The 144,179-nt window shown below is 35.2% G+C and overlaps 3 protein-coding genes across 3 annotated transcripts; all 3 read left to right on the top strand.

Moving 5' to 3' along the window:
* Positions 1-38,795: 38,795 nt before the first annotated feature.
* LOC139484291 (CD2-associated protein-like) lies at positions 38,796-69,080 on the top strand. Its single transcript, XM_071268027.1, has 5 exons — positions 38,796-38,861; positions 58,454-58,535; positions 62,079-62,236; positions 64,175-64,250; positions 68,905-69,080. The coding sequence occupies exons 1-5, from the start codon at positions 38,796-38,798 to the stop codon at positions 69,078-69,080; spliced, it is 558 nt and encodes a 185-aa protein (XP_071124128.1).
* A 15,269-nt stretch (positions 69,081-84,349) lies between these two features.
* LOC139484290 (interferon-induced very large GTPase 1-like) lies at positions 84,350-104,250 on the top strand. Its single transcript, XM_071268025.1, has 3 exons — positions 84,350-84,619; positions 92,897-92,975; positions 99,219-104,250. Exons 1-3 carry the CDS (start codon positions 84,350-84,352, stop codon positions 104,177-104,179), a joined length of 5,310 nt encoding a protein of 1,769 aa, XP_071124126.1. The 3' UTR covers positions 104,180-104,250.
* A 10,616-nt stretch (positions 104,251-114,866) lies between these two features.
* Positions 114,867-143,303, top strand: LOC139486102 (short-chain collagen C4-like). Its single transcript, XM_071270813.1, has 3 exons — positions 114,867-115,226; positions 116,640-116,711; positions 142,818-143,303. Exons 1-3 carry the CDS (start codon positions 114,974-114,976, stop codon positions 143,282-143,284), a joined length of 792 nt encoding a protein of 263 aa, XP_071126914.1. The 5' UTR covers positions 114,867-114,973; the 3' UTR covers positions 143,285-143,303.
* Positions 143,304-144,179: the final 876 nt, after the last annotated feature.

Below are 144,179 nucleotides of genomic sequence, written 5' to 3'. Positions count from 1 at the left end.
TTTAAAGGTTTTTTTATGTTCCATTTATGGGCATTATGTTTTCTGGTCTGTGCGTCCGTCTGATCGTTCTTCCATTAATTCGTCCGCCCGTCCGTCCGTTCATCAATCTGTCCCGCTTCATGTTTAAGTTTTTGGTCGAGGTAGTTTTTGATGAAGTTGAAAAGTCCAATGAACTTGAAACTTAGTACACATGTTCCCTATGATATGATCTTTCTAATTTTAATGGCAAATTAGAGATGTTGCCCCATTTTCACGGTATACTATACTGAGGAGACATTCTTGTTTATTTTACCTATTAACTTGTTAATGTTTATACTTACTAACTAGTTTGGACAATATAATTAGTATTAATGCATTTTTTAAATAAACCGACCAATTCATTGACAGCTATCTTTTATTTAATAGTAAAATCGAGAATGAAATGGGGAATGTGTTAAAGAGACAACAACCCGACCAAAGAGCAGACAACAACTGAAGGCCCCCAATGGGTCTTCAATGCCGCGAGAAACTTTCCCTGAGGCATCTTTCAGCTGGCCCCTAAACAAATATGTATACTAGTTCAGTAATAATTGACGTCATACTAAACTACGAATTATACACAAGAAACTAAAATTAAAAATCATACAACACTAACAAAGGTCAGAGGGTCCTGACTTGGGAAATGCGCAAAAATGCGGCGGGGTTAAACATGTTCTTTTGAGATCTCAACCCTGTTTTTGGTTACAGCATATGATTTAATATTTACTTCATCAAGATATAATAATGATGCCAAAAACCTACTTCGGTATCCAAAAAAAAAACAACGTTATTTAACCGTTGCTAAGCACTATTTTGGTTGCTAATCTTTTTATCAGCATGATATACAATTGACCTACTTTCATTTCTTACTGCTAGTTACTCTAACCAATCTAACCTGATTTTACTCTAATTTGTACAATTAAAATCAAAAGGTTTTTGTTGTAGTTCAATTTAATTTTGATCTTTTTTGGCTGTTGCTAAGCAACTTTTAGGTTGATTTTCTCGAGAAAAAAAATGATGACTCAGACATCATATATGAAAGAAAAATCATTTACAGTAGGTAAATCTTTAAATATTGCTATATTTATACCTCATATGGCCGAAATTACATATTTTTGAACCGTTGCTAGGCAAAAGTTTTGTTGCTAGGTTGTTACTAAGCATTTTTTTACACTGAAATTGAAGTGACTTTTCATTTGCAAACTCAAGTTATTGTTAAACAAACAATACTATTTTGAATTATGCTAATGTGTAATGAGAAAGCAATGCATACGTGATAATTTGGCTATTTATTAAAACCGTTGCTAGGCAACCTTTCTTTCACCGGAACATAAAAAAATTATAGTTTTGAATAGTTTCTACACTAAGGCTATCAATGATGTATATATAAACTTATTTGGGAAGGGGGACAAAAACGCCTCTTATCATACCTTGTCCTTTGATTTCGCAAATTTTTTTTGTTCTTCCCTCGCCGGGATTCGAACCCATGCTACTGATATATCGTGACAACAAATAGCCTGCACTGTATTCGGTGCGCTAGACCACACGACCACCTTGGCTTCACAAATAATAAAGCTTTCGGTGACCGGGTATATATATTAGACGAGTTATATATATATATATATATATATTAAAATGACTGAATAAATAGTCAACGATAAATCTTACGGGGCGATGGATCATAAAAACGATTCAGTACACTACAAAATATAATATATAACAAGTCTAAAAGGGTACAACATCACCAAAAACACAATGAAACGAACAATATGTTAGCTATTTCGGATAACAGATATCCTTCCTCGGTAATTGCACGATGACAAATGAATCATGTCAATTCAAATTAAGACTCTATTAAAATCTTCAAAATTATACAATTTGAGCGAACGCTGGAACAATTTTAAAATTTCCAAACACGGCGCAAATACTACAAAGATATGCCAAAATAAAAATAATTATTAACGATGTGAACTGGCACAACTCTAAATTCCCAAAGGTGGTGACAGTAGAGATGTTAAACAACTGCGTGGAAATACAGTCCCAATAAACAGTCCTGACAGATCTAAGCTGGTATAATATTTAAAATATGACAACGGTAGAGCAATTGCAACAGAGACTGCGTTTTTAAACATCCCAAAAATATAGTAATTAGAGGATAAGAAAAATGAGTAATAAATTTTTACTAAGATTAAGTAATAGAACGTGGCTGCGTATTTACACATCCTTGCCAACTGTAATTAAAACTAGTATAATTCAAAAATTCCTGAAAAGTGTAAGAGTCCAGAACGGAAGACGGAGTAACTTGACACAAGTGATGGCAGGAAATTAGTGATGGTAGGGAAAATGAGTGACTCTTCTATGTTTTTTCGTTAATGCCCTCTGGGGAAACTGTCCTGAGCTGCCTTATCCAAAAACTTTCCCGAGCAAGTCTGTCGGCCTTTGACCAGTCCTCGTTGTGATCTATGATGGTGATGGCAAGTTTGTTAAGATCAGCTTGGGCGTGCCCATGTGATCTTAAATGACGACTTACGGGGAGGTCGGGCTTACAGGTGTAGTCACTACGATGACCATTCATGCGTTCGTTGAATGGCTGTTCTGTCTCGCCAACATACTGCATGCCACATCGACACTGAAGAATGTATACAACATTCTTGGTTTTGCAAGTTACATTACAAAATATTGTGTACACAGACCCAGGTGAGTGGCAAGTAAATGTTTGAGTATTCATTATTTGTTGGCAAGTCAGACATCGTTTGTTACCACATGACTTGCACCATCCTGTAGTTGAACAGCTTTTATTAGAGGAGACGGCAGCTTTCACAAATAAGTCTTTTAGACTTGCTGGTCTCCGAAAAGCTAAGACAGGAGGATCGGGAAAGATTTTGGATAATTTTGGGCGATTGGCAATACTTTGCCAATTGGCACGGATCAAACGTGAAAGGTTAGTAAAGGCGGGATTGTATGTTAAAACAAATGGAACTATTTTGCTGCGCCTCTTCTTTTTGTACTGCAACAGGTCATTGTGGCTGTTATTGTTAGCACGCGCAAACCCCTTATCTATGTCCCATTTCTTATAGCCTCGTTTGATTAAAAATCCGCGAAGTTCCTGTAACCGCTGAGTGAAAGCCTCCTCAGAGGATCAAATCCGCTTTACTCTGAGAGCTTGACTGTACGGGATACTTTTTGTACAGTGTTTGGGGTGACAGCTTTGAGGAGAAAGGTAATGATGTTTATCTGTAGGTTTACAGTAGAGGTCTGTTGATATGACACCGTCCTTTATAGATGTAGTTGTGTCTTAGAAAGATATCTTAGAGTCGGATATTTCATATGTAAATTTAATTGTGTGGTGGGCGTTGTTTGCATGTCTGATAAAAGCATCCAATTTTTGTTGGGATTCAATCCATTTCATGTCAACATCATCGATGAAACGGAACCAAGACATAGGTTTGGATAAAGATGTTGAAATAATTTGTTTCTCTAATTTGCCCATGAAAATATTGGCGTAAGACGGTTTCATTTTTGTCCCCATCGCTGTCCCGTTTATTTGAAGGTAATTCTCACCATTAAAGGTAAAATTGTCGCATTTCAGGACAAGAGTAAGCAGCTGGACTAAACATTCGGTAGGTGGTTCTAAAGTGTTGCGCGAGCCATATTTCCCTACACGATTGTATTCCGTCATCATGAGGTATGTTGGTATACAATGAGGTGACATCTAAAGTGACAAGGAGGGTTTCCGGAGGAAGAGGGTTCATTGATTCCATTTTGCGAAGATAATCTGTAGTGTTTTGAATGTGAGAAGGAGGATTTTCTACATGAGATCTTAAATGAAAGTCTACAAATTCCGAGATTTTCTCAGTCGGGTGGCCGTTGGCGGATACAATGGGTCTACCAGGATTGTTAACCTTGTGTATTTTTGGAAGAAGATAAAATCGACCAGGCTTGGCGTTCTCTGGTTTTAAATATCCAATTGTATCCTCATCTATGTGACCGTCATTGTGCATGGTTTGTAACGCAGTAATAATGTTGGAACTAAACTCAGAAGTAGGGTCATAGTCAAGTTTCTTATAAAATCTCGCATCAGAGAGCTGACGTTCTGCTTCCGCAATGTAGTAGGCTTTGTCCATTATCACAATTCTGCTTCCGCAATGTAGTTGGCTTTGTCCATTATCACAACGGCACTTCCCTTGTCTGCTGGTTTTATAACAATATCATCTCGGTTTCTCAGCGATTGTATGGCATTTTTCTCGTCAGAAGAGGTGTTATAAAACGACGAGTACTTATTGCTGGCTAGATGAACAACATCCGATTTGATTTTGTCAATAACATTTTCCAGTGTAGCAGATTTGCTGGGCTTTGGAATCAATGAGCTCTTCTTTTTAAAATGCGAAATTATGATTTCATCCTCCGAGTTGGGCGTGACTGGGTCACCACCTTTGGGAATTTAGAGTTGTGCCAGTTCACATCGTTATTCCGTCTTCCGTACTGGACTCTTACACTTTTCAGGAATTTTTGAATTATACTAGTTTTAATTACAGTTGGCAGGGATGTGTAAATACGCAGCCACGTTCTATTACTTAACCTTAGTAAAAATTTATTACTCATTTTTCTTATCCTCTAATAACTATATTTTAGGGATGTTTAAAAACGCAGTCTCTGTTGCAATTGCTCTACCGTTGTCATATTTTAAATATTATACCAGCTTAGATCTGTCAGGACTGTTTATTGGGACTGTATTTCCACGCAGTTGTTTAACATCTCTACTGTCACCACCTTTGGGAATTTAGAGTTGTGCCAGTTCACATCGTTAATAATTATTTTTATTTTGGCATATCTTTGTAGTCTTTGCGCCGTGTTTGGAAATTTTAAAATTGTTCCATCGTTCGCTCAAATTGTATTAATTTCAAGATTTTGATAGAGTCTTAATTTGAATTGACATGATTCATTTGTCATCGTGCAATTACCGAGAAAGGATATCTGTTATCCGAAATATTTAACATATTGTTCGTTTTATTGTGTTTTTGGTGATGTTGTACCCTTTTAGACTTGTTAGATATAAGTACGTCTGAGTCAGTGACAACTCTACAACAGATGTATCCATCGGATCGCCATCAATGATGGTGATACATGGCTGTGTACATAATGTATATACAACTCGTCTAAACATCAACCCAACAATGTTAGATCTGTAAATTTGTTTTCGCAAATTTTTGGTTTTTCCCTCGCCGGGATTCGAACCCATGCTACTGTGATATCGTGACACCAAATCGCCTGCACTGCAGCCGTCTCGCTAGACCAAACGACCACCTGGGCTCTCAAAAAAAGAGCTTTCGCTGGCCGTGTGTGGTACCTTTCCTCGTCAGTTTTAATCTAGCGGCGTACTACAGTACATGTTATATAAGGCATGAAGATGTTATTATTTTTGTTCTTCCCTCGCCGGAATTCGAACCCATGCCACTGAGAAATCGTGACACCAAATCGCCTGCACTGTAGCCGGCGCGCTAGACAACACGACCACCTGGCCATGGACTTCATAAAAATTAAGCTTTCGGTGGCCGGGTGTTATCTTTTCACGTCAGTTTTAATCAAGCATCGTACTACAGTACATGATATATAAGGCATGAAGGTAATAAATATATTTACAACTCGTCTAAACATCAACCCAACAATGATATGTTAATTTGCTTTCGCAAATGTTTTGTTCTTCCCTCGCCGGGATTCGAACCCATGCTACTAAGATATCGTGACACCAAATCGCCTGCACTATAGCCGTCCCGCTAGACCATACGACCACCTGGGCTTCAAAATGAAGCTTTCGATGGCCGGGTGTTACCTTTCCACGTCAGTTTTAATCTAACATCGTACTACAGTACATGATATATAAGGCATGAAGATGTTATTTTACAGATCAGCTAAACATCTATAGTAAAAGATCTTACAAATTAATGCAAGATACAGTCACGGAAAAGAATTATATTTATAACTACGTCTGAGTCAGTGACAACTCTACAATAGATTTATCCATCGCATCACCAGCAATGATGGTGATACATGGCTGTGTACATTATGTATATACAACTCGTCTAAACATCAATCCAAGAATGTTAGATCTGTAAATTTGCTTTCGCAAATTTTTTTGTTCTTCCCTCGCTGGGATTCGAACCCATGCAACAGATATATCGTAACACCAAATCACCTGCACTGTTTCCGGTGCGCTAGACCACACGCCCACCTTGGCTTCACAAATAATAAAGCTTTCGGTGGCCGGGTATATATATATATAAATTTGTGGCATAACATCGTGGCCACAAGTTGATTTTTTTTCTGTTTAGTATTAAATTTATAAAGATCCATTATGTTACATCTTGTGATCAATTTTATTTGGCAATCGCCAATGGCAGTCAGCAGGGTTAAAGAACATCAGTTGTTCGACCTGTTAGTCAAATGCGTTTTGTTTAAATATACTTTTTCACTGTTTTGGTCTTTTGGAAAATGTTGTTTGTGCTGTTTTAGACTCTTCTACAACAAAATTTGTTTTACATGCATACGTATAAAAATTGCGGTTTTTATCCAACGCAATCATAGGTTTGAACGTAGTTTTCAACTTAGACTCGTTTAAATTTTTGTTATAACTCGTCTAAACATCAACCCAACAATGTTAGATCTGTAAATTTGTTTTCGCAATTTTTTTGTTCTTCCCTCGCCGGAATTCGAACCCATGCTACTGAGAAATCGTGACAATAAATCGCCAGCACTGTAGCCGGCGCGCTAGACAACACGACCACCTGACCATGGGCTTCATAAAAATGAAGCTTTCAGTGGCCGGGTGTTAACTTTTCAAGTCAGTTTTAATCGAGCGTCGTACTACAGTACATGATATATAAGGCATGAAGGTGATATATAGCTATACAACTCGTCTAAACATCAACCCAACAATGTTAGATCTGTAATTTGCTCGAAATTTTTTGTTCTTCCCTCGCCGGGATTCAAACCAATGCTACTGAGATATTGTGACACCAAATCGCCTGCACTGAAGCCGTCCTGCTAGACCATACGACCACCTGGGCTTCAAAATGAAGCTTTTTGTGGCCGGGTGTTACCTTTCCACGTCAGTTTTAGTCTAGCGTCCTACTACAGTACATGATATATAAGGCATGAAGATGTTATTCTGACAGATCAGCTAAATTATCTATAGTAAAGGATCCTACAAATTAATGCAAGATACATTCACAGAAAATAATTATATTTATAAGTACGTCTGATCCAGTGACAACTCTACAACAGATGTATCCATTGGATCACCAGCAGTGATGGTGATACATGGCTGTGTACATTATGTATATACAACTCGTCTAAACATCAACCTAACATTGTTAGATCTGTAAATTTGATTTCGCAAATTTTTGTTTTTTCCCTCGCCGGGATTCGAACCCATGCTACTGAGATATCATGACACCAAATTAAATCGCCTGCACTGTAGCCGTTCCGCTAGACAACACGACCACCTGGGCTTCAAAATGAAGCTTTCGGTGGCAGGGTGTTACCGTTTCACGTCAGTTTTAATCTAGCTCGTGCCATATTGTGTCAATGACATGCATATCAAATAAAATTATAAACTGACATCATACTTAAGGGCATCCGATACAGTTTCTCGATAAAATGTCATTTTTATAATTTTGTAATATGTTGTAGGCCTTGGCGAGATAAAACAAAATAAAACATAGGTCACCGTGCTTGTTTTCGAGAAAATTGAGGCTGAAAATTGGGGATTTGTGCAATTTTGTAAAACAATAAGGCAATGTTATAAATTTTTTTGGAGCAGATATTTTTCGTCGTAAATTATTAAGATCGGGTTCAATCTAAAGCTGTGATAAGTGACAAAAAGGAAAGAAATAAATCACTACACGAATAAATATACAATTATTCAAGCCTTGCTTGACATTGCGGACCAGATGCTCAAATTGGTATTTTTTTAAACCTAAAAAATGGAAATAAACTGTTTCTGAAAATGTCATTTTTATCATTTTTCTGCATAAACTGCATTTTGTCATGCTTTCTCCAAATCTCAAATAAAAAATATAGGTCACTGTGTTTGATTCCATGATAAACGCGATTTATCCTAAAAATTGCGTCCCCCCCCTTTGTAACCTCAACGTTAGCGCTAAAGTGCACGACGTCGCTGGCAGACAATTTCGACGTTATCTCTGCAAATTACCGGTGACATTTTTCAGATGTACTAGAGCACACCCGTGATATCGCGGGTCTGTGACTGAATTGAAGAATATAACTACTATGCGTAAGCCTTATTTTATTTATTATTTTTGCCATCTGATAAAGTCATGCCGATTATAAGATGCAGTTTTCTCTGGTTTCAACATCTTTCTGTTTGAACCCGTCGACCTGGAAATTATCAATTATTGGTATTATTAATTTTATTTGGGAAACAAAAGGGCCTGGAAAGGAGTATTTTTTAATCAACAGCATTGTCCTTTATGAGTTATAAATAAAGTTGAATTCTTTGATTCGCTGTTTTACGTCATTCCGGCTAACAAATTGAAAACTGTACATGCTGTACCTATACGCTTTATTTTAAGTCCAGATTTTTATTATTAGTCATCTTAGAAAGTCATACTGATTAAAATACTACAATCGGGAACAATGTGACAATGATTGAATTTAGAAGTGTCAACCTTCTGTTTTATGTGGTCATGCAGAAAACAAAAGCAAACTCTTATCAAGGAGAATCTTCAATTTCCTAAAGAATGCTCTTGTCCAAACAATGAAACTATAACTTTGAAATTTTTGATTTGGCAAAAACGATTGGATTAGTTGCGATTAAAATCATTCTCTCATATCGTAATTTTATTGGTAAATAACTATATATTTTTCTTTTCACCATAGCGCGTACATAAAATATCGCACATCAATTCCTCTGTCTGTCCTTCCGGTCCTTCGGGTTAATTACATTTTTCAAGTGAACAATTCTTGCCAACTTTTTATAAAACTAATATCGTATGGATACGTTCGAAAATCAGTGCATTGATTATATTGGAAATTTCATTGTATTAGCTGTCATTCCGTCATTTCTCTAATATATTTACAAAAATTAGCTACGTTATCGACAAACTTAATTGAGTAGTGACTGAACTATTGGTACTTTAACGTTAAAAAGATTGACAATGCTTACAAACTTTCATGTGTCGATAATCAAGTTAATACCGATAATATTGAAAATAATTCAAATAATATGAAACAAAATATGTCCATGCACCATTTCGATTGGGCGAAAAGTAGTCATTTCTTTAAAGTCAGAACAGAAAAAAAAGATTTATGGAAGGACGTCTTGATAGTATTATTTCCTTTACAATTTTACCCAAAACTAAAAGAAATATACTGGTAAACAATTAAAAAAGTGTTTGATAGGAATGAAGTCCTTTATTTTTTCGGACTACAATGTGTACCGTATGTGTGATGGATTTGAATTCAATCAATAACGTTGAAATGTTTTCTCATATGTATACACAAAAGGGAGGACTGTTATTTGTACTTCTGTTAGAATATGTCTTCGTCCGTTTCACATGCCAAACTTTTTTCTAGTACAGTTTAAACGGGAAAATTTTGTTGAGAATTTTTTTTAATATGACAAAATAACGAGCAAAACTATTTCTTGCAATGGCACACACAGAGAATATTTATTTTAGTAAAAATCAGTAAAAAAAACATTCTTCAAAATATACCATGGCCAGGACCTGACAGTTTTTAGCAGTGTACAAATGAAAATCGTCTTGAAAACTGCGCTTGCTGTCATTTTGAGGGATCATGCAACATTTCACCTTTTACCCATAAACAACATAGGTAATCAATTACTAAAAAAATTCTAAAAGATAATTTCAAATCAGAGTAAACATATTAACTTCCTTATATCCAGTCGAATTTGTCTATTATAGGTTACACAAAGCTGGTTCTTAAAACATTTGTATCAGGTAAAACATTTTTCTTTGACTTTTACAACATGTAGGGGAAACGGATTTCCTAACCATTCACATATAATATTCCGTATTTCTGATTTTTTGTTCGATAACGTAAATTATACGACTTTTTGTATGACTACGTGAACTTGTGCCATTTATTTTTGCTGGTCTTTAGGAAGACAATTACAATTGTGCACTGAACGGAGGCGCTTATACATAACCTTATAATTCTGTTTGGAAACAAATATAAATTCCCAATATATAAATATACATGTATGAATATCCATGTACATGCATTATTTGTGGTGTACATGATTGGATTTTGTAGATATAACTACCGCACAGAAAAAGTATCATGGATTTCGAGACTTTCATATTCAAGGTTTTGAATTCTACCCTTGTTGAAAACCTGTGGAGACCTCTACAGTTCCTTAAAACATCAATTATTTTTTTGTAAATTGAGTGCCGTCTCCCTGAACATGCTAACACTTAAGTCATATCTTTTCATTTTCATATTTTTTCCCTGTTTGTCTCTGTTGTCTTGATTGTTGGAACGATTAGTGGTATCTAACAATATTTATGAAAACTTTCTGAGAATTATGAATATTTCTTCTCTGTCAGATATGGATCATTACCAATGACAAAAGGGAATGCCGTACATCACATCTTATAGAGGTTTAAATTTCAAATATTCGTCAATAACTTAAGATATAGAGCAATTTTGTTAAAGGGTACATTTGTATTTTTTTACTTCGATTTGAAGGAAATTTATTTCAGTTTTTTTACTTCGATTTGAAGGAAATTTATTTCAGTTTTTTTCTGTGACAAAGTACAAGCACGTCTGTATTGCAACAATGTATGATTGACATAATACCGGGGACATAATACACAGATAGGTATGAAAAAGAAAAGATATGGGGTATTCTGTATCAGACGAAAGAAAACTATTACAGTGTTGAATCCCATAAATAATCACAGTGCAAGCAGTATATACTATCTACATTGAGCAAATCGAAGAGGTCATGTTTATTGTAGAAACGATGGATGCGACCCCGATAAATTCATTATCATTGTAGTCATGAATATTTATCGCTTATTTTAAATTGATAAAGATTTTATCGAGGTCGCACTAACTGTTTCTACAGCTAAGATCAGTAACATGAAACATGATCTCGTCGATTCGCACGACGAAGCCATTGTTTATGACAGAACACACATTCTAGATTATGTATTTTTGTTTCCGTCAGTTCGAAAGTATTTGATCATTTCAACTCCTTTGTATTTCATAATATGTGTCATAAACAAAGACATATGTTCGATTGAATAATGATTTCCTCGTAACAAATGATAGTAATTTCGGAGATCCCGTATTTGATCCTTTACCGTTAAAATGAAAATGCCAATGACAGAGGTTGATAATAAAAAATGTTTTATTGTGTTAAAAAAACTTCGACTTAAGGTGGTACCTAACACTACAGGGAGATAACTCTGTAAAGTCAGCTTAACGTTTTAATTACGTTGTGTTGTAAAGGAAACATTAAGCTTTTCAATGATCAAAATTGGTGTTTGTCAAACTGCTATATAACCAGTGTAATTTTTCTGACAAAACGGTTGGTTCAAAATTTTTGAAATTTTTATATTTTTGTTAAAGGATCAAAGTAAATACTTGGACAAAATTTTATGAAAATTAAACGAGCCAAATTAATTTTAGTGAAAGTGTTGGGTACCACCTAAAACAATGAAAACTTACACGTTGGACATGAAATATTTTGTCGAGGAAGAAAATTAAATGATGTCACTTCTGAAATAAGTTTGTCGATAACGTAACTTATTCTGACGGTAAAGAAACGCGAATTCGATCACTACTCTGTTATGGGCTGTATATCACAACATGTTTTATATGATCCCCAAATTGAAGCCCAAGAAAAAATCAAGAACTCAAAAATGAATTAAAGAGTCATCACGAAAAAGTATACAGATCTTAAGAATAATTTAACTAAAAAGTATGTGAAGTTTTATGCAATAATTGTAAATAGTTTCTGAGATACGGCGCAACATGTAAAAACCCCCACTTTTTGTCATAAACTCAATAACTCTAAAATCAAATTTTGAATCATCCTAAAAAAATATATACAGGTCTTTAGATTAATATAACTAAGAAGTGTGTAAATTTTTAAGCAATAGTCATAAATCGTTTTTGAGTTACAGCGCGAACTGTGAAAAAAAAATCTATTTTAGTTACAAAGTCCTGTACCTCAAAAAGTTCACCAAAAATTAAACAGAACGATTGACCATCATGACTGAAAAAACAACCATGTTCAGTTTAATGAAATTTGGATAATATGCTGGTCCATGTTTACGACGGACCTTTGTGTACCATAATACGTCCCGTAAAAAAATTACGGGTGTATAAACATATTGTTGGCTATTGCCTTTTGTTTGATAAAATAAGTGGAACGTTGAGGAAATAAGAACTTTATTCTTTTATATTAGCGGCGTGTACCTACATTTTCGGTATTAGTTTTAAAATATCATTGGTCTCCTGTGCTGCAATAAAATGTCATGGATGATGAATGATAATAAAAATGATAATTGACATGCATGATGATTCTTGTGATGTTATTAGACTGTTATCCTGTTAGAATCAAATGCACTAATATTAATGGCGTAGAAGTTAGCATGCGGGAGAAACGGAAATTGGAGCATCGAAATTCCACATTGCGTTTCTTATTACGGAAAATTACACGCATTACGTCCCGCAAAAAGTGACGTTTTGCGGGAATTCAAACGCTTAACGTCGTGCCAAGAGTTAACTCCCCTGAAACTGTATCGGATGCCCTTAATACTGCATAAGGCAGATTATCCTGAAATATGATACAGATTGACCAAACAAAAAAAAACAAACATTGACAACCCAAAAAATGTATTACTGAATAAGCAAAAGTGTCACATTGTTTATTAAAAACAAACCATGAATGCATTCAAAGTTATTGTACAGTTGAAAAATATCATTTTACTAGAACACTCGCGATTTCCCGCGATTTCCCGCTTGTAAACTGTTGAAGGATGAATTTTTGTAAAAGATATTATGTCTAGAGAATTTCATATAAGGTATCAAAAGCCCTCTCCCTTATTTCCAAAGTCCGTTATTTGTTTCCTTTCTGTTAAATTCAATTATCCTCGAGGCCCAAAACATAATAAATAGATAATAAGGTTTTGGCAGTATTTGGCCACAGCTTTATCTTGAATAAAATATAACATATATGATATATAATATGTATTTAAATTGGCAATCTTGCTCTGAAATATATTTATCAATGTCTGTATTTAATATATATGTAAATTATAATGTGGCTACCGCAAATTATGGCAGACCACTAATATAAATATATTTAAGTAATATGTCTGGTACCAGAAGTTGGCTGATGAGCCCTGGTAATCAGAGGCTATCATTACTGTTCACTGAATATATGAATGTTAAATCCAGCGCAGCGAAATGTGCTCTGCCAATGTCCAACTTTTACATCTACATTATGTTCACTAGTTGTCTCCTACTCTCCTATCTCAGTACCATTAGCAGAAATAAGCTGAAATATAAACTTAAAAGCAGTATCTGGTTTCTTACTTCCATTCAGAACAAATACACATGTAACACAAAATAAATTTACATTGGGAGGGTGGTGGGTTTTTTAAGAAGATTATTTTCGCGTCCAATTTTCGTCTTCTGCAACCTTGCCGTCGTATTTCGAAAAGACCAAAGCGAGGTTGCGATCAAACTAATCAACACAAATGTTAAATACCCAACAGTGAACCACCACCTGCCCGAATTAAATTATTCGAGTTTGTACCCAATGGATAACGGGCTTCAAAATTGTAGATTTTAAATCCTTTTATCCTCGAGACCCAAAACATAACAAATAGATAATAAGGTTTTGGCAGTATTATGCCACAGCCTTATCTTGAATAAAATATAACATATATGATATATAATATGTATTTAAATTGGCAATCTTGCTCTGAAATATATTTATCAATGTCTGTATTTAATATATATGTAAATTATAATGTGGCTACCGCAAATTATGGCAGACCACTAATGTAAATATATATGAGTAATATGTCTGGTACCAGAAGTTGAATGACGAGCTGGTATTCAGAGGCTATCATTTCTGTTCACTGAATATATGAATGTTAAATACAGCGCAGAGAAATGTGTCAAATTGTCCGATAAGATCAGAGTAACAACTTGATCTGATTGGACAACCGCCACTGAAAAGATGGGGTGTAGCTGCGCGAAGCAGTGCCAAATACAATTTAATATATTAACTTTCAAGTTACTTCCTAGTAACTTACTTGAAACGTCAGATATAAAATGTTAACATAACAGTTGTATCTAATTACAGTCGGGGAAGGTTAAATTAATGCCAAGATTCCTGATGATCATTTCGAATCCTCCCTGGAGGGTATTAAAAAAATGTTATTTCCCAAAGACGTCAAATGCACTCCATCTTTCATTAAGAATAATTCATTAGCCTTTATATCAGGGTAACGGATGTAACCCTCATTCTACATTTTTCCATGGCATTAATATTGTCAGAGTAACGCCAACTTGATCTCGGAATAATTTGAGACCAGACAAAAACTGTGTCCAACATCAGTTGACACATCCAACTGAACTGTTTCCTTATTAGTTCACAAAGAGTTTTTGTACTTTCTTTCCCTATATCATTGCCTCCAATATGTAAAACTAATATAGTTGGCGGATCTTCATATTTTGACATGGTTCTTATTTGTTGTTTCATGTCCAGCACTTTACCTCCACATTTTCCCTGCCACCAAATATTTACTCCCATCCTCTGAAGCCCCAAGTTTACCCCTCCAGGTCTTCCTCTTGATTCCCCAAAAGCATGCTTAATAATCGAGGATCCAACGATCCAAACTGTAGCATGTCCTGCAATTCTTAGAAAGCAATTATCACTTGCTTATATTGATGCAGGACATACCATTTATTTACATAATACAATATTTACTCAAATGCCAGCTCAAGACTGCATTACAAAATAAGCAAATATAGAAACATATTTACACAAATAAATGTACATATATAATGTTCAGGCACATTTAAATCCTAATGTAACGCAAAAAGGCCTGTGACTTCCAACGTCCCATTTCTTTAATTTGTTCATCAGAAATACCCTCTAATGCGCATGTAGTTGCCATGCCAATTCTAAAGGAATGGGACTTAAATCCATTGTTTTCTATACCAATTACTGACAGAGACCTTTTTAACAATGCTGAAAACTGGTATCTTGTAAGGGGGGATCCATCAAAATGACAAAATAAAGGTCCCAGATAAGGTGGGCGAATTTAAATAAAATTAGTCATTATTTGTACTGGACATACATTTTTGTTTTTCTGCTTAGAAATAACGATTGTTGTTCCAGAACCAAACTGATCAGTTTTAGATGACGTCATTAAAACCTCTAATCTTGAATCACAAAACTTTATATTTTCAAATTTTACAGTATGCATCTGCTTATTTTTGCAATCAACTGTTATTTCACCTACTCTCATAAAACCATGAAAGGCTAGTGAAAATGAAGTCATAAACAGTTTTGTCTCATACCCGTTTTTGCAAATCACCGCCAGTGACCTCAATAATTTTTCCAATATATCTCTCGTTATAGGTAATCTAGTGTCCTTTTGATTTGGGCCCCCCAACCTTTTTATTCCTTCAATCAATTTTCTGACCACAAATTTCTGTGTATTGTCTTCTAAATTGTTGATTTTATTAATTAAAAGTAACTTAATCCTGAAATATAGCCAGATACTGTTGAGTGGGACAATTTCTTTCTAAACATACATACAATGAATGATGTCAAGTCATCAAGCGGAATAGGCCAGACATCAGAAAAACCATGATTTTCTCTGAATTTAACAAATAAGTCCATGCTATGCGAATATACTTTCTGTGTACTGGTGGCTAATGAATTTATAAGTAAATGATTCATTTCAGTTCTGAAATCATCGACAGGAATTCTTGTGGGATTGCTGCTGCTGCTGTCTGCATTCGGGACCAAGTCCATAAAACGTTGTTCCTGAAATCGAGAAAGAGCATCTGCGATTGCATTATGCTCACCCTCAATATCTTGTGCCCTAAACTGTATGTTATTGTTCATAGTGAGAAAAACTAGTTGTCTTATCAATATCATAACTCTCTTTGATGTTGATGTTCTTTTGTTCACAATGCTTACTAATGCCTGATTATCTATTCTCAACAAAATCTTTTTATTTCTAAATGATGGACCCCATATCATGAAAGACAGCACGATGGGAATAAGTTCCAAACATGTTTTATCCAATAAAATGCTAGTATCAGCCCAACTACTGGGCCACTGGTATTGTACCCAGTGACCTTGAAAATAAGCTCCACAACCTAATAAAACATTACCTGCGCTATCAGTGAATAATTCCAGACTTTCATTAGTCGACCAAAATTTATCAGGAAAATAACACTGACCATTGAATTGATCTAGAAAATTTAACCAAACTCTAGCATCTGCTTTGACCTCTGAATTCAATCTGACAGTATAATAAGGCTTTCCATTCTTAACTGAAGCTATCAAATCGTAAAAACGACGAATGAATGACGGGCTGATATAATAGCCCTTGAACAAAATGCCATTAAACCAATAATTGATTCAAGTTCCTTCAGTGCCATTTTCTTTTTCGACAAGACCTGATCAAGCATAAATTTAAGTTTATCCAGTTTTTCAGGGGGGATTCTAACCAACATAAGTACTGTGTCAATTTCAAGGCCTAAAAATGTGATACATGTGGTAGGACCTACTGTTTTATTCTCTGCTAGTGGAACACCTAACTGCCTACATACTTCATTAAAAGTGTCCATCAAAATGGTACAATTATCCGTTGAACTTTCACCAGCAAAGAAAAAGTCATCCAAATAGTGGTCTAAAGTCTCAATGCCAGCTTTCAATTCAACTGTTTTTTGCAAAAAAGTGGCAAATTTTTCAAAGAGGGCACATGATATAGAGCAGCCTTCAGGCAGACATTTATTAATATAATATTTCGCATCAAAGGAAATTCCCAAAAGGTCAAAATCAGCTGGGTGAACCAATAAAATTTTAAAGGCCTGACTAATGTCCATTTTTGCGCAAAGCACGTTATTTCCTAATTCAGAGATCATCCCAACCACTTTATCAAAAGAAGAATACTTTACTTTACAAATTTCTGGATCAATGAAATCATTCACACTCCAGTTTGGAGGATATGACAAGTGAGTTATAAGACGCCATCCCCCGTCATTTTTTGCAACTACCCCAATAGGAGATATTCTTAAAGTTGAAATTGGTATTTTTGAAAAGGGGCCCAACATTCTACCAAGATGCACTTCTTTTTGTAATTTTAAATTCGTTTCAGTTTTGTGAACTTCTGCCGAAATGAGATTGTTTGTAAAACTCGAGATCCTTGGACCAGTATAGTTTAATCTAAACCCCTCTATAAATCCCAATAATAACATTGCTGCATCAGTTTTGTTTTCATAATTTGACAGTAATTCTCTTAAAGATTTAATTGGGGTTTTGCCTTTGTCCCATAAATGCTCAAGGAGAACGGAATCTTGTGTTATTTTGCATTTGCCTAGGTGCAAAGGGTTGAAAATTAGATGCTGTTTTTTGTGGTGCTTGAGGCCGGGCTGATCTGAATCTCTGAACAATCCCAGGTGACTGAGGATTTTTAGAGTTAGTCACTTTTCTATTAGTGCAATATATAACCGGATGTACCCCACTGCATTTTAAACAAGCATGTTTGTATTTGCAATATTGTTGGGTGCACGTCCCATTATAATTATATGCATAGAATTTTAGAAAATTGTTTGTTGGTTGTTGTGCAATATTGAACTCTGGCCCAATAATTATACCCCCGCTTTAAAAAAGGAGGGGTATACTGTTTTACCTCTGTCTGTCAGTCCGTCCGTCCGTCCGTCAGTCAGTCCGTCCCATGAAACTTTCGTCACATTTTTCTCAGGAACTACACATCCACCCTTTCTGTAATTTGGTATCAACATTTATATATGTCAGCCATACCGTGTGATGCGTTTTCAGATTCATCACTTGACAACTTCCTGTTTACCGAACACTTGTCTGATTTTACACATGATAGCCAAGTTGAAAATTTTCGTCACATGTTTCTCAGGAACTACAATACAAGGATTTCTGAAATTTGGTTTCAGGATTTATATAAGTCAGATATACCGTGTGATGCGTTTTCAGATTCATCACTCGACAACTTCCTGTTTACCGAACACTTGCATATTTTTACACTATTAATATTATCCACTTGCGGCGGGGGTATCATCAGTGAGCAGTAGCTCGCAGTTTCACTTGTTGGACCTGCTGGTTGCATATACAATAACCATAGCTCAGTGTCTATGACATACCAGGATCCAGCAGGCTCCTGGGATCTACGTAGTCTAAACTGTTCATCATAAAATTTCTATCCTAAACCTGCATAGCGTTTAGCCCCTAACCTGACAGTTTGCATAGACTTCAACAGTTCTTGGAACTGAGATGTATGTATATAACAATAAATACTGATATATATTAAAAAGGCATCCGTCCATATACCTATTGTGTTAATTCTTGTATCCTGTTGCTTAGGTTGTAATATAATATGTCCCTGATTATATGTAAGTGTTTGATTCACTCCTGTTATGTTTTGTGAATTATTTAAAACAAACTGCCCATATCTACATATTCCCCATTTATTACTTTTTGTTTGACATTTTGCGATACGTTTCGCGCTATGTCATCTGACGCCTTAACCGTTTCAATGGGTAAGGCATAACCTGTGTTAATTAGTGGTTGGTGTAATGTTGTATTACCTGGAGCAGGGTAAATTGTTTCTGCTGGCTGTGTTGCTGGGATCATTATTGGACTGTGGTAGTACATTAGTTGTCACTGTGTTTGAGCCGAGCTGTACAGGTGGTGTTCCACTTGTTCTATGTAAATTCCTAGCTCATCTATCTGCAATATTAGCAGTTGCCTCTTCCTGTTGCTGTTTCAACTTCTTTGCAGCCGCCGCTGCTCCTCCATTATTTGTCCTGCTTGTCGGCACCCTTTTTCTGCTGGACCTCCTATACATGATCTGAAACTTAAAGTGTATGTGTTATCTTCATTCAAATAAATACATGTTCTTTACCTTATATATATATAAAATATTAAAAATGAATATCGAACAACATACGTATTTCACAAATCTTTCTCCGATTATATGCCTATAGTTTGCTCTTTCTTGTTATTCTCAGGATATATAAACTAAGAATCGATTACTACTTACTTAAATGATTGTTTTACCATTTGTGCAAATCCGGAACATACGAGTTTATTAAAGCCGGTTCCGGTTTTTATGCCCACCGTTAACCGGAAGTTTTGTCATTACAAGTTTGTCAATAAATAGAGTCAAAACACTCAACTTTTTGCTCATTTTTGTCCTGTATTTAGATGAACTAAGTTATCGACTGCATCAACTTATATGCTGACAATAAGCTATTTCAAAAATTCCTCGTGAAAGCATTTGGTTGATTTGGAAACCCTTTATATCACTAAAGTACGGCAATAACAGTTATAGATTCCTTCACACTTTCAAATTGCATAAAAATTTAATGTCTATCACAATCTTGGTTTTGATTTATTTTGGCTGTCACCGTTTACTTAAATTCGAAATTCATTTGCACATTAAATTTTTTGTATGTTTTAAATGTCGCTTTTATCTAAAATTTCAAGACATCGGTATTAAATCGATATCAATCCGTCTTTATCGTATATCAAAATACACTTATAGCCCTTTATCAAACCTATTTCAGGTGTTATTTCAACTTTTTAAGAAGATTATTTTCTCGTCCAATTTTCGTCTTCTGCAACCTTGCCGTCGTATCTCGAAAAGACCAAAGCGAGGTTGCGATCAAACTAATCAACACAAATGTTAAATACCCAACAGTGAACCACCACCTGCCCAAATTAAAATATTCGAGTTTGTACCCAATGGATAACGGGCTTTAAAATTGTAGATTTTAAATCCTTTTAGTTTCGTGTTTCTGGCCCTATACCACAACTATTTTCCCCTTTGCTACAATGCATTTTTTGGTAAAAGTCAATTTAAATTAAGAATTTGCACTGCTTCAAACATGAATATAATGAAACTTCTTATAGACCATTATTGTTCTAAGAAAATATGTTTCTAGGACAATCCATCTGTGCTTTTCCTTTTGAGAGCCCTATTAACGTGCCAATGGTAGGATTTGAATTTTTTATAAATGACTATTTAAGGCTAATTTGAGAGGTGGTCGAAGGGTCCTGATCCCGAAATTCAGAGGTGCGTATTTAACGAAATTCATATCCCGACATCCCGAAATTCGAAAAAAAGTATTCCCGGATCCCGTACGAATCTATCCCGAAATCCCGAGCTTAAAAACCACCGACCCCAACGTCCCGAAAAAGCCGTTCCTCCCTCTAATCTCTACCCTATTTTCATTTTGGCCAAATCACTACTTTCACTTTCAACAATGAATTTGTATGCCCATTATGTTTTCCAGTATGTTCGTTCGTCCGTCCGTCTGTCTGTCCCGCTTCAAGTTTTGTCGAGGTCGTTTTTAATGAAGTTGGAGTCCAATTAACTCGAAATTTAGTAAATATGTTTCTCATGATATTATCTTTCTAATGTAAATGCCAAATTAAAGAATTTACCCCTTCTCACGGTCCACTGAACATAGAATATGATAGTGCCGATGTGGCATCCGTATACTATGGACACATTCTTGTTTCCACATGTTTTTTTCTTATTTCAATATATATGCAACTGGTATGACCATGATCATGAGAACGCTCTGATTGGTTTATAATAATTGATTTATTTTCATTTTTGTAATCTATCATACCATTGGTTGTTCTTGTGCATGTTTAAAACCGGAAGTCTTATCTATGACTAAAAGTCAGTCTGATGACGGAAACAATATCCGGACACCTATTTTGTCGTTTTTCTTCCAAAATAACTCAACCAAGAATGGATGACAAATGCGACTATGCATGTTACCTATAGAACATAGAGGCATGATGATTAATTTATTGTGGAAGGAGGAGAAGCGACACACAAAATGAGGTCTTCTCGTTAAATACTATAGATATGATGAAATATACAGAAAAAAATGGACAGGGTAGTTCCGATTTTTCTCGTGTAATCATACAATGTAGGTTGATTTACAAAACAAAATGATATATAATGACATATGCATTAAAAAAGAAAGATTGGAACAAATTGTAAGGTCTGATTAATAATCAGTTGGAAGGATTGGACCTAAGGTACGAATTGACCTAATCTGGGACGAGCTGGATAGGGACGAATCTGACTGAACGAATTGGCAAGATTTGAATATATTCAGTGCGAGCTTCATTCATTAGGACTTTCTGTCATTGAGTTACAGAAATTATGAAATCCTGCCTGGACGTCAAAGTAAGATCTAAATGAATAATAAGTGACCTGCAAAGAAGTTTAAATGGTAAATTGAAGTAAAAATATGTAATATTTTGACGGATAGCGTTTATTCCAACCCAAAATGTCCCTTTTAAAACAAGTAGGAAAACGAGTTGCATTCATGTCGCTTCTCTCTTCGAGAGAAGCTCTATTATCATAGTCGAGTTTGGTATATTTTACCCCGTTATTAATAGGATTTCAAACTCCTGTTCTCGGACTCATAACATGTATGCCTAAATACATGATTTTACTATTTAATTTACGCACCATGAGAGATTTTGAAGCCGGCAGGCTGTAAAAGATTTATTTCACTTCTATCTTCACCATCGAATGTAGAAAATGTTGGATTCTTTATCTAGTTACCGATTCGGTACCGGCAATCCTCTGACTTACAGGATCATACATGTATGATAGTACTGACATCGTTAGTTTGACCTTGGGAATGTCTATCAGTTCACGTTCATCGTCTGTGAATCGATAGTCCATAGTTGTATTGTATCGTTTACATATTCGCTGCCATGCTTGTTTGTTTACATAATGGGAGGACACGAATGACGTCATCAGCATTCCGGAACAAAGGGAGATAATGATGTTGCACTTTCCCCGATGAACCTGAAATTACCTGGAAATACAAACAACTACCAAAAAATTTTTTTAGTATTTATTTTAACCAATTTATTAAAATATGAAACAAAAAAAGATTTTAAAAACCTTTGCATTTCACCTTTAAAGTCATATGAAACCAGTTAGTGGTGAAAAATAATGTTTATCCAATTCTTGAAACAATGAATGTATATATCCAAAACTTAGTCCTCTGTGCACGATTTTATCTTTTTTTTTACAAAAATATATCGTATAATCGTTATTTTTTTTTCTCTCTGTCTGTTATGTTTTAACAAATATATCTGCTAATTAAATGCCGTGTTTTGAAGCCGAAGTTTACCGATTGTCACCTTATAGTAAACAAATAACAAAAGCACGGGTTGAGCACGTGTTTAACATGTACAATCATATAATTGTTTATTTTAATTACAGATCCATGCGTATTGCGATCACCGGATTTTTACGAGGAGGGTTACGCTCAGGTCACTATGCATACGGAAAATTTGTCGGCGAATTGCTTCCTGGAAGCAAGCAATTAAAAATAAGTAAACTTCTTCTAAATGTAGACAAATTAAAGAATTTACCTCAGAAAAAAGTATATGTGCATAAGTTTTATAATTAAAACATTCCATTTTGTTATAAATAACGTATGCATATTTTTTTTTAATTTGAGGTTCCTTATGATTTTAAACTGCAACCTTATTTTGAATGTCGTTCATGCCAAAATATATGACATGTTAATATTCAAAATTGAATTTATAGATACACTTTTGTAGGTTTTCCTTTCCTTCAGTGACTAGCAATTTCTTAAATCACCTAGCCTGTTCTTTTGAAAAAATACTTCGATGCTTGATTGACAGAAATTGCTAAATTAAAACACAAAGAAGATGGCCACTTAACAGTCCAACAGCATTGCACAAACTTTAGGAAAACTCATTTATTTCATCTTGACATCTTTCTACAAAGATCAGTTGCTCAGTTTCTTTATCAATAGAAATTGAAAACATGAACATTCAGAATTTACATGTAAACAAACCACCAACAAAATATTGAAAGACGGGTTTTACTGACAATGGTGGCAACAATATTGATTAATGAAGTCTTCAAGATTTACAAAACATTACCGACAAAAGCCTTCAGTTGGTCAATCTTACTGTTATCTAATTATATCTACTGATAAATACCACGAATGACACATTTAAGTTTTGGAATGATTTTATTCACAGAGACTGTTTCTCATTGATGTACATTTCTTTGCTGTTTTCTTTTTGGAGTTTAAATTGGGAATTACAAATTGCTGCATGAAAGATTTCTATGCTTATGATCGTTATATGTACTTGAAAATCATTCCATAAACATCCGTTTGATATATTTGAATGCCAGAAATCGTCTATTACCCAGCTGAAGGCTAGTGGTGTGTCTGCCATAATTACAAAGAAAAACTGGCTACAACTTTGCACTGGACCAGTCACTTGAATATTACATCGATCTTGATTTAAGGCAGTTAGCTAAAAGGCCCCTCCGTAACTGTTGGAATCTATGAGTCTTCCTTCCATACAAAACCAATGATAGCTGTAAAATATTATGAACATTCAATTAGGTGATAATTATATTATTTGGTAATCCAAAGAAAACTTGAAAATATAAGACCAATGTTTGAACAGAGAAATGCCACAAAAACAGCCATTTAACTAGACAATGAAATTGAAAAACTAATTAGTTGCATGTCCCTTAAGTTGTGTATAAAAAAAGTAAATGCAGATTGGATTTTTAAACCGGTATTTGGAATTCCAGTATTGTCATTGCCAAATTTAGCTGCCCCCTGATAATGAAATGGGTGTTACCACAATTGTTTTATACATAAAAAAAAATACTGCATTCTGGGGTTGTAATATAAGCAAAAAAAAAATAACACAGTTTTTTTTTGTGAAACATGGCTGTGTACATTCTGTATATACAACCTCGTCTAAACTTCAATGCAACAATGTACGTTAGATCTGTAAATTTGCTTTCGCAAATTTTTGTTTTTTCCCTCGCCGGGATTCGAACCCATGCTACTGAGATATCGTGACACCAAATCGCCTGCATTGTAGCTGGGGCGCTAGAACACACGACCCCTTGAGCTTCATAAAAAAAAGCTTTCGGTGACCAGGTGTTACCTTTCCTCGTCAGTTTTAATCTATAAGGCGTGAAGCTGGAATAGTTACAGATCAGCTGAAATATCTATAGTAAAAGATTCTACAAGGTAATGTAAGATACAGTCACAGAAATAATTATATTTATAAATACGTCTCAACCCGTGACCACTCTACAAAAGAGTTATCCATCGGATCACCAGCAGTGATTGTTGTACATGGCTGTGTACATTCTGTATATACAACTCGTATAAACATCTACCCAACAATGTTAGATCTGTAAATTTGCTTTCGCAAATGTGTGTTTTCCCTCGCCAGGATTAGAACTCAAGCTACTAAGATATCGTGACACCAAATTGCCTGCACTGTATCCAGCGCGTTAGACCACTCGACCACCTGAGATTCATAAAAATAAAGCGTTGACTGGGTGTTACCTTGTCAGTTTTAATCTAGTGTCGTAATACAGTACGTGATATATGCGGCATGCAGATGGAATAGTTACAGATCAGCTGACATATCTATAGTAAAGGATCCTACAAATTAATGTAATATACATTCACAGAAATAATTATATTAATAAGTACGTCTGAACCAGTGACAACTCTACAACAGATTTATCCATCGGATCACAAGTGATAAATATAATTCCACGATATATATAATTCGTCTAAACATTAACCAAACAATGTTAGATTTTTTATCTTCCCTCACCGGTATTTGAACTCGTGCTACTGGAAAATCGTAGAACAAAGTTGCATTGCACTTTGCCCTACGCGCTAGAGCACTTGAAGTTTGGTTGTAATTGTAGAAAACAGTTTCCAAACGGGATGCCACATTCTGGTAATTACGGAGATGTTGTTTACCGTGCTCGGAAGTTAAGAAACGAGTCAAGTAAATTTATTGATCCTTTAGATAAACTGATTCACTGATTCTAATGGTTACCAATTCAAAACTGTAATTAGACCTTTGAATATTTTTTTTATTTGGTAAGTATTAGTATATTAAAAACAAACTGATTATAATTGTTATATACATATTATGCATATTCATAGCGCTACAATCCGTCAAAACCTATATTTTTGCTTTGCACAAGGTCATGTTTCTCTATGTATGTTGGTAACGTGTAACGTCTTTACACTAAATCTATTGAATGTTGGATGAGTCTATTAAGAGGTCAGCTCCAGTTGCGAGATTTTATCGATGTGAAAAATTCGTGGCCTTCGGCTGTAGTCTGCTCATTGGTCCGATTCTTTTCTCCTTGGCATATATACACTATTTTCATTCTCAATTTTATAATTGATAATTTAGTCTAAGAAGCATGATTTTTTTTATTTCTTGTCATTGGATTAGAACTAGCTTCCAGTAACAGTAAGTATTCTCAGATCTGCAGCTGTTATATTGTACTTTTATACCATTGTTGAAGGTTATGTAATGGTTGGCAATACATTTAACCCCCAATCTAATTAAAATATAGATCTCTTCTCAGGCGCCTGTAATTCAGGTTGTCTTTTTTTGCTGGTTTTTTTTTCGTTCATTTTTGTACATAACTAAGCCGTTAGTTTTCTCGTTAGAATTGTTTTACAGCTGTCAGTGCCTTTCATGGCTGACTATGCGGTATGACTTTTTTCTTTGTTTAAAGCCGTACGGAGACCCATAGTTGTTAGTTTCTGTGTCATTTTGTCTTATGTGAACTATTCTCATTGGCATTCATACCGCATCTCCTTTTCTATATTTGATACCTCTATTCCATATCTGAATATTGCGTCCGGTCCCCCTCGTCTCCGGTATGGAGTTTAATTATTTATTCATTATGCAACAAGACTTTAGATTTATTAACATATATATGCTATAGAAAATCCATAGCTTTTCTCTGTGTACTCTTTTTCATGTTTTTTTTTAAATTTTAATATTAGCCAAAGCAAGTACAAATATTTTCCGATTCAAGTTGTAAAGTGCATCGTTGTTAGTTACTCAGCACGAGTAAGTAGTTATCTTTCTTTTTTAAAACATTTATCAAGAAGAATCTTTGTAAAAACGTCTTTTGAATTGCTGTAAAATTCATAGCTTGATTTGCCACAAAATCTATTTCTTCGGATGACTGTTACCTTCGGTTACATGTATGTTAAAAATGGCATGTCATAAACCTTAATATTTTCTCCTTTCCAAAACAAGGGTTCAGATTTTGAGGACCCCTATATTATACTTAGACCAATGTCTTAACATAGAAATCCCCGACCCCATTTTCCTCTGTTATTTATTCTTCACTTTTTGCTCATGATGCTTTATTTATTAACCCTATTCAGACCTTCTGAAATTCTTCTTGACAATAGATTTAAAAAAAGGGTCTAGTTGCATGTCCTTATTAGATACAAGCATTACATAACATGTGCACATTAACGTAACTAAGGTCTTTGTTAAATACCTCGCCATATTATGAATATTGTTAGTTGCTCGAGCATGGAAACTTTAGATAAAGGTATACACATTGTTTTATGATCATTAAGTTATATGTCATACTGTAGGTTGACTGTATGGTATTTTTAAATTGAAAAGTGTCATCGAAAAGATTCATAGTTTATTACTAACATAATCATTTGTAAAGCATGTAGATAAAGGAGAACTTAAAGTAAGTATGTTAACTGTCTTATTTTATCAGTAATCCTATCTTTGAAATTGTTGAAATTGTGAAACCTATCGTAAATGTGAAACATTGTTTTGTATATGGTTTTATTTAAAATTGAAAGAAACCAGGAATGCTTATTTTATTATAATGAATTAAAGAGTGACAATAAAGATATGAAAAATATAAATATTAATTCGAATACCTGATACAAACTTATAAGTATCGAGCCTTAAAGAGGCATTAGCTGTTTAACGATTTGACACATTCTCATATTTGATTTTTTTTAAAACATATTGAAACGTATATCTTAATCATAAAAAGTATAATATTGACAATTTAATATATTTCCCTTTCGTGTGTGTTTTAGCCTACACGTCATTTAATTTACCATCTAGGTGACCTCTGAAGACTGTCGACGGCCATAAAATCCGATAAAAACATATTCATATATAGATATCGTCCAGTTGATTCGTATCAGCATACTTTGAGAAGATTTTCGGGTCCGATATCAAAAGCATGAAAGTTTGCACAGTTCTAGATATATGTTTAATCTATGGATCCAATCGGAAAAAAACCCAATAGGATTGCCATTAGTAAGATGTCCACCAATCGGTCCAAATTTCACAGCACTGTTTACATTAAAGCAAATAATAATCAAACTAAAGTTTTTAAAAGCATATAAATTGTAATCCTACATTATGGACAGTCATGGCGTTTTATTAGACTTTTTAATAATTATTTTCAAAAATGGCGGATATTTTTAAGCGAATTACAAAATGCTGATACTTATGTGATAAATGTCTAATGGGGCATATTCAATCCAAACTCACCCGAAGTAGCTAAAACACCTCGCATAAAGGTATACCCATGTCAAAACTACAATAAAGTATAGGTTGCATCAATTATTTCGATTCTGATAAGGACAATGACGGTAATATCCGTTGTGTATAAGTGTAGAGAATTTGTAAAGGCTCTTCCAGGAACCTCCGTTACTTGTTGGCAAACAAGCAGACGCATGCAATGTGTGTTTTTAGAGGGAGGTGTTATAAACAGCCAACACAACCGTTGTCGTATCTAAATCAAATATGTCAATTGCGAAATGTAACACATTGTAGACTTTGTATACATATATTAGTAATAACTTGTGCATCATTTAAGAGTTTACAAGTGTTTTGAGTTAAAGAAATATATTTAATGCATGCCAATTTGATAGAATTATTTTTTCTGCAGTAGTCAATAAACGCATGTGCAAAGAAAATATAAATGGATGTCGATAATGGGTTTGTTTACAAAGCTTAAGAAGCACGTCATTTTAGAATTTCGTTTAAACCGTTCCTTGTGTAGAACATCTGTAGTTTAACTGATCACATTAGATTTTTGTCAACGGTTGATTAAAAAATGTTTTACTACTAAGGGTATTTTTGGACAAGACACCATATTTAGAATAGTCTGTTTATATGTTTCCGTATTTATTTAATGCAACCAGTACATGAGTGAATTGGAACAGCTGAAACAATAAATGCCGATCAGCATATAAAGATACTAGATCATAGTTTACCATAATTATATGAACTGGTGTACTAATTATAATCTGGCATACTAAAGTATAATCCTGGTACCTTTGATAACTAATTACTATAATTATATGTAAGCGAACATCATTATGTTACAAATCGAAAATTCATTGACAACCACCTTCATTAAAATAAAAACATTTAGTATCATGTGATCAATAATAATGAATGTTATCTGAATGAATAATATTGCTTTTACAAAAAAGTGTCGTTTAAAAAAAAAAAACTCCAGTAAGTATGCATATAATACCAACAAATGTTTGATTTTTGATTTCAATTAAGTTCATACGAGGACTAGTCAGTCCTTGTATAAAAATGAAATCAAAAATAAAATTGACGAATCAATAATAAGATGTTTAATTTCTAAACATGAGACAACCATCAATTAAAGGGCTCCATGACTTATTCGATAATGTTTGTACCGGAACATCAGTTTTAGGACTTCTCTCTTTCCAAATATTTCTTTTCAAAGCAGCCATGGAACTGTTGAAGTAGGACACATTTGTAGTTGTAATTGGTGTCGTTGGTCTGTTTATTTAGATACTAACTTCCACTGAAAAGCGACTGATCGTTGCATACTCGCGTATCATGTGTTCGAAAGGGACGTATTTTACTTCGGTGTTGACATGAATATCAATAATGTGGTCATTTTAATAAATTTCCTGTTACAAAACTTTGAATTTTTCGAAAAACTAAGGATTTTCTTATTCCAGATTACCTTAACCGTATTTGGCACACCTTTTTTGAATTTTGGATCTTCAATGCGATTCAACGTTAACTTTGTACTTGTTTGGCTTCATACATATTTTGATATGAGCGTCACTGATGAGTCTTATGAAGACGAAACGCCCATCTGGCGTACTAAATTATAATCCTGGTACCTTTGATAACTATTAACAAATATTAATTCTGTTTATATAAGACCATGATCATTTTCCGCTATTGTATTTTGAAATAAGATCGCTTCAATTTAACTGATACAATAAAACTTTCCGCAACAAGGCACAACTATATTTTAATTATTATGTATTGTGCCAAAAACTAAGATTTTTTAATTGAAGGATTTAAGATAAGAGTAAACACCGGCCTGCTTACTTTGTCTCGATTTAACTTTAAATTTTCTACTTAAATGCTCCAGAACAATGGAAAATATTGCATATCAAAATATGTTTGCAATACACATACTGCAATGTCCTTGTAAATAAACGTTTATAAAAATTATTTAGTATCATAGGACTTCTTATGTTGTACTGTTATACTCGCTAACTTGTTTAACATCGCCACATAATCTATGTATGTGCCTGTCCCAGTCAAGAGCCTGTAATTCAGTGGTTGTCGTTTGTTTATGTGTTTCATATTTGTGTTTCGTTTATTTTTTATATAAATAAGGCCGTTAGTTTTCTCGTTTGAATTGTTTCACATTGTCATATCTGGGCCTTTTATAGCTGACTGTGTGGTATGAGCTTTGCTCATTGTTGAAGGCCGTATGGTGTCCTATAGTTGTTAATGTCTGTCAGTTTGATCTCTTGTGGACAGTTATCTCATTGGCAATCATACCAATTCTTCTGTTTTTTTTTATATTATCAGTGAATTTTTATTTCAACTGTAAACAATTACTTTGTTCAATCAATTTGCTTTCATGTTTTGACTTCATCTGATGATCTACCACGAACAACGTCAAAAACTGTTCCTTCGATTTTTTGTTTAATAGTAAAGCTGAGTACAATATATATGTCATGCTATAATTTCAATCAACAATCAATTGTTTGTAAAACCCAATCATTTTTGGATTCTAATGTATAGAAATCCGACCGGAATCCATGTGACTATTCAGATTATGTCATCCTGTTCGAAGCTGCAAATAAAACTTGTCAACAAAGTGTTTATAATTGATTTCAAAGAGTATTCACTTTTGTACTCTGGGATTTGGATTTGATTAATACAAATCACGTTAAAAGGGACAAGAGCTGTCAATTTCGAAATGCGCATCTGGTGCAGAAAAATTGGTACCGTTAATGTTATTACTACCACTGGGTCGATGCCTCTGCTGGTGGACTGTTAGTCCCCGAGGGTATCACCAGCCCAGTAGCCAGTACTCCGGTACTGGCATGAAAATACGGATGTTTTGTGTTATTAAATTTGCTGTTACAAAATATTAAAATTATTATAAATTAAGGAATGTATCTCCCTCATGCAAAGCTCCGATTCCTTTCACGGATTTGGCTATACATTTTGGAAATTTTGGATTATAGCTCTTCATCGTTTATATATGCTTTGGATTTTACATAATTTGGCCACGAGCATCACTGAAGAGACATGTATTGTCGAAATGCGCATCTGGTGCAGAAAATTGGTACAGTTAATGTTATTCCTATTCCCTCGTTTGACTCATATTTGATTTGTAACATACTAAAACGTATTTAAATTCTAATTCGTAAACTCAAACGAACATAAAATATTTATCAAATAACCACAAACTTTTACATGAGAGGAACCACTTGCAGAGACAAGCGCACATTTTATTATAAATTTGAGTATAATATTGTGGGAAGTTCATATAAATACACAGCTAGTAAGCAGCTTGTACTGGTTTCCCCATACTTGCATTTTGTGGTCCGCAAATCTGAAAATAAATAATATAGTTAAAAATGTTATTTATTAAGCAAATTGCTACTGCACACGTTGACTGCAATGGCTAGAATGACTTTAAACCACCTGAGTTTACTGATGCATGAACTCAGTATCCCAGTAGAACCGACCTTACTATAATTAACACAGCACGTGTCAACTATAAACATACCACATTTTACATGTTCGATTTTGTACATCTCCGATAAATACATATATATGATATCTATATCACAAAAGTCTTACATAAACAATAAGCAATGCATAGACTGAAATATAAATATATATATATAAATGCCCCAGTGATTTTATCAATTATCTCTCTTATTTCTGGTCTCATATCAGGCGCGGATCCAGGAGGGTTCCGGGGGTTGGAACCCCCCTTTTTTGAACGATCAATGCATTTTAATGGGGACATTTAGTTTGACCCCTCCTTTTTGTCCTTGATTAGGACCCCCTTTTTAAAATGGCTGGATTCGCCCAGGCATATGATAGTTGTATTTACACTGGTTCTAAAATATAGTGTTTTTTTGCATGTTATGTGGGTAATAGATAGTTTATTCTCATAAAACCATGCAAGTACAAAGGTTACAGAGAAGTTAAAAAATAATATACATAAAAATAAAAAAAATGCATTAAAAATGCATAAAATTCAATATTTTGGATGAGATAACATATAAAAGAATATATATATAGACTTATATAGTCAAATGTAAAGTTAAAATTGTATAAAGAAATACTTTCTATAAGTATAAATATGGTAAATAAATTATGGTTGTTAAGAAGGAATGAGCTTACTATTAATACATCTTATGAAATTGCAGAGGTTTCTTAGTGTCTTTGGTTTCTTTGAATTAAACAGTTTGTTGAATGTAATAATGTTATTTCTTGGTATTATTTCACTTGGAATAAATCTTCTTCTTTCATCTTTTAAAGCCGGACACACAAAAATACAGTGGTATTCGTCTCCGATATCTCTTTTCGTACATATTGAACATTTTCTATCACCTCTGTCAATGTTATGCCATCTCCCCTTTTCTATTGGCAGTGAATGATTAGATGAGATAATTGATTGTTTGGTTGTTAATATTTATTTCTTGACACAAATGATGGGTTATTGTATGCCTATTAAAAATTTATAGTTGCTAGGTGATTTGCCGGTTTCCCTGTTTCCAGGTTATATGTCAACAAAAAATTAACAAAAGACCTATGTACATGTACCAAGTTGAAGTGATCTTTAATTTAACTTGAATTTGAAACATAACAGGGGCATTACTCCTATAAGAATCATTGGACTGTTTCCTACAAATCTTCATCACAAAGATACAAACATTTGATGACTCTGTTGGTAGACTGATAATCCTCGATGGTATTATGATCACAATTGCCAGTACTGGCATGAACATATGGACTCTGTGTTAATAAAATTGGCTGTTACAGTGTTTCTGAAAGGATTTAAAACTAAGGCATGTATCTACCTCATGCAAAACTCTGATTCCTTACCCTGCTTTGGTTATACTTTTGTTCTTTTTGGTTAATAGCTCTTCATCTTTTTAATAACCTTTAGATTTTTCAAATATTTTGGTCTCTATTATCACTAAAGAGACAATAATTTTGTTGTCGAAATGCGCCACATGTTCACAAAAATTGGTACCGTTTGTGTTTGCTGATATATGTTTTAGATGTTTGGCTAATCACTGCGTACAAAGCCTATACAAATTAGTTAATCGTTTAACATCTAAAATTCGTGGTTCACTTTATATATATAAATTTCCTGTTTACAAAACTTTGAATTTTTCAAAAATCTAAGGATTTTCTTATCCCAGGCATAGATTACCTAAGCCGTATTGGGACAATTTTTTTTGAATTTTGGATCCTCAATGCTATTCAACTTTGTACTAGTTTGGCTTTATAAATAGTTTGATATGAGCGTCACTGATGAGTCTTGTGTAGACGAAACGCGCGTCTGGCGTACTAAATTATAATCCTGGTACCTATGATAAATACTTATACGGATTTTAATATCCGTATATGGTAATTACAAGTCTATCCAATATTTCATTTTTGGTTTTTCTAATCACTGCAAACAACGCTTATACAAAACTAGTTATTCGTTAAACATCTCAATTCGTGTATTACTTATATTTATAACGATTTCCATTTCTAAAATGTTGTTTGTTTTTTAAATTTCTGTATATGGTAATAACAGCACAGGTGTTATTCGGTTTATCGAGAGATTTGATCGTGAAAGAATACCTAACAGTTGTCAAGCATTGCGATTGGATCGTGAAAGATCTGGTACCAGATTGTGAATGGAATTTAACGTAAATATTTCTATCTGTAACCAAATCGCTTACTTTTCAAAACGCGGAACAGGGCGTTTCTGGACAAGACATCATATTTAGAATAGTCTGTTTTTATGTTTCCGTATTAATTTAATACAACCAGTATATGACTGAACTGGAACAGCTGACACAATAATTACCGACTAGCATATAAAGATATTCATAGTTTACCATAAGTATATGTAAGCGAACATCATTATGTTACAAATAGAAAATTCATTGACAACCACCTTCATAGAAATAAAGACATTCAGTATCATGTGATCAATAAAAATGAATGTTATCTGAATGAATAATATTGCTTTTACAAAAAAGTGTCGTTTTTATGACTTTTATAACTCCAGTAAGTATGCATATAATACAAACAAATGTTTGATTTTTTGATTTCAATTAAGTTCATACGAGGACTATTCAGTCCTTGTATAAAAATGAAATCAAAAATAAAATTGACGAAACAATGATAATGTTTTATTTTCAAACATAAGACAACCATCAATCAAAGGACTCTATGACTTATTCGATAATGTTTGTACCGGAACATTAGTTTTAGGACTCTCTCTTTCCTACTATTTCTTTCCAAGCAGCAATGGAACTGTTGAAGTATACAATGAAAGTCCCAACTATGTATTGGCTTCCGAAGCTACACAAAACCCCTTACAAATATAGATTTATTTCGTCTTCAAATAAATTGTTCAAATAAGGCCTTCGAAAATAGTGGAATAAATTACTTTTGGAGTGTCAAGAACTCGTTGGAAGTACTTGATAAATTGCATGCTTATATTGGTGATTTTGAATCTGTTCAAAGTTTTGATTTTTCTACCCTGTATACCACATTGCCTCACATTCTCATTAAGAAAAAATTCACACACCTAATTAAATGGGCATTCAAAAATTCAGAATGTGAATATATATGTTCAAACTCTTTTAGGTCATTTTTTAGTAGCAATAAACAAAAAAACTATGTTAATTGGACATGCTTTGATACTATATATGCCCTTGAATTTTTACTAGATAACATTTTTGTTCGCTTTGGGGATTCCGTATATCGTCAGATTATCGGAATTCCAATGGGGACTAACTGTGCACCACTTATTGCGGACCTGTTTTTGTATTGTTATGAGTTACAATTTATGACAAAAATAAGCAAAGACCCATCGAAACAACATCTGATAAACAAATTTAATAATACTTTTAGATATTTGGATGATATGTTGGCTCTCAATAATGACGACTTCAGTATGTATATTAATGAAATTTATCCTGTTGAACTTACTTTAAATAAAGCTCATACTAACAATGACCACTGCCCTTTTCTCGATCTTGATATCTATATCACTAATGGAAAGCTGAATACTAAAATTTATGATAAAAGGGATGATTTTTCATTTCCTATCGTTAATTATCCGTTTTTAGATGGTGACGTTCCCTTGTCACCATCTTACGGTGTTTATATATCTCAACTTGTACGATTCGCTCGTGTATGTAACAATGTTTTACATTTTAACGAGAGAAATTTATGTATTACTGAAAAATTATTACACCAGGGTTTTCGATATCACAAACTAGTCAAAACATTTACTAAATTTTATCATCGGTATAAAGACATCATTCGTAAATATAGCTCAACATGCAGACTTCTAATACGTTCAGGTATTTCACATCCAATTTTTTATGGTAATATTCTTTATAAAGCACAAAGGTGTCAGTATTCACCTCAGAAACTTACAAAACCTTTGAATAGACTTATTAAAAAGGGACATAATTACGATACTGTTGTCAAGTCATTAAAGATTGCATATTTTGGCGTTAATATTGAGTCACTGATAAGGTCTTTGCATCGGAACTAAACACATTTATTCTAAAAACAGTTGTTGGCATGACACGGGTTATGTTCTTCTCATATATGTTATGATGGTATGATACTAAACCCCTAACGGGAAGGATTGTGCCTGATGTTCATATGATGAAATCATAATCTTTCAGTCAGTTTAGTTGAAGTCTGGAGCTGGCATGTCAGTTAACTGCTAGTAGTCTGTTGTTATTTATGTATTATTGTCATTTTGTTTATTTTCTTTGGTTACATCTTCTGACATCAGACTCGGATTTCTCTTGAACTGAATTTTAATGTGCGTATTGTTATGCGTTTACTTTACTACATTGGTTAGAGGTATAGGGGGAGGGTTGAGATCTCACAAACATGTTTAACCCCGCCGCATTTTTGCGCCTGTCCCAAGTCAGGAGCCTCTGGCCTTTGTTAGTCTTGTATTATTTTAATTTTAGTTTCTTGTGTACAATTTGGAAATTAGTATGGCGTTCATTATCACTGGACTAGTATATATTTGTTTAGGGGCCAGCTGAAGGACGCCTCCGGGTGCGGGAATTTCTCGCTACATTGAAGACCTGTTGGTGACCCTCTGCTGTTGTTTTTTATTTGGGCGGGTTGTTGTCTCTTTGACACATTCCCCATTTCCATTCTCAATTTTATCACATTTGTAGTAATGTTGTAATTGGTGCCGTTTGTCTGTTTATTTAGATACTTACCTTCCACTGAAAAGCGACTAATCGTTGCATACTCGCGTATCATGTGGTTTTGAAAGGGATGTTTTTTTTAATGAATATTAATTCTCACCATGATCATTTTCCGTAATTGTATTTTGAAATAAGATCGCTTCAATTTAACTGATATAATAAACCTTTCCGCAACAAAGCACATCTGTAGTTTAAATATCATATATTGTGCCAAAATCTGTTAAGATATATTAAATGAAGGATTTAAGATAAAAGTATACACCGGTTTGCTTACTTTGTTTGGATTTAACTTTAAATTTTCTGCATTAATGCTCCAGGACAATGGAAATGCTCCAGGACAATGGAAAATATTGCACATCAAATATGTTTAAAGTACACATACTGCAATGAACAATGGAAAATATTGCATATCAAAATATGTTTGAAGTACATGCACATACTACAATGTCCTTTTAAATAAACGTTTATAAAAAATATTTAGTATCATAGGACTTATCCGTGAATTTCTATTTCAACTGTAAACAATTACTTTGTTCAATGATTTTGCTTTTATGTTTTGACTTCATCTGATGATCTACCACGAACAACGTCAAAAATTGTTTAATATTTCCGCTGAGTACAATATATTTGTCATGTTATAATTTCAATCTACAGTCAATTGTTGGTAAAACCCAACCATGTTTGGATTCTAATCTGAATAAATTGATTAACATAAATATTTGACAGATTATTTTCAGTGTGTACAAATGAAAACCAATCAAAACAAACAATTTATAGAAATCCGACCAGAATCCATGTGACTATTTAGATGATGCAATCTTTTTCGAAGCTTCAAATAAAACTTGTCAACAAAATGTTTATAGTTGATTTCAAAAAATATTTACTTTTGTACACTGAGATTTGGATTTAATTAATACAAATCACTTTAAAAGGGACATTAGCTGTCAAATTCATATTCCCTCGTTTGACTCATATTTGATTTGTAACATACTAAAACGTATTTAAATTCTAATTCGTAAACTTAAAAGAAAATAAATGTTTTATCAAATTACCACAAACTCTTACATGGGAGACACCACTTGCAGAGACAAGCGAACGTTTTATAATAAATTTGAATATAATATTGCGGGAAGTTCATATAAATACACAGCTAGTAAGCAGCTTGTACTGATTTTCCCATACTTGTGGTCCGCAAATCTGAAAATAAATAATATAATTAATAATATAATATTTATAAGGCAAAATGCTACTGTACACGTTGACTGCAATGGCTAGAATGACTTTAAACGACCTGAGTTCACTCGTGCATGAACTCAATATCCCAGTCGAACCGACCTTACTATAATCAACCAAGCACGTGTCAACTATAAACACACAACATTTTACTTGTTCTATTTTGTACAACCTTGATAATAGTACCGCAACTGACGTCGAAAAAGACGCTTAGTTAACGAGTTTAATGGTCCGGAATAACACACGGCTGGAAATTGTTTTAAATGATAGAAAAATATCTATATTTTAATTTTCGTCGGGTCGTAAAAAGTTTCTATGGTCACATTTTTTTTATTTTAAGGTTCATCATAAGGAATTGAAAAATATGGCTGTGTTTACACCTCCAAAATTACTATGAGTACAGACAAACTGGTACATCCAGGAAAGTTTTAAGGCATGGCAGGAACTAGATATATAAAAGTTATATGAAGTCTACGTTTCAGAAAATAAAAAACTTACCTGGATTTTGATGTTCATTTTTTTCCAGTCTGCAGAAGATAGCAAAATAAACAAACACCCGAGTTTCAATTGATACGGTCCACTCAGTTACACAGTTTAAACCTGTTAAATCACCTATTGTTTACAGGTGTCTATTGTCCATCTATTGTCCATTTAAATCAATACTACTCACAACATTGATTATATGAGGGGAGCTTCTCAATCGTTTTCACTACTTAGTTAATTTTTGCGCCTTCTGCAGGAACGAAAAAAAATGGATAGCAAAATCTAGAAAAGTTTATAATTTTCTGAAACATAAAATGCATTTAAAATTTATATATCTAGTTCCTGCCATCCCTTAAAACTGTTGCAGATGTATAGGTTAGTCTGTACTCAGAGTAAAATTTGGGGTGTAAATACGGCCATTTTAGCCAAAAGGTTATGATGAACCTTAACCCGTTTATGGGGTACCCCTCAATTTACGGTTTTGGGTAGTCGACTTAAGATTGAAAAAAAAAGTTTGGTTCAATTTCAGTCTCTGTTCGTAATTATTTTCGATACACATAATACCAAGGATCATCGGAATCATGAAGACGTAAATATAATACTGTTCTCGAATAAAAAAAATCAAACTTAAAGTTGACAGTTTTTGAGGTGGAAATTTAAGGCATTTTTCTTTAAAAACTAGAAAACATACTTTTCAAAGGCAGCATTTGTCATTTGATATGAACGAATATATTATTGTGATACTGCATGCAAATTTATATGGGCAAATTCCAAACAGTTTTGGCAAAAACTCAAGAACAAACAAATCATTTGTATTCTGTTTTTATTACGGAAATTTCATATCCGTCAATCAGCTCCATCACTTATAGTTACCATCTATCAAGTTCGTCACAAGGTCGTTTTGCTCCACAATTAATTTAATACTTTTGATACGATTTTGTACAATTTTCTTGATTATTTGATTATTTTTGAGTGTTTTGAAGTATAATTTGACTTTATATCGTAGAGTTTTTGTGTATATTGTGTAAATTAGTTATATTTTTGTTGATTGAATATTGGCTTTTTATAAAAGTTTACCTGAATCCTTGGGATCCGATTTTTTCTTGATAATGGCTAGTTATGGTAGTCCAGTAAAGTTTACTCCTACTAGTCCCAATAGGAGAAATAATGATATTGTGAGGGAAAAATGCATTGTGTGTCAATGTACAACATGGGAGCAATTAATAAGTATGCGAGCGGTCGGGAAAAATGATTTATTGAAGCTATGGATATACGCAGAGATTTGGTGTGCGACAGGGTGATACAACAACTTACTTCTTTGAATAATCTACTTTCCTTAGATGAAATAGTTGTGTATCATCGGGTATGTTACAGGACATACACCAGCAGAAAAAATTGTAGCGTGTTAATAAGAAACAGAAAGCCAAGTATGTGATCAATCTGATTCACAAGTCTCCCCACAACCTGATTCTTTTATACAAACTCGCGCTCAATTTCCTCCTTATAGTTTGGATATAAAAACAAAACCTTTAAAAAAGACAGAAAACTACATAAGGTCGAGTCGCGTGGCAAAGCTAATTTCTAGTTATGATTTTTTTTCAAATGCAGTCTACCATTCAGCATGCATTACGAATAGATATAAGAAGATGTGGTGTGAGTGCCAATGAGACAACTCTCCATCTAAAAAACAATTTAAAAAAGTAATCCATATTAGGTCAATACACGGCCTTCACAACGAACAACAAGCTATAAAGAGCTCCAAAATTACTAGTGTTAAACTATTCAAGCGGGAAAACCAACAGTCTAATCTATATAAAAAAACGAGAAACGAGAAACACCTCGTATAAATTACATAAACAAACGACAACTTCTGTACATCAGATACCTGACTTAGGTGCAAACATTTTCAGCGGGATTAAACGTTTTAATGGTACCAAACCGTTATTAAAGTCAACTCCTGTGAAATCACAAAATACAGTATATGAAGAATCAGAACCTTCTCGTTCCGCCCTAACATTCTGAATCATGATTTCTACAGCGCGTAAAAACATTTCCCAATACTTGAATGTTGGTGACGATTGACATCCCCACTGCCTGAATTCTTCAAGACGTGGCATCACAATAGTTCTCACGACAATCAGAGCTTCGTTTACAGATTTATTGTTGTCCTTGTTGAAATTAGAGACTACCTCAGACAGTAATGACCAAAATCTATCAGGAAATGAAGCCATCAAATCATTGTCTCTGCACCATTGAAGGAAAGCGGATAACCACAAAGCAACCAACGTCTCATACACAACGGTTAGTGTTCTAACAGCACGGTTAAACTGTTTCCCAAACATCATCTAAGCAACGGTCACTGCTGCAGAAACAGATGAGTCAATTAGTAAATCCTTCAGACCACCATCACCCCAAAGTTTCCCAATCGACGCAATGAAACATGACAGAGTATGAAAGCCAACTAAACGAATAATGTTCTTTTTAAAATGTTTCTGGCATTAGCCATTCCACCTGTTTCGCAATTGCATAGAGCTGTTGGTCGAATGTTTGAATCGAATAGCACTGAACCATTGTCATATCTGAGCATCGTTTCATAGTTGTATAAACTGCTAACATATCACTTGGCTTTGCGTCTACTATTGGAGCGTACGACACCACAGCAAATTCATGTCTGAATTCAGAAAGAGTGCTGTTATATCCGGTCCAAAATGGAATTGTTTGATGGTCAAACTTGTCTAACTGAACAGGAAAGTTATCAATATCTCTTGACATGGAGCGTAAAATTACCCAAAGAATCTCCGATGTATTTTCCATTTTTCAGCACATTTCAAAATGTTGTTGAAAGCTTTCGGAACACGGACAGGAGCTCCTCTTACCTTCGGTTTAATGAAAGGTAGAACATCAATCAAAGAAGAAGCATTGTCAGTTAACGGAAACGTTTTGTCTTGACCTCTCTTTACCTTAATCTGACGCAAAGTAGAAACAATTGTGGACGGACAAACCTGAAAGACTGCTCAATCCATTGCATGAAACGTGTCCTTACTATCAATTGTCTCAGTGTTGAGGTCTATATTGTCGGCACCTTCTTGTATCAATTACCCCCTTGATGATTTGAAACAATGGCGTCCGGAACATATAAGTACCGTCTTGAATACGGTCAACCTCGTATATGGCAATGCTTGTCAGATATCGTCTGACCTCTGCATAAGAAGCACAAAAGCCATACGAATACAAAGATTCTATTAATGTTCGTGACCCATATTCATGATGTTACTGAACGGCTAGGCCCAAATGGAATAGGGTAAATGCTGATTTAGGTACTAAAACGATATATTCTGTAATAGCCGTAGATTTACGAAGTTTATCTTGAGGGATAACATAAGGTTCAGAAGCGACTTTGTGGGGTTTTTCATCAATCAACCAACAAATGAACTAAAGAAGAGATATCGAGGCTGGCATATTTTCCATAGAAACACCAAGCGACGCTTCATTGGCACTAGGGTAGTCACGCCTCAGAGCGTTAGCTGCGGAGTGAAGTAACTGGTCTTCATTTAATCCCTTGTCCCCGCTGTGTCTGAATTGTAATTGAGCTGCCATAATAACTTATTAATTTGTTCTGGAGTTTGTTAGATTGGTATTTATCGCAGACATTTTGGGGTAAAAGTGACTGGTATATATCAAGGATGTGCGACATTAGAAAGGCCTTGTTGTGGAGGAACATATCACCATTAACAATTGTTATTTATGACTTGAAAGCAAGTTCATGATCTGATTCTTCATATACTGTATTGTCTGATTTCACAGGAGTTGACTTTAATAAATACGTTGTAATGAATGCTGAATGGTAGACTGCATTTGTAAAAAAAATCTTCACTAGAAATTAGATTTGCCATGGATAAATTATTACTAAAATTAGTTCACTTCAAAAGACTATCAACACGTTCACGCGACTCGATCTTATGTAGTTTTCTGTCTTTTTTAAAGGTTTTGTTTTTACACAAAAAAACATGTTTTTATATCCAAACTACAAGGAGGAAATTGAGCGCGACTTGTATAAAAGTATCAGGTTGTGGGCATACTTGTGAATCAGAATAACGAACAGAGACTGAAATTGAACTAAACTTTTTTTATTTCAATCTTAAGACTACCCAAAAAACGTAAATTGAGGGGTACCCCATAAACGGCTAAAATAAAAAATGTGACCACAGAAACTTCTTACGACCCGACGAAAATTAAAATATAGATATTTTTCTATCATTTTAAACAATTTCCAGCCGTGTGTTATTCCGGACCATTAAACTCGATAACTAAGCGTCTTTTTCGAGGTCATTTACAGTACTATAAATACATATATATGATATCTATATTACAAAATTCTAACAAAAACAATAAGCAATGCATAGATTTGATAGGTATATATATATATAAATGCCCCAGTGAATTTATTGATTATCTCTCTTATGTATGGTCTCATATCAGGCGCGGATCCAGAAGGGGGGGGGGGGGGTCCTGGGTTAGGACCACCCTTTAAAAAATTGCTGTATCCGCCCATGCCTATGATAGCTGTATTTACGCCGATTCCAATATAATAGGTTTTTTTGCATGTTATGAGGGAGATCATTGATTGTCTGTGTGTAAATATTTATTTCTGGACACAAATGATGGGATTACGTATGCCTATTAAAAATGTATAGTTGCTAGGTGATTTGCCGGTTTACCAGTGTCCAGGTTATATGTCAACAAAAATTTAACAAAAGACCTATGTACATGTACCAAGTTGAAGTGATCATCAATTGACCTTGAATTTGAAACATTACAGGGGCATTACTCCTATCAGAATCATTGGACTGTTTCCTACATATCTTCATCACAATGAGACAAACATTGTTTTTTTCTATGGCCGGGTTGTTGTCTCTTTGGCACATTCCCCATTTCCATTCTCAATTTTATTTGATGAATCTGTTGGTAGACTGATAGTCCTTCTATGGTATTACGATCACAGTTGCCAGTACTGGCATGAACATATGGACTCTGAGATATTAAAATTTGTTGGAACAATATTTCTGAAAGGATTTAAAACTAAGGCATGTATCTACCTCATGCAAAACTCTGATTCCTTACCCGGCTTTGGTTATACTTTTGTTCTTTTTGGTTAATAGCTCTTCATCTTTTAAATAAGCTTTAGATTTTTCAAATATTGTGGTCTCTATCATCACTAAAGAGACAATCATTTCATTATCGAAATGCGCATTTGGTTAAAAATAAATGCTACCGTTTGTCTACATGTTTGCTGATATTTGTTTGTGTGGTTTGGCTAATCACTGCATACAAAGCCTATACAAATAGTTAATCGTTTAACATCTAAAATTCGTGGTTCACTTATACTAATATACGGATTTCCATTTATTAAATTTTGTTTGATTTTTAAATTTCTGTTTATTATAATTATAAGAATGGGTGTCATTCGGTTTATCGAGAGAAATTATCGTTAAGGAATTATACCTAAAAATGGTCAAGCATTCCGATTGGATCGTGAACAATCTGGAACCGGATGGAATTAAATGTAAATTTTTCTTCAAAACCTATGAACAAATCGCTTAATTTTCAAAACGCGGAACAAATCAGAAAAAAACAAATATGTGTGTCAAAAGGATTCAAATTTCTTAATAATACTGTGCATAAGATAAAGAAAATAGTCAGTACTTTATGAAAATACACAAAATTTGCAATATATGTCTATATGGGATTCATTCAAACGTGTTTGTACCTATAATGGTGACATTCCAATATATCATGATAAATTTGAAACTAATCTTTGGTGTGTCCGATAGTACAGTAAAATTAAAGTAAAACTATGCTCTTCTACTCTTCCATTAAAATGAAAACCTTGAATTTTGTTGATTACTCATCAAATTTGATCGTCGAAGATCAGCACACGCATTAATATGATCGTGAATTGCAAAGCGTGACCAGACTTACTAATCAGAAAACAATATTTCTTTTACCAATTGGTATAGTTGCAACTGATGAATTTGTCGAAAGCGTGTAACTATTTTGATAAGAATAAACATTAAATATTTCATTTTTTTCTTTTGTATGTTTCTATGAAAACCTCTTGTTTCACCATCGCTGTGACAGAGGGTGACCATGTTGTTATTGTTTTCTGTTATACCATTGTATCCACAAAGGTTTTCGGAATAAACTTGACTGAAACTTGATTGTAAAATTCAACACTTTACCTCGGATGTTAAAAAAATAATTAAAACCGTGTCTATTTACGTGGATTTCTCCACAAAATATATTTTCGAAAAGTAAAGCCGTTTATATTTATCCTTAAATGCATCCGTCTTGGGAATGTATGATGTGTACCCAATTGTTTGTGTGTATGGGTTGTTACTTTTAGTTTATATGTGGAGTGTCGTCCATGCATATACATGTATTATATAGTATGCTAATACTTGTATTTAGTGGTTGCGCCGAAACAAACTAAAAAAGGAACAAATATAACGTAAGTTCTAATTAATTGTTTGTAGATGTCTTTTCATAATAGCTATACGTCATTGTACCAAGCTTAGTTTGGAAATTTTCATTTAACGTTCTTCGACTGGGATGTCCAGCTTGAAATGTTATTTAACCGATTAAGCTACAACTTTTGCTGAATCTGCATTAGCATGTCTGGCGATATCATACTTTTTTCAGTTCTCGTGTGAAAAATTCAGCTTTGAGAATTGTCCTAGTACAAAAATTCATCCTACAACAGTTTGCATACCTTCAACCAAACTCTAAATGCCCGCGACTTCGCGGGTTTGTTCTTGTAAATATACTTTATTTATTATATGTAAGTTTATAGTACACAGAAACGCGAAAATCATAAAGTTTAACAGAAAAAAAAAATAAAGGACTAAAATAATTGTCCTGTATACAAATTAAGTACCATTGAGTTTTGATACCTTTTCTGAAATTTTCCAGACATAATTTTTGTTACAAAAATTCATCCCACAATAGGTTACCGATACTTTTAACCAAGCTCTAAATGCCCGCGATTTCGCGGTCTGTTCTAGTATGTTGAACGTCTGAAATAGTAAGGGTTTTACTAGAAGTGACACATACGCTTGAGATTTCTCAATGATCCATAAACACATAAACAAGTATAACTGTGATCCACTGCTCACTGATGTATCCCCGCCGAAATATTTCGGTAAAGTTAAACAGGAAGTGGCCAGACTGGCCGGGATCCCAGAAAAATATTTAAGTAGGGAATAGCCTGGGTCGATAACTTTGAAATGAGCTAGGTCCGGTTAAATGACAGAATTTCACTTGTAGTATACTACAAGTTTTGTTAAACTGAACTAATTTTTGTTGAACAAAACTCACTTTTGTCCGTACAAAATTGAATTTCTAGTACAAAACTACAAGAGTCCCATTTGGCGCCCCGTACCGACAATGTACACAATTTTTATATTGTTTTTATCCTACAATTTTCATCTGTCTCTTAAAACTTAAGTTTTTAACCGGATTTTTGTGACAAAAATGTCGGTTATTGATTTGGGGATGTACGGCGGGCGGTCGGGCGGCCGGGCGGCCGGGCAGTCGGGCGGCCGGCAATCAAATGTTGTCCGTGCATTAACTCATGAACCGTTCAGCCAAAGCTTTTAAAATTTTAATATGTTGTTACTGACAACTAAATGAAGGTCAAGTTCAATAATGGCGATTTTGACTTTTACCGTTCAGGAGTTATGGTTCTTGAAAGATTGAAAAATGGAGTTTTCAGTCGTGTCCGTGCATTTACGCATGAACTGTTCTACCAAAGCTTCCCAAATTTTAATATGTTGTTACTGATGACAAAATGAAGGTCAAGTTCAATAATGACGATTTTGACTCTTACCGTTCAGGAGTTATGGTTCTTGAAAGATTGAAAAATGGAGTTTCCAGTTGTGTCCGTGCATTTACACATGAACTGTTCTACCAAAGCTCCCCAAATTTTAATATGTTGTAACTGATGACAAAATAGAGGTCAAGTTAAATAATGACGATTTTGACTTTGACCGTTCAGGAGTTATGGTTCTTGAAAGATTGAAAAATTGTGTTTCTAGTCGTGTCCGTGCATTTTCTCATTAACCATTCAACCAAAGCTTTTAAAATTTTTATATGTTGTTACTGATGACAAAATAGAGGTTAAGTTCAATAATGACGATTTTGACTTTTACCGTTCAGGCGTTATGGTTCTTGAAAGATTGTAAAATGGCGTTTCCATTCACGTTGTTGCATTTACTCATGAACTATTCAATCTAAGCTTTTCAAATTTTAATATGTTGATACTGATGACAAAATGGAGGTCAAATTTGATATTGACGATTTTCACTTTCACCATTCATCAGTAATGGTTCTTGTGATATTGCCAGGACACAAATAAATATTAATAAATCCGGTTTGCTGTCGTTGTGACAGCCTCTTGTTAAAATTTAAACCATTGCCTCTATTTTTCAATAGTCCTTGATAGAGGATTGCTGATGACAAGGAAACTGTAAAATAAAGAGTTTCAAGTCCTGGAGTTGAAATCAACCCTAGATAATCACGAGTTAATTGACCGTTATGGAGTATCCGTTTTACAGATGACAACGGATATGTTCCAATTGTCGTGCCTACAATCAAGTCCCTTTTCCCCGAATGTGACCTACCAAATTAGATATATCACCGGCTTTTTACTTACATGACCAACACGACGGCTGCCACATGTTTAGCATGCTTTGCTTACCATACCGGTCACCTCAGATTACTCCAAAGTTTTGGTGGGGTTCGTGTTACTCAGTGTTTAGCCTTTATGTTTGTTTGTCTGATGTCTTTGTCTTTTTAGCCATTGTGTTGTCAGTTAATTTACGCCTTGTGAGTTTGCATGTCCTTTTGGTATTCTTTGTCTTTCTCTTTTAAGCTCTATTTACATGACTTTCTCTGTGAAAATAAAAGTTTATTTCTTAATACAAGCTACGAGTAATGACACGCCTTTATTTCACGAATGCGTCAAATGCATAGGTGAAGGGTAAATGTGTTGTTAACAATTTTGATCTTGATTTTAAAAAGAAAGAGAGCCCTAATTAGTATCTACATTATCAGGAATCACAACACAAAACTTAAGCTAGGTTCGCATTGCCGATCAGACCAACTCGACCAATCTCGATCAAGACAAACTAAGCGATCGGGAGACTGGTCTGACTCAACCGACAAGAATGTTAGGGATGGTCTACCATGATCGTCATCGATCTCAGTTTCCACCCGAAAGTTAAAAACAATCGAGTGAGGACCGAGCAGCCCTTCACTCGATAAGAGATCGAGAATTCGTCGAGTAGCGGTCAAATTGATCGGTAAAGGATCGTGTAGAGATCGAGTTTGGTCGAAATACAAATAGTTTAACCGATCAGTACTGGATATTTCGATCTTTGCTTGACTAATATCCGATCATTTCCCGATCAACGCTAGTAGATATGTGATCCAGATTAACTCGACCAATAACTGATCGCCTCTGACAGTGTGAATCTAGCTTTACTTGACAGCAAGACGTAGACTATCAGAAGAATTTGGATCCATCTGTCTTTACAGTTGTTGTTTCCATCGCGTTCGAGGTACCTTTATTTGGTGATGATGCTACTCAGTGATCTTTTACTCGGTGTTAGACTTTCATTCTAACAAGGTAACAACTTTCTCGATTAATCATACTTTTTTTAGACTACGCCTAGATACGTTGATATTCAAAGTTTTCGAGTTGCAATGAATGCAAATAACCACTTTCGAATTGACAAAAAATAATGCCAAACTTTTCAGGTAGATTTCGTACTAAGAAAACGTCGAAAGCACATTTTCATAAATATACAGTGTCAATATGAAGTGAAAAATGCACTAATTCATCCTGCGTTTTGCATTTGCGCCGATCTGCATTTCATTTGCGCCGATCTACTTTCATTTGCGCCGAATTTTTTACAGGTAAATTACTGGTGAAAAGATATAAGAAGATGTGGTATGAGTGACAATGAGACAACTCTCTATCCCAGTCATGTTATTTATCAATTATAAACCTTTTCCGTTAGCCAGTTGTACAAATGTTATGTGATATAGATACAATGGATAAGCGTTGATTCTTGAAAAAGAAACCATGAGCCCGGAGGGCGAATGGTTTGTTTTTCATGAATTAACGCTTATCCATTGTATCTATAACTTAAACTATTGTGTTAATGCCATTTAAAAATTAAAGTCTATTATTGATTAGAAAGTATTGTAAGTGAGTTTACATAACCATGCAATCGTGTCAAACGATCCATTACAATAAATGAAATATCACAATTAAATGGTTAAAACATACAAATATATTATAACACAACACGTCTGCCCTTCAAGATCTTTATATTATCAAGCATCTGAATATTGTATTATTTTACATAATAAGATATATTCGAACTTATTCCTATCAGAATTGAAAATGGAAATGAAGAATATACGTGTCAAAGGGAAAACAACCCGACATAGAACATACATATAGTGCATTTCAAAAGTATTTCATTTTATTTTTACAAAAAGTCTTATTCTAGACACATCACGAGTTTCAAACATAGGAATTTGCGAATTAACAGTAGATGAAAAATGGACAAACAGAATGTATTCATTTTTGTTTCAAACATGTGGAAGAGCCAACAATATTCCGATAATAAACGAGCAAACTCGCTTTTATTACACAAAATATCCACAAATAACACAAAAACTGGAAAACTAGTGAATAAGGACAACAAAGAGAATTCAGGAGTTCGAACCTAAACAGACAAGTCCGTATCTTATTCTCATTTATCTTAACCATGAAACCTCGTGGCTACCAATTGATACTAAACATTTCCCTATTTTGTAAATATAAAGGTAAAGCCCTGTATGTATGTTGTGCCGATGTAGATCATATATTTATTTATATATATAAAATAGACATATAAAATATAACCGATTGGTAGCCCAGAGGTTTCGTCGATATGTTGATGTCAGTATTAACACCTAACAGAATTCATGGACGGGTTCGACTCCCATTGAAGGTATATAGAAATTACAAAAATAAAAGGTAAGTTTTTAAATCAATTCCGTTAGTGAACAGAAATCAGTAAATTAGTCTATTGAAACTTAATGAAATTAGTCACACAAAGGAAACAAAAGAATATAATAGTGTGAGTCCATTTCAGCGACACATTTAGGAAGCGTTGATTCTAGAAAAAGAATCCGCGGTAAATGAATAGGCTGACGTCACCACAATGGTTTAAGAATTGTCGATCATAACATGTATATAATAACAATTGTCCTCTGCTCGCCAAAGGGAGGTGGAAGTATGGTTTAGAGTAGAATAAATCAATATAAAAGCTGTATGTTTACATACTTTAAAATCACGAAACCTAAGATAAAAGCACTCTGTTAATGCTAAAATGAAGAATTATGAATCTATTTTCAGCATTCAAATCCATAAAAACGGAATTCATTCAAATCATCAATCTGTTCTTGTCGAGTGTTTATAGGCAAGACAGATACATATATTCCTTTCTTGTGGTTTCGTCTCTTCTATATTTGGCATAATTTTCGATAACGAGGCCCATCTTTTCTTTGTCTGGCTTACGTACTGATGCAGGCATTTCTAGAGTTCGCATTTTAACATACGTAATGGCCTGGATTTTCTTGATAACATCTATCAAAACATATAAGTTGAGGTGAAGCTGCTCAGAAATGAGGTGGATAGCGTTACATTGTGCATATATATGTACTTAGTCTGTAGGCTAAGAATATAAGACATTTGTCATCAGACATGTTGTCATACGTGAAGCAGTCATCCATTTCATTCGGGGGAAGGAATGCTAACTCGAAAAAAATGGATAACCATTTACCAATGATGCTTAATTTGTCTTTTTACTCTGTGCTCAGCCCATGTTAAAGTATTAACTGACCTGTAACTTACCTGTAAATTCAATTAGGAGAAAAATAAAATCGGCACAAATAAACAAAAGAAAAATTTCAAAATCGGCGCAAATGTCATACGCCCAATTCATCATCACCGAAACAAGTTTGAAAAATTGTGTATATGGTGGAAAGTTCTCGCTTAACATTCAGATATCCACACATCTAAAAGTCTGAACTGGGAAAATCATTGCACGAGCTTTTAAATCATGACAACAATTTGACCGAGATCTTCGATTTGTGAAGAAGAGGAACATTTGTCAATGATAATGCTAGATTTGCCATGTCGGACAGATTTATAAATGACAATTTTTCAAAGTTATAAACCTATCTCAGTGAAATAAATCAAATAATGAATTAAAAATAATTAAACCAAATTAAACAACTCACGAGTGGGACAGTATGTTTTCATATTTAAAATCTGGTACTATCTTGGGACAGGCATATTCAGAATGTGGCGAGTTTAAGCATGTTAGTGAGCGCCCAACATGTTCATCAATTTGAGACAGTACTGTTACATGTTCAACGCAACAAAAGAATTGAATGTAAAAATCAGTTGTTCGAAATACAAAGACACAACTTATACTACTACGAAAGATACAAAAGACCGTTTTCGTAGAACTCGTACTTCCTAAAAGCTAGTGCGAAGCCAATCTCAATAAATTAAAGAATCAGATTCTCTCATATTTAAGTATCAATTGGTAGTTATTCAACGGATTATGTGTATTTAATTTAAAAGCAGCCCAAGGAAAGTATGACCCCATGTAACGACAATATATAAATATTGAGCATTAGCAAGGATATATAAAAATTATGTAACCAAAGGTAAAACGTTGATAATCTGAAAGAATAAATTAAGTTTTTTGCAAGTATCAATTAATTACCATGTATTGTATCTTAATTGTACGACTCAACCACGGCACTCGTCAATGAACAATATTATTGTTATTGTGATTTATCGGTAATTATTCGATTGATGCAGTTAGAGTTAAACCTTAAAAAGTTAAACAATTTGCAACAATGTTATTCCCGGCTTGATAAATTACCAGTTATTGAACGTTTATGTATCTATAATACTAAAAGAACGAGGTCCAATTTATCAGCCGTCATCGGGTAAAAACGACAAATCAAAGAATTCAACTTTATATAAAGCTAATAAAGGACAATGCATGGTGTTGATTAAAAATTACACCACTCCAGACCCTTTTGTTTTCCACATAATTGATATTACCAATAAGTTCCGGGTCGAATCCGATACCGATTCCAATAGTATATTCATCTGTTAACTATAATTACCTTATCTATACGTTCCGCATCTGGCAGGCGCACCGCCAAACGGTGTATTTAGGATTTTCCTATATACACGGGTCAAAATCCCGGGGTTGACACTACTAAATTCAATCATTGTCACATTGTTCCCTATTGTAGTATTTTAATCAGTCTGACTTTCTAAGATGACAATATGAATACTAAAAATCTGGCGTATAGGTACAGTTTTCAATTCGATAGCCAGCATGACGTAAAACAGCCAATTAAAGGATCCAACTTTATCTATAACTAATATAGGACAATGCTGTTGATTAAAAAAATATTTATACTTCATTCCAGGCCCTTTTGTTTTCCAAATAATTAATATTACTAATTATAATTGATAAGTTACAGTGCATCTTAATGACTTAATCAGATGACAATACCAATTCTAAAATAAGGCTTACACATAGTTATATACTTGAATTCAGTCACGGACCCGCGATATCACGGGTGTGTTCTAGTATATATAAAAAAAACGCTAGGAGAACTAAAAGGAATATCATAGACAAAGGAGGTAAAAATTAATAATAGGAAACGCAAAAGCTGATTTCTTCTACAAGAAACTAGGGATTGTTGACAAATTTTCAATCTACTTATCCTGAAAATATAACGTTTGACGTTGATTCTTTGATACACGGTGTATATTCGGAACGCCTGCTTTCCGATACACATAATGCTTGCTTTCAGCTGATGATACAAGTTTCACAAAAATCTTGCAATAATTGTACACACATTACAGCGTTAACATGACAAGACGGACGGACGCCCGGTATTTCCATGTCCCCTGTAACGCTTTGAGACAAGTAATCATATTCCAGGAAAGTTGAGTTACTTCGGTTCTTAAGCCTCGGTCACACCTTACCGGATAGCTTGAACGGACGCCTAACGGATAACTTTTTTTTCAATCCGTTCATGTCCGTTAGACGTTCGTTCTTATCCGTTAGACGTCTGTCCATATCCGTTGCATGTCCGTTAAGCGTACGTTTTATCCGTCGACGTCCGTTCTGTCCGGTGGAAAATTTTGAGCATGTTTCAAAACTTTGAACGGACGTCCAACGGATAAAATGTCCGTTGAACGTCCGTTAGGCGTCCGTTTTGTACGCTACTCGTCCGTTTCGTTTCCGTTTTGTATCCGTTACTTGTCCGTTATACATCCGTTGGAGTTCTGGAAGAAAAATTCATTAACGGACTTCTACCGGACGTTTAACGGATAAAACGGATGTTGAACGGATGAGAAACGGACTTCTACCGGACGTATAACGGATAAAACGGATGATGAACGGATTTGAAACGGATAAATGCCAATTGAAAATTTTGCGTCAGAAATGCCAATTATTGGTACGTCAGATTTCTTAAGGTTCATGAACTCTTATTATTCATAATCGATCTTAGAGTATAGGCACGTCGACACAATCAAGCAGTTCTTATTCAGGCCAGACACTGCCCTTTGGCGGAATTTTGAAGAACAAACCAAAACCAGTTACACAGAAACATTTTGAATATTTATGCGATTTACATGTATTATTATTCTCGCCTTTGATTTTTCCGTTTTATCCGGTACGCTTCCGTTATGTGTCCGTTTAATGCGGTACTCGTCCGTTGGATGTACGTTCGACATCCGTTATGTCCGTTTCGTGTCCGTTTCTCGTACGTTACATATCCGGTGTGTGTCCGTTATGCATCCGTTACACGTCCGTTTTATTCGGTCAGTACATCAACGGATAACAATTTGGTCAACGGACAACTTTTATTTTCATCCGTTAGGCGTCCGTTCGTGCTATCCGGTAAGATGTGACCGAGGCTTTATGTTTCGAAGTTCCATAAATATAAGTGCTGCTGTAATGGGTCCGTTTTTGAGATGTCAAATATAAGCTTTGGTTTGACTGGTGAAACTCATTCATCAAATATTTCTGAATTAAATGATGGTAGTTTCGAAAAACATTTAAAAAAAAAATCGGAAAATATATATTGGTGGGTATTTTGAAATTAAACAAAAGTCTAGCCAGTGTCTGATTTTAGTGATGTACACATGCATACAGGGAAAATATCATCCGAAAAATATAATTTTCTGCATAAAATGGTCCCAAAAATTTACGACACGACTTTGTGATGGACAATACTTAAATCAGATGGTAAATGGTGTTCCCTCTTGTATCTCACGGAACACTAGAAATATTTTTCTTGATAAAGATGCAACGCATGTCATCATAAAAATGTGAAATCATGTCATCATAAAAATTTGAAATCATGTCATAAACGGTCCCACAAATGCAACACTTTGTACGATTGAACAAAATAATGTATTTCTTTCGTCTGAAACTGTTTAATACATTGAAAATTAACTCGGATTTCAAATCCTCTATTTGTTTTCTTTCATTGATATTCTTACGTTTTTCGAAATTCATTAAATCTAACCGTAAATGCTCTTTAAAAAAAAAATCACAGGAAACGCTTCCTTTCAGTATGTTTACCTTCATTGAAATATTTAACCATGCATAATTACTACTACCATATTTGACGGAAGATGCAACCTTTAAAAATCTTAAAGTAAGCGTTTCCTGAATCTCAACGTAAGCGTAACAAATTGATTTTCAAAAAAACGGTAAATAAACTTTGTAATTCTATAGTTTGTATTAAAATGATATATCAACCCTATTCAGATCTGAATAAAACTGCATTGAGAAAATTAAGTAAATGGGGATGAGAGCTTTAAAATTTTGATGTGTTTGACTATTATATATAAAGTCGATTCTACAGCTAACGCAGTTATGTTGTAAACGAAATCATATTCATTTATCTTCATAAGAGACAATAAATCATGAAAATGGATACCTGTATATTTGTTTTGTTCCGTCAACTTTAGTTTCATTCAAGAAAATTTTTAATATTTATTATTTTTTAGATATATTTGCAACCTACCTTTCTATCCTGTCTGTAATGTTCTTGTAAACAATCGGAAAGTATGCGTTACCGGAATGGGAAAGCAAGCGTTACTCTCGATTTAATCGGGAATCAATCGTTCTGAATATACACCGTGTGATAATGGTATAATGCAGGGTTCACACATTGCTGACTATTGCTCCCGTTTGAGATCAGACAGCGATACGACACGAAAAGTGAATAAGTCGGATTACTATCCTCAATTGTCTGCAATGTCATATCATTTTCTGAACGCAGTCGTTAAAGCTAGCTTCACACTGCCGATCAGACCAAATCGATCAATCTCGATCAAGACAAATTCAGCGATCAGGAGACTGGTCTGACTCAATCGACAAGAATGTTTGGGGTGGTCTACCTTGGTCGTCATTGATCTGACTTTCTACACGAGAGTTTTTACATATCAAAAACATTCGAGTAAGGATCGAGAAGCCCGTCACTCGAGAAGAGATCGAGAATTCGCCGAGTAGTGGTCGAATTGATCGAAAAAGGATCGTGTAGAGATCGAGTTTGGTCGAAATACAAATAGCTTACCGATTGGTTCTCGATCATTTCGATCCTTGCTCGACTAATATCCGATCAACGACAACCTCTACGAAATGTTGGCAAGATTAACTCGATGAATGACCGATCGCTTCATGATCACTGCGACTTCTATATTCTTTTCATTCAAGACCAACTCGACCAATACCCGATCTCTACGCGATCACATTCAACCACTCTCCGATCTCTTCTCGGCCATACACGAGTATACATGACTGCTACACGATTTTTTTAAAATGTGTTCAGCTCTGATTAATTCTCATAACTTTCCTTCTGCAAAAATATATTGTCATTATTTATTTTTAACTGTACAAAAATTCTAAGGTTAAACCGAGACAACCATGGCGAAAAACGAAAAACGCAAGAAAAAAACCAGAAGTCTACATAACACAACATAAAAAACTAAAAAAATAGCAATTCGAAACCAAATAAAACTTGGGATGATCTCAGGTGTTTCGGAAGGGAAGAAGATTCTGCATTTTGACCCAAGAGGTTTTTTTTTCAAATATGAAAGTAATTGTGCATTAAAATTCATTATTAGACAGCTGATGACTAATTCAGCCTTCAAAGTTATTTTTTTTAAGAACATCGATATTATATTTTTGCTGTTTATTGGGCTATATTTTTTGGAATATCCGTATTTTCCGTATGTCCAGATTTTTTTGTAGTATAAAAATAAGAAGATATTGTATAATGACCAATGCCTCTACAGGACACCAAATGACACAGAAATGAACAACTATATGTCACCATACGGTCGAACGATTACAAGCACTTTTTTCATACACTTTTTGATACAATTTTATTTTTAAAAATGAGACGAAAGACAAATGATTTTTATTTGAATTCGTGATAGATATGTTAACAGTTTAGAAAAGGTATTCTGAAGAGTATTGAATTCTATTTTAGGCCAAATTTTGGGGAAAAATGTGATATCTTTACCCCCTTTTTGCAATATTTTTAGTAGAAAAAGGCAGATTGTTGCCATGTATACACCAAAAGGAAATATATTGAACCATTCAACTACTTGGTATCATATCTATGGAAAATACTAATTACATACATATGCACATATATGACACAAACAGTAGGCTAAATTTTGAAGAAAGAAAGGAAAAGGGGATGAAAATATGTATGTATATTGCTATCAGTACTTATCCAGTGACAAATTTCATTTTGAAACAAAGTGCAGTAAAACTCCCATAACAAATCAGCGTCCTACTTTACTTTCAGGAAGTTTTTATAACCCTTGGGGTCCTCGTTGTTCAGCTCCTGCAAGTCTCTCATGCTTTTGATTTTGCAATTTAATTAGGGACTTTCCGTTTTAAATTTTTCTCAGAGTTCAGTATTTTGTGATTACTATTTGTACTACTCACATAGTGGTCGCCTGTCAGCCACTGTATCATCTAGATTTTTTTGGCACCCTTTGCAGTCTACTCCTTTTTTGCTTGTTTAATACGCTCTTTTCAAGATCCGTTGCTGCTATTAACTTGTCTATCTAAGCTCTAACCACCTTGCCAAACAATCCAACTGCTTTATTTCCATGTATATATTTTTAAACGTATAATTTTACTCAGACCTTCTATGAACTAGTGAATCTAGCCAAATAAACTGAGAAGGTGTCAATTGGACACAGATAATGACCCAACTTGCATATATTATATTGTTATAAAGAGTCATAACTCAAGAACGGTAAAATTGACAACACCCAAATTCGCACTTGATCTGATACAGTATTTTATGGTATGCCGTTTCATTAAATTTGGTTTAGGCGAAACAAAAATAGAGAACGGAAACTATAAGTACTAACGGACGGAAAAGGGAAACACGTAATGCCTCCTCCGCTGCAGCGGGTGATATAAAAAGAATCAGATGTTTTATACCGAAATTGTACATACCCGACAAATGCCGGACTATCCCTAAAACCCCTATACGATCAAGTCAATCTGGTCAGGCCGAGATCAGACTGAGATCGAGTATAGTTGGTTTGGTCTAGCTAGTCGAGTAATGATCGTGTAGAGATCGTAAATTGGTCGGAATAATCGAATATGTATTCAATTTGTGGTCGGGTTTGACTCGTGATGGAGTCGTTAAGGAGTCGTGAATGATCGGGTTAAGGTCAGATAGCAGTCGGGTAGAAGTCGTAAACAGATCAAGAATTTGGTCAAGCTTGGTCGTGGACATTTGGACAATCGGGATCACCGAGTTGATTTGATCGGCAGTGTGAACCTAGCTTTAAACTCGAAACAGATTCCTACGGGTCGAAAGGCTCCGAATAGTTCGGCGAAGCACCCCGACAGTTAGGTGCGTCCCGTAACATTCGGGGAAACTCAGCCGATTTTGTCTAGTCGGATTACAATCGTGCATATTTCGTTACAGATTCTGCTGTATCGGAACAAAATCCTAACAATATTGTGTATTCTGGACGGTGTCCTAAGGAACGGGAATCATCTGGAGAAGTGTTTCATTGCTGTTTTTCTGCCGATTGAGTCCAGATTGCATCCAGATCTTGCCGATTGCGAACCATTTTTGCCGAAACTGTTCCGGAACATTCCCGTAATACGAAATTTGTCAATGATACCCACGTCAGAGTCTCGACAATTAAAGAATACGATTCGACTGAGACCAGACAAAGCCGTTTGCAATGCGATAGAGCGGACCGTGATAGGATTAAGTTCCGACAGTACCTGATCATCCCGAGTATGCCGAGAGTTCTTGAACGAATAACTTCCGTCAGCGTCGGTTTACTGTCTAGTCACTGTCTGATCTCTGTCGGATTACATTCGGTTGTTTCGAGAAGCAATTGTGACAGACTTGGTCGAATTTTACCAGGGGAAAGATACAAATTGGATTAAAACCGGATTGAGAACGGGATTATCGGGATAAATTCGCTTGGAAACGGTTGAATATCGACGCTTCCTGAACAATATCTGATTTTTATTCAAGTTTGAATTTCCATCCATGATTCACAGGATCTTGATCAGACTTTTGACAAATTTTAATCGGGAATAGTTCTGTCAAGGACGGCAGTTAAAATCGTAAATGTGTAACCCCAGCTTTAGTTACTATGAACTGTCGTGCTGTGTATTGTTGTTCAGGCCATTCAATGTGTGTGTTTCTTGTTAATACTCTGTTGGTATTTCTGATTAGAAGCAATAAATATATTACGATGATATTTTTGTGAACTTATTTCTGTGTAATTATGATTAATTTTGATATCTAAAAGATTAATAATTTACCATTTTGTGTTCGGGCATCTAAATGAATTATATTTGTTTTCTCGTAACAGCAAAGAAGTCAGGTCTCAAGTGAGTTGAGAATAAGACTGTTGTCACACCAAAATGAAGCGAGGGCGTGAATATTTCCGCAAGTTTTTTAAACCCAAGGTAATCTAAATGCTAGCTTATTTTGAAACAATTTAGGTCAAATCTTCTTGAGGAATATATAAAGCAAGGTATGAGAATGGTCATTGCCTCTGTACAAAAGTGTTCGATGCGTTACGTTTGAACAAATGTTTCGCCTATTTTCGGAAACAGTTTTCCACGCATAGGCAAAATTTTCCTGTTAGAAAACTCACTGCGATTGCATGAATACTTTGATTTTACGAATTAAAGAATAATTAAATAAAAATATAAGTGGTTAACGTGGGCCATATATTTATCATTGCCATTTCGTTCAGCCGAGAAAGTTGAGGACACATATTTAGATGATAAAATTGTCAGACGCTACTGAAAATGACGGCCGCAAAATACTTTTTATAAAATAGCGTAACCAGTGAGCCTATGGTTCCGTCAGACACTGGCTCAACTTAAAGCACACCACGTTTACAATAACATTACGAAAATACATGTAGTCTCGCACAAACGTAGTACCTGTTCCAATTCAAATTCTCACAAATTTATGTCATCTATTGTATTTGCATCATACGTATGTTTTGTTGTTTGTGCATATTGTGTTTATTTTCTTTCATAGTAATGCAAAAAATACTATGGATAATATATATTTGCAGGTACGTGAGGAGGAAATTCAGGAAGGAAAATTTACTTATCTAAAAGATAAATCAGAAACGTTTTGTCCGTATGAAAAAAAAGGTGATATACATACTATTAATTACACCAACAACAACAAAAACAATACACATAAACGATGATATATATATATAGATTATATATAATTCGTCTTAAAATCAGCACAACAATGTGAGATCTGTAAATTTGCTTTCGCAAATGCTTAGTTGTTCCCTCGCCGGGATTCGAACTCATGCTACTGAGATATCGTGGCACCAATTCGTCTTGCTCTATGTCTGACGCACTTTTTCTCTTTCTAAAATTTTATTCAAATATGTACACAAAAATTCACCAGACAGTACCTGGTGTCACAAACAGACAGTTACATATAGTCAGTTACAAACATATAGAAATTCACGGCTAGACCACTAGACCATATAGGCTTCACAATAATAAAGCTTTCGGTGACCGGGTGTTACCTTTCCTCGTCAGTTTTAATCTAGCGTCGTAACACAGTATACGATATATAAGGCATGAAAATGGAATAGAAAATCTATTGTAAATAAACTCATCAAAGATACCAGGACTAAATTTTGTATATACGCCAGACGCGCGTTTCGTCTACGAAAGACTCATCAGTGACGTTCAAATCCCAAAAAGTTAAAAAGGCCAAATAAAGTACGAAGTTGAAGAGCATTGAGGACCAAAATTCCTAAAAGTGTTGTCAATTACAGCTCAGGTAATCTATGCCTGAGGTAGAAAAGCCTTAGTATTCTTATCCTTGTATCAGTGATGGTGATACAGGGATGAGAATACATTCTGTATATATAACTCGTCTAAACATCAGCTTAACAATGTTAGATCCGCAAATCTTTTGTTCTTCCCTCTCCATGATTAGAACTCACGCTACTGAGATATCGTGGCACCAAATCGCTTTGCACCATGCCCGACGCTCTAGACAATTCCATCATCTAGGCTTTACAAAAAAAAGCTTTCAGTGGCCAGGTGTATATATATTTATATATATATATATATATATATTGTAGAGTTGTCACTGACTCAGACGTACTTATTAATATAATCATTTTCTGTGACTGTATCTTGCATTAATTTGTAGGATCCTTTACTATCGATAGTTGAGCTGATCTGTAACAATAACATCTCCATGCCTTATATATCATGTACTGTAGTACGCCGCTAGATTAAAACTGACGAGGAAAGGTAACACACGGCCACCGAGAGCTTTATTATTTGTGAAGTCCAGGTGGTCTTGTGGTCTAGTGGGACGGCTACAGTGCAGGCGAGTTGGTGTCACGATATCGCAGTAGCATGGGTTCGAATCCCGGCGAGGGAAGAACAAAATATTTGCGAAAGCAAATTTACAGATCTAACATTGTTGAGTTGATGTTAGATCTGTAAATTTGCTTTCGCAAATGTTTTGTTCTTCCCTCGCCGGGATTCGAACCCATGGTACTTAGATATCGTGACACCAAATAACCTGCACTGTAGCCGTCTATATTCAAATTTCACTGGTTCAGACGTAGTTGTAATATAATTATTTCTGTCACTGCATTCTTTGTAATTTGTAAGATTCTAAAATTGAGAAATGGAAAGGAAAAACATGCCAAAGGGACAACAACCCGGACAAAGAGCAGTTCTGTACGATAGATAATTGAGCTCATCTGTAAGAATTCCATCTTCATGCATTATTTTTCATGAAATGTGTTACGACGCCAGATAAAAACCGACGAGTCAAGGTAACACCGGTCACCGAAAGATTTATTAATATAGAGCCTAGGTGGTCGAGTGGTCTAGCGGCGTTGGGCATAGTGCAAGGCGATTTGGTGCTACGATATTTCAGTAGCATGAGAAGAATTAAAAGAGGGACGAAAGATACCAAAGGGATAGTCAAACTCATAAATCTAAAACAAACTGACAACGCCATGGCTAAAAATGAAAAAGACAAACAGAAAACAAAAGTACACACGACACAACATAGAAAACTAAAGAATAAACAACACGAACCCCACCAAAAACTAGGGGTGATCTCAGGTGCTCCGGAAAGGTAAGCAGATCCTGCTCCACATGTGGCACCCGTCGTGTTGCTTATGTGATTACAAATCCGGTAAATAGTCTAATTCGGTAAGTCATATTCATGAAAGGGAAGGGGATTGTAGTAACGACGTAAGGAACATATCCGATATCATTTGTGAAACGGTTATTCCATAACGGTCAACCAACTCGTGATGGCGTCAGTAAAATTTACGAAGGGATGATTTCAACTTCACCATTTGGAACTCTTGGTTTAATAGCTTCCTTGTGAGCAGCAAAACTCTATCAAAAAAATCATGATAGGAAATGCAAGCACGGGAATATCGTATCAATTGGGAGAAGATACCCCGTATGCAGGTGCTGCTGGAATGTTGCTACTAAGAAATGGAAAGTTCACAATTGGAAAGCTGAAATCATCTCTTTTGTCGTAAAGTTTTGTTTTCAACCGACCCTCATTGTCAATTTCTAGATGTAAGTCAAAATATGAAGCCGACTTAACTGTATCTGTAGTATCCTTTATCTCTAGTTCGATTGGATAGATGCGTTCCACATAGTCACCAAATTTTGAATTGTTTAGTGAAAGAACATCATCTATATAGCGGAAAGTAGAGTTAAAGGATATTGCTAACTTCTTGTCTTTCTTCCTAAGAAGTTCCTGCATGAAGTCAGCCTCATAATAATAAAGAAAATGTGTTTCCGCAAATTTACAAATCAAACATAAATTGGCTGATGTTTACACGAATTATATATATATAACTTTCGGATTATAGTTATTCCAGTTTTACTATGTTCAGACGCTAAAATGGAGAAACATAGAATCAATAAAGAAATAAACCTCAATAATTGTTATACTTGATAAATTGGTGATGAGAATTGATAATAAAAATTATGTATGTATCAGCATATCATAGAACTATGCATATGGTGTTTCCATACTCAGTATGGCACCCTCAACGGAGTTGGGGTGACATGCTGTTACTCTTACGTTTCTTTTTTTCATTTTTATTATTCTTCCACACATTTTTGTGCGCGCTAGTTCTCGGAATTGAATGGACCAATGTTGATAGAACTCAACTATAATAAGGACCCCCATGTGAAGTTGTGCATCGTTCTATGGTCCATTAAAACAGCACGTTCTTTAAGAATATAATAACAACCCCATAGAAACTTATGGGGGTATGTATCATGTAATGAGTCTAAGTGTTATATGTTTTTGGAATTTTGGAAAGGCTACCGTTGCAATGGAAACTACAAAAACAAAAAAAAATGCACCAAACTTGTTAAAACTTTCCAGAAATCTTAACTGACATGTGCATAGTTGAAACATTGTTTTAGGATTTTCAAAACGGCCGCCGTTACCATGGAAACGGCAAAAATGCAAAAGTTTCAATATTCTCCAAATTGTCTAAACATTTACTGTAATTATAACTGGCATGTCTAGATGCGATGTTTGACTTTGGAATGTTCAAAATGACTGCCTCTCACCTGGCAATGGGGAAGGGTGTCATTCGTAATTGCTAGCAATTACAAATCTAGTTCTTATTGCTTTTAATAATATTTTTCTGAAATTTCCAGGAGAATATATTGTTCAGGAAGACTATCACGCTCACAAAAAAGATGAACTAACAATTAAAACCAGCCAAGTTGTTACTAATGTTAAAATGTATAGTGAAGGTTGGTTACGAGGAGAATTTAACGGAAAGACTGGAATTTTTCCAATACACTGTGTGAAGGTATATATGTTTTGAATGATAAGAAAAAGATAGCAAGATATACATAAAGCTACAGAATTCATTTTTAGACATATAACAAAATAAAGAACGTTATAAAAAATCTTCGTTGATTTACTTTTACAGTGATAGAAATAGAATGTGTATACAAACAGATTTACGGCATATTGACATGAATGAGTTGGTAATGGTAGTAATTTTAGTTAAATTACTTGTTAGCCGAACCATGAATAAAATATCGTTTAAGGTATTACATGCTTTTGGGCAGAGTCAATAGTTAAGCAGGGAACCAATATAGAAGTTTTTTTTTTTCATCACATAATTTTAAAGTAAGTATTATTCTACACAGTTTGTAAAAGTCTCAAAGTCATTATCATCTGATCATATCACAACATGAAGTAAGTTGATAATGAACTTATGTAAATTAATGCACATGGTAATTTCTTAAATATATAGGCATTTGGGAGGGGCTAATATGTCAATCATCTGTTGATACCGGTGTACATGTACAGCTGTTTATCCCTGACAACAGTTTTATTGCAATGTGATTTGCAACAAAACTAATTTATATAGCATGGAAAAGAACATAGAAAAAACAAAAATCTAAAATTAAAACGTTTACAAAAAATGATAAAAAAAAACTATGGAAAAGAGTGGGAAAGTATTTTTGAAAGCCTCTGACTGCCTGTATGTATTTCTTCTCTTTGGTCTTCTTCATTTAAATACAGTTTTATGCATTTAAAATTTTTTTAGTTTATGTGTAATTTTTCAGTTCCATTAAATTAAAAAATCATGTAGGAAAGTGGATTTTCAAGAAGAGGGTGGTCTAAATCTTGATCCTTTTGTTAACAAGTTTTTTGATGCACACTTTTAATGTTCATGCTTATTTCAGACATAGTGTATTTCTTTTTAAAAATCCAAATAAAAATTATTCTTTCTATATAGAGAATGATGATGTTAAACATTGATTATGTGTAGCTGGTCAATCACGTTATTGTCTTATCTTAGACTGTCTGGAAAGAGGCGAAGCTTTGTCTATATTTAATTACAACATCACAGATGTTGGTCAAATATGTGACATCAAACTCCCGCCAAATGCCAAGTTAGTGTTGGACAGTTCACAAATAATGCAAAATTTACAGAATTAGAGCATCAAAGACACAAAGTGGGTGGTTCTATTGATATAGTAATGGTATCAGAACACTCATTTGTGTATTTATATTGACTTTATAGGTTTTCTAAGGCGGAAATTCAGTTTTTAGGTCATTTCTCAGAACATTTTTTCCAGAGAATTTTAAGAGAAAAATGAAAATAGAAACAAAATGGGTACCCTCTTTGGCTCTTTTAGTGCTACCTTAAACCAAGAGTTCCAAATGGTGAAGTTGGAATCACACCTTCGTAAATTTTACGGACGCCATCGCGGTGGAACTTTATGGTATACCGTTTCACAGATGATATCGGATATGTACCTAATGTCGTAACGATAATTCCCTTTGCTTTTCACGAATGTGACCTCTCGAATAAAAAATATTTACCGATGGGTGCCACATGTGGAGAAGGATTTTCTTACTCTTCTGGAGCACCTGAGATTCCCCTCGGTTTTTGGTGGGGTTCATGTTGCTTAGTTATTAGTTTTCTATGTTGTGACTTGTGTACTATTATTTGTCTTTTTCTTTTTGAGACATGGCGTTGTCAGTTTTTTTTTTATTAATGAGTGTGACTGTCCTTCTGGTATATTTTGCCCCTCTCTTGTGCCAATATAAACTGTATTCAAAGATTTAATTACCACATTCGTAAGCTGACCTTTACTAATAATCTTGTTTAAAGGTTCGATGAATGTACACAGATCAGATACAACCAAATATAAGTTATATTAAAGTTTGTTCATATGATATGCTGTAATTTTATAATCCAGATCTTATTCCCATCTTATATTTTCAGAAAAGAGAAGAAAATGAATCTCACCAGGACAAATATGCAGCGCTAGGACCTACTGATGAAAAACACAAATATAAAGGTAAACTTTTCTGTAGAACACGAATGTGATTCGTTGTGAAGACTCGTTGTGGAGGTCCAATGTGGATTAAGTATGTGCTTTCCTAGTCAGACAACAGCTTGTGTAAACTGAAGATTTATCATTATGCAGGAATAATGTGTCGGTGAATCATTTAAAAACTCTTAATGTTGTATTATTTTCCATAACGAAATTTACAAACCTGGATGCAACGATATTCAATCCTTAACCAATTAAGGAGATATAAATTAAGGTAAAAAACACATATACCCGAAAAAAGACTGAAAACAGTAAATCAAAAATACCGAGCTCCAAGGTATATCCTAAAACGGGAATGCCAAACAAATAGACAAAATGAAAATTTTTCAACCAACGAAACAAATGAGAAATAACTATAATATTCCTGTACAGAGATATTACGACTGAGGGAGTCTACCGTTTAAGCGTTTTCTGTAGGACATGCATTTACCGCCATCTGAATTATCATTAAGTCAAATTGAGAATAGAATTCAATCGGTAAAAGAGGGGCGAAAAATACGAGAGGGACAGTCAAATTCATAGATCTGATCAAGAATAAACTGACAATGCCATGGCTTTCAATGAAAAAGACAAACAGACAAATAATAGTAAACATGACACAACATAGAAAACTAATGACTAAGCACACACGAATTCCACCAAAACTTGAGGTGATCTTAGGTGCTCCGGAAGGGTAAGCAGATCATGCTCCACATGTGGTACCCGTCGTGTTGCTTATGTTATTACAAACATATTAGGATCAAACTACTAGTCTGGTTTATAAAGATAAAAAATTATAAAAATACCTACATATAAAAAAAAATATTCATGAAAAGTATACTATGCCCCTCTGCACATCAACTGGTTAGAACAAACAGACATGAATTTAAAAATGATGTCGAGGTATAGATCACTGTGTCTAAACCACACCGGCAAAATTTGTTCGGACTCGATGGTATCTAACATCCGGCACAATGACGGAACATTAATAGACAGAAAAAAGCTAGGTTTCTCCTTATTTTTTATTTTTTTTTTTATGATATCTAAGAATATATTTACATATACAACTATTTTCTATTGTGATATGCAAAATTGTCTACAACCGTTCTATATTAACGGAGAAATAAGTAAAAATGCACATCAAAATGACGAATTGAGTGAACCTTGCCTCGAAATTGTTTAATTTCTCGTTTAATTGTTCACATTGTACGGAAAGTAAGGTACGGGAAGATAGATATTGACACGGAGATTGCAAAACTTGCTTTTATGAACTTCTCAATACTTGTATTTCTGAGTATGGAACGAAAGAAATGGGTCATGTCAAAATGGAACTGGCCGGTTTCGTCAATGTTTACCACCCGGTTTGGTCATAGATTTCACAATACATAACCCGGTTTGGTCAAATAAAAAAAATCATAATCGCATTGCATTATTATTGATAATTTAACTTCAGTGTTAAAAAGGAGTTTTAAAATTGTGACCGGGTCGTTGGGAAACAACGGCTTATTATTTACTAGTATATGATTAGTCTTAGATTCAAATAAATAATAAGCAAACACTATAATTCCTACTCTTATAGAACACAAATAATTTTAATTTTACTTTGCATTCAAACATTTTTAACAGCAGAATAGATAGAAATGAAGGTTATAACGAAAACTGAGGTTAAAGCTCTCAAATATGCGTTTTCTATATGAAAATATGTTTAAACTTGAAATTAGGGTTAAACTTCGCGGTCTTAAAATATCGAAACACACAATTGATATGTGATTTTCTCGTACAATAGGATGGACACCTTTATAAGTAATCTCATCATTCTATGTAATAAATGTAATCTTTTCTATGATCGTTAAAAATAAATCTTCTTAAGGATAAACGTTGATGATAAGACAAATGTATATATGCATGCATAATCGACATGGGAAATGAATTTTTATAGGAAGAAAAGGATTACAACTACCATGCATCAAAGGTGGGGTCGGGGGTGGGGGGGGGAGGTGCAATCTATACGTCTTCTAGATTCGCCACTTATCTTATAAAGTGTATATCGAATTAAAATATTGTAAGAAATAAGAAAACAGGGACACCCGCGAAATCGGATTATGTGAGTTTGATTATGTTTATTATAAACATTCATATTGATATTTTAAAACAAGCGACGACACTAAGTAATTTGAATTCATAGCGTTTTGAACTATTTGTATAAAGCTGCATATGTCAAAAGTTAGAAGGTTTGACTGTAACATATACAAGTATGGAACACAGATCTAACGATTTTTTTCTAATTTGCCATGTCCATTGCCCTTGCCCTTGACCTCATTTCTATATTATTTTTCCTTTGGCCACAGACCTTCATCATAAATTGAATTGCGACCATTTAAGCATTTGTGTCTTATGTCTTATTTTATTTATTGAAAAAAAAACCGCCAGTGAAGTTGTTTGCTATGTCCGATCCGATTCGTGAAATTTGAAATTTTCAGTGGTTACACATTTTTTTTTTTTAAATTCAAGAACGGTGTGATTTTTTTGGAATTCTTGATTGATTTTGGCTCACTTGACCCAACAGGAAAAGTTTTTTTTTCATCACTTGGCACCGGTCGACCGTCGTTCATTATCTTTCAATACAATTTTTTACATACATGTTCACATCTAAAATTACTAGGCTGCATTTAACAAACCTTTTTTAAAATCATATGTCTTTTTTAATTATAATTAGAGTATCTAGTTTTAAAAAGTTTACTGTGACACCGCTTGTCAACCAAGATGGCCTTCATGGCTAAGAAATATACAAAAGGGGGGGGGGACATGCAAGTGCATGATGTCAATTATTTAAAAACAGCCGTAGACATAGACAATTCGAAAGGGCCAGATGATTATCTTCAAAATGTTGAGCTCTAACATGTGTCCAATTACTATAAAATTCTCACATTAGTTCTTAAAGGAGTTATTGCACTGCCCTTAAATGACGAATTTGAAGTTCTTTTTGTCAAATTCTATCTATTATTTTCAAACATATATATAAAAGTCATATAGCAAAAATGACGTAGGAAGTCAAGAAGATATACAAATAAATCGACTTGGCCGATATCATAATAAAACTTTTTGACCTTTAATTAAGAGTTTTTTTTTTAATTCATTGCGTTTTTACACGCCCGTCACAATTTTGACAGGACGTATTATTGTATACATCCGTCCGTCCGTCTGTCCTTCCTTCCATCCATCCGTTCCTCCATCTATCAGTCATTCTGTCCGTCCGTCCGTCTATCTATCCGTCTATCCTTCTGTCCAGAGTAAACATGTTGCACCGTAACTTGAGAACAGCTTATCTAGTTTTCATGAAACTTAACAAAGTTATTTCTTGAAATGGTCAAACGATCTGTAAACTTTTTAGTGAAAATCAAATTAAATCTTTTTTAAGTGACAGAACTTTGTAAGTAAAACAGGAGTGAATTTTTTTTTTAACATGTCGCGCCATATCTCAAAACGATTTATCGTTATAGCATCAAACTTTACACACTTCTTAGTTATATAAATCTTAACGTCTGCATACTTTTTGGTGATGTTTGAAATTTTGTTTATTAAGCGTTATTTAGGTTTTCTTTGTAAAAAAAGTAGGGTCACATACTGCGATGTATCTCAAAACCTATATAAAAAATATCATAATGTTAATGATAAAAAAATAATTAGATATCAGTGTTTGCTATTGAGTATTTATATTCCATTTAAAATTAGTTTGAAGATCAGTGAAATAACGGATACGACTTTCATAAGGAAAATGTGTAGTACTATAATTACCTAGTATGTAAATAAATGTAAACACGCTAAGTTTACTTTATAATAAATATATATTTAAATTCTTTCGAAAGACAATGTTCAGATCCGTGTTAACGTTGCTTTTCATAAATTGTTGGTTTTAAAAAAAATATAAAAAAACCGGGTGATATATATAGACGAAACCGGGTGTAGTGTAGTAAACAACTATGACGAAACCGGTGTATTTTAATTTGACATGACCCATTTCTTTCGTTCCATACACAAAAATACAAGTATTGAGATGCTCATGATGACTAGTTTTGCAATCTTTGTGTCAGTATCTATCTTCCCGTACCTTTCTTTCCGTACAATGTGAACAATTTAACGAGAAATTAAACAATTTTGAGGCAAGGTTCACTCAATTCGTCATTTTGACATGCATTTTTACTTATTTCTTCGTTAATATAGAACGGTTGTAGAAAATATTGCATATCACATTAGAAAATAGTTGTATATGTATATATATTCTTCGATATCATTAAAGAAAATAAGGCGAAACCTATCTTTCTTCTGTCTATTGATGTTCCGTCATTGTGCCGGATGTTAGATACTATCGAGTCCGATCAAATTTTGCCGGTGTGGTTTAGACACAGTGTAGATACTACAATTGAAAACTAGATCAATATTTACATACTGAAACAAAGAAGCTTATTTATAAAAAGTAAAATTACAAAAATACCGAACTCCGAGTAAAATTGAAAACAGAAAGTCCGTAATCTAAAGCCAAAATCAGAGCTGAAACATATCAAACGACTGGATAACTACTGTCAGCTGTACATTTAACACTTCCCGTAATTATTATAACTTGCATATTGTTTTTATTCAGATTTTGTTCAAGAAGAACACTGTAAACAGATAGATGTGCAAGCAAGACAACTTGAAAAAGCAACTAATGAAACCATCCAAATTGTTGACAATGTGACTGCAGTTTCTAAAAATTCTTTTAAAGAAGAATCAAAAGGATACGCTGGACTTTTCCCTGAACAGCATGTACAGGTATGAGTTTTTTCGTGACAGTATATATATATATACTAGCGGGACGGCTGCAGTGCAGGCGATTTGGTGTCACGATATCACAGTAGCATGGGTTCGAATCCCGGCGAGGGAATAACAAAAAATTTGCGAAAAGCAAATTTACAGATCTAACATTGTTTGGTTGATGTTTAGACGAGTTGTATATACATTATGTTCACGGCCATATATCACCATCATTGATGGCGATCCGATGGATACATCTGTTGTAGAGTTGTCACTGACTCAGACGTACTTATAAATATAATTATTTTCTGTGACTGTATCTTACATTAATTTGTAGGATCCTGTACTATAGATAATTTAGCTGATCTGTAACAATAACATCTTCATGCCTTATATAGCATGTACTGCAGTACGCCGCTAGATTAAAACTGACGTGGAAAGGTAACACACGGCCAGCGAAAGCTCTATTATTGTAGAGCCCAGGTGGTCGTGTGGTCTAGGGGGACGGCTGCAGTGCAGGCGATTTGGTGTCACGATATCACAGTAGCATGGGTTCGAATCCCGGCGAGGGAAGAACCAAAAATTTGCGAAAAGCAAATTTACAGATCTAACATTGTTGGGTTGATGTTTAGACGAGTTGTATATACATTATGTACACGGCCATGTATCACTATCATTGATTGCGATCCGATGGATACATCTGTTGTAGAGTTGTCACTGACTCAGACGTACTTATAAATATAATTATTTTCTGTGACTGTATCTTACATTAATTTGTAGGATCCTTTACTATAGATAATTTAGCTGATCTGTAACAATAACATCTTCATGCCTTATATATCATGTACTGCAGTACGTCGCTAGATTAAAACTGACGTGGAAAGGTAACACATGGCAAGCGAAAACTCTATTATTGAAGAGCCCAGGTGGTCGTGTGATCTAGCGGGACGGCTGCAGTGCAGGCGATTTGGTGTCACGATATCACAGAAGCATGGGTTCGAATCCCGGCGAGGGAAGAACCAAAAATTTGCGAAAAGCAAATTTACAGATCTAACATTGTTGGGTTGATGTTTAGACGAGTTGCATATATATATATATAACAATGTAATTTTAACACACTATTTAAAATGTAAATATAAGAATGTTTAAAATATTTACAAAATGATGAAAATAAACGCAATATTTCGCTAGACCAACTAGCTTTATCAAGCGTGCATCTATCCAGGTGAAATCGGATGTAGATGATAAGAAACTCTTGCAGCTGATCTGCTCAACGTCTATGTTGCACTGAACTGCCTTTAAAATAAGAAAATTTTGCAGCTCAATGTCTATGAGCTCTTGCATTTAGCTGCTTTGAAAATAAGAAAATTTTGCAGCTCAATGTACATGTTGCATTTGGATTTAGCTGGCGTTCATTATCACTGAACTAGTATATATTTTTTTAGGGGCCAGTTGAAGGACGCGTCCGGGTGCGGGAATTGCTCGCTACATTGAAGACCTGTTGGTGACCTTCTGCTGTTGTTTTTTTTCTATTGTCGGGTTGTTGTCTCTTTGGCACATTCCCCATTTCCATTCTCAATTTTATAATTGGTAGTTGAAGTTAGCAACGTCCATTGGCCAATATTACGGGATAAAAAGGACGATGCTTTGTTTTAAATTATTCTTTATCTTTCCTGTATCTTTTTTCGTCTTTTTCGTTAAGACCATCAGGTTCTAAAGTGTGGAGTTGGTGGATCCAAAAGTTTTCTCTTCTCCTTCTCGCCGTGGTGTCCCATTCGGTGTTGACGTCTATAATTTGGAAAGTGACATTATCAAAAGGATGTTTCGTTGAACGAAGATGTCTTGTGAGAGGACAGTTTTTGTTGGTTTTGTACGATGAACGATGGTTATTGAGCCGAATATTAAATTTGTCTATTGTTTCTCCCACATACTGAATGCCACAAGTGTCACATGTTAACATATAAATTGAGTTCTCTGTTTTACAGTTGGAATTAGAGTAGATGGTATAATTTTGTTTAGTAACGGAGCTGATGAAAGAACTGCTTGTATTGGCAGCTTTACAACACAAACAATTCCTTCGACCACATTGTTTGTAGCAAACGGGCGATGAATTAGGCTGCTTTGCTAATACAGATGTCACTAATTTGTCACGGATGTTTTTAGGTTTTCTGAAGGCCATGACTGGTGGTGAAGAAAATACTTTTTTTTAGATTTAAATCATTTTCTATAATTGTCCAATGCTTCTGAAAAATGTATGACACATTTTTAAAATCAGGATGGTAAGTGAGTACAAGGGGTGTTCTGTTAGCTGCTTTATTCTTATCTTTGTACTCAAGAAGTTCTATGCCACAAACATATGGTGTTAATATTTTTTTGTACACCAGATCCGAATCCGGATTTCGACAATAAATGTCTCTTCAGTGATGTTAGGGATCGGACCGGTATTTAGAACATGTAGAAGGCGATATAAAATGTACCCTCATTTTTAGATAGACTCTTGAATTTTAAGATTCAATATATGATGAACGAATCATATAAACCGGAGGGAAAATATGATACAAGCCCAAACGAAAAGATATAAACGAGTCTAAATTGAAAACTACGTTCAAACCTATGATTGCGTTGGATGAAAACTGCAATTTTTATACGTGTGCATGTAAAAACAAATTTTGTTGTAGAAGGGTCTAAATACAGCACAAACAACATTTTCCAAAAGACCACAAAAGTGAAGAAGTATATTTAAACAAAACGCATTTGACTAACAGGTCGAACAACTAATGTTCTTTAACCCTGCTGATTGCCATTGGCGATTGCCAAATAAAATTGATCACAAGATTTAACAAAATGGATCTTAATATAAATTTAATACTAAACAGAAAACAATTAACTTGTGGCCATGATGTTATGCCACAAACATAAGGTGTCAATATTTTTTTGTACACCAGATCCTGATTTCGACAATAAATGTCTCTTCAATGATGTTAGGGATCGAGACGGTATTTGGAAGGCCATATAAAATGTACCCTCATTTTTAGATAGACTCTTGAATTTTAAGAGTCAATATAGGATGAACGGATTATATAAACCGGAGGGAAAATATGATACAAACCCAAACGAAAAAATATAAACGAGTCTAAATTGAAAACTACGTTAACTACGTTCAAACCTATGCATTTGCATTGGATAAAAACCGCAATTTTTATACGTGTGCATGTAAAACAAATTTCGTTGTAGAAGGGTCTAAATACAGCACAAACAACATTTTCCAATATATATACATACTTAAGACATGGTTGTTCTCTACGAGAAGAATCATGTCCACGATAGGACGTGTGTAGGTTGTTGCTTTTTCATTAACGATTACTCGCACTTCTGCTTTTCGTAAATGTTCGTCTTAACTTTGAAATCAATTCACTATAATTTCAACGGGCCATTTGGTACTTCAAAAATTGTTTATCCTTTAGAAGAACGTCTCCTTCGATGAGATCACGGCGATCTTCGGTCCATTTTCGTCGTTCTTGTAGTAACGGCAGGTACTCTTTCCTCCAACGGGGCCAGAAAACACTGGCAAGATCCTGTACTCGCCTCCATTCGGCAAGACAGAGATCTCGTTTGTCGAATTCTCCAAGATGATCTCAGGTGAATATGTAGTCAGTTTTCTGTGTCAATAACATAGCCGGAGTTAATATTAACAGATTCTCTGGATCTGTTGATACCGGTACCGAAGTTTGAGGTAAATTGTATGGTTTGCCTTGTATCTCAGATCCGTTAAAATAAGCTTAGAAATAAAAAAAAAATTAAAAAAAATAATCATAAACATCTCCCTTTTCTAAATACTCCTAGGAGAAGACATACCATATGAAAGAAACAGAAAAGATAAAAAAAAAATACATGTAGTGATCCTTAACATAAATCCTTTTTCTTTGTCTGTAAGCACGCTGCTGCAGGCTACGCTTTTTAATGCGTAATCGAGACATCTTTAGTATCTTTAAACTACTGCAAATCGTCAAAATTGCTTTCGTAAAGGAGGAACCACTTAATTTCAAAAAGGGGGCCGGGGGGGGGGGGGGGTATTTTTTTATGAGTCAGATTTTTTTTCGCTTGAACGTTTTTATTTATGCCCCACCTACGATAGTAGAGGGGCATTATGTTTTCTGGTCTGTGCGTCCGTTCGTCCGTCCGTCTGTCCCGCTCCAGGTTAAAGTTTTTGGTCAAGGTAGTTTTTGATGAAGTTGAAGTCCAATCGACTTCAAACTTAGTACACATGTTCCCTATTATATGATCTTTCTAATTTTAATGCCAAATTAGAGTTTTTACCCCAATTTCACGGTCCATTGAACATGGAAAATGATAGTGCGAGTGGGGCATTCGTGTACTGAGGACACATTCTTGCTCAGGTTTTTCGATGCCACCAATTAAATATCTTTTTTTTCAATATTAAACACTGTAATGTATGGGGGAAACTCTGGATTCAGAATTTGTTTTTATCATCTCTATGACCAGAATATTTATTTGTCAAATTGGGGATCAGAACATTTTTCTTGAAAAAATCCATCCCCCCTTTATGAAGTCAAATGGTCGTTCCCTTACTGCTAAAAATATTGTTCGAAAATTTTGAATTCTGTTCTACGTCATGTACGTAATGAACATTGAAATGACATATAGTTTACAAGTTTGAACAAATCGTACAGGTATTTAAACAAGGTTTAAAGATGTGAACAAATTTAATGTGAAACCAGTGTACATTACATTACACAAAATGTAAACATGTTATCTGTACATGGCGTTTTGTGTTAACACGGCCTAAGCATGTGAATACAATTGCCCAACGTTTTGAGTTGGCGTATCCACCACGTGTTTTACATGTAACAATTTTGCAGGGTCCAAAGGTGTCTATTCCAACGTTAGTAAACGGAGGTGAAAGTTCGAGACGGTCCTCTGGCAAATCAGACATAATTTGATACTCGGTTTTTCCTCTGACATTGCGGCATGTCACACATTTATGAATAATAGAAGAGATCAAGCGTTTTGATACTTCGATCCAAAATCCTGCGCATCGAATCGCTCCATCTGTGAAATTGCGACCTTGATGTTTTGTCTTGGCGTGGTAGTGTGGTAGTGTCTAACTAATGATGTCGCTATATGATGGCGTCCAGTGACGATCAATGGTTTCTGTTCACGGAGGTTTCAGTCAGATTTGGCAATACGGCCTCCTACTCGCAACAGTCCTCGTTCGTCTAAAAACGGTTTGAGGTTAGCTATTAGGCACCGCTTATTAATTTGTTCCTGACGTTTTATACAATCTATATCATCTCCATAAACTTCATGTTGTGCAGATATTAAGATGAAATATTCGGCATTTGAAAAACTATCCAGAGAAGTCACTAATGATGCCTGTTTTGACCCATGTAAACGGTAGCAACATTCCAAAAAGCTATCGCTCTTGATGTCCAGTTGTAGAATCGGTTGAATCTATCAGTTCCGATTCCTTTATGCTCAGATGTGGAAAATGTTTTTGCAACATTAACAGTTGCACGGATTTCTCCATCTTCTTCTGGATTTTTTAGCTGGTATATGTCCTCAGAATTATTCTGTTCTGGGGAGAGAAGTTGTTTTGGTCCCAATAACCATTCACTGCTGTGAATTTCATGGGTTGGTAATTAAGGACCTTGTCCTCGAGTCTGCGGGATTACGGTTAGTTGGTACATAATTCCATTGACTTGGGGAGCTAAATTTTCTTATTTTCTCTACTCTATTGGCGACGTAGATAAATAACCTTCTTGTCTCGTCTCTGATGTAACTTTAAACCACTTTACTGTCTGTGTAGAATTTTACGGTGTCTATATGTCAATCTAAATTATCCATGACGGTTTGTGTGATCTCAACTGCTAATACAGCAGCCGATAGTTCAAGACGTGGAATAGTATGACCACTTGTTGGTGCAACTTTAGCTTTCCTAAGAATGAAACCTATGTTTGGTTCACCACTACTGTCGGTCGTGCGAAGATATACAACAGCTGGTATGGCTTTTTCTGATGCATCAGAGAAGACATGTAACTCCTTTGTGGCGGTTTTGCAGAGATACGGCACATATGTTCGTGGAATGCGCAATGTTTCGATAGCAATTAGAGTATCTCTCCAAGATTTCCACTCAGCAGGTGTTGGCCCCAATCGACGGTTTCTGATACTAGTTTCCTTAATAGAAGTTTCCCTTGTACATGTTGTATAACCACCGGAGCCAAAAATCCCAGAGGATCGTAGAGACTGTTTATCGTTGATCAAATTCCTCTCCGAGTGATCGGCTTGATTTTTTATGATAACTGAAATAAGAAGTTAGCAGTGTTTACGTCCCAGCTGAGTCCAAGACTACGTTGTAGGGGTTTGCTGTCGGATTCTAAGTCTAGATCCTTTAAATTTGAAGCCAAATCACTGGCATGAAATGCGGACATAACTTCCGCACAATTAGAGTGAACTTGTGAAGACGTAAGTTTACATATGTTGCTAATGCCTGCTTTGTGTCCTCGTGAGCTTAACAGCTTCCTCTTTAGTAGGACAATACGTTAGACCATCGTCGACATAGAAGTCTCTTGTAACAAAGCAAATCACGTGACTGCCAAACTCTTGTTCTCATGCTTCAGCTGATTTTTTGAGTCCAAGCGTAACAACGGCAGGTGACGGACTATTTCCAAACATGAACTCTCATGCGGCTTTCGACAAGGTTCTCTTGTAGGTCGTTGTTTTTATGCCATAAAAATCTCAGATGATTTCGGTGGCCTTTTCTTACAACAAAGCAGTGAAACATGTGTTAAACGTCTGTAGTTACTGCGACCATTTCTGTCCTAAAACGCAGCAGTACTCCCAAGAGATCATTGGTCAAGTCTGGACCTGTTAGCAGGACGCTGTTGACTGAAACTCCGTTACATTTGGCGGAAGAATCAAACACACCCATAATCTGATCGGGTTTCGTCGGATGATAAACACCAAACAATAGTAAATACCAGCACTCTTCATGTTCGCCCAATGGTGGTGCGAGCTATGCATGATTATTATCTAAGATTTTACTCATAAATGTAAGAAAATGTTCACGCTTTACTGAGTTTCTATTTAGACTGGCATCTAACATGTTAGCACGTTGAAGAACATGTGGTCTGTTGCTTGGCAAAGACTGTCTTTACACTCGGAAAAGTAACGGTACTACCCAACTTCCTTCCGAGTCTCTGACAAATTCGTTGTCTATCTGTTTTATGAACATTTTGTCTTCATATGACATTCCAGGCTTATCATCGTCCTTTGTTTTTTCAAATATTTATAAACGGGATCTGTGTAGTTTTCCCGAATGTCAAGTTTGCTTGTAAATGGTTGAAACGTTGAAGGTTGTCCTGTAGTTAAAATGTTGGTTATTTTGACATTTAACTCAAGAGGCACATGCTACTTGTTAATGAAAGTTTCACCTATACTACCCAGCCCAGTTTCAATTGTTGTGCATATTGAGTTCTGGATGGTCCTATGCGATGGTCAAAGACATGGTGTGCCTCTATAAGGTATCTGCCAATTAAGAGAAGAATTAGGCAATTTTCCTCTATTTGTGGAATGCTAACCCTAGTTCTTTTAAATGAGGGTGATGCATTGTTACTTCAGGAGTAGGTATTTCGTCCCTATTATTGGGAATGTAATCACATTCAATCAGTACAGGAAGGTCAAACTTGTCATTACCATTAATTGATTCACCTCTTCCTAATTTCCCGGAGGCGACTACTCTGCCGGAGCAGGTTGATAAAGTATAATTCTCCGGTGTATCTTTGACATCGAAAAGATTAAGGAATTCGGGCGATGCTAGTGACCGGCTGCTTTGGTCATCAATGATGGCGTACATGCGAATAACTTTGTCCTGGTTATCCTGGTGATAAACATTCACAGGAAGTATTTTAGCACAAGATTTCCCGCTATATGTATCCTTGCAGATCTCATTACAGGTAGAGTTAACTGAGGTTGACTTATTTTCAGCCGATTCTGTAAGCCCCCGCCGTAGGCTTCCTTGGGCTAGCTAGACTGAGACCTTGCAGGTTGCTGTAGTATATTGATGTGACGTGCGGTAGTGTGTTGTTTACTCCCACATTCTTTACAACTTATGTGTGCATTGCATTCTCGGCTCCTGTGTCTGGTAGAATCACAACACATGTAACAGACATTGTTTTCTTTCAAAATACCTTTGCGTTCCTCTATTGACTTGGCTCGGAACGCTCGACATTCATTTAAGGAATGCTTTGTATTGTGCAGAATACAAAGACCTTGTTTGCTGTCGTCTCCAGATTGCTGCTCAACTGCTGTTTTATGAGCACCAACTTTAGTCTTGGGGTTAGACGCATGCGCAGTAGACCTGGGCGCGGCACCTCTTGTATTTGGTGTGGCTTTTGACCCAAAGATGAACCCAGGATCGTGCTTGGTTTGCTTATTTCCCTGATGAAGGCAGATAATTCTGTGAAAGGTTGAAAGGCAACTTCATATTATGACTTGTATCTTGTAGCCCTCGTTATCCACTTTTCTTGGGAGTTCGTACGGTATTTTTTCAACGGACGAAGAGTCAAAATATGCTAGCAAACATCCCAGCTTGGAATTTTCCTAGTGATATTTTATTTCTGATAGAATGTCAGACAGTTCATAGCGACGTGCCTTGTCCTTATTCGTCAAGGTTGGGAATTTGGCAAGTTTACTCGTGAGAGAGGCTTCCAACATTTGGAGCACCATACCGCTCGTCAAGCCTCTTCCATAATCTTTGTATACCTATAGTAGGATTATTGAGTCAGAGACTTGTAACTCATCATTCACGTTCTTAAAGCTTGCTTTCAAAGTATGGAAGAATTCTGCCCGATCGTTAAAGCTTGTTAATCGGGAGAAAAGCAGGTCCTTACGTAAGAGAAATCTAGTTATCTCCGATGTAGGGTTGATTTGTTGCTGGTGTGCAACAGGGATCTCTTCTTCAACACCCTGTTTTGGTGTTCTGCGGGGATCTTATCTGAAAGGCCTATTTTTTGTATGCCGGTTACCATTCCCAGATCTAGGATTAAGGTAACTTCCGGTGACTTAGTATCAGAAGGCAAGACAGCATATATCTGTGACGACAAGTTCAGTGCCACAGATGGCACAAACACTGGTGCTTCATGACTCAGCTCAATCTTAACAGGATTTTGTTTTATCTTTTGAGGTCCTGTTACTTCCCTTACAGCAGTTGGTAACTGAAGCTTATTGACGAAATATTGCACACGCTGGAGAGGTTTTTCAGTTTCATCAGGGAGATTGCTATATGCTTGGCTGTCGTCGTATTCCAGGATACGAGTCTCGGCTTCTACTGCTGCAGCCTCTCTGTGTGCTTCTAGAAGGTTTAACTTGGTCTTCAGCTCGGTTTTTTCTCGGCTTAAACGTGTAGCCTCTTGTTTGATTTGTGAATTTCTGCAGATGGCCTCTTGTTCTGCCTCATGTTCCATTTTAGCCTTTGAACGTGCGGCTTCTTGTTCCATGTCGGCCTTTTTAAGTATGGCTTCCTGTTCAATTATAGCTCTTTTGCATGCAGGTTCCTGTTTCATCTCAGCCTTTTTGCGTGCTGCTTCCTGTTCCATTTCAGCCTTTTTGCGTGCTGCTTTTTGTTCCATTTCAGATTGTCTGAACAGGGGTTGTTCCTCGAACAATGCCTCTTGTGGTAGGATAAGTGAATATTGTTCAACAAAGGCTTTTTTGATTTAGCGACCTCTCCTTTGGCACGCTTCCTCCGTGCTAGGCTTGAAATGTCCGATACGTTAGAGTTACAACTTTGTGAGGTTTTCTTACCCTTTGAGTCCTTTTTTTATTTGATATAGCCTTAGTGAGAGCAAGGCGATGCTCGTGTAAAGATTCCATGGCCAGTTCCACTTTGGACAGACGAAGATCAAATGTAAGGTTACATGCGTCTATGTCTTTTTGACTGTCCAACGTTATAGTCCTTTTTAGAAAGTCCAGATATTCGTCTGTGAGCCTACAATAATTTGTATAGGCTTTTACAAGATCGTCCTGGGCTGTTAAGATTTACTGAAGTTCATTGGGAGGTGTGGTGATTTCCATTAACTGGGTTGTTATATCTGACCACGTTACGTTTTTCTCAGTAGGCTCCTTTATTTTATTCGGTGATGTCCCGTACTCGCCTAGTCTCTAAGCGTTGTTGGGTTGCTGTCTAGTACACACAAGTTATTTAGTCCACTGTCAGTGTAAAAGTATGTACGTTGCTACGTTTTCGTTCCTTTTCTGGATATGCAAAGACAGTTATCGTCAATTTACTTTCCTGAGCCTGACTCAGCTAATATAACAATGTGATTGTATTGCAATCTCGGCAAATTACAAAGAATAACAACTTGTGTGTGACAGTGAGGGTGTAGATTACAATTCCTACAGAAGGGATACAGGAGTTTTTACAGACTGTGTATTGTTTGGTAAACTGAAATAAATAGAAATACAATATTTACATTTACGAACGAAATATATGAATGTCCAATGCAATATTAATATGAAGTCAAAAACGAAAGTAGAATGCTCAGTTCAATTCAATGAAATAAACAATTGCAGTTCATATTTGTTGAATAAACGTGTTTGTAAAGTTAACGGAATATTTATTCAACAGTTTATAAACGATTTGAAACATACTTGACGGTGATTTGTCACAATATCCACAGGCACAGTTTTGTCGTGGCATCCATTTGTAATAGACAAGCGAGGAAGAGAAAGTAAACGGTAGTGAAAGTACGGATAAGTCTATAGTTTATTTCCGGAAAATATGAATATTTGAAAATTCAATCCAATAGATGTTGTAGTAAATATAATTGATAACACTTGAACCAGAATATTATTTGTTTTATCCGGTAAAACAGCATTCTTTTCAAAATCAAATTTATCTTTCAGAAATAAGTTTATCGCCAATAAAACACGCTTTTAATATAAGAAAACAAAGACAAATAGTGTCAAATACACTTACGTCCGACACGTTACTTACGTAAACCATATGTTTAGCATTGAATCAACAAAAGGGTACATAATCCTGAAGGGCATACGATAGATCGATCGAGTAGAGGTACTGTTGTGCGAATCCTTCCTAAATCTGCCCTTGAGCTTTAATTATAGATCAGCTAATTTTATACATGTATATGTTAGCGGCAATAAGTGAAATTAGGCATTAAGCTTAAATCCTAGGCAATAAGCTAACGCCTAGGCAGTAAGACTATTGCCTAAAGGATGTTAGGCATTAGTCTTAAATCCTAGGATTTAAGCCTAAATCCTGAAAAATATGTGCAGGCATTAAGCTTAATGCCTAAAACATAAATGCGAGTAAATAAAAGACATTTATTCATTTAAATAACAATATATTTGTAAAATAATAACATTATGAGAACTGGGGCCTGTTTATCGAAACTGTCCTAAGATCGATCCTATAAGATATTCCTAGGACAGAAATTATGATAAAATTAGGACCGACTTACGACATGTCTCAGCATGCACATTGAAGCTATCTGAGGATTATCTTAGCTAGGATGTCCTAACCGCGTATTGACGTAAAAAATAGCAAATGAAAAAAAATAATATTGTATCAAATTTAATTTAAAAACCGACTAATTATTAGAAAATAAATATTAGTTTTAAATTATAATAATTTGTACATTGTAAACTCTATGAAACAAAACATAAGTAAAAAATATAACTACGTTTTATATTAGAATTGAACAAACTAACTGCAAATAGTTAAAATTTTACATATAATCAGTAAAATCATGCTTTGAGGGAGCTGAAATGGAAGTGTCACAACACTCCACAAGAGACTGGAAATAAAATCACTAATAAGATATGTTATCTATATTAAAATAATAATCTAAAAGTATGAAAACTGGATAAAAATTTGTGTTCAAATAATTTTGTTATCACAAGTTGTGAAACTGGTAATAAAGAAAACTTACTTATCCTATAAAAAAAAAATTGAAAAATGGTGTGAGCAAAAAAATCACATTTTAATTTTGTCTACTTTTGCCCAGTTTAAAAAATCAGCTCGACTATAGTGAAGTGAAAAAAATTTCAAATACATATTAAAATTATTTTATACAATCTCCCCCTTCTTTAATTAGATTATAACAATCACTTTTTTAAATCTTTAATATTTAGTAATCACAAAAACATGAAAAAAGTATGTGTAAATTCTGTTTTTAACTGCTAAAATTACTAAATAAACTTACTAAATTTTAAGATCTGTCAAATGTATGTATATTTACACATGTTATATTAGAAATAAATTAAGTAACTCCTTTATATCAAAAATAAATCACCAAATATGCATTAATTCCAGATTTCACTTATTGCCTAAAATTATGTTCGGCAATAGGATGAATAATCATCATAAGATTTCAGGTAATAAGCTTAATGCCTGAAAATTTCAGGCAATAACTTAATGCCTAGGCGTTAGCTTATTGCCTAGGATTTAAGCTTAATGCCTAATTTCACTTATTGCCGCTAACATATATATGATTGTTATGTTCATTTGCATACACATTTAAGCACCTAAATCATGTAAATGTTTATCAAGAAAATAAATCTACAATTTCGCATCATATATATTGTGGATTTTTATATTGACGATTTAACAGTACACGTGCTTGGAAGAAAGACACTCAATGTCCAGTGGCTTATATTTCATGAATTTTCAGAACTGTAGGCAAAACGCAATTATACGATAAAAATAACTGTTCCGTAGGAGAGCCTAACCCCGGTGTATCATATAGGGGGGGAGGTAGCAATTACCCAGGGAGAGGCGATGATTCACAAGCTGTTAAACGAGCACCAGCATACAGTGTTATGATATTGTAATTATTATGTTTATTTATGTTGGCCTAATTTGTGTTGTATGGCCTAATAGTTGTTTACCAAATAATCTTATAATTGTGCAGTTTAGGAATCACTGGAACAATCACAGAATGATTGGAACTTTCTAGAATGATCCTTATAAAAGATGCGTAATTTAAACTTCTACGTTATTCCAGAAACTTCCGTTGTAACTTTCCAGGATTTTCCACAATGTTCCATTATAGAGTGTTCTAGAATTTTCCATTGACAACACTATATATACAGACACTAAAGTTAAACTCTCATAATTAAAACTTGGACATAGACATTGATAGACATTAGTATTCACAGCATTTGGATTGACACTTTTATTCTACAAACAACATCATACTGGATTGTGACATTAGTAGTGAACGTAATATTCAAATTGGATTCCGAAAGATTTCCGGATACAGATAAAGATAACAGATTGGACTCATATTTTGACAGTTAAGTTAACAGTAATATTTGTAAAATACTTCTTGTAAACTTTTGTATAATAAATATTGTTAAATTTTAGTATTGATTTGTGTCTTTTGTTGGCTACAATTTAAAGGCAATTTCTGGCCGTAACAGAAATTGGGGGCTCGTCCGGGATCTTAAAAATATTTTATTCAAAATTTGTTTAGTATTTGTATTATAACTAGCCAACAAAATTCTACAAAATGGCATTTGATGCTGGTAAATTTTTGAAAACGCCAGACCTGGAGAGTTTTGATAATTTAAAGAAAGACGAATTAGTGTTGCTTGCTAAACATCTGCAGTTAAATTTTAAAGTATCTATGAGAAAACAAATTATAAAAAATTTGGTTATAGACAAATTAGTTGACGCAGAAATTTTAGGTGAAGAGGCTCTTGAACTTAAGGTCGAAAATGTAGATGCCTTTAAATTAAAACAGCTTGAATTAGAACATGAATTTAAATTAAAACAAGCAGAACTGGAAATGAAGGAAAGGTTAGAAATAGAGAGAAAAGAAAAAGAAGATGAATTTAAATTAAAAGAACTGGAAATGAAGGAGAGGGAGAAAATAAAAGAAGATGAATTAAAATTAAAAGAACTTGAAATGAGAGAAAGGCTAGAGATGGAAAAACTGAAAATTGAAATGGTCAAAGAAGAAAGCAACACTAAAGTCCAGTCAAAATCAGATTATTTTGATGCAGCAAAAAATATACGTTTGGTTCCAAAATTTTGTGAAAAAACAGTCGATAAATATTTTCCACAGTTTGAGAAAATTGCTAATAATTTGAAATGGCCAAAGCCATATTGGACTACAATGCTACAAAGTGTTTTTGAAGGAAAGGCCGCTGAAATATACTCTGCACTTCCATCAGAAAAAAGTTCCGATTATGACACTGTGAAACAGGAAATTTTGAAAGCCTATGAGCTAGTACCAGAAGCATATAGACAGAAATTTAGATCTTATAAAAAGTTTGATTCGCAAACCTATGTGGAATTTGCTCGGGAAAAAGAAGATCTATTTGATAAATGGCTTACTTCAAAGAAAACAAAAAACAATTTTGATCAACTAAGACAATTGATGTTATTAGAAGAGTTTAAACAATGTGTTCATTCAGAATTAAAAACACATTTAGACGACAAAACTGTTGAGTCAATACATGATGCGGCTGTAATTTCAGATAATTATACTCTTTCACATAAAAGAAGTTTCAAGAGTCAAAATGTTAATACTTCCAGTGGAAATTACAAAAATCAAAGCACTGAGCGTACTGATAGTAAGCCTGTTCCACAGAATAAGAGTCAGTCCAGTTATAATATGTCTAGCCCAAAATTTGATACTTTTGAGAAGAAGTCACTGACTTGTGCTTATTGTAAGAAGATTGGTCACCTGATGGCTGATTGTTTTAGACTCCAGAAGAAGAATGAACGAGATAATAAGCCGAAGACCAGTGCTTGTACGACACCTTATATTACCAGTACATTGGAATGTCCTGCGAGTCAGGCTTTTAAGTCCAGTTTTTGTGATTACATGGAGGAATACAAACCCTTTATGTCTGATGGGTTTGTTTCTATTGTTGATGATACCACTCTTCAGCCTATTAAGATTTTACGGGACACTGGAGCTTCTCAGTCTTTATTGTTAGAAGGTGTGTTGCCTTTGTCCGAGAAGACTTCTGTTGGTGCCTCCGTTTTGTTACAAGGTGTAGAGTTAGGTTGTATAGATGTTCCTCTCCATCGTATTTATCTGAAGTCAGATTTGATAACTGGACCAGTTGTTGTAGGTGTTCGTCCTAATCTCCCTGTTGAGGGTGTTACCTTATTGCTAGGAAATGATCTAGCTAGGAACAAAGTGGTTGCTGAACCAATTGTTACCAGTGAACCGGTGGTGGATGTTAAATCACCTGAAGATGATGCTGAATTGTATCCAGCTTGTGTTGTTACTAGGGCGATGGCTAGAAAACAACAAAATGAGAATTTGCAAGAAGACAAGTTTGATTACATGGACCTTTCTGACACTTTTATAGCTGATATTGAAGATCCTGGTAACTCAGAAAAGGCTATTATAAAACCACCTAGTGTTAACAAAAATGTTATTATGCCATGGCCAGATGTAAACAGCCATTCATTAGACCGAAATAATTTACTCGAAGAACAACATAAAGACCCTGAGGTTCTTCAGCTCAGCCAGAGGGCTCAACCACAGGAGGAAGCAGACAAAGTGGCCGAATGCTTTTACCATCAGGACGGCATTTTAATGAGGAAGTGGAGGCCTCCTGATGCTACCCCAGAGGAGGAATGGAGAGTGGTGTACCAAGTGGTGGTGCCTAAAGTTTATAGGCAAGAAATTATTGGTCTTGCCCATGACACCCCCTTGGCTGGACACTTAGGTATAAGGAAGACTTGCCTAAAAATATTGCAACATTTCTACTGGCCCAGACTCAGAAACGATGTTGCAGAATACTGCAAATCATGCCATATATGCCAGGTTGTTGGTAAGCCTAACCAGAAAATACCACCAGCACCTCTTCTGCCTATTCCAGCCTTTGACGAACCTTTCAGCAGAGTTCTAATTGACTGCGTTGGACCTTTACCAAAGACCAAGACTGGAAATGCGTATTTATTGACGATCATGTGTACATCTACCCGCTTTCCTGAAGCTATTCCGCTCAGAAATATCAAGACACCTACTATCGTCAAAGCTTTGATCAAATTTTTCACATTAGTAGGACTTCCTAAGTCTATACAGTCCGACCAGGGATCAAATTTCATGTCGGGTTTATTTCAGCAAGTCGTATACCAGTTAGGGATTGCTCAGTACAGATCAAGTGCTTATCATCCAGAATCTCAAGGTGCCTTAGAACGTTTTCATCAAACATTGAAGAACATGATTAGAACTTTTTGTCTTCAATTTGACAGAGACTGGGATGATGGAGTTCACTTTCTACTTTTTGCGGTTCGAGAGGCTGTTCAAGAATCCCTTGGATTTAGTCCCTTTGAGTTGGTATTTGGTCATACTGTAAGGGGACCGTTAAAATTGATTAAGGAAAAGTGGCTTACTGAACATACTGACTTGAATCTTTTAGACTATGTATCTAGATTTAAAGAAAAATTGTATACTGCTTGTCAAATTGCTCAGAAAAACTTAAAAAATGTACAGAACAAGATGAAAATTTGGTATGATAAAGATGCCAGGGATAGAGTTTTTGAGCCTGGTGATAAGGTACTTGTATTTTTGCCAGTCCCTGGACATCCTTTACAGGCTAAATATTGTGGTCCTTATACAATAGAGAGTAAAATCAATGATTTGAATTATATTGTAAAAACTCCAGGTCGGCGTAAACAAAACAGAGTGTGTCATATTAATATGTTAAAACCATATTTTGAGCGTACTAATGTACTATGTGATAGTAAACCAGTTGCCACTTTAGGCATGGTTAAATTTGAGAACAATCATGACAAACCAGATGTAATTGAACCAACTTTTAGTTGTAAAACTATGGAAGAGACAGTTAGATTGAAAAATTCAGAAATTTTGTCAAATTTAGATTCAAAACTTGCACATCTGTCTTTTGATCGTAGAGAAGAAATAAAAACTTTGGTATTTTCTTTTAAAAATCTTTTTCCAGATGTGCCAAACAAAACCACTGCTGTTTGTCATGATGTTGATGTTGGAGATGCTTCTCCAATTAAGCAACATCCTTACAGGCTCAATCCACTCAAACTTGAAGTTATGAGAAAAGAAATTAAATATATGCTTGACAATGATATTATTGAGCCGAGTAACAGTGAATGGAGCTCTCCTTGTCTCCTTGTGCCAAAACCAGATAAAACTTTTCGTTTCGTGACTGATTTCAGAAAAGTAAATTCAGTCTCAAAATCTGATTCCTATCCGATTCCAAGGATAGACGATTGTATTGACAATATTGGTCAAGCAAAATTTGTGAGCAAATTTGATTTATTGAAAGGTTATTGGCAAGTTCCATTGACACAGAGAGCTCGTGAAATATCAGCTTTTGTTACACCAGATGGCTTATTTCAATATACTGTAATGCCATTTGGCATGAAAAGTGCTCCAGCTACATTTCAAAGAATGATCAATAATGTTATAAAAGATTTAGACTGTTGTTATGCTTATATTGATGATCTTATTGTATGTAGTGATAGCTGGGAACAGCATTTAACACATTTATATGATACTTTTGATAGATTGTCAAAATCAAATTTGACTGTTAATCTTGGTAAAAGTGAATTTTGTCAGGCCACTGTTGATTATTTAGGGCATACAGTTGGCCAAGGTCAAGTAAAACCTATTATGGCTAAAGTGGAAGCTATTTCCAAATTTCCACCTCCTACAAATAGAAAACAACTTATGAGATATTTAGGCATGACTGGATTTTACAGAAAATTTTGTTCAAATTTTGCTACTGTTGTTCAACCATTGACTCATCTTTTACGGAAAGATTCTAAATTTATCTGGAGTGAAAATTGTCAAAAAGCTTTTGAAAATAGCAAATCACTTTTAATTAATAGTCCAGTTCTGATTACTCCAGACTTTGAAAAACAATTTAAACTTGTCGCTGATGCAAGCGATGTAGGAATAGGAGCTGTTTTATATCAAGAGACAGATGATAATGTTGAAAAACCTATATCATATTTTTCTAAGAAATTAGATAAACATCAAAAAAATTATTCAACTATTGAAAAAGAGTGTTTTGCAATGTTGTCAGCACTTCAACATTTTGATGTATATTTGAATCCCACTGTATATCCTATTCTTGTTTATACTGATCATAATCCTCTCACCTTCATGCATAAAATGAGAAACAAGAATCAGAGGTTGACTAGGTGGAGTTTATTGTTACAGGAATATGATGTAATTGTAAAACATATTAAGGGTAAAGATAATGTAATAGCTGATGCTTTATCTAGAGCTTATTAAATCACTTTGTATATATTATGTATTTTTGTTCATATTATTCATGATAAGTTTTTGTTACACTAAAACTTCTTTTAAGGGGGGAGGTGTTATGATATTGTAATTATTATGTTTATTTATGTTGGCCTAATTTGTGTTGTATGGCCTAATAGTTGTTTACCAAATAATCTTATAATTGTGCAGTTTAGGAATCACTGGAACAATCACAGAATGATTGGAACTTTCTAGAATGATCCTTATAAAAGATGCGTAATTTAAACTTCTACGTTATTCCAGAAACTTCCGTTGTAACTTTCCAGGATTTTCCACAATGTTCCATTATAGAGTGTTCTAGAATTTTCCATTGACAACACTATATATACAGACACTAAAGTTAAACTCTCATAATTAAAACTTGGACATAGACATTGATAGACATTAGTATTCACAGCATTTGGATTGACACTTTTATTCTACAAACAACATCATACTGGATTGTGACATTAGTAGTGAACGTAATATTCAAATTGGATTCCGAAAGATTTCCGGATACAGATAAAGATAACAGATTGGACTCATATTTTGACAGTTAAGTTAACAGTAATATTTGTAAAATACTTCTTGTAAACTTTTGTATAATAAATATTGTTAAATTTTAGTATTGATTTGTGTCTTTTGTTGGCTACAATTTAAAGGCAATTTCTGGCCGTAACAACAGCATAGTATGAAGATCATCTTTTTTTCTTCATTTTATTTTTTTGGGCGTTGCAAATATTGAATCAAAAAAGTATTTTTTTAATTTTTTTTCCCCTTATTTTTCTGTAAGAGAAGAAGACAATGTTTTTGCTTTGATATTTTTTTTTAGAATAAACAATGCAACATTGTAATTTTGAAGAGTGGGAGGAGGTAGTTGGAGCACTTTTTTTTAGTTGTTAGGGGCATTGTTTTCTTCTGACTACCCTATATTTAGTAGCTTATCTCCTTCCACCCGGTGGTATTATATTTTAACCTTTCGTACGTCCCGATATCCTATCTCAAGAAAAATATAATTTAATAAGTGTCGGTACATGTAGGATAATGGTTGGAAGTTCCATGACTGAATATGTCAGAATTAAGGATCCCTAAAACGAGTCTTACATTTCGTTTGGACCTTGTATAGTCAACTGTATGACATGGGGTTTTTCTCATTGATAAAGTCCCAACTGTTTCATATAATTGTTAAAATCTACTTCATTTGAATTTTTTTGGACAGTTGTCTAGTTGGGAATCATACCAAACTCCTTATTTTCATATATGCACAACCATCTATTTTTTGGTTTCTTCGAACACATAAATCGTTGTGAGGACAGATAAGGAGTATATTTTTGTGTGTAGTATTTTTTTTTTTTTTTTTATATAAATTACCTATTTTATGAATCCAATATAACATGTATCAATGCTGTTATTCATGACCATCTTGCTGGAATTTCAAAAGTGCTGCAAAATGTAAAAAAAAAAAACCATATAATTATAGTTGATAATAAATCTTTAATGATTTGAAAATAAACAAATAAACAGGATAAGGCCGTAATAATTTATTCTTTGATTGACATTTCAAAATCAAGAACAATGTTTCAAAACCTACTTGCGTAGTAATGTTAGCACTTTTTGAATTACATTACAATATGTAAAATTTCTAATCGATCTTGGGTATTTAATTTAAACATGACGCTGTACAAATAAAAACTGTTAAGCTAAACAATATTTCGTTTCTTGTACGCTTCGTTTTAGTCTTTAGGATACACCCTTAAAATGGTGACTCTAAGGAAGGCATTTCAATTTATATTTGTATGGGGAGGGGGTGTTATATATTCTCTTTCAATTTTTCTTGTGTAAAGTGAGATCTTTTTAAAAAAAAACTATCAAAAAAGCATATTGCCAGATTGCAAAGTAGATCTACATTTTTTGTTGTTATTACAAGTGAAAAAGGAAAACGATTCTGCTAAACTTTAAGCCGGAACTTTTTTTCTGTGTGACTATGCACCATTTGAATACTGGTATATTGTTATATGAATATACGGAAATCATAGTTTATAAATATTGCAGTACATCCGAAGAGTTGTACATTTACTGAAGCAGAAGTGGTTGGAATGGATATATTTTGGAATGCATGAGCACTGGTATAAAATAAGCAGATATTGTATGATTTACCTAAATCTTCTATCGGATATACATGTAACTAGTTCTACATTTTTCCGGTATACTCTTCTTTGGGCTTTGTACTGTGGGCTTTATCATTTTGAGCTATAAGAAAAGAAATGCTAAATAAACCACAAACTTTTAGTTTATGAAGACAGCTTATCAAATTCAACAATATTGACAGAGTGCTTACAATCTAAATTAAATGGAGAATGTTTCCATTGAACACTTATGATGCCCGCCCCCCACACTTTTCGGTAAATTATATAGTAAGTTTGACACCACCCAAATTGGAACTTGGTATGTGTTTATTGGTAATAAGCATTGTGTATCAGTGTGTATCAGTTTCATATCATTTGGTTGAGAAAACTAAGGTTAGAGATGGAAACCAATTTTGTGGCAGACGGAGGGACAAGGGTAACACTTATTTTTTTCTTAGTGTGCCTCAAGATAAGTTTTGCGTTGATGGCTTGTAGACTTTATACTTTTATAATAGAAGACACTACAACTTTATACAAGTGAGACGTTAAGCAAACAATGATAAAAAAAGGTTCATTTCACCATTTGCTACGACACTTATCAGACTTTTGTTTGAATTTGCCATTTATTAGAAAATAATATTCAAATAAAATTTATTGATACTGCACTTTACTACATTATATATATACGTATATATTAGTTTATAACGACCTTCCCTGGCTATACGATGAATGATTTGTTTTTCTATTATTTATCCCTCTATTTCTTCGTAACTGGTACATTATAAAATTTTCCAGTGCACAGTATATTAATGGAAATAAACAATTTACTTCAAAGTTTGAAAAAGGAAATCTATTAACGAAAATCGCATTATGAATTATACTTCAACCGTATTTCTAAATGTTGGAAAAAATTATAAACAAAAAATGAATTCATCAATTTTCAGGGGACGCCACTCTTTTATTATGTAAACAAACCTATCATGTCGTCTGCGTCGGGCATTTATAGCCTGTGTTACACGTCTTACGCATTATCTGTAATATGTTTGGTGATAATACGTTATATCTATAATTGCTTGATATTTTGATTTATTATTTACCTCCGGAATATATTTTTTTAAAAAATGAAGAAAGAAAACACCCTCCCCCTACAGGACCGATAGACACAAGAATGTCTAGCAAGAAATATTTTGAATCTTGCAAAATATACTTCAGATAATATATTATCAAAAGTATATTCCCAGTTATTGAGGGCAGGCAACGATACATATTATTTGTATAAAAAATGCAATCGTTTTCAAGCTCAAGGCTAGCTGCGGAACCGTAGCTCTTAGGTCCTTATGTTATTTTTTGACTATTTGCGGACCATAGAGCTACGTATTTTTCCTATTTCAAAACGTTCGGAATTGCGACCCAGGTTCAGGTCGCACTTATTTCTCAAAAAAATATTGTTTATAATCCATGCAAAACTTGTCAATATATATAGTTCGTTTCGTTAGATATTTTTCTAGGATATGACGTACCTATTTATGTTTAAATATTCATTTCCTTAACACTATTGTCTAATTATTTCCATTTGTATACATTCTCCGCCTATTTTATTCGGCCATATTGAATCTCGTCGTGACGTCACGAGAAACAAGAAAAGATAACTCAAATATCCTCGATCTTCTATGTTGGAGGTGAGGAACGCCTATGAAAAACAAGAACAGATAACTCTTTTAGAAAAACACGTGTTGGTTTGTTTACTTATTTCTATGCGAGAATCGAGTGTTTTCAAAACTTTACAACATTAATTCATACGACATATTTAAATAGCTTGAAAGAATTATTATTTCCATTAGTATTTAACCTTAATTAAACGTACTTTCATTCAAAAAGTCATGAAAATTAAATAAAAGATAACATAAACAAACCAACACGTGTTTTCCTATAAGAGTTATCTTTTCTTGATTCTCGTGACGTCACGACGAGATTCAATATGGCCGAATAAAATAGGCGGAGAATGTATACAAATGGAAATAATTAGACAATAGTGTTAAGGAAATGAATATTCAAACATAAATAGGTACGTCATATCCTAGAAAAATATCTAACGAAACGAACTATATATATTGACAAGTTTTGCATGGATTATAAACAATATTTTTTTGAGAGATAAGTGCGACCTGAACCTGGGTCGCAATTCCGAACGTTTTGAAATAGGAAAAATCCGTAGCTCTATGGTCCGCAAATAGTCAAAAAATAACATAAGGACCTAAGAGCTACGGTTCCGCAGCTAGCTCAAGGCCTGATCCACTTGCCCGGCAGACTCGTAAATAAAACTTACATTTGCATTTATAATTGCTTATTGCAAACATGCAGAATACCAGTTTTTATTTTTTTATTTACCTGTAGTTAAAATTTGGGTTGGAAATGTGTTGCTTACCCGTATTTTCTTGAGAGTGCTTGGTAGTCTTGGTTTTCCGTCTGCATCTAGCTACCGGAATAGCGTCGGAACCGGACCGGTACATTTGTCGTATTATATCGACTTGTTAAAATTGTAAACAAACGGATATTTATTTTTTTTCAATTTAAAATATGAGCGCCAACGTAGACCACCATGATATTTCATAAGATGAAAAATATAGTAGAGAAGAGTAGCTGGTTGATTATTTCAGGATGGTCTACGCTGATGTCGAATATTGTCTTCAAACGTCACAAAATTGTAGATTTAAAACACTTTTCGTTGTTCATGGCCCTTTTTAAGACTCTTTTTGCAAAAATCTAGGGACATATTTCAGCAAAATAAGGTGATACGTTTAAGAACAGATACTATAGGTCATTTCACATGCAGGATGGGTTTCAACATAAAAGTTTCTCAAATCGGGAAAAAGGGGGGCCAAATATGCCTCTTATCATACCTTGTCCTTTGTAAGAATGCTCTGTTATGAGTAACGTTACAGTTGTAAAAAATAGCGGATGCAGTATAATTCACACAGCTATGAAGTCTAAATTTGTTGTAAACACATTGTTATAAACAGTGAATGTAGTTTGTTAAATCCAAATGGGTTAATTTGGGTATTTGTACCACGCTTTTTATATTAAACAAAGTTTAACTTGGATCGTGATTATTCTTGTCACAAAACGTAATATAATTGAATGGGTAATTGCATTCTGTCTTTTTAGTATGAAAGATATGCATAAGGATATTTCTATATTGACTAATCAGTATATATTATTATTGTATGTTGATGAAGTCGCTTATCCTTAATTTTGGAAGATCCTAAGTGTTTATGTTGTTTATTTTTTCCTTTAAATATATAATCAATAGACCTATTTTGACGGATATTACATATTACATTGTCCATTTTCGTATTCTGACAATTAATTTCGTAGTATAACGTTCACATATTTCATGGTCAACGTTTTACCAATATTTCAGGAAATACAAGAAACTCAGCAGACTGTTTATTCATCCACTGTAGATACAATTCCAACTGATAGAAAACAGGGTTACCAAGGTAATTTTTTTAAGTAATAAGATACACATTAGTAAACAAACATTTTTATATAGTAAGATGAAATAAAGGATGCGGCATAGCAATAATAGTGCTATGCAAATGCAGAAGATAGGGAGTAAATTTGACAAGAGCCTTTATTTTGTTCCTGAAATAGCAAAAAAGTAACCCTATTAAAGCCTTTGATCTATATTAATTGTATTGCTTAATGAACGACGCTAGATTAAAACTGACGTGGAAAGGTAACACCCGGCCACTGAAAGCTTCATTTTTATGAAGCCCAGGTGGTCGTGTGGTCTAGCGGGACGGCTACAGTGCAGGCGATTTGGTGTCACGATATCTCAGTAGTATGGGTTCGAATCCCGTCGAGGGAAGAACAAAACATTTGCGAAAGCAAATTTACAGATCTAACATTGTTGGGTTGATGTTTAGACGAGTTATATATATACAATTTTAATAAACTCGATATGGAAAAACTGCTCTTGTCTCATTTGAGATAAATATCTATTTGTGATTTTACCTCACTTAAATATGTAGACTCCCCTGACCAGTGCTCGATAACACGCTACAGAAATGATTTTTTTAATGAAAATAAAACACTTTTGAATATTTTTTGTTTTTATACCTTAAAAGGGGCTTTACAGGAAATGTACATTTCGCGTTATCGTAACTTAACTGGAAATTAATATCAGACAATGAATCAACAGTGGTGAATCGAAGTTGAAAAGATCGCTCTTGGAAGCCGGTTTAAAAAAAAACTTTAAATACATATTTAATAGTTTGAAATAACATGGATCGATTATAAATTCATTAACTATTCAAATGATGTGATTCCTACAGTAATATTCAATCCAGGGCGTTTGTATCATCATGTTTTGTCCCCCTAGAGCCCTTCATATTTTCACTTGACCGCCGCCATTTGTATGCAAACAATATATTTTGGATAAACTTGCTTGTTCCTTCATGAATATTTTTAGCATGTGAATCAAGCATGCCCCAAGGTGACTTCATAATAGGAATTAAACAACCAATCAGGTCCTTTTATTTCAAATAAGGTCAACTGTGATTAAACAAAAGGTCATGAATTAGTTTGCACGATTATGTCGGTAAACAGTAAAATCCAGTGTTAAATTATCGAGCACTGATCAGGAGAGTCAGACTCTATGGACCCATGGATTTTCTTGGTAAATTTTTGTTTTTTTGCGATCCCTAACGATTTCGCAGAAAATTTTCCACAATTTTGATCACAATAAAAAAAACATTTCTGACCTGGCCCTTGATCATATACATTTTAGGAAAACTTATGCTTGTATACAACTTTATTCATAATGCTTTCCAGGAGAAACTATATCAATGATATAACAACTAATCACAGACAGCCATCTATTTTCATTTCTATGTCATGCTACCTTCACAAATAGCTGCGCCCATGCTACTTTTTTTTAGTTCATTATAGTCAACTGATTCTAACGTTTGCAATTTTGTTTATCAGGTTGAGTAATTGAAGTTTTTTTTTCTAAATATGAGCAAGAGACTTAACCAAATATGATGTGGATGCTTATTCAAAATATTAACTTTCATGATGAAAATTTACCCTTTTCTGTTACCTTTGATAACTTTTTACACCACTGAGTCGATTCCACTGCTGGTGGACGTTTCGTCCCCGAAGGTATCTAACACCAGCCAAGTAGTCAGCACTTCGGTGTTGACATGAGTATCAATTATAGGGTCATTTTTTTTTATAAATATCCTGTTTACAAAACTTTGAATTTAAAAAAAAAACGTAAGGATTGTCTTACCCAAGGAATAGATTAACTTAACTGTATTTAGCATATCTGTTTTAAATTTTGTCTCCTCAATGCGCTTCAACTTTATACTTGTTTGGCTTTATAACTAGTTTGATATGAGAGTCACTGATGAGTCTTACGTACACGAAACCGTGCGTCTGGCGTATCAAATTATAATCCTTGTACCTTAGATAACTTTTTTCAGACTCGGTTCAACTTGTTTATCTATAGTTATCATCTCTTTTTTGTACTTCTTCTGTCCATCACAGTGAACATTTGCAATTAGATCTAGATCGAAGCAAATTGCGGTGAGTCAAATTGGAGTAATATTCTATAAGTGAAAAAAATATCATGGATAATGATTTAGGTATATGTTAAAATAGGTCACCTGGACCGAAATTTTCAATAAAATGGCGGACATAGAAATATCATTATTTTATTTTGATATCCAACCTTTTTCAAAATGTAAAGAAAATGATTTTTTTTTGTGCTGGTCATTAAACTTTTGGCTTAAAGTTATCCTCTAAACCACTTATTCTATTCTATAGTTAATGTTTAAATACAAAGTTAGCACTTCCGGAAAATAAAACCAATATGGCGTAAATTTCAAAGATGAGTCCTCGGTCCATATCTTCGATGTAGAGTTTTGGATAGATTGATTAAAATAAAATAAAATCACTTATTAAAAGTACTAAAACATCTTTAAAATTACTGCTTTATGGCCGCAAATACATGTTTATTCACAATCGGAGAGCTGATTTTCCTCATTTACAAAGATCGTGTTATTGTTTCTTACATCAATAGTGTACAAGCTCCTGATAAGGTGAAGAGGCCCCAAAAAGAGTTATCCAAAAGATTTCCAAAGGTTTATATTTTTCCCTTCGCTATTCATAAGCGTATGGACTAATAAGCATAGGAACCAATTCCAAGCCATGGCATATTGCACGTTTTACATGCTGAAAAAAAAACTAGACCGAGTCGTTACAATAGCCTGATAGGCGTCTGGACTAGTTAGCAAAGGAAACAAATCCGAACTTTTTACTCATCCACACCCGCCATGGTATATTGCACGTTGTACATGCTGACAAACACTAGACGGAGTCGTACAAATAGCATCAATAAGTCAGTTTGTTCGATCTTACTACAAAACCACATATCGTTTTATCAATGACATTATCAAATCCATTTATGGTGATGTTGGCTGATTATTCATCATTCTAAATCATAAAGTGTCATCTTCAAACGCCATCCATGTCAACAACTAAGTTCTCTTTCAAGTAAACGTGCATTTGAAAGGTCATGGATATATATCTAAAGCTTTTCCCACTTCTAGATGCAAGCCAAAATTCGTCTGCCCCTATGTCACAAAATAACGAAACAGCAATGACAGCAACATCAGTATCGACTGTTCGAGTCATGACTCAGCTAAGTCTGTGTATCACTGCATCAGACACATGTATCTTGATTCTAGCATAAGCCTCTTCATGTTAACATGGGGATAAATTTGAAACACCATCATGTGGAGGATAACCCAGAACACCCTGAGCATTTGTTGCTACAACTACCTTTCCCTCAAAATCTATTGAGCAAGCTCCTGTGAATAAAAACTAAAAAGTTCTTTCTTAATGTCGTCAACCCTCAGAAAACTTTGCCAATTTTGAGAAATTTGTCTTGATCCTGAATTCTTCTATTTATTCCCTTTCCCCTAAATGTAGCTCTTGTTTCTTGTAGCAACCTTCAAACTACCGGTATTTTCTATGTACGCATCCGAGACTACATCCACTGCTGTTACAGTTCCAAGGTGTTTCATAACGAGTATGCTGATAGGGTATTATGTCCTTACCTTAAAAAAAACGTGAAGCTGTTACAAGAGTGGATGAAGTCTTAGATGCATATGGTAGTTGTAGCAACACATGTTCAGGATATTCTATCTTAACCACCACGTGATGTATTTCAAGTTAAGCACCATATTCACATTAAAAGGCTGACACTAGAATCATGGTGCATGTGTCTGATGCAGTGAAACAGGAACTAAAGGAGTCATTATTCAAACAGTCGTTACAGATGATGCTGTCATAACTGTTTCGCTATTCCGTGACATAGCTAGGGGTAGACGAACTATGGATTGTGTTTAGGAGGGGAAAAGGCTTTGAATAAATATTTATCAATGACCTTTCAAATGCACTAGCGATGAGTGATCACACACACATATTGTTATTCATGTATTTAGCGGTTGTGATACGGTGCTCTGTTTGCTAAAAGGGGGAAAGAGACTGCGTGGGAGACATTGATGGCATTTGAATATGTGACTTTAACATAAAGAATGATAATTGATCCGCCTAGATCACCGGTGTTTACTGTAAGATCGCACAAACTTATCAGATGGGGTTAGCATGGTTAACAAAGAAAGAAATAACTATTTACACAAAAGGGAAGACTAATTGAGGCTATGACCTCAACTTAGTCTAGTCTTTCCAAGCATGCAAAGCATAAAATATACTAAGACACGTGTTTAGAGGACGAGCTTGAAATTGTCTCTTATGCTACCCAGTCCATGCGCTAATGGATGTCGAAAGGACAGAGAGGAGCACTTTTAAAACACATTTTGAGGCCTCATCATGTTGTCAGAAGCTTGCACATTGTGGACGTAAGAAAGGTTGCCGCAGTTGTTGTTAATTTGGAAAATCAAGTCTCCCGTGCCCTGCGTCGTATGCATGTGGTGGTGACTGGGAATTAACATGTTGTTTTTTTTTTACCAAATAGTGGTAATTTTTAAGATGTTTTAGTACTAAAGTGATTTTCTTTGTTTTAATCAATTTATTTAAAATTCTACATCGAAGATATGGATTGAGGACTCATCTTTTGACATTTACGCCATATTTTTTTTACCGGAAGTGTTAACTTTGTATTTAAATATCAACTACAGAACATGATTATTGGTATAGAGGATAACTTAAAGCCAAAAGTTTAATGACCAGCACAATAAACCCACATTCTTCACATTTTGAAAAGAAGTTGAATATCAAAATAAAAAAAATGATATTTCTATATCCGCCATTTTGAATATTACCAGAATTTAGGTTGTTAAGACATATGTCTAATACATTGTATCCCTTATAGTCATCAAAGAAAGGTTCCTGCACAATTTAATGATAGTAGCAATACGTTAAAACACATTTCAATCGAGCTCCCTAAAAAATAAGCTTATTTTAGTACAATGTCCGCCATTTTTGGATTTTATCGGAAGTTGGGTTTTTAAAGACATCTAATCTATATAATATATCCAAAAGTAGTACATAACAAAGGTTTGTACCAAATATTATTATAGAAGCATGATAATAACACCTTTTCACATATTAGCCTTCGATAATGGGCCGATTAAAGTGTGATGTCCGTCATTTTGGATTTTATCGGAAGTGAGACATTTTTTATTCAAATGCCACCTATCTGAAATAAAAGAGTAATAGTTGAGAAAGGTCTATGCCAAATTTCATGCTTATAGCAGGATGTGAACAATTCGTCTGAAATATGCTTGTAGACGCCGGACTAGTAGTATATGTAATTCAAGGGTAAGACTTTACTGTTAATGCAGAAAGTTATGATTTTTTTATATTTATGGTTGTATATTCTAAACAAAAACAAAAAATTGGTGTTCGATAAATTTTTCTTCAAATTTGCCAAAAAAGGGAAGATAACTTAAATAGAAGAAGATATTATTCAGAAAAAGTAATTTTATAAAAGAAAGTGTTGTGAATTTTTTTTTCTTTTTCTTATCTGAAATCATATTGCAAGAGCTATCGTCTTTCATTTTATCTTATAAATTTTAAGGAGAAGTTTGTTTTATCACACACATTTCTCAATAAATAATTTATTCAAATTCTGACAATTGTGCACAACCTGTAGCGTGAAAAAAGTCCCGTGACCCATACTTTTTTATTTATCTTTCAAAATAGCATAATAAAAACTTCATTTGGCAAATTACTTATAATAAAAAGTTCTATTGATTTAAATTGAGACCACCAGCCACATAAAAAAATGCATCATTTGCAGGAATAATAGTATATGTATTGTGGATTAGGATAAAGCACTAACAACCTCAGTTTTCTAAAGATGGCTAGGAATTATGTGCTTTTAGTACTTCTTTGCTGTTAAATCCGCGTCGGAGTTCATAACTAAACAGCTTTAAACCTGTTTAAGATCGTTTTGTCATTATCCTGCAAAGGAGTTAACTTCTTATTCAATTAGCTGGACTTGGGCACTTTCTTACCTAAAACTTGCTAGATTATCAAGTTTTCACTATCCAATAATAACATACAAATCATAGACTATATTGGAATGTGGATGATAAGCTAAAGTATAATGAGGGTTTACATTCTTTTACCTCAGGTCTTAAGCATGATAAAAGAATCTTACTTAATAACCCATGATCTAGTGCATAATTAATTTGTTTGCTTTTCAGAGTCTTCCATGGAGGTTAAATGCAGTGATAAAAGACATCTGCCTTCTGTCGAGAATGAACAAAGAATAAGAAAAGATTGCTTCTCGGCAGAACAGCTGAATGCACCCGTTAAAAAAACATTTAGTGTAGAGAACAATAAGTCAGAAGATACAGATGAAAAACTCCCTGATTTAAATCTTTTTATCGATTCTTTAGGGTTACTTGAATATTATCCTGATAAAATGCAAGTACGAGAGGTAATGAAGGTTGAACTTTCTGTGAAAGATGTTACGTTTAAAGAAATAGCATTCAATTTTGTAAGAAATATCATAATGATCAATTTAAACGGACGTGATAGATTTGTACAAGAACAACTAAGACAAAAATACAAACCTAAAACAGGTCAAACTAATTCTACTGAAAGTTATATACATACTTTAAGAGCCAAATCTAAAAATACAAACCGCGAAATAAACCCACTTGACCTGACTATTGCCATCTTTAAGTGTGCATCTCCTATGTTAAAACATACACTTGCTTGTAAATTTTTTGCTTGTCAGTTAGCTATCCCATTTGCATTTCCAAAGTTCGCTGATGAAGAGATCCCAATTTTGTCATCCCTCCTCCATGCAATCGTTATTGAATGCACATCCGAAGGAAAGCCGATTAATAAAGTGTCTGTAGACTGTCCTTGTCATGTTGTATCGTTTTGTCGTTTCGGGCATTTGTCTGTTTCAAAATCAAAACTGATGAATGAAATTCTCAATGACCATTACCACAACACATTTCTTGACAAAGATTGCCCTTTGGGATCATCAAATCGTTACATAAGCGATGGATTGATCGAAGCAGCATGGTATCTACCGTCGAGCAAATCTAGTGTTTTGAGTAGTGTCACAACATTTCTTAATTTACGTGGTGATGCCAATCGATATCAAGAACAGTTAAGGATTTTGTCAAGAATTTCCTCTATTTTAGTTATAGTGATTGACTTAAGTAAATTGGATGAAAACTTTACAACAAATTTTTTACAGCCTTTGCTTCAAAATGTCCAACGAATCATAATAGCCATTGATGCTTGTAGGAACACAGAAAATGAATTAATACAAAAATTCGAGACATTATCAAATTGGGCATCAAAATATAACGAAAGGGTTATATTTTGCGTCTTAAAGGTAGACGAAAAGATGAGGAGCAGTGCAGATATCAAAAAAGAAATGAGAGATATAATACGAAATATGTTAGATACGAGACCCTTATCACCAATATCGTCCAGAATAAAAGCTAGCAACCTTAACACAAATGAACACATCGGATTTTATCGAGATGTACAACAAACCGTGAATGACCTGTGGGAATTGTTCCCTGAAAGCTGCGAAAATGTTAAACAGCAAGTCACTCCAGTACAAGGGGAGCATTGGACAGCATGGAGTACACTAAATAAAACGTTTCAAAACTCCACATTGTTTAAAAGTCAAAACAAGGCAGACCAAATCAAGATCAAGATGATCGCTGAACGTATGAAACAAGTTGCGCTATGCCAGACTATTGAACCTTTCATGGCGAAATTTATAGACTGCTGTTGGCAATTTTCTGAAATCGAAAACGAATGTCAAGTTTTTGTCATGTTGGTAAAACAACTGCTAGATGACAGTTCAAGAAAGGTATTACCTCAATTCCAATCACAATATGTGCTTGATTGGGAGTGTTTAAAGGACGCGAAAGAACACAAAAAGGAAAACGCAGAAATAAAGAAGTTATTGAAAAGAGTTGCACAAAGTGAGAAAAAATTATCTGAAGCATCTTTTGGATTTGAACACTTATGTAGAGAAATGGGTCAAATATTTGAAGCTTTATCAGAATGCGAAACAGTAAGTAAAGATCTTCAGAAGTATGTAGATATTCTCCCAAAAATTGCTGCTAGATTGCTTCTAATTGGACAACCCTTTGAACTGATGGATGGAGATGTTGCAAATGTTCCAATAATATGGATAAATGCAGTTTTTTTGGAACTAAAACAATCTTTAAACAACAAAAAATTATTAGCATTATCAGTCCTTGGAATTCAGAGTTCCGGTAAGTCCACTCTTTTGAATACAATGTTTGGTTTCCAGTTTGCTGTCAGTGCAGGAAGATGCACAAGAGGAGTGTATGCACAACTTATGCCAGTGGAAAATACAGCATTCCCATTTGATTATATACTTGTTATAGATACGGAAGGCCTAAGAGCTCTTGAACTAGCTGATTTAAAGAAATCCCATGACAATGAGTTAGCAACCTTTGTTGTTGGTTTGGGTGATATGACAATTGTGAACATCAAAGGTGAGAATACCTCAGAAGTAAAAGACGTATTACAGATAGTTGTTCATGCTTTTCTCAGACTTAAACTAGCAAATAAAAGAAAATCAAGTTTGAAACAGAGGTGTATATTTGCTCATCAGAATGTTCCCGCGCAGGATGCAAATGAAAAAATGAGACATGGAAGACAAAAATTTATCGAAATTCTTGATAAAATGACAAAAGAAGCAGCTTTTCAGGAAGGAATTTCTGATATCCAAACATTTAACCAAGTCATTCAGCTAGATATAGATAAAGACATCTGGTATTTTTCAGATTTATGGCGAGGTGATCCTCCCATGGCTCCTGCAAATCCTGGATATAGTGAAACTGTTACCAATGCACTTAAAGCGATCACTAAAAGGCTGATCTTTGACAGAGAAACGTACCTTACCATTACAGATACAGTCACCCGAATATGCGATCTTTGGACAGGTATACTTAAAGATGACTTTGTATTTAGTTTTCGAAACTGTTTAGAATTCAAGGCTTTTAATGACATGGAGCGCCACTATCACAGTTGGGCTTGGGGACTTGAACAGAAGGTTCAGGAATTTATAAAAGCCGATGCTAAAAGTACATTGATGACATGTGATCATCCAGATGAGTTTGATAATAACATTCAAAATATTTTTATCAAGCTTTCTAAAATGGTCAATGAAGACCTAGATGAAGGAACCAAAGAATTGGATTCATTTATAGAGAATAGCTGTTTAAAAGATGTAATGATTCAATGGCAACAAAGTAAACACAGCAAATTTAAATATTTTGGAGACGAATTAATCGAACAAGCAAAAATAGATATACGCAATATGAAAACAGAATTGAAGGTCCAGAAAAAAAGACTGACGGATAAAACAAAACATGAATTCGAAATAAATCGTCAAGCTGAAGAAATTGCTGTTCAAATGAAAGGAAACCGTCTCAACAAAGCTACAGCCAGCACCATTCAGCAAGCCTTCGATAGAATGTGGAATGGTTGGATTAGTCAGTTTGATACAAAAGCATTTCAGCATGTCAGTTCAATAAAAGAACAGATAGAGTTATTGATACACAATCGTTTCTCTGCAGACGTTGCATATTTGAGAGAGGTTGACGAGGCTCCTTTTTTGGATGATATTCCTTTTAATTCAATGAAACAACTGGAATACCATTTCGTGGTGCCCTATATAAAAGAAGAACACTTTAGCATTCACTCTAAGTACTTTGGTAAGGGAACCGAAATACCGATAGTCCAATGTAAAGTTCAAATAATAGAAGTGGTGAATGTCATCTGCCGAAAAATTGATTCCAGATTATCGGAACTACAAGTTCAAGATATCAAATTTTCTACCGCATACGTTTCAGAAATCTTTAATATCATATGCGACGCGTTTGACAAGCACAACGAACATAAACAAAATGGATTCCATTTCAATTTGACAGCTGCATTTCGGGCATGTATTTGTACATACGTGAAAAGGTATTTAGTAGTTTTTTTTGAAAAGCTAGATGAGAAATACAGTGGAAAACACAGTCCAAAGGCTGTCATGGAAGAGTATAAAGGAACTGTACGGAAACTATTTGAAAACACAGTTGGAAGCAAAACTGAAGATGTGATTGCGGTAGACCTTTTCAGAGATGCTATTATCAAAGAAATGGACAAGTACATCTCTGGAATGATGTCGATTGATGTACAGAGCTACATCTTGGGAATGTATCCTTCCAGGAAACTACGCCTTATTAAAGATATATTAACAAAATTGGCTGAAAATGAGGAATTCTCTGGAATCAAATCATATATCCAAGACCCTCTTGTTTTTTCCACAAATTGGATAAATGATGTAACAAACACGACAATGTTTGAAAATAAAGAAGATGGTTACACTGTTTACGCAAATCTTGCAAAATCTAGAATTCAAAAGTTATTTCCCAAGATAGCAGAGGCCATTTCTAACTCTTACCACAAATGTGAACAAAACAACTGTAAAACCGTTTCTCAATGGATAGACTATTTTGTTGAAAATATCAACCAGAATAAAATTCCGATATCAAAAGATACAATGGCACATGTTAAATCTAGGAAGGTATCAGATTTATGCAGTTTCGTTGAAATGTTGAATAAGCAACTTGGAGACATTAAAAAAGAGATGTCAACTATTTTTGAAAATCAGACAAAAGGCAGAGTCTCATGGGACGAAAACCCCGTCCCAAAAATTATGCTCAAACTATGGGGCTGTTCGGAAACTTGTATGTTTTGCAATGAACCGTGCATTCAAACAAATAAAGATCATATTGAACTTGGAAAAGACCATGAATGCCTTCAACATCGTCCTCAAGGCATTGGGGGGTTTCACTGGAATGACACAAGCAAGCTATGTGTTGAATTTTGTAACCACTGGGTAGGGACTGATCAAACATACATATGGAACAGAGGCATAGAAATCGAAGAAACCAGAAAATACAAAGAATATAAAAAGCATTTTCCTAATTGGGATATTCCCCATAATCTTGATAAATGTGAATACTGGATGTGGATATTATGCAAGTATAAAGACAATTTAAGAAAATTATACTGTACAAAATCACCTGACATTCCTGAAAGCTGGCCACTTATTTCAAAAGCAAAAGCATTAGAAAGTTTGTCTGTTTACTCGATTGGTTAGTCGAAGAACTATGGGAAACGTTTGAATTTGACTAAAAAATAAAATAAACTATATTTGTTTAAAAAAAGAAAGAAAAGAACGGACCCTTTTGTTTATTAGATATTTCGTGTTGAGTTTTCTAAAATATTTTATTTAAAAACACAGTTCTTCACACAATTCAGCTGGGAAAAAAGCAGCCCACTTGACCTATCTTATTCATAAAGCGTTTATGTCAAGATCACAACGCACCAATAATTGACTATCGGTGTTACTTCCTATGGCTTCTGTTATAGTCAATTATGGGGCAACTGAAGCAAACAACAGCATCTCTCTACTTTAGGTTACGTAATCAGAATTTCTAATATTTTAAGCATGTATAAGTTGACAAATGGCACTATGCGTCGTTTCTAATTGACCTGTCTTGTTATAATTAAAATAGGACCAATGGCGAGACTGTTGATCATCCGGTTTTGAAGGAGTGCGTGTATTTCTTTGATTATGTACGTAGAAATTTGAACTCGCTCTTAAAGCTTCTACTTTATCAAATAACACATTGTTTAAATCTATGTTGTAAAAGGTTCAACTCTTAAAATCATTTTAAATAATTGAAAAAATACTGAATTTGTGAATGTCATTAAAACACACAATTATAGACTCTATAACACTTTTGTAAATATGTATATTAACATTAAATTTAGAATCGTTAATACCATTGAATATTCTGAGTACAATAACAATTATATTAATTTTACTTTCAAATTAGATATTTGTACTTTTGTATTTTTAAATCTGAAATATAGTATCTATTTGAAGTTACTTATAGATTCATTTGGCCGGGTGTAATTTAATTGAAATATTTCAATATTGTACATATTTCGTTATAAACAATGTCACTATAATAAACAAATTTGTAATGTACATATTTAGTTTTCAAGAGAAAGAAAATCAAAAGTCTGTTTTTCATGCCTAAATTGTGTTTTTGTTTTTATTTATTACTTAAAGTTCTTAAAGATATAAAAAATAAAAACATTCTCATCTTAATAACGGGGGGCCTCAGTGGCCGAGTGGTTGCCTTGAAATAGCAAAAACGTGCTGAATGTGACGTCTGATACTAAAAAGTACTCTCTTCAATTTGCCTTTCTAGTGTACGTTTATAATTTTTGCTAAACACAACGTTTTTTCTTTAGTTTATTATAAGTCAAGATAAATTTGTATAAGTTGAACTATGCATAACGTTTAGAACAAACATATACTACATACATTTTTATTTATGTTTCATGATGATAGAGTTTGTTATTTTACAGCCAAAATCTGCCATGAAATACTTCATAAGAGAAAGTGTATTTTATACTCGTAATAAGTGTATATAATGTTGTATGTTTTCTTTTTGTATAATTGTTATTAATAGTATGGTGTTTTATGCTAAGATATATTGATATATGTTATAGATGTAATATAAATGTATTTTAATCTGTGTTTTTACAGTCTCTCATAACTCTTTTTAGAGTGGCTCTTTTATAAATTGATCTGTTAATATTATATTGTGTTTTATATCAAATGTTTTAAAGAGGTGAGACTCTAATAAATTATTTGTTGTTGTTGTTGTTGTTGTTGTTGTTGTTGTTGTTGTTGTTGTTGTACATAATTAAGCTTTAATAATTTCAAATATTAAGTATTGAATTATACTAATATCTTAAAGGTTTGATTTTGCATCATTTCTCAAATATATGATTACAATTACAAAAATGATAGTTGATTAACACATAGGTACATATTGATATAAACTATTTCTAATAATTAATTTGATCGAACCTTTGGTCTGTGTGAAGGATGATAACTATTCAGCTGCTTAAATTTTGTTGCATCATTGGACTCTCCAGTTCAGAAAGTAATAAGTACTGACTTATATTCATGCGGCGTCGTTAACTTTTATTTTACAATGTCCCCTTTCAAACCACTGAACCATTTTCAACCAAACTTGCATTGAATTATCTTTAGGCTAACTAGTATGATTTATTTTTGCTCCTTCAAATAAAAAGAACCATGGCTGCTAGAGCTAAAAAGTCAACATATGAGTAAAATGCATCATTTATTCAATATCTTGCAAACCATGTACAAAAGATAAAGATAGGACAGAAAAGCACAGAATTTTTAAGATCGACAGACTTGTCAACTCAAACTTAATTTTAACAGGCCTCTTTTTTTAGGAGTTTTTTGCCGTTGAAAACAGATTTTTGACTAATTTTGAGTATTTTGCCAATCGTCTTGAAAAGCATCGTAAATAATGTTCGTAAATACCAAAAAAATGTTAGCAATACAAGATCAACAATGTTTTATGACCCAAATTATTGAATCTTACCAATGAATTGTTTATTAATAAGTATTTATTAATAAATGAGACAACTATCCACAAGAGACAGTATTATTTATTGACGTTCACATTTTTTTATAGTTTTTGTTGGTTTTTGGTTTTATGAAATTTACAAAAGACTTTTGTTTACATGAATATGAAATTGTCATTTTATAATAATCTTAACACTTTTCTTGCATTCTTTAGTATGTGTCAATTTTTATCTTTTGTTTCTGCTACCTACAAATACCTTACTTTTGCAGTTTTGTTTTTCTTTTTTATACTATTTTTTTTTTATAGAATAGAACAAGTTAAGAACATATCGTAAATTTTAAAACGTTTTCAAACTAGAAAGTTATTAAAGTTGTGATAATGAAACTGATCTTTTATTGTTAACTAAATGAAGATCAATACTCACATAACCTCAATATTGAGGAGGAAGATATTGTTACTTGGATATTAGTGAAATAAAATGTAATTTATATAAAATTGTTGTTAAAGATGAAATCCATTTTCTGATTCAATGTCAATGCTTAACAACACTATGCAAACAATTCTTTTATTAATCAAATAATTTCTGATGAAAAAAAAATATATTGGCTTTTAGGCAATGAAGACACAAACATCATTATATAATTCATGAACTTTAAAAACAACTACATGTGTAAAAGAAAGAGACACACTATTGAATAGTTGACTAAAGAGCTGTTTTATTATTGTATGAATTTTTTAAATTTTGTGTAACGACCACATGCACTTGCCTCTGACATTGTTTTTTGTGTGTATATACCTCAATATAACACAAGGTACTAACATACTTGGCAGGCCTGCTATGCCGGAATGATTCCGAAAACAAAGGTAGATGTGTCATACACCAGTATGTAGATAAGTCAATCTAGAAATCCGGCATACTACGTTTTAGTAGGGTAGACAACCGAAGAATCGAAATATAACGAAATTTGGCAACCGTTTGCTATATATCAAAACTGCGAGTTCAGTACCTTGTGTTATATTAAGGTCATAGGGAAGAAATTATTGGAGACAAGCGCCTGTGGTTCCAAAAGGAGTCCATATTGCTGGTTTTTATTCACCAATATATTCTATATATTAAATGTATATATTATATACTTAATATTAAATAGTTAAACAACTTAAACATTAAAATCGTGTTTAGTACTGTATGATTTGTTTTGTAGTCCTAATCACACTGTAATTATTGTGCCCTAATATGCGCAAAATTATTTGTATTTTGTATACTTATACACCATCTATGACATCTCTGAATTCTGCTAGTCTACAAGATAATATTGAGAATGGACAATATATGTCTTGGAGACAACAACCCGACCAAAGAGCATAAGCTGTTTCGAATATTGGCAATACAACACCAGTTGGTACTAATGTATTGCGCAAAAAAATAGTTTTATCGGAAGAACTCCAGCGTATTCAGTACACTCGAGACCACAAATTTAAAAAGACAAAATATTTCTTGAAACATGACTAAATAGAGATCACAACAAAATAGTTAAAACTTATTTTGCCATCTTTGTCATTAACAGTGTATAGCTTTGGTTTAAGTATAAACTTATAGTATATCAACAACTGATTTACCCCCAAAAATATGAACATTTGATACAGAATACATGAAGCCATTGCTGTAAAGCTGGCTACTAGGCGAGTACCTTCTAGGAATTATCATCGTCATGTAGCACAATGGTAGAAACAGCATGATACTGTTTTTCGTGCGCAAGCTACATGTACGTGCAGAGGAGACCACTTATACATTGTACATAACCTCGTTAGAACTGTCAGAATAATCTGTCATCGAACTGTTCTACCTCGACCAGTACTAGTTCTACCCTAGAACTGTTCTAAGTAGAACTGTCAGAATTTGTTATACGTAGCACTGACCAAATCAGTTCTAGGTAGAACTTTCAAGATCAGTTCTAGGATAGAACTGTCTAAATGGGTTATAGGTAGAACTGTCTAAATAGGTTCTAGGTAGAACTGTCCAAATCAGTACCAGTCGTAAAACTGTCAGCAGAACTGACCAAATTAGTTCTTACCGTAGAACTGCCGGAAGAACTGTCTAAAACTGTTCTAGCCGTCAGGATTGTAAAACAGTTCTAAAGGACGTCACTGAACGAGAAATGTTAAAACAGTGCTGTGATCAGAATTTGTTAATATATATATATATATATTATATTCTTTTGACTTAGTTATATTTAAGACAAAGAGTTCTTTAAACTTTTCTATGGATAGAACTGACTAAATCAACTCAAGTCGCAGAACTGACCAAATCAGTTTTATTCGAAGAACTGCTCTAGCCGTAGAACTGTCTAAAACTGTTCTAGGGTAGAACTGTCAGGATCAGTTCTAGATAGAACTGTATAAATCATTCTAGGTTAGAACTCTTCTAGCTAGAACTGTCTAATAGGTGTCAGGATGACACTTGTGCATACTGTCCTAGAACAGTTCTCCTGACAGATTCTGACAGATTTGATGAAAGGTTGGAAGTGATCTCCACTGTATTTCGTACATAACTGTAATCAAATAAGCTCTACCCATAAAAGGTTTGAAATTCAAATTACGGAGTGTATCAGAGCATGCGAATAAATGAGAGAAAAAAAAACAGTAACCTAAACAGAAAATCCGTTTAAGGTTAACTCAAAATAAGGGACATTATTTCCACCATATTGATCAATTAATAATTCTAAAATTAGTTTACTTGATTGATGGTTTGCTTGTTTAACGTAAAGGACAAGTGTTTCATACAATTTCAAAGCGAAAACATTTTTTTTTTATAATTCAATAGGTAGGATCTGATTGTTGGTTTACTGTAATAATGGTAGGAACTTTTACTTCCACTGAGAAAAGATGGTATTGTCGTCACAAGACGTTAAAAATTTTGTTTGTTGCGAGGGTTCTCTAACTTCAGAGACTTGATTATTTTCTTGATGGAGGCGTTATATTCAACGTCCTAAGTTAGACTAGGACAAGCATGTGTTAACTTATTGTACATATAACATTGGATGTCCATTTAGCTCCCACTTAAGCTTGCTCCACTGTTTACCAGCCTCTGGAAGAAATGTTTGTGCGTTACCTTCCATTGCAATTTATCATACAACCTACCATACAAAAACGATTCAATACATAAAATAAGAAGGTATGGTATATTTGTTAATGAGACAACTCTCGTATTTCGGCTTTTAAATATGCATAAAGCAAATGCCATACAGTAAGACATAAGATGCCACGGTATGAAAAAATGTAAAAAAGATGCAAAAGGGAAAACTACCGATGACATGTTTTTTAAGTAGAAAAAAAACAGGAATACCAAATATACGACAACACTCATATATATAAACAACCTTCGACATCTGTACTAAATTATAAATTTTTCGCAAGCAATCGGTACAGGCACATACAGGATGTAGCGGGATTTATCATGTTTCTGAGCGCTTAACTCTCTCGCTAACCTATACTATTATTGTAACAACACACCACACTAATAAAATGTAAAATTGCTAGGGAGATGACTAGACCCAAGCAAAAATAGATAAAAAAAAAAATAAAAAATAAAAAATACCTTCCACGCCTAAAAATGATACTACCAAAACGACAAAAACACAAACAATCGATCCTATAGAACTCGCAATTACTTAAGGATCATAGTTCAAAATTTTCCCGAACCAAAATATCAATTAGTACACCTCCGACAAATTTAGTGTACAGAATTCAACAGCAGCCTTAGATTGATTAATGTTTACTAACACTTTGAATACTATTGGCTCTCTCATGGTGATTAGTTTTTTTTTATTAATAGAGGTAGCCGGAGTGCCGGAGACCATCAGCAAGAAAAATGACAATTCTAATCATGCTAAAATCGGAGTCGAGCACACCTGGTCCGTGTGGGCAACCTCAGTATTACGGGCTAGTGATGCAGCAGAAGCAGCTCGAAAAAGCATGGCCATGTGCAATTCATAATACAACTATCGACATAATGTTGAACGATCAGTGCTTACCAATGTAAAAAATGTATGTCACGTTATGCATTAAAATATTTAAACACGCAATGTTAGAACTGATCAAGACAAACTTCAACGATCTAACTACAATGGTAAATTGATAGCCGTTGAAAAACGGGTTTACAGATCGTTTTCCATTTTACACATTCTATTTGTATTTGTTGCACTTCATCGTAAAAATTAGGCTGTGATATCCCATTTGATTTAAGATTTTAAAAAGGAACAGCTTTAAACCAAAGTAGCTTGCGGTAAGTTTTAGTAGAGGGTCTTCCAGTAAAACACTTAAATCCACAGATAGTCAATAATGGCTGTGGAATTACTGTTAGATATATTTAAAGTAAATTCCTAAGCTGTCATTTCTGCAATATAATTTGTAAAGCCATCATTTTACAAAGCACACAATAAGTCACATTTTATTTATCTACTTGGATTTACGACGGTCTTTTACCTAGTTGAATCATTAAAAGAGGAGGAAAACACAAAGGAGGAATTATAAACCCACAAAGTCAAGAAAAACTACAACTACGATGGAAAAACATACAAAAGACGACAAAAAGACAAACATGTAAAAAAAAAAAACAATACATAGAACACTAAAGACTAAGTAACAAATTACTCACCTAAAACTGGAAATGATCTCTAGTGCTCTGGAAGGGTTAGCAGATCCTGCTCCACTAAAGGCACCCGTCAAGTTGCTCATGGTCAATAGAAGTTCGTTGTTGTGTCTCGCAGCATATAAAAATACAGAGCCAAGTATTGTGTAAATAAAGACAACAGTAGTATACCGCTGTTCAAACCTCGTAAATCCATGGACAAAAAACAAAATCGGGGTAACAAACTAAAACTGAGGGAAACGCATTAAATATAAGAGGAGAACAACGACACAACATAAAAATGCAACACACTCAGAAACGGATTAAGCATTAAAAAAAATACGATGAGAATAACAAATATAACATCAAAACCAAATACACAAATTTGAGATAGAAAAGTACCGTGACACGTGTAAAAGTTAAAAGTGGTGTAGGGTAATTTGCGCTCATATGAATGTTTCTATAATATATCGATAAAATATATCAACAAAAAGACATACACAGATGTTGTTCTGGAAAAGAATATATTAAGTTTGAACATCTTATCACATTTCCAGTAAGCATATCAATATTTATATACAGAGCTGCGCCATAGATGCATGATACGCCCATCGCTTTCTCCAAGAATGAAGTTCGATAACTCATCAGTGTCATCAGAATTTAATTGATATAAACCAATCATAAAAACTGATGAAAGCACTTTTTTGTAATGGTTTGAATACTGAAAAAAAAAAACTTTTTATGAATCATGAAATTCCATAACTCCGAAACCTAAAATTTTATATTGATCGAAATTGAAAAGTAGCTTACGCCAATTAATATTAACAGTTCACCAATGTTAAATGCAAATTGGTTAAACATTTTTTGAATTATTGTCATACATGTTAAAGACAGATGGACAGCCAACCGGACACACGAACAACGTTATATCAAATACGTCACGTAAACGGGCAAAGGAAAATGAAGGAGATGATTTTGTGTGGTTAACAGTCTAATGTTAAAAGAAAAGAGATTTTCGGTATTGATGTAATTGGCGTATAATTAAAAATTAAACTTCTTTTGTTACGAAAATAAGAGGTTCTATACTAAAACCAGGAGGTGCAAGTAGAGTTATCATATATATAAGGCAGGTTAATGAAAAATCAATATGTCTATTTATGTATCTTATTTTAAGAAACGTCTCAATTTAGGTTTATCATATCTCGAAATCAGCGTATGGTGATAAAAAGCTCTTATGATTCTTTGACAATTATAGACTGGACTAGAAAACGATATAACATCATATTCTTTGAACTTTGGTTACATTTGGTATTTTACGTTGATAGCATAGAATCATAAGTGAAACCAACCATTATTCCTTGAATATAGACAAGAGATACATTACCGAAAATATTGTTGAATTCGTTTTTACTTTGATACGTTTACACTGAAACCTAGGAAAACGTTGTATACATATGTTTCAAAAATTTTCAAGATATCAATAGAGGAAGTTTTGATATGTTCCCGTTCCCAATGATATTGAAATTTAATTAGACTAGGAGAATATAAATAAATTTCAAAAAGAAGATGTGGTGTGATTGCCAGTGAGACAACTCTTCAAAAAAGACCAAATGACACAGAATTTACAACTAAAGGTCACCGTATGGCCTTCAACAATGAATAAATCCCATACCGCATTGATTGTCAGTTAAACTAACGGCATAATTTATGTACAAAAAAATGAACGAAAAACTAATATGTAACATAGCATCAAACGACAACCACGGAATTACAGGCTCCTGACTAGATAAAGGCACAAATATAGAATGTGGCGGAATTAAGGAAGTTGTGTAAAGGTTACATTCAATCTAAAGTCAATTAATTAATTTAGCTGAATTTCTAAAAAGCATACAAGACTAACAAAGCACAGAGGCTCGTGACTAGGAACAGGCGAAAACTAAACTACAAAACATATAAATGAACTAGTTTTAAACGAGAAACTCCACACTAAAATTTACGACAAAAAGGACGACTTTTCGTTCCCTATTTTTAATTTTCCTTTTTAGCTCCCCTGGCCTAAAAGGCCATGTGAGCTTTTCTCATCACTTGGCGTCCGTCGTCGTCGTCGTCGTCTGTCGTCGTTAACAATTTTTCAAACATCTTCTCCTCTGAAACTACTGAATGGATTTGAATGAAACTTAGCATGATTGTTCCTTAGATTATCCTGCACAAAGTGTGTGCTTCGATTTTTGATCCGTCAAAAAACATGGCCGCCGTTACTTAAAATTGAACATAGGGGTCAAATGCAGTTTTTGGCTTATATCTCAAAAACGAGCAAATCTGACAGGGTAAAAATGTTCATTAGGTCAAGATCTATCAGCCCTGAAATTTTCAGATGAATCAAACAAACCATTGTTGGGTTGCTGCCACTTAATTGGTAATTTTAAGGAAATTTTTCAGTTTTTGGTCATTATCTTGAATATTATTATAGATAAAGATAAACTGTAAACAGCAAAAATGATCAGCAAAGTAAGATCTACAAATAAGATAATATGACCAAAATTGTCAATTGACTCCTTAAGGGGTTATTGTCCTTTAATGACAATTTTTCACAATTTGTTCATCATATTTGCTAACTTTAAAAAATCTTCTACTCTGAAACTACTGAATGGATTTGGATGAAACTTAGCATGATTGTGTCTTAGATTGTCCTGCACAAAGTGTGTGCTTCGATTTTTGATCCGTCAAAAAACATGGCCGCCGTTACTTAAAATAGAACATAGGGGTCAAATGCAGTTTTTGGCTTATATCTCAAAAACGAAAGCATTTAGAGCAAATCTGACCTGGGTAAAAATGTTCATTAGGTCAAGGTCTATCAGCCCTGAAATTTTCAGATGAATCAAGCAAACCATTGTTGGGTTGCTGCCACTTAATTGGTAATTTTAAGGAAATTTTGCAGTTTTTGGTTATTATCTTGAATATTATTATAGATACAGATAAACTGTTAGCAAAAATGTTAAGCAAAGTAAGATCAACAAATAAGTCAAATTGACCAAAATTGTCAATTGACCCCTTAAGGAGTTATTGCCCTTTAAAGACTTTTTTCACAGTTTGTTCATCATGTTGACTTACTTTAAAAAATCTTCTCCTTTGAAACTGCTGTATCAATTTCAGCCAAACTTAGGCTAAATGAGTTTCAGAGTATCTAGTATAAATTTTATATTTCATTTCCTTGTATGTCAGAAATATAGCTCCTATGGCTAAAATAGAACATAGGAGAAAATGATTTTTTTTTTGCTTTTGAAGAAAATAGGACGATTCAAAGAACATATAAATAAATTGAAAAGCCAAAATAATCATTGATGAGAGATTTAACCAAAAAAATTAAGGTGAGCGATTCAGGCTCTTGAGAGCCTCTTGTTTAGATGGTGATGTCCCTTTGGCACCATATATTTTGGATTTTATATTTTTTTCTACAACGTTACCAATTCAAAATATTTTTAAAACAAGATATTTTCTCTTTGGTATAATTCGAGATGAACGTGTTTCGCTAAAAGTTTATTTTTCTAGTTTTTAAAATAATATTTGGAATGTTTAACCTTGTTCCACTAAAACAACTAAATTGTCAAATTTACAAGATATACTTAAATCGATATAAGTACATATTGTTATGTTTGAATAATTTAACGTTGTCACGCAAATAGATAATTAGTCTTTTTAGCAGTCAACATTTTATGTTTTGATCGTCGACATGAAGACATCCGTTCTGTTTTTTTGTTTTCTTATTACTTTTGTAATTTCGAATTCTAGCCAAAAGTCGAAAATACTTTCTAGATCAACTGAAAATGGAAAGGGTGACCCTTTGATGTGGTTCTTATTGCAACAAATAAGTGCGTTAAGCTCCACGTTGGAAAAAGTACGTGATATTGCTGACAAAAGCTATAAAGATATCTCGTCCCTTTCTCGTGACTTTTCAGACTTTAAGAAAGTAAAAGAATCAGGCGATGCAAATGATAAATTAACCGAACTTCAAACTAAGTTCGACAAAAGTCAAAGTAAACTTGAGCAGCTTGGAAAAAGAATCGACAAGATTGGTGATCAGTTCAGCAATATAAAAAGTAAGTATTTTTTATAACGAAAAGAGATGTTGTGTGTCTGTCAATGAGACTTTAACCCAACGACCAAAAGAAACCCCCAAGCTTTTGGACATCCAGAGGTCGACATACGGTCTTAAAAAGGACAAAATTAATGTGCTATATATCTATAGATACAATATTCCAGCAGTAAACGGCAGAATGAATATAAAGGAGCATTTTAGCATCTAATTCCCCAAATGCAAAAATCTAAAAAAAAAAAACAAATTCATGCAGGGTTTCTGTCTTCGAACGTGAACATATGGCGAGATTGAAAACTTATGAGTTGTTTTACCTCACTCATTTTTAATCTCCATTATTCAAATATGAAAAGGTACTTTAAAAAATATATGAGAATTGGAATCAGTACAGAAAAAGTAATGTGTAATACCCCGTTCACACTAGGACATTTTTATCGATTTAAACTAGACCGGTTCACTTTAGATCGGTTTAAGGGCTAACGTGAACGCATTGAATCGATCTTCAATCGGTCCAAACTAAAACATCAAAAGAGGTAGCTTAGTTTGAATCGATCTAAAGTAAACCGATCTTACATTAGATGTGAACGCAGAGATCGGTTTAAACTAGTACGATTGAATCTAAAATAACGTATGCGCATGTATAGCGACAAAACTATCTCAGAGGTTCTTTGTTTAACTCATATTTCTCTGTTAAAAGACCTTTAAAACAAACTGTATACATGTTGTCTTCGCCATAGCATAGATTTGCGAAATCTGTGTCTTCTTTTCTTATGTTGATTTTTTTTCTTTGCAGGAACCGCAGTATTTCCGTCGTCATATCGTTGCTACAGTTATTTTTTTTTCAAAATTAAAGAAAACTGCAATAACACCAGTATCAAAATTTTAAATTGTGATTCAAGAGAAACAATAACTTTATCCATTTTTTTTTCCAAGTGTGTGTATCAGTGTCACAGCACATGAATTTGATAAATCAGTTCTATTTATACACAGTGTTTACAGTTTTACAGGCAAAAAGGTTAGATCGATTGCGTTTTTAATTGTAGTGTGAACGCAGTGGTTCATATTAGACCGATAGAGATCGATATGATTAAAGATAATGTGAACGCTAACTGGTTTTATTTAGATCGATTCAAATTAGATCGATAAAAAAAAATGCTAGTGTGAACAGGGTCTAAGAGAAACGCTCCCGTTTTCGACCCACGCGACATTTCAGAAAACGGGAGCGATGAGATTGGTTTTTAATTAGATTGGATAAATATGGTCTCGAATTTTTTAGCAAAAGAACCTCAAATTTGACAAAAAAATATTGTAGTCCCCTGCTCTAAATATTTTTCGCATCAAACAAGATTGAATTTACATAGAATGCTCAAACGAGAATAATAATTCATTATGAAGTTTTTCTTATATATTTAAATAGATACCGGAGACAATTACATACGCTGGGGAAGAACATCTTGCCCGTCAGGTGGAACAAAACTTATGTACTCTGGTATGTATTTTCATATTTGATATCGGATTTATAACTTTTAAATGCTTAATTTCCGTCAAGTTGACATTTGTTGTAGAAATCGTGCATAAATATTTTTTCTGAAAATTTTTCCTGTGTGCATTTTCTGACTAGTGTGGATCTAGCCGGCGTTAATATTCATGAGGCTAGCCGTCAATAATATTCATGAGATCAAAACCGCGTTCGATGAAATGTTTTGGGTAGTTATTTAGATTGTGACAATAAAATAAATTTTGCTGTCAATATCCATTATGGTTATGCTATTTATAGCAATATAAAGTAATTAAGAAATATTAAGCCAATAGGTGTCTTCTGTAAGGTCCGCGTCATTTAAAATGAAAGTAAATGAAAAGTTTAATTGCATTGCCTCACACAACACAAAACAATTCTGATCATTAAAATGTTGTTATTATTGAATCAATGTAAACTTTAGTAATTAAAACAAGATGATTAAATAGAGGGTAATTAAATGGAATTAATTGTCATATGGGCATTCCATAATCTGTTCGTTGTCTACAAATATAGTCCAATTCTAAAACTAAAATATACAATACATATGATAGTATCACACAATTAAAAAGATCAGAAAAACAAGAAACATAGTTAATTGAAGACATATAATAAACAGAAAAATAGAAACTGTCAATTACTATTTCAATGACATAATTCTTCAAAATTACGGAGATCAATAAGAGTCTTTAATCTTTAATTCAGTCCATATTATTGCCTCTAAAATGGCCCATAGCACTTATGCCCTAGACCCGTACGAGTTAGTCAGAAAAGGATAAGGGGGGTACCCTGGTATATCACAAATTCGAAAATGAACTATTGCCGGCTGGCCAAACGAAGAGATTCTCCACGTGGGCAATGATACCAGAGGAAGAGGTACTTATTGCCTTTAAAATGGCCCATAGCACTTATACCCTAGACCCGTACGAGTTTGTCAGTAGAGGGTTCAAAAGGGGGATATGGAATCCAAGATACAACGAGTTCGAACTGAACTATTGCCGGCTGGCCAAACTAAGAGATTCTCCACATCGACCATTATACCAGAGGTAGAGGTTGGTATTGCCTCTAAAATGGCCCATAGCACTTATGCCCTAGACCCGTACGAGTTAGTCAGAAAAGGATAAGGGGGGTACCCTGGTATATCACAAATTCGAAAATGAACTATTGCCGGCTGGCCAAACGAAGAGATTCTCCACGTGGGCAATGATACCAGAGGAAGAGGTACTTATTGCCTTTAAAATGGCCCATAGCACTTATACCCTAGACCCGTACGAGTTTGTCAGTAGAGGGTTCAAAAGGGGGATATGGAATCCAAGATACAACGAGTTCGAACTGAACTATTGCCGGCTGGCCAAACTAAGAGATTCTCCACATCGACCATTATACCAGAGGTAGAGGTTGGTATTGCCTCTAAAATGGCCCATAGCACTTATGCCCTAGACCCGTACGAGTTAGTCAGAAAAGGATAAGGGGGGTACCCTGGTATATCACAAATTCGAAAATGAACTATTGCCGGCTGGCCAAACGAAGAGATTCTCCACGTGGGCAATGATACCAGAGGAAGAGGTACTTATTGCCTTTAAAATGGCATATAGCACTTATACCCTTCACCCGTACGAGTTTATCAGTAGAGGTTAAAAGGGGGGATATGGTATCCCGGTATACAACGAATTCGAACTGAACTATTGCCGGCTGGACAAACTAAGAGATTCTCCACGTGGGCAATCAAACCAGAGGTAGAGGTACTTATTGCCTTTAAAATGGTCTATAGCACTTATACCCTAGACCCGTACGATTTTGTCAGCAGAGGGTTAAAAGGGGAATATTGTATCCTGGTTTACAACGGAGTCGAACTGAAGTATTGCCGGCTGGCCAAACTAAGAGATTCTCTACATCGGCCATTATACCAGAGGTAGAGGTGGATATTGCCTCTAAAATGGCTCATAGCACTTATACCCTAGACCCGTACGAGTTAGTCAGGAAAGGGTAAGGTGGGTACCCTGGTATATCACAAATTCGAAATGAACTATTGCCGGCTTGACAAACTAAGAGATTCTCCACGTGGGCAATCATACCAGAGGTAGAGGTACTTATTGCCTTTAAAATGACCCATAGCACTTATACCCTAGACCCGTACGAGTTAGTCAGGAAAGGGTAAGTTGGGTACCCTGGTATTTCACAAATTCGAAATGAACTGTTGCCGGCTGGACAAACTAAGAGATTCTCCACGTGGGCAATCATACTATAGGTAGAGGTACTTATTGCCTTTAAAACAACCCATAGCACTGATACCCTAGACCCGTACGATTTTGTCAGCAGAGGGTTAAAAGGGGGATATGGTATCCTTGTTTACAACGAAGTCGAACTGAACTATTGCCGGCTGGCCAAATTAAGAGATTGTCCACATCGGCCATTATACCAGAGGTAGAGGTAGGTATTGCATCTAAAACGGGTCATAGCACTTATCCCCTAGACCCGTACGAGTTAGTTAGGAAAAGGTAAGGTGGGTACACTGGTATATCACAAATTCGAAATGAACTATTGCCGGCTGGACAAACTAAGAGATTCTCCACGTGGGCAATGATACCGGAGGTAGAGGTACTTATTGCCTTTAAAATGGTCTATAGCACTTATACACTAGTCCCATGCGAGTTTGTCAGCATAGGGTTAAAAGTAGGATATGGTTTCCTGGTTTACAACGATATCGAACTGAACTATTGCCGGTTGGCCAAACTAAGAGATTCTCCGCATCAACCATTATACCAGAGGTAGAGGTTGGTATTGCCTCTAAAATGGCCTATAGCACTTATGCCCTAGACCCGTACGAGTTTGTCTGCAAAGGGTTTAAAGGGGGAGGTGGTAGCTCTGTTTACAACGAAGTCGACATTAAATATTGCCGTCTGACTAAACTAAGAGATTCTCCATGTAGGTCATTATACCAGATGTAGAGGTGGGAATTGTCTCTAAAATGGCCTATAGCACTTATGACCCAGACCCGTACGAATTGTCTGCAAAGGGTAAAAAGGGGGAGGTGGTAGCTTTGTTTACAACGAAGTCGTCATAAACTTTTGCCGGCTAACTAAACTAAGAGATTCTCCACGTAGGCTATTATACCAGAGGTAGAGGTGGGCATTGACTCTAAAAGGGCATATTGCACTTATGCCCTAGACCCGTACGAGTTAGTCATCAAAGAGAAAGGGGTGTACCCTGGTATATCACTAAGTCGAATTGAACTATTGCCGACTGGCAAAACTTAAAGATACAAACCTTTTTTATGTACTACTTTTGGATATATTATATAGATTAGATGTCTTTAAAAACCCTACTTCCGGTAGAATCCAATATGACATTGACTAAAATAAGCTTATTTTTTAGGGAGGGCAATTGAAATGTGTTTTAACGTATTGTTACTATCATTTAATAGTGCAGGAACCTTTCTTTGATGCTTCTAAGGGATACAATGTATAAGACATATGTCTTAAAAACCCTTTCTTCCTGTAATATTCAAAATGGCGGACATAAATATATCATTTTTTTATTCTGATATTTAACTTCTTTTCAAAATGTGAAGAAAGTGGGGTTTTTTCTTGTGGTGGTCATTAACTTTATGCTTTAATTTATCCTCTAAACCACTAATCATATTCTGTAGTTGATATTTGAATACAAAGTTAACACTTTCGGTAAAAAAACCAATATGGCGTAAAGGTCAAAGATGAGTCCTCAATCTATATCTTCGATGTAGAGTTTTGGATAGATTGATTTAAATAAAATAAAATCACTTAAGTACTAAAACATTTTAAAAACTACCACTATTTGGCCAAAAAAATATGTTTATTCCCAGTTACCACCACATGCACACGACGCAGGGCACGGGCGACTTGATTTTCCACATTAACAACAACCGCGACAACCTTTCTTACATCCACAATGTGTAAGCTTCTGACAACATGATGAGGCCTCAGAAAGAGTTTTTTTTTTTAAAGTGATCCTCTTTGTCCCGTCGTCATCCATTAGCGCCTGGACTTGGTAGCATAAGAGCCAATTTCAGGCTCGTCCCCTTAACACGTGTCTTTGTATATTGTACGTTTTGCATGCTGGAAAAGACTAGACTAAGTTGATAGCCTCAATTAACCTACCCTTTTGCGTAAATAGATATTTCTTGCTTTGTTAAACATGCTAACCCCATATGATAAGTTTGTGCTATCTTACAGTAAACACCGGTGATTTAGGCGGATCAATTATCATTCTTTATGTTAAAGTCACATCTTCAAATGCAATGTCTCCCAAGCAGTCTTTTTTTCCCTTTTCAAGAAAACAGAGAACCGTATCACAACCGGAAAATATATGGATCACAATATTTGTGTGTGATCACTCATCGCTAGTGCATTTGGAAGGTCATTGATATATATTTATCCAAAGCTTTTCCTCCTCCTAAACACAATCCATAGTTTGTCTACCCCTATGTCACGGAATAGCAAAACATTAATGACAGCATCATCAGAAACGACTGTTCGAATAATGACTTGTTTAAGTTCGTGTTTCACTGCATCAGACACATGCACCATGATTCTAGTGTCAGCCTTTTAATATGCATATGGTGTTTAACTTGAAATACATCACGTGGTGGTAAAGATAGAATATCCTGAACATGTGTTGCTACAACTGTCATATGCATTTAAGACTTCATCATAATAGTTTCATGTTTATTTAAGGAAAGGGCATAATACCCTATCAGCATACTCGTTATGAAACAACTTGAAACTGTAAACAACAGTGGATGAATGCGTACATAGACAATACCGGTAGTTTGAAGGCTGCCACAAGAAAAAAGAGCTACATTTAGGGATAAGGGAATACATAGACGAATCCAGAGTCAAAACAAATCTCAAAATTGGTAAAGTTTTCTGAGAGATGACGACATTAAGAAAGAACTTTTTAGTTTTTATTCACAGGAGCTTGCTCAATAGATTTTGAGGGAGAGTAAGTTGTAGCAACAAATGCTCAGGATGTTCTGTGTTATTCACCACATGATGGTGTTTCAAGTTTAGCCCCATGTTAAAATGAAGAGGCTTATACTATAGAATCAATATACATGTGTCTGATGCAGTGATACACAGACTTAACTGAGTAATGACTTGAACAGTCGATACTGATGCTGCTGTCATTGCTGTTTCGTTATTCCGTGACAAAGGGACAGACGAACTTTGGCTTGCATTTGGAAGTGGGAAAAGCTTTAGATATAATCTATCCATGACCTTTCAAATGCACGTTTACTTGAAAGGGAACGTCGTTGTTGACATGGATGGCGTTTGAAGATGTGACTTTATAATTTAGAATGATGATTGATCAGCCAACATCAGCAGATATGGATTTGATAATGTCATTGATGAAACGATACGTGGTTTTGTAGTAAGATCGAACAAACTTATCAGATGGGGTTTATGAAGCAAGAAAACATGTTTTTGGAAGTGGAAAGAGTTATTGATGCTATTTGAACGACTCGGTCTAGTGTTTTTCAGCATGTAAACCGTGCAATATACCATGGCGGGTTTGGATGAGTAACAAGCTTGTTTTTTTCCCTATGCTAACTAGTCCAGACGCTTATGAGGCTATTTGAACGACTCGGTCCAGTTTTTTCAGCATGTAAAACGTGCAATATACCATAGCGGGTGTGGATGAGTAACAAGCTTGGGATTGGGTTCTATGCTTATTATTCCAGACGCTTATGTATGGCGAAGGGAAAAATATGAACCATTAGAACCCTTTTGGACAACTCTTTGTGAGGCCTCTTGCCCTTATCAGGAGCTTGTACATTATTGATGTAAGAAACAATACCGCTGTCTTTGAAAATGAGGAAAATCAGCTCTCCGATTGTGAATATTTGCGGTTATTAATCCGTAATTTTAATGATGTTTTAGTACTAAAGTGATTTTATTTTATTTAAATCAATCTATCCAAAACTCTACATCGAAGATATGGACTGAGGACTCATCTTTGAAATTTACGCAAAATTGGTTTTATTTACCGGAAGTGTTAACTTTGTATTTAATCATTATCTATAGAATAGAATAAGTGGTTTAGAGGATAACTTAAAGCCAAATCCAAATGTTTACTGACCAGCAGAAAAAAAACCAGTTTCTTTACATTTTGAAATAAAGTTGAATATCAAAATAAAATAATGATATTTTATGTCCGCCAGTTTGAATATAACCGGAAGTAATGATTTTAAAGACATATCTCTTATTCATTGTATCCATTAGCAGCATCAAAGAAAGGTTCCTGAACAATTTAATGATAGTAGCAATACGTCAAAACACGTTTCAATCACCCTCCCTAAAAAATAAGCTTATTTTAGTACAATGTCCGCCATGTTGGATTTTACCGAAAGTAGGGTTTTTAAAGACATCTAATCTATATAATATATCCAAAAGTAGTACATAACAAAGGTTTGTACCAAATATTATTATAGCAGCATGATAAAAACCGCTTTTCACACACTAGCCTCTGATATTTGGATGATTTAAGTATGATGTCGGCCATTTTGGATTTTTACCGGAAGTGAGACATTTTTTTTCAAATGCCTCCTTATCTGAAATAGAAGAGTAATAGCTGAGGAAGGTCTATGCCAAATTTTATTCCAGTAGCAGGATTTGCACAATTTTTCACAAAGCGGCCGTATTAATTTTTGGTACATCAGATCATCGAATCAGCTATTCCATAACATACCAAGTACTTTTGTGTTTTGTCCGCATATAGTACTTTTTCTGTCTTAGCTAGCTTACGTATATCCACACTGTTTGACGTCCAGGATCTAGTTTCCTCCATCATTGTTCTCCCTTCCTGATAGTCAGCACACCCTCGTTCTGTAAACTTAACAGAATGTTGTCCACATACAAATCTCTTTCCATCAATGTAGCTGTTATAGTGTTATTACGTTGTAAATATTAAGTATCGTGGCGTTTGGTATAAACGGCGAACAAGTCGCTCCGAACAGAACGGATTTGAACTTCTAAGTCTGTAAATAACTTGTTGGGTCGGATGGGTTACTTAGCCACCAGAAACGTGTAGCGTCTCGATCACCCTTTTTTTTAATCCTACATGTAAAAAGGCTTTTTAAATATCCGTTGTTATGGCGACAGGATTGGCTGTAAATCTCATCAGAATTTTTTTTCAGGTCGTTTAGCTTCGGCGGTGTATCCAAAAGGCAGTCATTTAAACTTGGTGAATTATGCGACTCTCGACAACTGCAGTCGTAAACAATTCTGAAAGGCATAGTGCTTGATTCCTTCTGTACAGGATGATTAGGAATGTAGTGATATTTTTCTTAAGTTCAGCTGTTTCATCTACCTTCTCTTTGAATCCTCTTCGTTCCTGTTCTTGTATAATGTTTCCGTACTTCTTTAACATATCTGAGTTTTGAGTAAGTCTTTGAAGGACGTTTCTGTCCTTCTGTTCGTGACTGCTTAATTTATAGGCAATTCATCATGTTTCCAAGGTGACCTAGCGAAATATTTAGTTTCTCAGAACTCAATTGATCTGTCCTGATAGACTTTAATATATGCATTGTCGTCTTCGTCTACCTCCCTGCTTTTTATTCCTATTGAATCTAAATTCCAAAATCTCTCTAGATTGTATTCTTCAACTTTGTGTGATATTAGAACATTAAACATACTATTCTTCGACGTGTTTGTTTTCGTACCGTATGTAAGTACCGAAAGCATATATCCGATCTTGGATTTCACGGCGGTCGGATCGTTTCCACGTACTATATAATCTTTAACAATGTCCCCGTAGTGATATGCGCCTACCAGCAACGATATCTCGAATGAATCGTACTTTGTGACCGTGTGCGCTAACTTTAAACCACGCAAATAACCGTTCTGTGTATCAATGTTACGTATGTGATTCTGTAGAGGCATGCCGATCATCTGTCCTTTGATTGACAAGACGTGTCCTGCAACGGTTTTCAGATATATTGTTGACTTTTCTATGTGTCTCGCGTTTTTCTCTGCACCTTCAAATGCCGATAAATATATTATTTCTGTTCCCGCTATCTGTAAATTAAGTTAAGTTCTGCGTTAAAAAAGATGTTTGCGCTCCTTCGTCAAAAAGAATATTCGTATCGATAAAGTACTGATTTGAGCCTACTTGTGCTACGGCAGTTTACAAAATTACATTTGATTGCAATTCTGTCGATTGAGAATAAAAATAGTAGCATCATGTTCCGTATTATGAATGTCATTCACGAGTTGAACGTTGGTCGAATTCGAAGATAGTGGGTTTAACGGGTTGCTGCTCTGATTTCCTTTTGCGCGAAAATTCGTATGCGCTGAGTTACTACCCTTGTTTCTATGGCTAACCTCATTCCCTTGTTTTATGTTGTTTCTTGGAAGTGCATTACATTAGTTTGTATGGTGTTTGTCATCACAATGTGTACATGTGTTTAGATTTACATTCGTTTAGTCTGTGTATAACAAGGCAGTTAAAGAATAACTAAGCTGTTCATACGGGATTCTGTGTCGGCTATTTTACTGCAATGAGTTGGTGCGTGCATTTCGTGACAGAAAACGCTAGGTCTAGTCTCAATATTCTTGTAAGATTTAGATTTCATCAATTTCGGGTGTTGACTCTATTGTCCTGTGTCCAGTATAACGATCTCATCTTATATGCTTTTACGGAGGTCCCGTAATACCAAGGTTTTTGTTCTATGTTCTCGCGCGAGATATTTTCTGACTTCCACGGGTAATTTGTTCACAATAATGGGAACAAGTAGTGTGCCGTATGTTTCATGTGTCTGACCCAAAGTTTCTAGACCCTGACTACCTTCAATTTGATCGTAAAAACTTCGTAAGCTTGTTAACTGATAGGCGAAGGAATTTCTAAACCTAGTGATTCGTGTTCTAGCTCATGAGCTTTCAAGCAGTTACACTTTTGTATATTTGTAAGTGACAGGTTCAGAAGTACGACCGACTCATATGAGTCCCAGAAGGTTTGCCATTCTAAAATGGTGCCTTAGAAAGTTGAAAGCGTAAGTTTTGGTAGGCCGTGACTCTGATTAATAGCTGCAGAAAATGTACTTTGTTGCGTGTTGATTGTGAGACTAGCTTGGGCAAACTGGTTTTCAAACGACTGTGCGTTGTGTGGGTTGGCTATGTTGTGCGTTGAAACAAACGGTATAGTTTCTGGATTTAAAGTGTGCGTTCTAGTACTTAAGTATTTGATTCAATATGACGGGACTGCAGGGTTTTGGACATTTCAATGAAGTAGAAGTCATTTCAACACTCGGAAAACTTGTGCAAAAACAAACATTGTTTTAGGACTTGAATGAACAAATTCTAAACTTAACGGAACCGGAAGATGTGGTAAATAAGATTATTTGATTCAGATGAATTTTTGGTTAATATGGTAACGAAGATTCGACACGTACGTAAGTTCTCCGAGTGTTGAAATGACTTCTACTTCATTGAAATTTGTATTCTCCTTTGCTTCATCTAATCTTCGGAATACCTTGAACGACACGTATTTTGCGACTGCATATCTGAACAACGGAACCGAAACTACGTTAGTGATTGCGAAAAGCAGATTAGCGCAAGTGAAAAACCTAACATAACCGCAACTAGAACTTATGGCCTCAGTTATTGGAACTAGACTAGCTTTTCATGTAAAATGTGGTTTTTTGGTCGGATAGCTGTATAGTATTGCACTGGTTAAAATCATCGAAACCGTTTAAACGATTTATTGTGAATCGAGTGCGAGAAATAACAAAATCTACAAAATCAACATTAATGGAGATATTGTCCAAAAGAATGCAACCCAACCAATCTCTTAACACGAGGAATTGACGTCGATCAATATTTCGATAGTGTCATTAAAAGAAGACCGAATTAGTTAAAGGTATTGACAATTACAGAAGAAAACGAAGACGAGGAATTTCTAAACAATGAAGTTCATACTGATCACTATGGTATCAGTAACGTTATAGACAATTCGAAATATGGAACTTTCAGGAAAGTGATTCGAGTAACTGCTTCCGTTCAGTGGTTCATATCCAACTACCAATATACCGATATACCAAACATCTGAGATAAAAACACAAGGAAATATCCTAGCATTAGACAATTAGGACTCTTCATAGATGACGGTGGCTTTGTGAGATGCAATGGGAGGATTCACACCGCAACGATTTCAGAGAATACCAAATTTCCGTATTTATTACCTGCGAATCATTTACTTACCAAACTGATAGTGACAGACGCACACGAGCGTTCACTTTTCATTTTGGACTCAGTGCTACGCTTACTTACGTACTACAATCGTATTGGGTACCAATACTTAAACAATTTGTTAAGGAGTAATTGATCAATTTTTCACTGCTGTTAATCATTGTTATGTTACCTAAGTGTGACGTGTTGACATTAGAGTCCGAATAGATATACATACATTCTATTCGCTTTTGTTATTGTTAGCTATATAGTTGCCCGATGTATCCACTTAACGATATTGGTGTCAAATGGCCAGGATGAATTTGAAGCTGAAATCGATACTAGCAGGACATAGAAGCGCCGTTTTCAGAATATTCCAGAAATTCGACGAAAATGGGGAGAGCGGAACAGAACTTGTTGATTCCGATGAACTTTCGAAACAGAAATCGTTGACTCTGATGAGTATTTATTTAATTTAGAAACAAAAATACGTTAAATAGCAAAATTTATCTAAGTACAAACATCAACGCTAAACACAAATGCCACAAGTTCACAACATCACACAAAAGTACAAGAATGCATTATTTTACATACCTTCATATAAGAGCTGACGTTATTTTTTACAAGAAAATTGAAACATATGTACGTGGTTTAGAATCTCTTGGTCAGACAGAGAATACATATGGCCCATTATTGGTCCCTATCATATTGAAAAAGTTACCGGGGGACGTACGCATAAATCTAACAAGACACCATGAATCAAATAGTTGGCAATTAAATGAACTACTACAAATACTATCTCACGAACTCAACATTATGGAGGAAGGCAATTCCTCTGCATGATCATACGGAAACGTATACCGCTACAGCAGCATTTCACACCAATGCAAAGGTACGTACAAAATAAATCAACAGACAAATAAACGTAAAATCATGTGTACTTTTGTAACGAATCACATGTCCCCGTTAACTGCACTAAGATAATTGATCACACAGCACATATTTCTATTGTTAAACGGGATAGTTTATGTTTTAACTGTCTTTGACCTCCCAATATAGATGATTGCAAATCACACCAAAGTTGCAGGAAATATAAAATATGACACCATACTAGTTTATGCAAAGGCGAGGTTGAAAAAGATGAAAAACAGAGTAACACTAATGTAAATATTAACACAATTCAGAAAACACAACACAACGCGAAGAAAACGGGCACAGTTCTTCACTCACAGACACAGACTAAAAACTGCCGTAGCGCAAGTAAGTTCGGGCATTCAATGTACTAACACAAACACATTATTTGACAAGGGCGCACAGATGTCCTTCAGCACAGAAAAATTAGCTACAGAGCTTGATTTGACAAATACCAGACAGGAGACCATAAACTTGTCAGGATTTGGTGACACAAGTGAGGGCAAAACAGTTCGACATCTAAACAATAGTACCATTTACTTACTTACAGACAACGGAAAATTACCTATCAACGTTTTGATTGTACCAGAAATAGCTGTACCAATGAAAACTTATATACATAATATTACAAATTTAAAGTATTTGTTTGGCTTGAAATTAGCCCATCCGGTCTCACATGACCCAATGGTTGAAGTTTCTCTTTTGAATTCTATCTAATTCGAATATTACTGGTCAATTGTCGATGATAGAATACTAGTAGTATGAGGAGCAGGACCTACTACCGTCAAGTCGGAAATCCGTAACCTTCTGTCCGGCACAATCAATTGAATACCTGCAAATCCAGATCACACACTTACGTCAATGATGAACATATTAGTAGGTCACAAAGTTGAAGAGCATATATTGGAGAAATTTTGGGAAGTTGAAGCTGCTAGTATAAATAATACTGACAACAAATCTGAAAACAGACAATTCCAAGATGTATATGAATCAAATAGTAGAGGTTACCATATGGAAACAGAAAGATATATTGCTAAGTTACCTTGTAAGGAGGAACACCACACCTTACTAGACAACAGATGTATTGCACAACGGAGAACAGAAAATGTCATTAAGCGTCTTAGTCGTGAACTTACACTTTTATAGAAAAACGGAAAAATTATAAATGAACAAGAAAAACGTGGATTTATCGAGAGTTGATGAACGATCAACCAAAACAAATGTTCATTCCATACCGCACCATCATACTGTAAAAAGTCGTCAACCACGCCCATCAGAATTGCATTTGACTGCAGCTGCAAACCTTCACCTGTTAGTCTAAGCTTAAATGATTGTTTGATAAATCTTTGGCCAAACTTTAATGATTTAACCGGAATTTTTCTCCGATTTAGAATGCACAAATACGCCGTGTCGTCAGATATAGAAAAAAGCCTTTCTTAATATGGGTTGGATGAAGAGGATCGTGATGTTACCAGATTCTTTTAACTTAGAAACCCGGATGACCCAAATAGTCAACTAACCGCAAACAGATTCAAGTCAGTATAATTTGGAGTTACTTTCTCTCCGTTTATCCTAAATGCTGTTATACGTAAACATTTGACTGCAATTCCACAGACTGGACAACAATGTTAAAGAAAGACTTTTATGTCGACAATATTGTTTCGAGCTTTGATCAACATAGAGCTTTGTGAGACTTCTTTCATGCATCACGTTGAGTATTTGTAAATGATTTGTATGATGCGGGAGCATAAGAAATTGAACATTTATTAAACTTATCATATGCACCGAGAAGCTTAATTCTTATGGAACAATTTTGTTCGGCGGATGGTGGGAGAGATTGAGATGAATAACGAAAAACTGCATTAAAAAGTATAAGAACGAGCACTTATGGACAATAAAACACTCAACACGATACTTACTGAAGTAGAAAGTTTACTCATTGATCGCCCACTAACATACGTTTCATCGGATCAAACGGACGACGAACCCCTTAGTCCGTCACATTTATTATATTGAAAACGGACCAGGACGCTACCGTATAACGGACTTGAAGACTGTAGTTTACAACCAGGAACCAAAGACACTACGCATGAATCAGTAACTGGCTAGACAATCGAAGTTTCTTTCATTAAAACTCTTAAAAACTACATAAAAAGATGGAAGCAGGAATACATAAATTTGCTAAGGGAATATTACCGATACACAGATCGAAACACATAGAACATTGAAGTCGGAGATGTAGTTCAGATTCAGGACTATGTATCAAGAGTAAATTGGACTTTGGCGATCATTGACAAATTATTTTACGGCAAAGATGGACTTACACGATCAGCCATAATCGAACAAAAACTGGTTTGATATCTAAACCAATTATCAAACTTTATCCGGTAGAACTTTTGGAACTTGAAAATAGAGCAGCTCAGAGTGAGGCAAAGACGAAAATAAAAACTTGGACTAACATGTGTTAAATGTAAATTGTGAAAAGTAAAATGATAATGTGTGATTAGCATATGGACATTAAAATGAATATAAAAAGTGAGCTGCTAAATATTTTACATATAAACTTTCAATTTTTGACTTATTTTATTAGAACTTTAATAATTAAAGTTGTGATGACTTTCATTTATTGTAAAGTAATTCATGAGCGGCCCAAGCATGTTGGGAGCAAAATCACAAACGTAACGTTCTCGCTGCCGCCATTCATTGTAACGTCACCTAAGTGTGACATGTTGACATTAGAGTTTGAATAGAGAGATTTGTTACTGTTAGCCATATAGTTGCCCGATTTATCCACTAAACGATAGCCTAGACCCGTACGAGTTTGTCAGCTGTAGGTTAAAAGGGTAGTAACCCGGTTTAACACTAAGTCGAAATAAACTATTACTGGTTGCCCAAACGAAGAGATTTTCCACACGAGCAATTATATCAGAAGGTGAGGTATCCATTGCCTCTAAAATGACCCAAATAATTAATGCCCTAGACTCGTACGACTTAGCCAGGAAAGGATAAGGTTGGTACCTTTATATATCTCAAAGTCGACATGAACTATTGCCAGCTGGCCTAACCAAGACATTTTCCACATGGGTCATGACACCAGAGGTAGATGTAGTAGTTGTGTGATGGCCCATATAGTACTTATGCCCTAGACCTGTCCGAGTTTGTCAGTAGAGGGTAAAAAGGGGGATGTGCAGTGGCGTAGCTAGGTCATTTTCAAGTGTACGCCCGAACCTCGGTCAGGGCCTTTAGGCCCTATTGGATCCAGGCCAATGTAGATGAGCGGGTGCTAAGCCTCCGGAAGTTTTAAAGTAATCGAGAATGACATACCATTCCTGGTCATTGAAAACTCATATCAATAACAACATTCTTTAGATTCAAAATGGTTACTTTTTTATGTTTAATCTATTCATTGTTTATTTAGAATCGTAAATGAACATGAAATGATTAATTTTCTGAGTTGTTCAGGTGCAATATTAAAGTGTGTAAATAGAACCCTGGTTCTCGCCTGAAATTTCTCCCCGCGAAAAAGTTATTAATTTATCAGTCCATTACAGGATTTAAACAAAAGAAATATTTTCATTTAATTCCTGCACAAGTTTCATGACAAAATATGAAGGTTTATAAATTTATCATGTAAATTATAACTCGACATCATAGATACCAGGATTGAAATTTATTCTTGCGCTATACGCGTTTTCCTCCAAGAAAGTTTCATTAACTTTGACCACGGTTTTACAAATAATTTGTATGTACCAAATTTTAACCTTAGAATGTAAATACTTCAAGAAATTCCTTTTAAAAATCCATGAATTACGGGAAAATTCATCATATGTAATTTCGTCATGATTCGCTGGATACTCTTTTGACCATAAACAGTTTTTGTCCAGCTATCGTAAAATCATACGATGGTTTGACAAAGTTATTGATATATTAAAACTTCAACCACATACTGAACATACATCTACATAGTTATAATAAAAAAAATTGCAAAACACATTTCGAATCTAAGTACATAAGGAATTGCTTTAAAAAAAGGAAAGCAAGTATAGAAATCACGGTAGATTTAGACTTTGACAGAAAATGAACAAATATATAAATATGACACCTATTTTGTCATTTTATTCCAAATAACAAGCAATTGAAGAAAGACTTAGGAGGTTGATGTACTGTTAACCAATTCTTTTAATAATATCTAGATGAAAATATTTTGTTTTACCATATGCAAGTGTACGCCCGGGCGTTTTGACGTAAACGTAGCTACGCGCATGATGTGGTACTCCGATTCATCACGAAGTCGAAACAAACTATTGCCGGATGGCCAAACTAAGAAATTTTCCACGTGGGTCATTATATCAGAGGAAGAAGTAGGCATTGCCTCTAAAATGACCCATATTACTTATTCCCTAGACCCGTACTTAGTCAGCAAAGAGAAAGGTAGGTACCTTTATACATGTATATCTCAAAGTCGAATTGAACTATTGACTACTTGTCAAACTAAAAGATTCTCCTCATGAACCATGATACAGGGGTTAAGGTAATAATTGCCTTTAAAATGGCCAGCAAGTAAAAGTATGTTTGAATATTTTGATATACAGGAGTACTTCCCTTACCCTTTTCCTACCAATACGTATATATATGGGCCTTTTTTAGAGAAAACACCTACGTTAATATTTTTAATAGCCCACAAGGAGAATCTCTTATTTTGGTCTTTGTGATATACAAGAGTCCTACTTTCCCTTTGCTGTCCAACAGGTACGAGTCTAGGACATAAGAACCATGGGTAATTTGCGAGGCAATATTATTCTCTACATCTGATATAATGGACAACGCCATCAGGGTTAGTTCTATGGCCCATCTTAAAGGCAATGACTACCTCTATCTCTGTTAAAATGGTCCACGTTTAGAATATCTTAGTCAGTCAGCTGACAATATTTCATTTCGACTTCGTTGTACACCGGGATACAATATCCCCCTTTAAACCGTCTGCTGTCAAATTTGTACGGGTCTAGGGCATAAGTGTCATGGGCCATTTTAGAGGCAATGCCCACCTCTACCACTGGTATAATGGCCCACGTGGAGAATCCCTTAGTTTGGCCAGCCGGCAATAGTTTATTTCGACTTCGTTGTAAAAAGAGGTACCACCTCTCTTTTAACCCATTGTTGACAAAATTGTACGGGTCTAGGGCATAAGTGCTATATGCCATTTTAAAGACTAGGTCCACCTCTCTCTTTAGTATAAAGGTCCACGTGGAGAATCTCTCAGTTTTGCTAGCTGCCAATAGTTTATTTCGACTTCGTTGTAAACAGATGTACTACCTCCCCCTTTTAACCCCTTGCTGACAAAATCGTACGGGTCTAGGGTATAAATGCAATGGGCCATTTTAAAGGCAATAAGAACCTCTTCCTCATGTATTATTGCCAACGTGGAGAATCTCTTCGTTTGGCCAGCCGGCAATAGTTCATTTTCGAATTTGTGATATACCAGGGTACCCCCCTTATCCTTTCCTGACTAACTCGTACGAGTCTAGGGCATAAGTGCTATAAATCATTTTAGAGGCAATACCCACCTCTACCTCTGGTATAATGGTCGATGTGGAAAATTCCTAGTTTCGCCAGCCGGCAATAGTTCAGTTCGAATTCGTTGTATACCGGGATACCATATCCCCCCTTTTAACCCTCTACTTACAAACTCGTACGGGTCTATGGTATAAGTGCTATCGGCAATTTTAAAGGCAATAAGTACCTCTTCCTCTGGTATTATTGCCCACTTGGAGAATCTCTTTGTTTGGCCAGCCGGCAATAGTTCATTTTCGAATTTGTGATATACCAGGGTACCAACCTTATCCTTTCCTGACAAACTCGTACTGGTCTAGGGCATAAGTTCTCTGAACCATTTTAGAGGCAAAACCAACCTCTCCCTCTGGTATAAAGGTCGATGTGAAGAATCTCTTCGTTTGGCCAGCCGGTAATAGTTCACTTTGAATTCGTTGTATACCGGGATACCATATCCACCATTTTAACCCTGTACTGACAAACTCATACGGGTCTAGGGCATAAGTGCTAATGGCCATTTTAGAGGCAATACCAACATCTACCTCTGTTATAATGGTCGATGTTGAGAATTTCTGAGTTTGGCCAGCCGGCAATAGTTCAGTTTGAATTCGTTGTTTACCGGGATACCATATCCCCCCTTTTAACCATCTACTGACAAACTCGTACGGGTCTAGGGTAAAAGTACTATAAGCCATTTTAAAGGCAATAAGTACCTCTTCCTCTGGTATCATTGCCCACGTGGAGAATCTCTTCATTTGGCCAGCCGGCAATAGTTCATTTTCGAAATTGTGATATACCAGGGTACCCCCCAACCCTTATCCTTTCCTGACTAACTCGTACGGGTCTAGGGCATAAGTGTTATGGGCCATTTTAGAGGCAATACCAACTTCTACCTCTGGTATAATGGTCGATGTGGAGAATCTCTTAGTTTGGCCAGCCGGCAATAGTTCAGTTCGAATTCGTTGGAAACCGGGATACCATATCCCCCTTTGGACCCTCTACTGACAAACTCGTATGAGTCTAGGGTGTAAGTGCTGTAGGCCATTTCAAAGACAATTAATACCTCTTCCTCTGGTATCATTGCCCACGTGGAGAATCTCTTCGTTTGACCAGCCGGAAATAGTTCATTTTCGAATTCGTTGGAAACCGGGATACCATATCCCCCTTTGGACCCTTTACTGACAAACTCGTACGGGTCTAGGGTATAAACGCTATAGGCCACTTTAGAGGCAATACCAACCTCTACCTCTGGTTTAATGGTTGATGTGGAGAATCTCTTAGTTTGGCCGGCCGGCAATAGTTCAGTTCGAATTCGTTGTATACCGGTATACCATATCCACCCTTTTAACCTTCTACTGACAAACTCGTACGGGTCTAGAGCATTAGTGCTATTGGCCATTTCAGAGGCAATAGCCACCTCTACCTCTGATATAATGGTTGATGTGGAAAATCTCTTAGTTTGGCCAGCCGGCAATAGTTCAGTTCAAATTCGTTGGAAACCGGGATACCATATCCCCCTTTGGACCCTCTACTGACGAACTCGTACGGGTCTAGGGTATAAGTGCTATAGGCCATTTTAAAGGCAATAAGTACCTCTTTCTCTGGTATCATTGCTCACGGGGAGAATCTCTTCGTTTGGACAGCCGGCAATAGTTCATATTCGAATTTGTGATATACCAGGGTACCCCCTTTATCCTTTCCTGACTAACTCGTACGGGTTTAGGGCATAAGTGCTATGGGCCATTTTAGAGGCAATAACAACCTCTACCTTTGGTATAATGGTTGATGTGGAGAATCTCTTAGTTTGGCCAGCCGGCAATAGTTCCGTTCGAATTCGTTGTATACCGGGAAACCATATCCCCCCTTTTAACCCTCTACTGACAAACTCGTACAGGTCTAGGGCATAAGTGTTATAGGCCATTTTAGAGGCAATACCAACCTCTACCTCTGGTATAATGGTCAATGTGGAGAATCTCTTAGTTTGGCCAGCCGGCAATAGTTCAGTTCGAATTCGTTGTATACCGCGATACCGTATACCCCCTTTTAACCCTCTACTGACAAACTCGTACCGGTCTAGGGTATAAGTGCTGCTGGCCATTTTAAAGGCAATAAGTACTTCTTCGTCTGGAATCATTGCCCACGTGGAGAATCTCTTCGTTTGGCCAGCCGGCAATAGTTCATTTTCGAATTTGTGATACACAAGGGTACCCCCCTTATCCTTTCCTAACAAACTCGTACGGGTCTAGAGCATAATTGCTATGAGCCATTTTAGAGGCAATACCAACCTCAACCTCTGGTATAATGGTCGATGTGGAGAATCTCTTAGTTTTGCCAGCCGGCAATAGTTCAGTTCGAATTCGTTGTATACCGGGATACCATATACCCCCTTTTAACCCTCTACTGACAAACTCGTACCGGTCTAGGGTACAAGTGCTATGGGCCATTTTAAAGGTAATAAGTACCTCTTCCTCTGGTATCATTGTCCACGTGGAGAATATCTTTGTTTGGCCAGCCGGCAATAGTTCATTTTAGAATTTGTGATATACCAGGGTACCCCCCTTATCCTTTTCTGACTAACTCGTACGGGTCTAGGGCATAAGTGCTATGGGCCATTTTAGAGGCAATACCATCCTCTACCTCTGGTATAATGGTCGATGTGGAGAATCTCTTAGTTTGGCCAGCAGGCAATAGTTCAGTTCGAATTCGTTGTATCCGGGATACCATATCCCCCTTTTGAACCCTCTACTGACAAACTCGTACGGGACTAGGGTATAAGTGCTATGGGCCATTTTAAAGGCAATAAGTACCTCTTCGTCTGGTACCATTGCCCACGTGGGGAATCTCTTCGTTTGGCCAGCCGGCAATAGTTTGTTTTCGGATTTGTGATATACCAGGGTACCCACTTATCCTCTCCTGACTAACTCGTACGGGTCTAGGACATAAGTGCTATGGGTCATTTCAGAGGCAATAGCCACCTCTACCTCTGATATAATGGTTGATGTGGAAAATCTCTTAGTTTGGCCAGCCGGCAATAGTTCAGTTCAAATTCGTTGGAAACCGGGATACCATATCCCCCTTTGGACCCTCTACTGACGAACTCGTACGGGTCTAGGGTATAAGTGCTATAGGCTATTTTAAAGGCAATAAGTACCTCTTTCTCTGGTATCATTGCTCACGGGGAGAATCTCTTCGTTTGGACAGCCGGCAATAGTTCATATTCGAATTTGTGATATACCAGGGTACCCCCCTTATCCTTTCCTGACTAACTCGTACGGGTTTAGGGCATAAGTGCTATGGGCCATTTTAGAGGCAATAACAACCTCTACCTTTGGTATTATGGTCGATGTGGAGAATCTCTTAGTTTGGCCAGCCGGCAATAGTTCAGTTCGAATTCGTTGTATACCGGGATACCATATCCCCCCTTTTAACCCTCTACTCACAAACTCGTACAGGTCTAGGGCATAAGTGTTATAGGCCATTTTAGAGGCAATACCAACCTCTACCTCTGGTATAATGGTTGATGTGGAGAATCTCTTAGTTTGGCCAGCCAGCAATAGTTCAGTTCGAATTCGTTGTATACCGCGATACCGTATACCCCCTTTTAACCCTCTACTGACAAACTCGTACCGGTCTAGGGTATAAGTGCTGCGGGCCATTTTAAAGGCAATAAGTACTTCTTCGTCTGGAATCATTGCCCACGTGGAGAATCTCTTCGTTTGGCCAGCCGGCAATAGTTCATTTCCGAATTTTGTGATACACCAGGGTACCCCCCTTATCCTTTCCTAACAAACTCGTACGGGTCTAGAGCATAATTGCTATGAGCCATTTTAGAGGCAATACCAACCTCAACCTCTGGTATAATGGTCGATGTGGAGAATCTCTTAGTTTTGCCAGCCGGCAATAGTTCAGTTCGAATTCGTTGTATACCGGGTTACCATATACCCCCTTTTAACCCTCTACTGACAAACTCGTACCGGTCTAGGGTACAAGTGCTATGGGCCATTTTAAAGGTAATAAGTACGTCTTCCTCTGGTATCATTGTCCACGTGGAGAATCTCTTCGTTTGGCCAGCCGGCAATAGTTCATTTTAGAATTTGTGATATACCAGGGTACCCCCCTAATCCTTTTCTGACTAACTCGTACGGGTCTAGGGCATAAGTGCTATGGGCCATTTTAGAGGCAATACCAACCTCTACCTCTGGTATAATGGTCGATGTGGAGAATCTCTTAGTTTGGCCAGCCGGCAATAGTTCAGTTCGAACTCGTTGTATCTTGGATTCCATATCCCCCTTTTGAACCCTCTACTGACAAACTCGTACGGGTCTAGGGTATAAGTGCTATGGGCCATTTTAAAGGCAATAAGTACCTCTTCGTCTGGTACCATTGCCCACGTGGGGAATATCTTCGTTTGGCCAGCCGGCAATAGTTTGTTTTCGGATTTGTGATATACCAGGGTACCCACTTATCCTCTCCTGACTAACTCGTACGGGTCTAGGACATAAGTGCTATGAGCCATTTTAGAGGCAATACCAACCTCTACCTCTAATATGATGGTCGATGTGGAGAATCTCTTAGTTTGGCCAGCCGGCAATAGTTCAGTAAGAATTCGTTGTAAACCGGATACCATATCCCCCCTTTGGACCCTCTACTGACAAACTCGTACGGGTCTAGGGTACAAGTGCTATAAGCCATATTAAAGGTAATAAGTACCTCTTCCTCTGGTATCATTGTCCACGTGGAGAATCTCTTCGTTTGGCCAGCCGGCAATAGTTCATTTTAGAATTTGTGATATACCAGGGTACCCTCCTTATGCTTTTATTACTACCTCGTACGGGTCTAGGGCATAAGTGCTATGGGCCATTTTAGAGCCAATACCAACCTCTACCTCTGGTATAATGGTAGATGTGGAGAATCTCTTAGTTTGGCCAGCCGGCAATAGTTCATTTTAGAATTTGTGATATACCAGGGTACCCCCTTATCCTCTCCTGACTAACTCGTACGGGTCTAGGGCATAAGTGCTATGGGCCATTTTAGAGGCAATACCAACCTCTACCTCTGGTATGATGGTCGATGTGGAGAATCTCTTAGTTTGGCCAGCCGGCAATAGTTCAGTAAGAATTTGTTGTAAACCGGATACCATATCACCTCTTTTAACCCTCTACTGACAAACTCGTACGGGTCTAGGGTACAAGTGCTATGGGTGCTATAAACAGTTTCGTACTAAAAACTAGGGGTATTTCCCCAGTGAGATTTACATACTGATGGAATTCCCTGCTATTTATATACCACTAAATGAAAAAGTTGATTGTTTTTTATGTTCAATGTGAAAAACATATATTGAAGTTCAATTAAAATGCCACTTTTGTCAAGATTTAAAAAAAAAAATGTTTTTGTGACTTCCTACTATATGGGAGGCAACTCCATAAACAGCTGATTTTCACCTGTTGCAAAAAGCACTTTGATTTGTCAGGTAAGATAGCTCCTTTCGGAGCAGGCGAACGTAGGCTGAAACTACATTTTCTTAAATCAGCCGGATAAGCTCTTCGAAATGCATATTATAAGAAATCTCAAATATATGCACAGGTTACTGATCCGTGTGTCCAAAGGTGGTCTGTTTTTAAGGTTTTTTAGGGGGAAAATGCCTAATTTCCAGCTGATAACTTGTACAAATTTGCATGTTTAAACAAGAGATGTTGGATTTTTTTTTATTTATTCAGAAAGTTCATAGAATTATCTTTCCATTGATGTATAGATATCTATATAACTATGAAATCTGACTTCTGCATGATGGGTCCACTATTACATGCCCTGTTACAGAATGACGTCACGTAAAAAACTGTTGATTGCACCCTATGGGCCATTTTAAAGGTAATAAGTACCTCTTCCTCTGGTATCATTGTCCACGTGGAGAATCTCTTCGTTTGGCCAGCCGGCATGAGTTCATTTTAGAATTTGTGATATACCAGGGTACCCCCCTAATCCTTTTCTGACTAAGTCGTACGGGTCTAGGGCATAAGTGCTATGGGCCATTTTAGAGGCAATACCATCCTCTACCTCTGGTATAATGGTCGATGTGGAGAATCTCTCAGATTGGCCAGCCGGCAATAGTTCAGTTCGAATTCGTTGTATCCGGGATACCATATACCCCCTTTCAACCCTCTACTGACAAACTCGTACGGGTCTAGGGTATAAGTGCTATGGGCCATTTTAAAGGCAATAAGTACCTCTTCCTCTGGTTTCATTGCCCATGTGGAGAAGCTCTTCGTTTGGTCAGCCGGCAATAGTTCATTTTCGAATTTGTGATATACCAGGGTACCCCCTTATCCTCTCCTGACTAACTCGTACGGGACTAGGGCACAAGTGTTATGGGCCATTTTAGAGGCAATACCAACCTCTACCTCTGGTATAATGGTCGATGTGGAGAATCTCTTAGTTTGGCCAGCCGGCAATAGTTCAGTTCGAATTCGTTGTATCCGGGATACCATATCCCCCCTTTGAACACTCTTCTGACAAATTCGTACGGGTCTAGGGTATAAGTGCTATGGGCCATTTTAAAGGCAATAATTACCTCTTCGTCTGGTACCATTGCTCATGTGGAGAATCTCTTCGTTTGGCCAGCCGGCAATAGTTCATTTTCGGATTTGTGATATACCAGGGTACCCACTTATCCTCTCCTGACTAACTTGTACGGGTCTAGGGCATAAGTTCTATGTGCCATTTTAGAGGCAATACCAACTTCTACCTCTGGTATGATGGTCGATGTGAAGAATCTCTTAGTTTGGCCAGCCGGCAATAGTTCAGTAAGAATTCGTTGTAAACCGGATACAATATCCCCCCTTTTAACCCTCTACTGAGAAACTCGTACGGGTCTAGGGTACAGGTGCTATGGGCCATTTTAAAGGCAAAAAGTACCTCTTCGTCTGGTACCATTGCCCACGTGGAGAATCTCTTCGTTTGGCCAGCCGGCAATAGTTCATTTTCGAATTTGTGATATACCAGGGTACCCCCTTATCCTTTTTTTACTTACTCGTACGGGTCTAGGGCATAAGTGCTATGGGCCATTTTAGAGGCAATACCAACTTCTACCTCTGGTGTAATGGTCGATGTGGAGAATCTCTTAGTTTGGCCAGCCGGCAATAGTTCAGTTCGAATTCGTTGTATCCGGGATACCATATACCCCCTTTCAACCCTCTACTGACCAACTCGTACGGGTCTAGGGTATAAGTGCTATTGGCCATTTTAAAGGCAATAAGTACCTCTTCGTCTGGTACCATTGCCCATGTGGAGAATCTCTTCGTTTGGCCAACCGGCAATAGTTCATTTTCGGATTTGTGATATACAAGGGTACCCACTTATCCTCTCCTGACTAACTCGTACGGGTCTCGGGCATAAGTGCTATGTGCCATTTTAGAGGCAATACCAACTTCTACCTCTGGTATGATGGTCGATGTGAAGAATCTCTTAGTTTGGCCGGCCGGCAATAGTTCAGTAAGAATTCGTTGTAAACCGGATACAATATTCCCCCTTTTAACCCTCTACTGACAAACTCGTACGGGTCTAGGGTACAAGTGCTATGGGCCATTTTAAAGGCAAAAAGTACCTCTTCGTCTGGTACCATTGCCCACGTGGAGAATCGCTTCGTTTGGCCAGCCGGCAATAGTTCATTTTCGAATTTGTGATATACCAGGGTACCCCCTTATCCTTTTCATACTATCTCGTACGGGTCTAGGGCATAAGTGCTATGGACCATTTTAGAGGCAATACCAACCTCTACCTCTGGTATGATGGTCGATGTGGAGAATCTCTTAGTTTGGCCAGCCGGCAATAGTTCAGTAAGAATTGGTTGTAAACCGGATACCATATCCCCCTTTTAACCCTCTACTGACAAACTCGTACGGGTCTAGGGTACATGTGTTATATACCATTTTAAAGGCAATAAGTACCTCTTCGTCTGGTACCATTGCCCACGTGGAGAATCTCTTCGTTTGGCCAGCCGGCAATAGTTCATTTTAGAATTTGTGATATACCAGGCTACCCCTTATCCTCTCCTGACTAACTCGTACGGGTCTAAGGCATAAGTGCTATGGGCCATGTTAGAGGCAATACCAACCTCTACCTCTGGTATGATGGTCAATGTGGAGAATCTCTTAGTTTTGCCAGCCGGCAATAGTTCAGTAAGAATTGGTTGTAAACCGGATACCATATCCCCCCTTTGAACCCTCTACTGACAAACTCGTACGGGTCTAGGGTATAAGTGCTATGGGCCATTTTAAAGGCAATAAGTACCTCTTCGTCTGATACCATTGCCCACGTGGAGAATCTCTTCGTTTGGCCAGCCGGCAATAGTTCATTTTCGAATTTGTGATATACCAGGGTACCCCCTTATTCTCTCCTGACTGACTCGTACGGGTCTAGGGCATAAGTGCTATGGGTCATTTTAGAGGCAATAATATGAATTGTTAATAATGACTCAGATTGGTCTCCATAATTTTGAAGAATCATATGTCATTGAAATAGTAATTGACAGTTGTTATTTTTCTGTTATTTTTATTTCTGCAATTAACTATGTTTCTATTTTTCTGATATGTTTAAATAGAAAATACTGTCGTAATATTGTATGTTTTAGTTTCATGATTGGACTATATTTGTAGACAACGAACAAATGACCATCAATTCTCTGTCATTCCTAAATTTCTATATTTAATCAATTTTTTAAATTTATTGTAGCTTACATTGATTTAATTATCACAAAATTTTAATAAGAACTGTTCTTTACCTTATTTGTTTGTTGTAATGTCCCGTTTAATTTCTATATTTAATTATATTTTTTTAAAACTTGTTATTGCTTTAGTTTACATTATTTCTCTAATCACAGAATGTTAAAAGACCATTTCTTTGTTTTATATTTATGGAGGCATTTACATTGTTTTTATTACATTTACAATGTTGTTTAAAGGCACAGACCTTGAAGAAGACCCAAAGTTGATTCAATAAACGCGGACCTCGAAGAAGACACCCATTGACATGCCTATTTGAAGTAATATCAAATATAAATAGGAACGTTATTTAATTATAATTATCGTTCATAGTTTCTAACAACACTTCTTCGAACGCAAGTCATCTCATGAATATTATTGACGGCTCATGAATATTATTGAAGGCTGGCCTCATGAATATTAACGCCGGCTGCTATCGACGGCTAGATCCACACTAGTCATTTTCTGTGAACCTCTCAAGCTAATACATGCAACAATTATAGTAACTTCGAACAAATATAGAAGACAACTGAATGTTCTTTTGTTATGTATATCGACACTAGTCATGTTAAAACAACCATAAGAAAAATACAAAATATCTTGGAAGGCGTAGCTGGAGTGTTTCATGTAACAATTAAATTTTTTTTTATAATTCACAGGTTTTATGGGTGGAGGATATTATAAGGACCCCGGAGGTCCAGCGCGTCCAATTTGTCTTCCCTCTCAGCCAAATTTCTTAAAAACGTCTGGAGGAGGTGGAGCTTTTGTGTACGGTACAGAATTTCAATCGGGTTTCTTTGGGCCTAAAGCTAAATACCAGGATGTTCCATGTGCTGTGTGTGAAGTCCAGGCAGGTTCTAAAACAATTATGATTCCTGGTAGATATAAGTGCTATCCTGGTTGGAAGAGAGAATATTATGGAAACCTAGCTGCCGGTTATGCAAAAAACAACAACCATGCTTCGGCATACATATGCATTGATTTGAAACCGGAATACATTCATGGTGGCAATGGTGGGAGTAATAAAGCTAATTTTCTCCATGACGTTGTTGTGAGATGTGGTTCTTTACCCTGCCCTCCTTATCACGAAGGGTATCCACTGCCTTGCGTCGTATGTTCTAAATGATCTTTGAGCAATAATAAAATATATTTCATAAACATATTTAAATTTGTTTCGTTTAAATATATTGTATTGCCAAAAAGTAAAAAAACGATAAAACACAATTTAATAAAATTTAGAATAACTTCTCATTTAAAATGTTATAAAAATAATAGAAGGTATCATATTGCAGCATTTGCATTTAAGAGGAAAATAAAAATAAGAAAACAACACTAACCATAGAGAGCAACATACAGTTTTTAATAAGAGACTTCTCTCCAAACATACTGTCAAACTCACATCATTAAAAGAGGGACGAAAGATACCAAAGGGACAGTCAAACTCATAAATCTAAAACAAACTGACAACGCCATGGCTAAAAATGAAAAAGACAAACAGAAAAACAATAGTACACATGACACAACATAGAAAACTAAAGAATAAACAACACGAACCCCACCAAAAACTAGGGGTGATCTCAGGTGCTCCGGAAGGGTAAGCAGATCCTGCTCCACATGTGGCACCCGTCGTGTTGCTTATGTGATTACAAATCCGGTAAATAGTCTAATTCGGTAGGTCACATTCATGAAAGGGAAGGGGATTGTAGTTACGACGTAAGGAACATATCCGATATCATTTGTGAAACGGTTATTCCATAACGGTCAACCAACTCGTGATGGCGTCCGTAGAATTTACGAAGGGATGATTTCAACTTCACCATTTGGAACTCTTGGTTTAATAGCTTCCTTGTGAGCAGCAACCCTCTATCAAGAAAATCATGATAGGAAATGCAAGCACGGGAATATCGTATTAATTGGGAGATATATACCCCGTATGCAGGTGCTGCTGGAATGTTGCTACATGTAAAACATGTAGATAAATCTTATCAAGATAACCACTGACGAAGAGAACTAAAAGAAGG

The sequence above is a fragment of the Mytilus edulis genome, chromosome 8, assembly GCF_963676685.1.
Source record: "Mytilus edulis chromosome 8, xbMytEdul2.2, whole genome shotgun sequence".
NCBI lineage: Eukaryota > Metazoa > Mollusca > Bivalvia > Mytilida > Mytilidae > Mytilus > Mytilus edulis.
Note: the sequence above shows the minus strand (reverse complement) of the source record. Positions and strands in the feature narration are given on the sequence as shown.

Excerpts from the sequence above, each read along its gene's own strand:
- LOC139484291 (XM_071268027.1), top strand. The coding sequence starts at position 38,796 with ATGGCTAGTTATGGTAGTCCAGTAAAGTTTACTCCTACTAGTCCCAAT. Across the intron at positions 38,862-58,453 it reads ATAGGAGAAATAATGATATT|GTACGTGAGGAGGAAATTCA; the intron begins GTGAGGGAAAAA and ends ATATATTTGCAG. Across the intron at positions 62,237-64,174 it reads TTCCAATACACTGTGTGAAG|AAAAGAGAAGAAAATGAATC; the intron begins GTATATATGTTT and ends TTATATTTTCAG.
- LOC139484290 (XM_071268025.1), top strand. The coding sequence starts at position 84,350 with ATGGCTAGAAAACAACAAAATGAGAATTTGCAAGAAGACAAGTTTGAT. Across the intron at positions 84,620-92,896 it reads CACAGGAGGAAGCAGACAAA|GAAATACAAGAAACTCAGCA; the intron begins GTGGCCGAATGC and ends CCAATATTTCAG. Across the intron at positions 92,976-99,218 it reads TAGAAAACAGGGTTACCAAG|AGTCTTCCATGGAGGTTAAA; the intron begins GTAATTTTTTTA and ends TTTGCTTTTCAG.
- LOC139486102 (XM_071270813.1), top strand. The coding sequence starts at position 114,974 with ATGTGGTTCTTATTGCAACAAATAAGTGCGTTAAGCTCCACGTTGGAA. Across the intron at positions 115,227-116,639 it reads TCAGTTCAGCAATATAAAAA|ATACCGGAGACAATTACATA; the intron begins GTAAGTATTTTT and ends ATATTTAAATAG. Across the intron at positions 116,712-142,817 it reads AACAAAACTTATGTACTCTG|GTTTTATGGGTGGAGGATAT; the intron begins GTATGTATTTTC and ends TATAATTCACAG.